The following is a 144,179-nucleotide window of genomic DNA, read 5'->3' as shown; positions in this document are numbered from 1 at the left end:
GCCGCTCCGTCACCCCGCTGGCTCTGAGACGCCAGTACAGATCTGGGGATCTCAGCGGGACCCCAGAGTCTGTACTAGCCGGACTCTGCGGGCGCCCTGGACTGCTGCCGGATCGACGGGGATCAGGTAACGTCACGGATCACCGCTTGCGGTGATCCACGCATTTGAAATGCAGTCTAATGCCTCCGGTCTCTGGGGACAGACCGGAGGTGCTGGCAGTGGCGGCGGGCCCCCCATACCCCGTGTGTCCACTAGACCACCAGGGACTTAATGATCGGCGCTGGGAGCCGGCGTCCCGGGGGTTAATAGCCGGCCAGGGGAGGAAGCCTTCCCCGTTGTAGCGGCTCCTCCCCTCAGCTCAGCGCGCCTTTCAGTAACCAGAGTCTGGCGTGGCTGAGCTGCTTCCTCCGCGGGCCACGCTTCTTCTGAGGTCTCCAAGGCGGCCATTTTCTCTGTGGTGCAGCAGAAATCTTCGGAGATGGCAGTTGGTCCAGTCCCCCTGTGTACCTCACCATTAGGTCAGTGTACACAGCGCTATAGCCTTCCCAGACACTGAATATGGGCAGTTGAATGTAGTGACATTGTGCAGTATATTATATGTCATGCTTATGTATGTACAATATATATATGTCTGCATTGTATGAGACTTATGCTAGTGTTGACTGTCTGCCTTTTCTCTCACCTGTCAGTGTATATCTATCCCCTTTCTTCTATCTGCCCTAATACAGGTGTGCCTAGGGTGATTCTGAGACCTCACATTTATATACTTGTCAATATTTGTGAGGTTTTGTTTATTTTAGGTGAAACTGTGTGTTGCATACGCTGAGAATGGGTTCCTGCAGCTATTTTTAGCGTCAGTCAGGACCAGTATGGTGCTGCTTATTATTTCCGCCAAGATGGTCGGTCAGATAGGTCTGACCGGGAGAGAGAGCGCTATACTGCACCCATTTTTGCTATCCTGCAAGTCATGTGCTGCGGGTAGTAATGCGGAGGATTTGACTCAAAGGGTTATGTATGCAGCGCCATCTGGTGCCAGGCCCCTTACACCTTGGGCGGTTTTGTTTCTCGGGATCCTCTCCATTGCGGATCGCCAGGCAGGCCCCATGGTCGTAACTCACTTGGGGTTACTTCGCCATATTTCCCTTTTCAACTCGGTATATTGCAGTTTCTTGCTCTTTACCCCTGTGACACAGACTATCGCTCCTTGCCGGGGTTTTTCACAGTGCATGAATTCCCCATGGTGCCACAACAGTCTGTCATTTCCCTTTGCAGGGATTACCACAACAGCCACCCTGGGTGGATGTCGTTTTCTACGAAATGCAAAGTTGCGTAGTATACGCCCTGTGGTTACTTCCCAGTTGGCTCTGCCGTCAACTGGATGCTGTTTTGGGCTCTTTTCCTCTCACACGGGGGGGAGCCTATTTCAAGTATTTCCCTGTTTTGGGGCTGGTAGTCTGGTCCATTAGAGAGAATGTCGACCTGTATCATACACCCTCAATTTAATGTGCCTTCGGTTCCCCGTTTTCTGACTAGCGGGTGGATCGCATGGCAGGGGACTGGCAGTCGCCAGATACGAGGTATCATAACAGCGATTTGGCTTCTTGTTTCAGATTCCCTGTGGGTCATCACTAGCCCGTCCTGGGGTGGATTGGCATGTTACCTGTCTGATTACAGACGTTAATACGCCTTGCATTCCTGCCTGGCCGGATTCTACGGATCTGTGGGTGGTAACTTTGCCTGAAATCAATATACTCGTTTTCAGGGGCTGTTGCCCGTCCTACTATGGCCATTGCATGGTTGGTTACTACTATTGCATACTGGGCTGATGCACTTGTAACGTTTTTCCCCTCCAACGCGTCTGGGGTTCAAATGTCTTTTGCTGCTCACATAAAATATGCAGTTGTCATATGTGGGAATACCTACACTGGATGCCGGTCTTCTAACCTTCAGGGTTTGGGCTGTGACTATATCTGCCGCAATACCCTATGGCTGCACTCTGGGAAAGCAGAGGTGCAGATACCATCTATGGGGAAGATCTTGTTTGGTCCTGACCTTGACAAGATTGTTGCATCTTTGGTAGTATTGCTAATGGGAAGATACCGTCTTTTAGCTACTCCCACTACATTTGGACTAAATCTGTTAAGTCTTTTGGTCCCCAGGGTCAGCTTAAAAGGCCTGTTTTTTCCTAGTCTGTAGGCCTCCACGAGGGCCACCATATCCAGTACGAACAGGCCTGGTCTTCCAGACGACCCTGCTTCTAAGCCTAAGGATAGACTTCAGCCTAACGGGACAGGTCTACATCTGGGGGTTTCCAGAGTGAGATACCGACTTTCTCAGTTCACCCAGTGCTGGTGTCAAGTCACCACGGATGCTGGAGAAGGACTTAATCTCTCACGGGTACAGCCTTTTATTGCTCAGGCGGCCTCCTTACAGGTGTTGTTACAGGGGCCCTTCTTTAGACCCGATCAGGGCCTTACAAATCCAGAAAGCTATAAAGTCTTTGCTGTAAGCGGAGCTATTTAGGCCAGCATAACTATCTCAGCAAGGGACTGGTGGTTCTACTTTCTTTCTGGGGCAGTGGCTGACTGGTTCTCCTTTACCTATCCTCTGTCTCAAACCCCTGAAACAGAATCTAAGGGTGCCTGGATTCAGGAGGAGTCCACCATGCTCCATCATTTGATGTTTGGAACCTGGGGACTTTATGGTGTATCTGAATATTAATTACATGTACCTATAGGTACATATAGAGCCCTCTCATCAGCATGGGCTCAGATTTGCTGTGCCACAGCAACACTTGCAAGTTTTGGGCTCTGCCTTTTTGGACTGTCCTCAGCCCCACTGGGGTTTACCAGCTTTATGGATTTCATGTAATTTCTCCTGTTCAGTGTATCCGACTGCTCCAGTATCTGGACGGCATTCTGCTCTTAGCAGGATCTCCGAGGTACTTTACAGCCAGGTCAGGGTAACCGTGGCTTCTTCACATTACAGATGATTAATCTACGGGGAAAATGTCCTCCCTGCATCCCTCCCAGGGTATACTTCATCTGGGAGCCCTGCTGGATTCTCAGAATCTGAGAATTCTTCTGGCGTAAGACAAGGTCTCCACTCTTCAACTAGGAGTGCGCAGATGTCTACGAAGTCGGCATATGTCATTACACTCTGTATATTTGATAGCGCATTGCAGAGTGTCTACCTTTGGAAGGGTGGACTATGCTCAGTTCCATTCCAGGCCTTTTTCATAATTGGCTCCTCTTCAGATGGAAAGTTTTTTTCCATCGGATCACTGTTCAGATGATAATGCTCTCTCCGGAGGCGAGTCGGTCTCTGTCTGGGTGGCTATGGCTATCTCGTCCAGCGTGTTCTGTGCTATGGACAGTGTCTGGTCCGCATTTGTTTCGGGGCAGTTGGACGTCTGTCGATTCCGCCCTGCCAGTTAACTTGTTGGAACTTTGAGTTGTTTTGAGCCTTCACTCTGGCCTAACACACATTTCACGGTAAACCTGGAAAGTTCAGTCCGACAGTGTCACAACAGTGGCTTCCATCTAGGAGACACTGGTCATTGGGTAGCAATGACAGGAATGTCACACATTCTGATATAGTCCGAGAGTCTCCTCCCGGCCATCTCTGCAGTGTTCATTCCGAGAGTTCTCCATTGGGAAGCGGACTTCCTCAGCTGTCACGACGTGCTTTCCTGGGACTGGTCTTTTTTCCTAGAGAGGTTTCAACTCCTAGTGAGCAGAGGAGGTCCTCATGGCCTTTCGGTCTCTATCACACGCTACCGATGTTAGAGTCCGGCTCTTGTGGTACTGAAGCAACCTTCAGTGATGCATTGTCAGTGAAGTGGTCCTTCCACTTTGTGTACCTGTTTTCTCCGGTCTGGATCGTTTGTCTTTGACTACGTCCCTACGGTGGTCCTAAGGCTTCCCTGGCTCTGTCATCATTGAGATGATTAGAGCACATAGATCAGCTTTTGCTGGGATCTACCACAGACTGTGGCATGCGTAATTCTTATGGTATCATGCCTGTCGCTACGATCCTCCGGTGTTCAGGATTTCCAGATATTCTGGCATTCTTTCCAGATGGCTTGAGTCTCACCCTCCGCCTGGCCTTCCTGACGGTGTGGATCTCTACACTGTCAGTATGGTTCGGATGTGGAATTGCTCCACTCTGGTATCCTGTTCATCCTTCAGAGTGTTTTCTGGATTATGTGGTGGTTCTTCGTTCCCTCTGGGGACATTCAATTGAACCACTAGTTGTGATAGCCATTACATGGTCTATTGCTTAGGCTCTCTCTCTCTGCGTTTGCATCCGCCAGGAGTGTCGGAATTGGGTGCTTTCTCATGTGGCTCCCTCTTCTGGATGGTTCATCATGTCAGGGTGTGAGTTGCACTCGACTGGTGTCTCTTCCTAAAGTGGTTTTTGGGTTCTATATTATTCTGGAACTTATGGTACTGCCATTCAGTCTCCAGTCCTCTCGGCTGCTGTGGCCTCATTGACTGACTGTGGTCCGGTCTCTTCGGATTTATGTGATCCGTTCAAGTTCCTTAGGGAAATCAGACTCCTTATTTGTGGTCTGAGATTTCTGGTTTTCACAGGAAAGGGTGGCCAGCCTATAACCAGATGTTGGCTGGATGGCTGCATATGTCTTTCTCAGGGGCCTCCCCATAGGAAGGCCATTCTGTTATTGATGCTTGTTTTTGCTGTGGCGCCTCGGCTGTTCTGCCTTGCAAGGTGGCCACACCTTTTTAAGGTTCTATGCATTGGATTCCTTTGCCTCTCGGGATGCTTCCTTTGGGCAACGGATTCTCCCCTCAGCACAGGAGCGTACCCACTCTTATAAGGACTGCTTTGGGACATCCCCAAGGTCAACCCTGTGGACCCTGAAGTAGAAAACAAGAGATATGGTAAGAACTTACCTTTGTTATCTCTGTTTCTACAAAGTCCATAGGGTCGACAGGGCGCCCACCCTGACGCACCTGGCTTCATATGGGCCGTGTTACTGGTCACCGGTTTCACGTCTCCTCTGTGAGTATGGTTCTTGAGTGTTCCAGTCTTCTCTCTCTTTCCTCCCTGCTCCGGCCTTTGGCTACTTACAAACTCAGGTGCCTCTGGCTTGGGAGCGGGGTTATAGGGAGAGTGGACCCAGTGCATCCTGGGAGCTGAAAGCTTTAACTGCGTGGTGCCCGGATTTGGTTTCCAACCTATACCCCAAGGTCAACCCTATGGACTTCGTAGAAACAGAGATAACAAAGGTAAGTTCTTACCATATCTCTTGTTTTAGTTTTACCAAGTAATTTTCTTTAATTGACTAATAAAATAAAACAAAATGCTCCCTCGTGTAAATACCAGATATCTATTTCCATACATTTATTTTATCTCCAGCACAAGGACGTGATAGCAGGAGCACCGCTGATGGATATCCCATTTTGTTTTCAGATTTGAAAGTAGAAGATGACAACATCACAGAAAATTCTCCTGGAGAAAACCCCCTTACCCTAAATATGCATGGTGTACATGGTAGTGCTGATGTGTCACCTGATCCCTCTGATAATGAGGAATGTTCTACTGATGATGCCGATATCGCTTTGTGTAGTACAAGTCGCAAAACATTTTCCTGTTCTGAATGTGATAAATGTTTTCTACATAAGTCGCGCTTAGTTGTACATGAGAGAACTCACACTGGTGAGCGGCCATTTGCATGTTCTGAGTGTGGGAAATGTTTTAAAGATAAATCGGCTCTTATTGCACATCAGCGAACTCACACAGGAGAGAAACCCTTTCCATGTTCCGAGTGTGAGAAACGTTTTACATTGAAAGCAGATCTTCGTAAGCATCACAGAACTCACACAGGTGAGAAGCCGTTTCCATGCTCTGAGTGTGGGAGATCCTTTGCACAAAAAAATTATCTTCATAGCCATCAGAGAACTCACACGGGCGAGAAGCCATTTCCATGCCCTGAGTGTGGGAAATGTTTTGCGTGTAAATCATATCGTATTGCACATCGGAGAACTCATACAGGTGGGAGGCCATTTCTATGTTCTGAGTGTGGGAAATGTTATACAATGAAAGCAGAGCTACTTAAGCATCACAGAACTCACACAGGTGAGAAACCGTTTCCATGCCCTGAGTGTGGAAAATGTTTTGCACAAAAAAAGGATCTTCATAGGCATCAGAGAACTCACACGGGTGAGAAGCCGTTTCCATGCTCTGAGTGTGGAAAATGTTTTGCACAAAAAAGGAATCTTCATTTGCATCAGAGAACTCACACAGGTGAAAAGCCGTTTCCATGTCCTGAATGTGGGAAATGTTTTTCCAATAAATCAACTCTTAATACACATCAGCTAAGCCACACAGGGGAGAAGCCATTTCCATGTTCTGAGTGTGAGAAATATTATACACATAAATGTTATCTTGCTAAACACCAGAAAATCCACACACAAGTAATGCAATATCTGTGAGATGATGGACATAAAACAGGCTGGTTGCAAATAAAAGTTGGCATAATATATGATATACTCTCATATTTTCATCACTGATTTATTGGGGTTAGGCAATGTATTGACAAGCAATTATATAATTATAGAGAAAGGTGTAATATGTGTCATTAGCCTAAAACGCTGACAGATTGCTCAAGTGCAATGTATTGTAGATCCTCTTATTCTATTAGTGTGATCCATGGGATATAGTTGATATTAATTTTGTCACCTGTAGCGGTCTCACTGAGTTTTTTTTTTTTTTTTTTATGAAGCTACGACATTGAGGCCAAAGTGTAAATGCAAATTTATGAGATATGGCTATTTTCTTTTAATATATATGCTCCCAATTCTATATGGCTTTGTTATATTTATATACAGCCATGGGCAAAAGTTTTGAGAATGACACAAGTATTAGTTTTCACAAAGTCTGCTGCTTCAGCTTTTATTATGGCAATTTGCATATACTAGAGAATGTCAAGAAGAGTGATCAGATGAATTGCAATTAATTGCAAAGTCCCTCTTTGCCATGACAATGAACTTAATCCCAAAAACAATTTCCACTGAATTTCAGCCCTGCCACAAAAGGACCAGCTGACATGTCAGTTCTCTCGTTCTCACAGGTGAGAGTCTTGACACGGACAAGACTAGAGATCACACTGTCATACTGATTGAGTTAGAATAACAGACTGGAAGCTTTAAAAGGAGGGTGGTGCTTTAAGTCATTGTTCTTCCTCTGTTAACCATGGTTACCTGCAATGAAACACGTGCAGTCGTCATTGGGCAGCAGAGACGGTGTAATGGACCCTGTTACAGCCTCACAGCACTGAGGTTGTGGGTTCAATTCCCACCATGGCACAAACTGTGCAGAGTTTGTATATTCTCCCTGTACTTATGTGGGTTTCCTCCGGGTACTCCGGTTTCGTCCCACACTCCAAAAATATACTGGTAGGTTAATTGGCTCCCAACAAGAATGTAAGCGTGTGTTAGGGAATATAGATTGTAAGCTCCACTGGGGCAGGGACTGCTGTGAATGGGCAAATATGTGTGCGCTAAAAATAACTGGTAATAAATAAATTGCTTTGCACAAAAAGGGTTTCACAGGCAAGAATATTGGTGCTGGTCTGATTGGACCTAAATCAACCATTTATCGGATCATCAAGAACTTCAAGGAGAGAGGTTCAATAGTTGTGAAGAAGGCTTCAGGGCGCCCAAGAACGTCCAGCAAGCTTCAGGACCGTCTTCTAAAGTTGATTCAGCTGTAGGATCGGGGCCCCACCAGTGCAGAGCTTGCTCAGGAATGGCAGCAGGCAGGTGTGAGTGCATCTGCACACACAGCAAGGCGAAGACTTTTGGAGGATGGCCTGGTGTCAAGAAAGGCAGCAAAGAAGTCACTTTTCTCTCCAGGAAAAACATTAGGGACAGACTGATATTCTGCAAAGGTACAGGGATTAGACTGCTGAGGACTGGGGTAAAGTTATTTTCTCTGATGAATCCCCTTTCAGATTGTTTGGGGCATCTGGAAAAACACTTGTCCGGGGAAGGAAAGGTGATCGCTACCATCAGTCCTGTGTCATGCCAACAGTAAACCATCCTGAGACCATTCATGTGTGGGGTTGCTTCTCTGCCATGGGAGTGGGATCACTCACAATTTTGCCTCACAGTCATGAATAAAGAATGGTACCAAAACATCCTCCAACAGCAACTTCTCCCAACCATCCAAGAACAGTTTGGTGATGAACAATGCCTTTTCCAGCATGATGGAGCACCTTGCCATAAGGCAAAAGTGGTAACTAAGTGGCTCGGAGAACAAAACATCAATTTTGGGTCCATGGCCAGGAAACTCCCCAGACCTTAATCCCATTGAGAACTTGTGGTCAATCCTCAAGAGGCGGGTGGACAAACAAACACCCACATATTCTGACAAACTCCAAGCATTGATTAGGCAAGAATGGGCGGCCATCAGTCAGTACGTGGCCCAGAAGTTGATTGACAGCATGCCAGGGTGAATTGCAGAGGTCTTGAAAAAGAAGGGTCAACACTGCAAATATTGTCTCTTTGCATAAACTTAATGTAATTGTCAATGAAAGCCTTTGGCACTTATGAAATGCTTGTAATGTTACTTCAGTATACCATAGTAACATCTGACAAAAAGGTCTAAAAACACTGAAGCAGCAAACTTTTGTGAAAACCAAAACTTGTGACATTCTCAAAACTTTTGGCCATGGCTGTATATATATCGGCTATTTACCCCTAGAAGTGTGCACCACGGCAAGCTCTTCCCCTGCCCCAATGCGACGCATTCCGACGCCTGGTCACCCTCAACGTGTCCTTGTTGCCACGGACACGGATGACATATGTGATGCCGAGCTGCGCCGACATCACATGTTCCATTCAGAGACTCCCAGTCTGTATGGCATCTGTGTCCATCAGCAATAAGGACACGTTAGTTGCACAACATCTTTTACAACAAACTGACTCGCTTGACCGTGTAATGTCTGTTGTCAAACAGCAGATGGCGTCTTTTCTAAACTTCTGCGCCTCCCTTGAACAGCCTCTATGAAACCATTGATGTCTCAGCCATTCTCTGTCCGTACAGTATTAAGCTGTGTACTGCATGGGGCACTAATGTTGCTCTGTTTTGTAATGAGAAAGAAGATGATTACTGTTTGTGTTACATATGTGCCCCATCCCCCCATGTCCCGTCCTTTAATTGTGATACAGCTGCTTAGCTAAAGATTTCCCCTCAAATATTGTTACTGTTGTAAATATACTTTTAAAAATGAAAGACTTGTTATCATTCACTGATTGTTCACTATCATTCAGACATGTTTCATCATTTGGTTGGTACTTATAGTGTTGAAATAATCATTTGTATAGTTTGTGCATTGATCTAAATTACAGCAATTATGTATTACATGCACTTTCATGTATAGCAGCTTTTTATTGTTAAAGTACATTTATTAGCCACACACTAAATAAATACTTGATACTTGTATTGCAGTCTAGTATATATATATATATATATATATATATATATATAATTATATTATAGCAAAAAAAAATTGAGAGCACTCACCAGGACTTCTGTTAAATAGTAGATTTATTCACATTGCAGGCACAAAACAAGTCAACGTTTCGGTCATGCTAGATGACCCTCCTCAGGACTTGTGAACCCAAACATAGGACAAGACAACAGTAAACTCCATAGTGTAAGCCACCCTCCTTTAAATACCCACATAACAACATCACATGGGGCGACACCGGAAGTGGCGTCATCCAAAAAACGTTAAAACCTTAAACACACAATATTAGCTAATAAACACTTAATATGGTCTAATACATATATACTCTCAATACAATATCACTTAAATCCTTACATACCAACCCCCTGTCTATTATATGCAGCATTATTGTTAATCTGACCAGAAACACGGAGCTCCGGAAATGGGCGTTGCCTAGCAACCAATCCCAATGCGGGTAAATCTATACATCACACAAACTTTCAAACAGTTTGCAGATAACTATAATCTTAGAGGCTAGCACACCCATGTGCCAATAGCCCTGCATACATATAGAATATATATATATATTGTGATAGGATCAGTGGTAAGGCCCCCATACATCAGAGATGGATTGCAGCAATCGTGCAATTTGCAATCGATTGTGTATAAAAATCTGCAATGTATGGGCTTCATAGATCTCAGATTGCAACCAAAAAGTGATTGAAATTGTTTAATCAGATTGTCCAACATGTTGGATTTCACAGATCGATTGGGGCTGTAGATTGCTAGTGTATGGACATGATCAGCAGATTTGCAGACCGTTTCTAGCAAAATGATGGGCCTTTCAAGATTGCCAGATCTGTGTTTGCTGCAATCGATCTGCAAATCACTGAAAAAGATCTGTAGTGTATGGGTGCAGATTGCTCAATTGGGAAATCCTAAAATCAGGCAATAAATCTTCAAATTGTTCAATTGTGGTTTTCAGATTGCTTATGTATGGGGGCCTGTATACATTTGCCCTAGGTTTTTGACCTATCTGTTCTACAAAACCCCAGGAGAAAAGGCCCCCCCCTATACATCAGCAATCTGAAAACCACAATTGAACAATTTGAAGATTTATTGCCTGATCTTAGGATTTCCCAATCGAGCAATCTGCACCCATACACTACAGATCTTTTTCAGTGATTTGCAGATCGATTGCAGCAAACACAGATCTGGCAATCTTGAAAGGCCCATCATTTTGCTAGAAACGGTCTGCAAATCTGCTGATCATGTCCATACACTAGCAATCTACAGCCCCAATCGATCTGTGAAATCCAACATGTTGGACAATCTGATTAAACAATTCCAATCACTTTTTGGTTGCAATCTGCGATCTGTGAAGCCCATACATTGCAGATTTTTATACACAATCAATTGCAAATTGCAGGATTGCTGCAATCCATCTCTGATGTATGGGGGCCTAAAGTCTGCAGTGAAGCAGATTTGAGTTTCGGCTTTTGGAAAAGCCGGTTTGGGACCTGGGGGTGTGGATGTGAGGACAGGGTGGGCTCCATCCACAACCCACTACAGATTTTGGTTTTTAGGCATGTTAGCTTGCTCATTAGGGTCTGCACTTGGAACTGGCTGATATAGGCTGTGTGGGATTGTAAGCTAGTGTCTCACACCTGGGAGAGCAAGCAGACTGGCTGGCTCAGAGACACTCGGTGAAAACTACCTGTAAGGTTTTGTGCATGCACTTGTGTTGATGGTGGAGGCAGTAGGCCCCACTATTTCTTTAGAGAGGGAACCTCTTGTCTAGTTAGCGCCCAGACGGGCTAGCGTTTACTTTTATGTTTTGTTTTCATTTTCCATTGCACAATAAAGACTGGTGCCGACCAGTTAGCACGAGACCCCAGACTGGTGTATTATTTTTCCGGCTGCTGTGTATGTGAAGAGGGAGTCCATCTACCCTAGGAGAGGGACCCCTAGTTCGGTCGTGTTACAATATATATACATATTCAATATGGAGCGAAAACTCAGTTTTTGCTATGTTTTCGTACTGATAACGTCATTTTCGCAGGTTTTGGTTTTACACCGTATTCAATTTCAAAGACTTTTCGCTGTCCCTGAGCCCCCCTCATACCTGACATAAGCAGTAGGCCTACTGTGGGAGTTTGGTTACAGAAGGCTGAGTTATCAGACAAAATCGCTTAATCAACCTGATATCTGGGCACCTTGAGATTCCCACAGTAGTAATGCTCTGTACCTACCAGCACACTTTGGTAGACACCTAGTGCACAGGTTCTCAAACTCGGTCTTCAGGACCCCAAACAGTGCATGTTTTCCAGGTCTCCTCACAGAATCACTAGTGAAATAATTAGCCCCACCTGTGGATCTTTTAAAATGTGTCAGTAATGACTACACCTGTGCACCTGCCAGGAGACCTGGAAAATGTGACCTGTGTGGGGTCCTGAGGACCGAGTTTGAGAACCACTGCCCTAGTATAGGAAGTCCTGCAAAATTCTGAGTGCCACCAGTCATCTGGGTACCCTGGTTACCTTAAGTGACAGTAGCTCCTTTAGGGGGACATGGGGTCCTGAGGTGAATGTTTTGCGCAGTTGAGCGATGTTTGTCTACTGTGCGAAAGTCTGTAAAACCAGAACTGCGCATTGTCGAACCTATCAGCGATAACTGTCACAGTTGCTTTCAGAACTGGTATCCTTAGAAAAGGCTAGAGCAAATCATCTCAGTTAGGTGACCTGAAGTGAATGCAAAATGAGGCCAACCTATGGACGTATCATGGGAGTGTCATGGACGTGCAAATGCCGCCTCTCTCAGTACCGCAGCCACAGAGGGGCTTCAGATGGATACACTGAGGGATGGGCCGATGGTGCATGGCTGGTGGAGTGCTCATTACTACCAGCGGGTCTGCACTGTGCTCAGATGATGGAAGTGGGCGTCTCAGGGTTCCCTCGGCCTGTCACGCTCTGTTACAGAAGGTGAATGCTGAAACTGGCATTTGCTTGTTATCGCTATTGTGATTATGTAAGAAATCGCAGCCGCGCATGAATTGCGCTCACCTCTCCACAGTGGCGTAAGTTCATCCCAGATGCCCGGAAGCAAGTTATAATTTGGTGCCCCCCCCATCACAGTCGTTGACGATGTAATGTAGCAATTCTCATGCAGACAGGCTATAGCTAGATGAAGGCAGCAGCTGATGGTCTGACATGGAGCTCTCCACTAGTGTATGGTGGCTTCCCAGGTGCCGGGAAGGGGTGCCATGTATTGTGCGGCTGTGACGGTACACTCCGGGTACATAGTTACAGCCCTAACTGGGGTGAATATGTTGTGGACAATTGAGGAGGTGCCCCTTCAGAGCTGGAGCCCGGCGGCAGGCGCCTCCATTGTCTCCCACAGTTCTGCCCCTGCCTCTCCATCAGGCATTTGATACAGAGTATATCGGTGACTACTGATCCCACATGTGGCTTCTAAGTAACACACACAATATACAACATGTCCAGGATGCACACAGTGCCAGTAACAAATACAGGTGATGCCAAGCAGGGTTACCCTTTATTACAAGCAGCCTGCCGCCCTCCTCTCGCCACACGGTGACGTGATCTATATCTATGGGTTTGGATTGCTTGGATCTTTCCTACTGAGTATCTATAACCCTCTGTAAGATCAGGTGACTGCTACAAAGGCTGTGATTGGCTCATCCCGGGCTGGTGAGGTCATTTTAATAATCTGATTAATCTTATACTGTATGTAGGATCTTCTATTGCAACGAAAGAGGTAACATGTAATGTGCGATGGAGCAGGTCACACTTTTTTTTTCCTTTACCATATTCTGGTGCATTCATGAGATCTTTGCAGATTGGTAAAAATGGTCTGGTACCATGACGGTTCCTACTGTAGGGGGACACCCATTTTATCTCCGGACCGGCAGAGTTGGCATCAATTATTCTGAAGCTGCTAGTGATCTTCCCCTTACTTACAATGGTAGCAGACAGCGGTGGTCGCTGTGGTCGTTGCTGTGTCTCTGTCCCACTTCACATAATGACCAGAATATTGTTTCCTGCAGAGGACTATAAGAAATGATGAAACGCTCTGCAATTTGGTACACTGTGTTGGGACAGATATCTATGATTACTCTAATAGCCTAGTACATAACGTATCACCTTAAAGTGCAAATGCTTTACCTGTGAGCCTATTCTCCTATTGGACGGGTTTAGCTCAGAAAGATAGAGGCAGTTGAACCTTCCCACCATAAGGGTGCAGCTTGTGCAGATGACCTCCTTATCTCCATCACTGTTGTAAACTTCAAAAAATAAATAAAATTTAAATCAAAGTCTCAAGTTCTCGCTGCCAAATTCACTTATCCATACTGAGGCGGATCTCTTTATAGAGCCTCTGCTGAATAAGGTGAAATCAGATTAAAGTGACTACTTTGCATTTCCCAGACGATTCCCCATGTAGTTTCATTCTTTTTTGGGGGGATTTCAGATCAAATGAAGAACTTCATGTCCTCTCTCGTATGCAAGGAAATATTTCTCATCCCCAGACTCATCTTGAGATTCTATGTAGGGATGACCATCCACGGCTCTGCCATCGATGGTTTGCCATCATCAATGGTGTCTTTGTGCACAGCACATGGTCGTCACCATCAGGGATCAGACACCGATGTTTAACATCTGTGATCTCCCATTAATGGTTTGTCCTGCAACTCGCACATGTAATAGGGTATGAGTAGGGAGGCCAATCTCGGGATCGTCAGTATCCCGGGATTTTGACCTAAAAATGTCCAGGATTGAAAGCTTCCAATCCCAGGATTGACCTCCCTAGCATCGGTGATTAGGGAGGGAGCCCACGTCCCTCCCTAGTAACCGCTGTCCAGCTCCCCGCTCCGGGCTCCCAAGGCTGTGTGCACTGTCAGAGAGGTTGGGTGGGCGGATGCAGGGCTGCGCAGCGGCTCACCCCTCTACAAGGACCGCATTGTGAAGCCTCGCCGTTTTGCAGCCTGGCAAGTCACCGTGAGGGCTGGGCGGCAGACTTTTTTTTTTCAAAATGAAACCAATCTCTGGAATCCTGGGATTGACGTTTTTTTCAATCCTGAATCCCGGGATTGAAAAAAATATTGCAAGGTGTGAGTTGGACTGAAGTATTCACAGATCAGCGAGAACCATGCATGATTCTGTGTAAAAGTTTTTTTTAAAAAAAAGGAAAAAATCTGAGAGAAATTGGCTCGTTGAGCCAGCCCTGGTAAAAAAAAATACAGGGGTAAAATGTGTAAGGTTTCCCTGTATTTATTGATCCAACACCAGGCTCTTGGACCAGTCATAGTTCCAAAAATACAGGGAATAAAACAAGTAGGGCCCCCCGTATTTTATAGAACCAGCACCGGGTTATCCCCTGCACCCCTGGGCTGTGTGTGCGCCGAGTTGATGGTCACGTGTAAAAAATAGTTCAAATAATGTTGCCCTTTACAGGAGAATTAGAGGTCCCAGCAAGTCTCCGCCGCATACTGGTACTTGGAGAACCACAAGTACCAGCATGCGGGACATTAAGGGCCTGCTGCTACTTCTATTCACCTGCAAAATAAATCTTAAAAAAAAATAAGACTCACATACAATATGTTTAATGGTTTTATTACACATACCCTCACTCACAAAGTAACCACGTTGCACGCTGACCACTGCTGCTACTACCAATTGACTTTGTGTTGAAATGTACTAATGAGAATAGGATGTAGAAGCTATATAAGAACAGGGGCACTAGAGACCCGATCATAGCACGGCCAGTATTAAGATCATTCATAGGGGGCAGCTACTTTTACTGTCGTTTTTGCACTAGTGTTAATAGGAGTCAGGAGCTATTATTAAGTACGGAAATCTACAACACTGGAGACGCGTTACAGCGCACTCAGTATTAGATCATCTCAAGGGCCAGCTAGTCATACTACTCCTTGTGTTACTATGTGACTACATCCCATAGGAATATAATAAGATACACACAGACACTTGGATTATAATGTATTTATTTGCTCCGCTCACCGATTGTAATCCTACTTCCACCTAGATACTCAAATGTATTTATACATAGATCAGTATTGGGAGTCATAGATACTCATAATATAAAACAGTGATCTATTTACAATATTATTGCAGCATACAGTGTGTCGGTGTAATATTTTCATATATCACATTTCTTTAATTCACTTCTCAATCTTTTTATATGATTTTAATATTTCACTGAACAAGATTTTTTTAAAGTTACATTTTATTGTATATTATATTTGTGCACTATTACATAACAATCCTTCTTCTGATTTCTATACATATGGTTTTCCATATCGTCTGTGGCAGCTCCCCAGCCAAATATTATTTATATTTATTGGAATATTGGGTACTTAGTTGTTATTTGCTAGTGCGGTGGTTCTCTTTCCCCTGGGTTAGCTTTAACAAATTAATGTGAGACTTAGGGCCTCATTCAGAGGCGGTCGTTAGATGCAAGCGGTCGCTCTGAATCAGGGCGGCCGCTTGCATCCTGAATGGCCGCCTCCTTGTCGATCGTTAAGCTGTGAGTTAACACCCACAGCTCTAACGACCGACATGGGTGATGGTCGCGATGGTTAAGACCATCAGGGCTTACGACCAGACCCTAGGGTAGGGTCTGGGCACTCGTAAGCCCCAGGGAACTTCCTGTTCGAGCAGGAAGTTCCCCACTGACATCAGCAATGATGTCAGTGGGGCCGCCCCCAAACGGCAAGCGTTCCGACTGGAACGCCTCCGTTTGGCCAGGCACGCCGCCCAGCAAAATGCCACCATGTGCTAATACACCCCCGCTTGCTATAAAATGGCCATATATGCTCTATGACTTCCACTTGACATAAAATGCCCCCACAAGCCCTCTGGTCCTACCTCTACTCCAAAGCTCTGTCACATGGCACTCAGATCACCCCACATACTTCCCACATGCCACTCCAATCCCATTACATACCGACCATCTATTTTACTCACTCCTCGTATTCCCCATATGCCCCTCAGACATCCCTGATTGCCACTCAGACCTTTCCACATGCCAACATGCATTTAGACATCTCCACAAAATTTTAATATGCGCAAATCTGGACAAAATAAGCCCTGACACTTTAGAGGTCCGTTATTTAGGACAGGTGGTAGGTGTGTACTCAGACTTTCCCACATGCCCCTCATGTCTCCCCACATGCCACCCACTCACTGGCACTCCCCACGTGCCGCCCACTCACTGGCACTCCCCACGTGCCACCCGCTCACTGGCACTCCCCACGTGCCACCCGCTCACTGGCACTCCCCACATGCGTCCCACTCACTGGCACTCCCCACATGCCTCCCACTCACTGGCACTCCTCACATACCGCCCACTCACTGGCACTCCCCACATGCCGTCCACTCACTGGCACTCCCCACATGCCTCCCACTCACTGGCACTCCTCACATGCCTCCCGCTCACTGGCACTCCCCACATGCCGCCCACTGAGTGGAACTCTATACATGTCCTTCACTCACAGAAAAGAAAACAAATATTTACCTTCCCAGCAGCATAGGAAGGGAGAACACACTGCATTTCCTCCTCATCCCATTCCATGTAGGGGTGGCCATTGATGGTTAACATCCATCGATGGTCTGATGGTGAGTGGTTTCACAACTGATGATAAAACATTGGTGGCTGATCCCCGATGGTCATCAATAAGCCCATGTGCTGCCTCCCCTTCAGACATTGGGGGAGATGTACTAAGCAAAGCTCTGGAAAATGATTAAAATGGAGAGTGATAAACTACCAGCCATGCAGCTCCCTTACATGTTATGTTACAGGCTGTTTGAAAAATGACAGTTAGGAGCTGATTAGTTGGTCGTTTATCACTCTCCATAGCTTAGTACATCTGCCCGCATTCTCTCCTGTACCACTCACAGCTTAGCTAGCTACCAGGGTGACGGTCGCGATGGTCATCACCATCGCGGCTTACGACCAGACCCTAAGGTTGGGTCTCGGTACTCGTAAGCCCCAGGGAGCTTCCACTCCGTGCAGCCGCCCACAAACGGCAAGCGTTCCTAAAGGAAAGCCTCCATTTGTGCTGCCACCCCCACCGGCCCGCCTCCCAAACGGGGTGAGCGGTCAATCAACATCGACAGCCGCCCCTTTGGTAGCGAGCGCCGGAGCGAGAGAGTTTCTCGCTCCCGGGCTTGCCAATGCACAGTGCGGCCGCTGCGCGTGCGCAGGGCTAACCATCGAGTCGGTTGCGAGTGCATCGGCGCTTGCGACCGACTGAATGAGGTCCTATAATCCCAGCTGTCACCTTAGTTTCTGTGGAAGCTGCGAGTCATGTTGAGTCCTGGATAGTGAGAGCTTTCAGTCCCCTCCTCCCATTATGATGGCGGGTAGGGATGGCCATAGGTGGGTTAACTGTCGATTCTGCAATAGGTGATTAACATCGATGGCATGGTACTATCGATGGTGTGTGTTATTGATGATTTGCATCCATCACTGCTGTGGGGAATGACAGACAGCTCAGCTGGCCAATCATTGAACTGGATGCTTGGGGTTAGTGGTGCTGGTCAATGCAGCAGTGTCTGTAGCAACACTGCCCGGGTATGGGGGGGCAGCAGCTGCAGTGTCCCGCCATAGGCCAGAGGCGGCCAGTCACTCAGCACCAGTCTGTACTGTGTAGGAGGACGCGACTATAAATTGAACGGCCGATATGTCAGCTAGTGTGTACCCAGCATTAGGTGAAATGCGATGTGACTAGGATGCACCAGCAGACTGTGCTGATTAATGTGATTTGTGAAACTTGAATATATGTGTACTACTACTGAGTATCTGAATCATTATGCAAATTACTATGATGCGGCAGCCATGGCTTTTTTCCACACCAGGTCCTGTTGTGCCTCGTATACAGGCTCAGTCCCCTCTTCTCAATGCCAGTTATTGTGCCATTGACTATCGGGGATGGCCATGATGATGCAATCGCATCAAGTTTCTAGCACCACTCACTTCTGCTGTGCCATGTCACCCACAGTGCTGATCTCCCAAAGTGAGCAGCCCAAAGATCGTTATGTGAATGCAAACATTAACATAGCACCATTGATATCATCAACTGTGGTGTGTACGTATAAGCAGAATTGCGATCTATAGTGAATCAGGTACTGATACTGCACATTAGAGACATCACTGATACAGTACATTAAATACAGCCCTGAGACAGCACTGATACAGTACATTAGAGACAGCACTGATACAGTACATAAAATACAGCACTGATACCGCACATTAGAGACAGCATTGATACTGCACATTAAATACAGCACACATACTGCACATTAGAGACAGCACTGATACTGCACATTAGAGACAGCACTGATACAATACATAAAATACAGCACTGATACAGAACATTAAATACAGCACTAATACAGTACATTAGAGACAGCACTGATACAATACATTAAATACAGCACTGATACAGAACATTAAATACAGCACTAATACAGTACATTAGGGACAGCACTGATACCGCACATTAGAGACAGTACTGGTACACACATTAGAGACAGCACTGGTACCGCATATTAGAGACAGCACTGATACAGTATATTAGAGACAGCACTGATACCGCACATTGGAGACAACACTGTGGGCCTGATTCAAAGCCGCTCGTAAGCGGCCGCTCGTTTGTTCCGAGCGATGTTCGCACATCTGCGCATGCGTATGGGTTTTAGTACGCATGCGCGAACCAGTCAGTGCGGTCAGAAATCGTGTGCTCGCAATATAGCGAATGCCTGCTATTTTGAGTGACAGGATGAGGCGTTTGTGGGTGGTAACAGAGAAAGGTGCTTGAAAACGGGGAGTGGAGATCCGAACGCAGGCGTGCCAAACGGTCAAAACGGGCGTTTTAAGGGTGTGCATAATTAACAAAGCCGCGTCATCGACCACGTCACTTGGTTGTCTTTTAGCCTGAACTGCCCGCACATTAGAGACAGCACTGATACCGGCGCATTAGAGACAGCACTGATACCGGCGCATTAGAGACAGCACTGATACCGGCGCATTAGAGACAGCACTGATACCGGCGCATTAGAGACAGCACTGATACCGGCGCATTAGAGACAGCACTGATACAGTACATTAGAGACAGCACTGATACAGTACATAAGAGACAGCACTGATACAGTACATTAAAGACAGCACTGATACCGCACAGTACATTAAAGACAGCACTGATACCGCACATTAGAGACAGCATTGATACAGTACATTAAATCCAGCACTGATACCGCACATTAGAGACAGCACTGATACAGTACATTAAATACAGCACTGATACCACACATTAGAGACAGCACTGATACAGTACATAAGAGACAGCACTGATACAGTACATTAAAGACAGCACTGATACCGCACAGTACATTAGAGACAGCACTGATACCGCACATTAGAGACAGCATTGATACAGTACACTAAATCCAGCACTGATACCGCACATAAGAGACAGCACTGATACAGTACATTAAAGACAGCACTGATACCGCACAGTACATTAGAGACAGCACTGATACCGCACATTAGAGACAGCATTGATACAGTACACTAAATCCAGCACTGATACCGCACATTAGAGACAGCACTGATACAGTACATTAAATCCAGCACTGATACCGCACATTAGAGACAGCATTGATACAGTACATTAAATCCAGCACTGATACCGCACATTAGAGACAGCACTGATACAGTACATTAAATCCAGCACTGATACCGCACATTAGAGACAGCACTGATACCGCACATTAGAGACAGCACTGATACAGTACATAAGAGACAGCACTGATACAGTACATTAAAGACAGCACTGATACCGCACAGTACATTAGAGACAGCACTGATACCGCACCTTAGAGACAGCACTGATACAGTACATTAGAGACAGCACTGATACCGCACATTAGAGACAGCACTGATACAGTACATTAGAGACAGTACTGATGCAGTACATTAGAGACAGCACTGATATTGCACATTAAATACAGCACTGATACAGAACACTAAATATAGCACTGATACCGCACAGTACATTAGAGACAGCACTGCTACCGCACTGACTGGTTCGCACTTAATTTAAATATCTTGCCCCTTTTTCAGAACGTCCGTCCGCAAATTGCGTCCGGCTCTGAATCAGGCTCTGATACCGCACATTAGAGACAGCACTGATACGGCGCATTAGAGACAGCACTGATACCGGCGCATTAGAGACAGCACTGATACCGGCGCATTAGAGACAGCACTGATACCGGCGCATTAGAGACAGCACTGATACCGGCGCATTAGAGACAGCACTGATACCGGCGCATTAGAGACAGCACTGATACAGAACATTAGAGACAGTACATAAAATACAGCACTGATACAGTACATAAAAAGCAGCACTGATACAGTACATTAGAGACTGCACTGATACCGCACAGCACATTAGAGACAGCACTGATATCGCACATTAAATACAGCACTGATACAGTACATTAGAGACAGCACTGATACAGTACATTAGAGACAGCACTGATACCGTACATTAAATACAGCACTGATACCGTACATTAGAGACAGCACTGATACCGCACATTAGAGACAGCACTGATACCGCACATTAGAGACAGCACTGATACCGCACATTAGAGACAGCACTGATACAGTACATTAGAGACAGTACTGATGCAGTACATTAGAGACAGCACTGATATTGCACATTAAATACAGCACTGATACAGAACACTAAATATAGCACTGATACCGCACAGTACATTAGAGACAGCACTGCTACCGCACTGACTGGTTCGCGCTTAATTTAAATATCTTGCCCCTTTTTCAGAACGTCCGTCCGCAAATTGCGTCCGGCTCTGAATCAGGCTCTGATACCGCACATTAGAGACAGCACTGATACGGCGCATTAGAGACAGCACTGATACCGGCGCATTAGAGACAGCACTGATACCGGCGCATTAGAGACAGCACTGATACCGGCGCATTAGAGACAGCACTGATACCGGCGCATTAGAGACAGCACTGATACCGGCGCATTAGAGACAGCACTGATACCGGCGCATTAGAGACAGCACTGATACAGAACATTAGAGACAGTACATAAAATACAGCACTGATACAGTACATAAAAAGCAGCACTGATACAGTACATTAGAGACTGCACTGATACCGCACAGCACATTAGAGACAGCACTGATATCGCACATTAAATACAGCACTGATACAGTACATTAGAGACAGCACTGATACAGTACATTAGAGACAGCACTGATACCGTACATTAAATACAGCACTGATACCGTACATTAGAGACAGCACTGATACCGCACATTAGAGACAGCACTGATACCGCACATTAGAGACAGCACTGATACCGCACAGTGGGGCGTGCAGGGTGTGCGGTTGCTATGGGGCCCGGCGGCTTAAGGGGCCCGCCGGCCCAGAGATCGCACCCCCGCACCTTCCATACGCCGGGCGCCAGCTGAGATTGTGTTACCAGCGGACGCCTGACTCCTACTCAAACTCCCGGCGGCAGCCGGAGGACGGAACTCACTCTGTCTTCCGCGTCCCGCAGTGCACTATGGGAGTGACATCATTCCCATAGTGCCGAGGAGCGGGCGCCGGGGCGGACGGCTGCTTCACAAGAGCGGGGATAAGTTTTCGTGTGTGTGTGTGTGTGTGTGCGCGCGCGGAGGGAAGGGGAGGTGGGGGCAACTACAGGGGGCAGCTACTGGGGGTAGCTACAGGGGGTCACTACTGGGGCCAGCTACAGGGGGCTCGCTACTGGGGGCAGCTACAGGGGGCTCACTTCTGGGGGCAGCTACAGGGGGCTCACTTCTGGGGGCAGCTACAGGGGGCTCACTACTGGGGGCATTACAGGGGGCTCACTACTGGGGGCAGCTACAAGGGGATCACTACTGGGGGCAATTATAAGGGGCTCATTACAGGGGGCTCATTACAGGGGGCTCACTACTGGGGGCACTGCGTAAGGGGCACCATTACAGTGGGCATTTAATGTTTTAGGGGACCTACTGTGGTTATTGTGTAAGACCTAATTTAGGGGGGGTCCCTTAAAAATGTTGCTATGGGGCCCAAAAAGTTCTAGTTACGCCCCTGATACCGCACATTAGAGACAGCACTGATACAATACATTAGAGACATCACTGATACAGTACATTAGAGACATCACTGATACAGTACATTAGAGACAGCACCGATACTGCACATTTGAAAAAGCACTGCTACTGCACATTACAAAAAGCTCTGATACCACACATTAGAAAAAGCACTCATACCATACGTTAGAGCACCCCCCTCCTTACGAGTGGCTTTAGGACACTTACCAGGCTTCTCCGGATGGGCAGAGTGAAACTTTCTGATGAGCATAGGAGCGTGGAAGTCTTGGGCATTAGTCCAGCAGCATTCTTCCTTGCCATAACCTCTCCAATCCAGTAGATACTGTAACTGGCCTCGTTGAACACAGGAATCTAAGACTTGGGAAACTTCAAATGCCACACCTCTTTCAGTTTGGACACGGGGAGGAACTGGCAGGACTTTGAGGAACTTGCTGAGAATCAATGGCTTGAGCAGGGATATGTGCAAAGAATTAAGGATTCTTAGGTAGGAGGGAAGTTGGAGACGGTAACAAACTGGATTAATTATTTCCATAATGGAAAAGGGTCCAATGAATTGTGGGGCGAACTTCATTGATGGAACTCTGAGACGCAAATTACGGGTGGAAAGCCAAACTTGATTCCCGACTTGCATTTGAGGCACTTTCCTTCGCTTCCTGTCTACCTGAATTTTGTAACGTAGGGTGGTCTTCTCCAAAGCTGTGCGTACTTGAGCCCACCTTGAGGCGAACTTCCGTGTTATCCACAGCTGGTACATCAAAGACAGGCAGACTCTGAAATTCAGGGATTCGAAGGTGAAGGCCATACACAATAAAAAATGGAGTTTGATCGTGGAGCAATGATAAGAGCGTTGTGCGCAAACTCAACGCAGGGGAGAAATTCGGACCAATTATCTTGAGAGGAGGACATGAAAATTCTTAAAAAGGTCTCGAGATCCTGATTTACTCTCTCAATAGATGCATTACTTTGCGGATGATAGGCCGTAGAGAAATTCAACTTCACTTGTAAAACAGAACAGAGAGCTCTCCAAAACTTCGCTACAAACTGAATACCACGATCCGAGACAATCTCGGCAGGAAGTCCATGGAGACGAAATATGTGACGAACAAAAAGATGAGCCAGATCCAATGCAAAAGATAATTTCTTCAGTGGAACATAGTGAACCATTTTTGAAAACCGGTCTATCACAACCCAGATGGTGGTATAGCCATTAGAATTTGGCAAATCTGTTACAAAATCCATGGAAAGATGTGACCACGGGCGGGATGGTATGGGTAGAGGTAATAGTTCACCAGCTGGAGATTGACGAGGAGACTTGTGCTGAGCATTGAAGTACAGGAAGAAATAAACTCCATTATGTCACTTTTCATTGATGGACACCAGTAAGAGTTTTCTGAATGCCAGAGTGTCCTGCAAACCGTGAAGAATGAGCCTATGTAAGTAGCTGCTTCATTAACTCCAGGGCCACATAGGTTTTCCCGACAGGAGCTAGTAGTTAAATTGTAGCAAATACTTTTGACTCTAGCACCGGGGTACTACGTAAAATCTCGGAATTGTTATCACAGGATAGGGACCTTGACAAGGCATCAGCCTTTTGGTTTAGAGCTCCAGAGCAGAAAGACAAAGTAAATTGAAAACGAGCAAAAAATATTGCCCAGCGGGCCAGACGAGGACTCACGCACTGCATATTTTTTAAGAAAAGAAGATTCCTATGATCAGTGAAGACGGTAAAGGGGAATTGAGCCCCATCCAAAAGGTATCACCATTCTTTTAATGCCAACTTAACGGCAAACAGTTCTTGTTCACCTATGGCGTTGTTCCTCCCAGCTGGAGAGAACTTCTTAGAAAAGAACCCGCATGGATGGATTCGATTATCCTCAAATCATTAAGAGAGGACAGCTCCCACTGCCTCTGAAGATGAGTCCACTTCTAATAGGAAGGGTCTATCCAAGTCAGGTTGTTTTAAGACTGGAGCTGTTATGAAAGCCCCCTTCAGAAGTTGGAAGGCGGTTTCTGCCTCAGGAGGCCACAGAGCAGAGTTGGCATTTTTGCAAGTTAATGCTGTAATGGGAGCCATTAAAGATAAAAATCCATTGATGAAACGTCTATAATAATTGGCGAATCCGAGCAGTCTCTGAACAGCCTTCAATGTCTGAGGTCGAGACCAGTCCAGAATCGCTTGAACTTTTGTAGGATCCATTTCCAGGCTGGAACCGGAGATGATATATCCAAGGAATGGTACACTTCAAACGCTGAAGACACATTTTTCCAATTTACTGTAGAGATAGTTCTACCTCAGATGAGACAGGACTTCCTTTATATGTTTGTGGTGGTCCTCTAGGGATGAAGCAAAAATCAGAATGTCATCTAGATAGACAACAACAGAGATGTATAACAGATCTCAGAAGATCTCATTGACAAAACCTTGGAAAAACAGCAGGTGCGTTGCACAACCCAAAGGGCATGACAAGATATTCAAAATGTCCATCCCTTGTATTGAATGCGGTCTTCCACTCATCTCCGGCGCGGATACGAATAAAATTATAAACCCTGCGTAGGTCTAACTTGGAGACTATGGTAGATCCCTTGACTATCAAATAATTCTGTAATCAATGGGAGTGGATATCTGTTCTTAACCGTAATATCATTAAGGCCTCTGTAGTCTATATACGGTCTTAGCCCACCATCCTTCTTAGCAACAAAAAAGAAACCCGTTCCAGCAGAAGTGGAAGGTCGAATAAAACCTTTCTCCAGATTCTCCCGGATATACTCCGACATGGCTTTGGTCTCTGGCAGGGACAAAGGATAAGCATGGCCACGAGGACGCATCTTGTCAGGTAGTAGATCGACTGGACAATCCCATTTTCTGTGAGGCGGTAAGACATTAGCTTGTTTTTCAGAAAAGACATCAGCAAAGTATTGATATTCTTTAGGTATTGCTGGAGATACTAACAATGCTATTTTCCTCACAGGTCGTACTTTGGGAAGACAAGATTCCTGACAACTTGTACTCCATGAGAGGACTTGCATTGTGCACCAGTCAATCCTGGGGTTGTGCTGCCGTAACCATGGAAATCCTAGAATAACTTCATGGGAAGCCTTGGGTATAACTAGGAACCTAAAATGCTCAGAATGGAGTGCTCCAATACGAACCAAGACTGTCTGGGTTTCTTTAGAGATGATTCCATTTAAGAGAGGTCGCCCATCTACAGAGGTCAGGGAGATAGAGTGTTCAAGAGATGTACAAGGAATTTATAACTTGTCCACAAAACTAGAGGTCATGAAGTTCCCTGCTGCTCCAGAATCTAACAGAGCAGTGACGAAAACAGGTTTAGGCGTAACGCCTAAAGCTACGGTTGAGACTGAATCTTTAAATTTTGGGGACGGACTTATTACTCCTAACTTGATGTCCCCGGGACCAGTTAGAAACGGGCATTTCCCGACTTACGGGAACAGGAGGCTACCAGGTGCCCCGAATCTCCACAATATAGGCAGAGGCTTTTTAATATTCTTCTCTGTTGTTCCTCTTTAGAGAGACAGGTATGATTCACCAGCATGGGCTCTTCATCTGTAGGAGAAGGTAGATGGGTAGGGGTAGATAGTGGGAGTGGCTTGTCATGGACAGTTCTGTGCTTCTCTGCCTGGCATTCTCTAAAGCGTAGGTCTACTTTATTGCAGAGAGAAATCATATCGTTAAGGTTAGTTGGAAGCTCGCGGGTGACCAGATCATCCTTTAATCGATGTACTGGCTGACAGGACATGTTCCTTGTTTTAGAGGAGGGGTTCCTTGTTTTAGAGTCATAATACTGGATGAGGCCGAAACGGTTTGTCCTGGCTCATCAAAAATCCTCCTGAATGATGTTAGAAATTCAGAAGAGGGTCTGAACACTCCCAGAGTGGAGAAGCCCAATCCAAAGCTGTACTGGTCAATAGGGAAACGATATAGGCCACTTTAGTTTTAGCAGAAGGGAAATTATCTGGCTGCAAGATAAAATGTACATCACACTGATTAAGAAATCTGCAACATAGCTTGGGACTGCCATCAAATTTACTTGGCGTATGTAAGAGCAACCGAGGAGATGCTCTGTAACCTGTATTATCAGAAGGAGGAGCCACTGTTACATTTGAAGTAGTCAAGGTAGTTTGCAGAATATCTTGACGTTTAGTCATTTCTTGTAAAAACTGGGCCATTTGGTGCTGCATAGCTTCTAGGTTTTCCAAAAGGCTTGCTATGCACCGAATTAAATCCGTTTCAGACTCCTGTTCCATGGCAGAGTCCATTAGGCCAGTGCAAACTGTTAGGATCTGAGTTTGTTGTGGACCCGGGGTAGTAACAGGAGCAGACACCTGAACAGACTTAGGCCTGTATTCAATTTGAGGCGAAAAGTCGCCTGCTGGACTTTTCGCCTCCTTCGCCTGTTTTCCAAGCGGAATAGTATCGCGCGCGTGCCCGCTATTCCCAGTATTCCAATTCCAAAGTAGGCGAAATCGGGAACAGGCGAAACTTTGATTGGCGAAAAAATATGGGAATTTTCGGGAAATAATTTTCGGACCCCCATAAAGATGTCCAGACCTGGGGGATCACTATGGGTACCCCCGTTTTTACGTGCAAAAGAAAGTCTGGTTTTTAAATAGCCGTGGCAGGTGTTTTTTTCCCGACTTTGAAGAAGTGATGCAGAAGAGCACTTAGCTTTTTTTTTTTCGTTTGTAAAAGTGATCCCATCAAATTTGGGGTACCTGAAAATGGGTACTAGCATATTTTTAAGTCCATAAACTACTTTTTTTTTTTAAATTCTTCAAAAAAGCACCTGCCGCTAATAGCCTATTCTACAAGAAACACCTGCCGCATACTTACACAATACCCCTGAACCTATTTCACTTTTTTTTTTTAAACATTGTTCCATTTTTTTTTTTTCACCCCAAAGAATTTTTTTGGGGTATCTTGATTTTTTTTTAACTTTTTTTTTGCACATTTCGTTTTAAGGGGCCATTCCCAAGGGTGCAGGCTATTTTTTAATAGCCTGCACCCCTAAACCCCAATTCTGCACTTTTTTTCTCCTGCTAAATGAAAGTGAAAATTTTATCCCGTTTTTTTCAATTGACTTATTGCACCAGCTACGAAAAAAACGGGCATTTTCGGGAAATGTGCCTGGGACCCCCTAAAGATGTCCAGACATGGGGGATCACTATGGGTACCCCCATTTTTGCCTGCCGATGGAAGTCGGGGATTGTAATAGCTGCATTTACGGCTATGAAGAAGGGGTGAAGAATAGCATTTAAAATAAATATTCCTACCAAAAAAAAACTATCAAGTTTGGGGTACATGAAAATGGGGGTAAGCATATTTCTAAATTTACCTGCCGCTACTCTGCGCAATGAAGAAAACACCTGCCGCATACAAGGGAACCCCTGTGGATCTAAGTTGTCTATTTTAGAAGTGTTTTTTATTTATTTATTCACTTTTTTGGGGGGGGACTCCGATTTTTTTTTTTTTTACAGTTTATTTTTAAATGACATTCCCAGGGGTGCAGCCTATTTTTTTTTTTTAAGTCTGCACCCCTAAACCCCGATTGTGCACTTTTTTTGGCCTGCTAAAGGATGGCGAATATTTATCCCCATTTGTTTACATTGACTTTTCGCTCCGGCGAAAAGTCAATGTAATTGAATACGGGGATAATTGAAATAGGTAAAAATTACGTCATCGGCGATAAATTATAGCCGATTCCAACAATTCACCTCAAATTGAGTACGGACTTTAAACTGAAAAGTGTTTTTTTTTTTAATGGGTGAACTTGAAGACATGTACATGGATAATATAAAGTCCTGAATATATAGATGGGTAGGTGATGACTAGAAACTGAAGTAAGAGTGGGTAATGTCCAGGCAGTGACAGAAATAATAAAAAGTCTTTGTAATCCAAATGGTTACTGCGAGGCTGCAGACAGGATATCCGGTTACAAATTGATACTGGTGAGATGAAATCCAGAGAGGTTATGGAGTAGTTGAATACTAGGAGCAGTTGATTAACTGATGAGTAGTAGAGATGGCTCAGTGTAGAAACTGATTAAGCTGCAGAGAGCTAGGTAAGTGGAGGCAGTGTAGGTACAGGGTTAACTGCACACTCAGGTCTTTTGGCAGGGAGAGGATTAATAGAAGGTGCAGGGTGGTTCCAGCAGGAGACTGGGAGCAGGCAGAGCGATGGAGGCTGCTTGGAACCCGGGATCCAGCGCGAGCACAAGTGAGCACAGAACATACAAGTCTCAGTAGCACAGGAACTCTCTCACAGCATACGCTGTGAAACACGTTGCACTGGCAACTATGGGGAGCTCTGAACTCCCTTAAGTACTCAGTGCAGGATCGTGCATGGTCGGAGAGAGCATGTGACATGCCAGGATTGGAGCAACTAAGTCACATGACCAGAAGCAAGATGGCGGCGACCATACCAGAACGGAAACACCACCAGGCTTAGAATGATACAGTGCCTGCGGAACACTTTGCACAGCCAACGCCTGCCGCCAGACAGCAGCCCCTCCACCGGAAGGACCACGCCACAGCGCCCTCACAGTAATACCCGTCATCCCCTATGTCGGGAAACCCTGCTCATGACAATTTGTAGCCAGCAGGCTGTCTTTATAATATTGGGCCTGATTCAGAATTGTACGCTAATGCGAATTTTGCCGCTAATGCATCAGCTGGTGGAATTTGTATTAAGACGCCCACCGGAGCCCTTGCAGCTGGCCGCAACTGTGTACACATACGCAGCATTGGACGCAGATCCTGAAAACATCAACTTCTCCAGCGAGTCTATGGTCACTCAGAATGGCCACAGTACCAAGACACTGGAGCTTTGCTTGTGCGATCGCAGACGCTGGCTAGTACACGCCCAGGAAACAGCCACGACTCACCCTCATTTTTGTCAGAACTCCCTGTTACCATCCACAAAATGGTCTCCTCCTGTCAATCATTTGTGAGTGAATCATCACAGTAAACTCGATCGCAATTAATTTGCCGCGCGTGCACTATGTGGCTGTGACGCAAGCAGAGGTCACCGAAAATCGCTCACCTGCGTGAAAATCGGCATAGAGCTCACCTCTAAATGTAGCCCGGTATGTGGAGCTTTCAGTGTATAGTTATTTGTCTACCTGTAAGAAGGGCTGGCACTCCCATTAGTTGGCTCCCTAAGGGCACTGGCCCCTGCAGGGCGCCGCTGAGTCCACCAAATGAAAGGAAGGATGTCGCCAAAAGAGTCATCCTTCTATCCCACTGTGCTGGTTGCATCCATGGTTCTAGGCATCCGTAGCTGTTATGTGGCCAGTCACTGTTCTCACATTGTGCCAGGCCAGTAGCTTCAGGTTCCAATGCCGCAGCCCGCACCTGCCCCCGGCTCTCTCCTCCACTTCTCTCTCCTCCTCCCTTTTATTTTTGAGAAGTTGAGGTGCAAACCTAGCCTGGACTGAAAATAATGGCTAGCCAGTGTCTAGTCAAGTGACAGAAAGTAAGCAAGCAAGTTTACCTAACCCCCCCTTCCCCGGAGCCTAAACCTAAGTCTCCCGGGGGGGGGTGCCTAACCCTAACCCCCCCTTCCCCTAGCCTAAACCTAACCCTCCTGGGGGGTGCCTGACCCTAACCCCCCCTTCTCCTAGCCTAAACCTAACCCTCCCGGGGGGTGCCTGACCCTAAGTCCCCCCGGGAGCCCTAAAACCTAATCCTCCCCACCGCGGCTGTCCGTGCCCGGCTTACCTTCGTTCGGTATGCCGGGCTCCCGGAGTAGGTCTAATAACAGACACCTGTCATTAGTACCTTGCCGGGAATTGACAATCGGGAAGCCGGCGGTCGGCATTTTGACCGTCGGCTTCCTGACTGCATCCCCATCAAAGACTAGTATGCTTGTATATTTTCACCCACTTTTTGAATATTTGGATTTTATATTTCTTTGTTTATGTAATAAATTCATTATTGCTTTTATCTCTCAGTGAAGTCCTTATTGTATTCAGCGTCCAGGTCACTATACACTGTCTTTCTAGCTCACCACAATTTGTTTCATAAGAAAAGAAGAAATCTTGTTCCTGTTTTTGTAGCAGCTCTTTGGTCAATTTATAATCTAAATTTCTAATTGGAAAAAAAAGTTCTACTACATATTATCAAGTTCTTTACTCATTTTTTATTATTTCAGTTAAAAGTGACACATTTATCTAAAACATTTAGGGGCCTATGTATCAAAGGATTGGAGAGCGATAAAATTGTAAAACAGTACATTACCAACCAATCAGCTCCTAACTATCATTTTATAAACATAGCCTGAAAAATGTAAATTTGAAGCTGATTGGTTAGTACTTTATCTCTCATAATTGTATCTCTCTCCCAGCCTTGATACATAAACCCCTAATGGTGCGTACACACTAGACGATAGAGGAACGACTGTATGACTACAACATTGTAATCATCCAATCGTTCATCTTCCTGTGCAGTGGGATAATGTGTCTACACTGAACAATATGTCGTTCAGTGCAGGTACCCTCATCCCCGAATATGCCCAACCTTGTGTTATGGGCAGGTTGGCCTGCATGTTCAGGTGATGATTGATGTTGAAAACGAGTAGCGGGAGCGCACGTCACTGGTCGTTTTCGACAATATACTGCACGATTGCTGAACGATTATTGAGCGTTTGAACGATTACAATGTCGTAATTGTTTAATCGCTCATTTTAATCGCCCAGTGTGTACGCACATTAAGGCTGCTACTTTTCTAGTTACTGCTCATCAGATTATCTCTCTGTCTAATTAGGGTTTTGATGACTCATAAAAGATAGGGAACATTCTCTGACATAGATTCAAGATAAAGTGAAAAATTTGAAGGCGGAATTTAAACCTGTTAGACCAGTTGTTCCCAAGCTCGGCCCCCAGGGCCCCACACAGGTCACGTTTCCAGGTCACCCAACAGGTGCACAGGTGTATTCATTACTCACTGACACATTTCCCAGGACACCCAGCAGGTATAGTCATTACTCACTGACACATTTCCCAGGACACCCAGCAGGTATAGTCATTACTCACTGACACATTTCCCAGGACACCCAGCAGGTGCACAGGTGTATTCATTCATCACTGACACATTTCCCAGGTCACCCAGCAGGTGCACAGGTGTATTCAATCATCACTGACACATTTCCCAGGTCACCCAGCAGGTGTACAGGTGTATTCATTACTCACTGACACATTTCCCAGGACACCCAGCAGGTATAGTCATTACTCACTGACACATTTCCCAGGACACCCAGCAGGTATAGTCATTACTCACTGACACATTTCCCAGGACACCCAGCAGGTGCACAGGTGTATTCATTCATCACTGACACATTTCCCAGGTCACCCAGCAGGTGCACAGGTGTATTCATTCATCACTGACACATTTCCCAGGTCACCCAGCAGGTGTACAGGTGTATTCATTAGTCACTGACATTTCCCAGGTCACCCAGCAGGTGCACAGGTGTATTCATTAGTCACTGACACATTTCTCAGGTCACCAAAAAGTAAAATAAAAAAATAGAAGACTCTTGTTTGGGGGCACTGCTTGTTGTGTTATCTAAACGTTGATAAAACGTAACATTTATTCATAATTCTTAAAATAAGGATGGACAAACATCAAACACTCATTACTTAAAAGGAGAACCTTATCATGATACTCCTAGGTGCAATTCCATGCCCTGCTGCGAATGTTATACAGTAAATAACAATAACCAGGCAATGATTCAATATTGCCACAATTGCTCATGCCAGAGCCAGTTCATACAATGATCTATTTGTTAATGAACAAAACAATTATTTAGAATAGTAGGCACATTGTGACATAGAAAATACATTTGTAACAATGTCACTTGCTTAGTCCACAGTTGCACACAAGAAATATATCACATTCTCACGCCAGAGTCCGCTTGTCAATAATTCCTATACTGGTAGATAATAGATGGGAAATCATCCCATTCGCCACTTAGATGAAATAATTGGTATAACAACAAATGCTCAGTTCAACTACCAAATGTTTGGGATTAGGATGATTTCATAAAATTGTAAGTATCATGAAGATATATTTCTCCTCTATAGCACATGTGTATCAGTATTCCTCAGATCTATTTCATTCATTTGCCTTCTTAGGTCCATTGAGGATAAAAATAGTATCTAAATTTTCGAATCACTAAAGACAACATTAATCACATTTCTAATCAATGAGGGACAATATGATAACTCCAAAGCATAATATGATAATACCACAGTGCCACAAAAAGCGAAAGATATAATACCACAGTGCCACAAAAAGTGGAGGATATGATAATACCACAGTGTCAAAAAAAGCGGAAAGTATGATAATGCCACAGTGTGAAAAAAAGTGGAGTAAATGATAATACTACAGTGTCACAAAAAGCGGAGGATATGATAATACCAGTGTCAGAAAAACAGAGGCAATGAACATACCACAGTGTCACAAAAAGCGGAGGATATGATAATACCACAGTGTCACAAAAAGTGGAGGATATGATAATACCAGTGTCACAAAAAGCGCAGGATATGATAATACCACAGTGTCACAAAAAGCGAAGGATATGATAATACCAGTGTCACAAAAAGTGGAGGATTTGATAATAACAGTGTCACAAAAAGTAGAGGATATGATAACACAGTGTCACAAAAAGTAGAGGATATGATAGTAATGGCAAGGCTGCTAGAGCATAGAGAAGAGGGGAAAGGTACTGGGATCTATGCTCGTTTAACACATTCCCCTATTAGACATTATAATAACCAGTGCAATTACATTCATGGCGCTGATATCAGAGCACTGGAAGAATTCCCAGATTATTGGAAAAATTATTAATGAGCCAGTGATACTTAGCTCAGTCCATTGCAGGGTTACCCCAGCTAGCGCTCAGTGCGGCAGTTCTGTGCCTGTGATACCGTGGCGAGTGGTTGTAGTGACGGGAAGCTCCTTCCTGTAATGACCCTGGTGGGTGCCCGGCCACTCATATCTGTATTTGAGGCTCTGTGCGGTGATGTGTGCAGAAAGCACTGGAAGCGCATCTCAGGATGGTGCCCGGCCGCTAACAGGATGGATGACGTACGTTTCGCCGGGGACGGGGCTTGTTCCCACGAAAGTGAAGTATGGCTTGGAAATCCCTCTCCCTATGGGAAATCTCAACCAATCATGTGTGGCATAATAGAAATAGGCAGTCCTAGACCCAATCATTATATCCGGGTGTACACACCCCAGGGGCTAGTTATAATGAAAATCTGCAGGTATTAACTCATTCAATGTGGAAATGTCAGGGAAGCACAGCTAGAGAATATGTATATACAGTGCATTCGGAAAGTACTCACAACGCTTCACTCTTTCCATATTTTATGTTATGTTACAGCCTTCTTCCAAAATGGAGAAAATTAATTTTTTTCCTCAAAATTCTACACACAATATCCCATAATGACAATGTGTAAAAAGTTTTTTTTGAAATTTTTGCTAAATTAATAAAAAAAACCCACTAAGAAATCACATGTACATAACTATTCACGGCCTTTGCCATGAAGCTCAAAATTGAGCTCAGGTGCATCCTGTTTCTACTGATCATTCTTGAGATGTTCCTACAGCTCATTCGGAGTCCACCGGTGGTACTGTACATTCAGTTGATTGGACATGATTTTGAAAGGCATACACCTGTCTATATAAGGTCCCACACTTGACAGTGCATGTCAGAGCACAAACCAAGCATAAAGTTCAAGGAATTGTCTGTATACCTCTGAGACAGGGTTGTTTCGAGGCACAAATCTGGGGAAGGATACAGAAACATATCTGCTGCTTTGAAGGTCCCAATGAGCACAGTGGCCTCCATCATCCGTAAATGGAAGAAGTTTGGACCCACCAGGACTCTTCCTAGAGTTGGCCGGCCGTCTAAACTGAGCAATCGGGGGAGAAGGGCCCTAGTCAGGGAGGTGACCAAGAACCCGATGGTTACTCTGTCAGAGCTACAGCATTCCTCTGTGAAGAGAGAACTTTCCAGAAGGACAACCATCTTTGCAGCAATCCACCAATTAGGCCTGTATATTAGAGTGGCCAGACGGATGCCACTACTTAGTAAAAAGCACATGGCAGCCCACATGGAGTTTGCCAAAATGCACCTGAAGGACTCTCAGACCATGAGAAACAAAATTCTCTGGTCTGATGAGACAAAGCTTGAACTCTTTGGCGTGAATGCCAGGCATTATGTTTGGAGGAAACCAGGCACTGCTCATCACCAGGCCAATACCATCCCTACAGTGAAGCATGGTGGTGGCAGCATCATGCTGTCGGGATGTTTTTCAGCGGCAGGAACTGGGAGACTAGTCAGGATAGAGGGAAAGATGAATGCAGCAATGTACAGAGACATCCTGGATGAAAACCTGCTCCAGAGCGCTCTTGACCTCAGACTGGGGCGACGGTTCATCTTTCAGCAGGACAACGACCCTAAACACACAGCCAAGATATCAAAGGAGTAGCTTCAGGACAACTCTGTGAATGTCCTTGAGTGACCCAGCCAGAGCCCAGACTTGAATCTAATTGAACATCTCTGGAGAGGTCTGAAAATGGCTGTGCACTGACGCTTCCCATCCAACCTGATGGAGCTTGAGAGGTGCTGCAAAGAAGAATGGGCGAAACTGCCCAAAGATAGGTGTGCCAAGCTTGTGGCATCATATTCAAAAAGACTTGAGGCTGTAATTGCTGCCAAATGTGCATCAACAAAGTATTGAGCAAAGGTTGTGAATACTTATGTACATGTGATTTCTTAGTTGTTTTTTTAATTAAATTAGCAAAAATCACAAAAAAACTTTCTACACGCTGTCATTATGGGGTATAGTGTGTAGAAATTTGAGGACAAAAATGAATTTATTCCATTTTGGAATAAGGTTGTAACATAAAATGTGGAAAAAGTGAAACGCTGTGAATACTTTCTGGATGCACTGTATGTCTAAACACTAGGTGGGATAGTGGTACTATGGCCACTATCCCAGAGGGTACAAAGGAAAGACACGGAGATTAGTATCCAAGTGTCATAAAGGCAGCAATAACTTCATTATTGGCTATGATAAATGCTGCTGTGGCATGTAGGTTTAGAGTTTTAGTAGGTCGTATATATTAAGGTACATTATAGCTGTTGATCTATGATGTCAATTGTTACCTATTATGAATATGTAGAATAACAGGAAAAAAAATCAGTAACAAGGAAAAAATTCATATACATATAAACATATACCCAAATCCTTAAGATGTACAAAAATAAGGGCATAGATGCTAGGGTAGTCGTATTCTGCAGAATTAATCACAAGGTATTCCCTATAATAAAGTGTCATTACAGCAGGGTTGGGCATATTCAGGCCATCCTGGGACACAACCATATACATATACATATCTTTGTCCAGAAGTTTGCAGAGGCTGGCCGCCAGACACAGATAGTTACCGCTGTTATTGAAATCGTATAACAAATGTCTGCATTTCTCAATAATAAGGCTGTGTGGTATTCTCAGTAGGTGTCTACCGGTCATGGCTCCGCCTATGCGATTTTTTAAAACAGAGATCACAAATTTCAACTCGGTATCATAAAAACAAGAAAGAAAAGGGAGGCACTAATAACAAATAATAAATATATGTATAGCTGCAAGACAAATGAGCCTGTGTAAGCTCAATAAGACTATTACTAGTCAATATAAATCCACTTTGATAAAGCTTCCATCTGGATGTGAAACCGGTTAGAGAACCTTATACAGCTTTTGGACTATATTGGACAATGAATATTTAAAGCCTACTCCACATTTCTGTGTGTGCCATACAACAACAGACTTAAGGGTCTATTTACTAAGCAGTGTTAGGAGACAGAGTGAAAAGTGATAAGAAAGTGATAAGGTGCCAGCCAATCAGCTCCCAACGGTCATCTCACAGGCTGTGTTTGAAAAATGACAGGTGGGAGCCGATTGGCTGGTACCTTATCACTTTTCACTGTCTCCTAACACTGCTTAGTAACTAGACCCCTTAATTTGGAGGAGCATACTGCACTGTAAGTGGTCTCTCTTACCTCCAGCCTCTGGTAAACTTGGAGACACAGAAGCTTACCTGAATGTCACCCAGCACGGGATCATCTATGTAAACAGCGACCGCAAGTGCTGTCACGAAGCTGACCTAACTACTGCCCGCAAAGCCAACAGCACCAACGGAGATATAGGGGGTCTAGTTACTAAGCAGTGTTAGGAGACAGAGTGAAAAGTGATAAGACAGTGATAATGTGCCAGCCAATCAGCTCCCTACTGTCATTTTTCAAACACAGCCTGTGAGATGACAGTTAGGAGCTGATTGGCTGGCACCTTATCACTTTGTCTCCTAACACTGCTTAGTAAATAGACCCCATAGTGCATTTTCTACACAGAGCAATATTGCGGCTTGGCTATGAGCTGCTACATATAGAGGAGCCATTATATTTAACTCACTTGTGTCAGGACTATGTGAGACTCTAAAATGTGGGGAGAATATTTGTAACTTTGTCCTATTAAGGTTTTGGACGTCAAACCTTAATCGTCATATATGTTCATCCAAGCATATTTTATATGTATTCGTTGATTCTAATAATTGTTGCTATATGATCCAATATATATTTGGTTAAATACATAGTTTACAAACTAGCGCTGGACTTTTTCTTTGTTTTAGATCAAATAAAAACTCAGTTACTTTGCAGCGTATTTTGCGTTGCCATTTTGAAGGGCCTGCGCAGGCCCAATCCGCATGACCTGCACTCAATTCACAAACAGGGACGCTGCGACGAGCTGTATATTTAAAGGGATCCGTTTCCGCTGACATTAAGCAAAATGAGTCTTTGTTTCTGGTGAGTTTAATCTTCAGATCAACAGCGTTTAAAATTAGTTTACGTTGGTGAAAAAGGTCACAGTGCAGCGGTCCTAGTAATCCAACCGCACGACTGCGCAGTTGCTCTTGCGCATTTTCTGAAGCCTGTATTCGCACTGTCCATCGCCCGGTTATGTTTTCCAGCCATGGCTTTAAAAACATAGTTTAGGTTGTAAACCCAGTATTCTAGTCAGTTTAGCGCCGGCTGTGAGCTGGTACAACCGCTTACTGTTGAAGGATACGCTGCGTTCAAGTGGATCGTACCATAGCTTTTAACCACACTCCAATTCATGTTGCACAATTTCTGCGTTGATTACGTCAAGTAGCACATCGATTGTTTCATAATAACCGGGTTTATTGCACACCTTCGTGACACCTGCATCCTGTCCATCCTAGTTATTTGCATTTTACAATCACGTATATCCAAAGTATTCCAAGTGTGTGGTATTTGTATTTCAGTAAGCGCTACCTCCCATTCACCATTTAAGTGTATCGACTTTGCAAGTTTTGTTGTGTAGTTAGAAACCTTATTATGTGGGAAAGCATCCGCTGATGCATTACTGGGTAAGGTTATGTAAAACGATTTGTCATCCATTGCATGCCTTGTTTAGAGTTTGTTGCGGTTTATATATCTTATATGTGATGCAGCGACCCAACTGTTACATTTTGCGCCACTTGACTAATGAGTATTTTTGACCTCTGACCGTCTTATGTTTTAAAATCTTTTCCACCTTGTAAATTCGATTATAGTTTTTGGGTATGCTTTGAAGCTCTTCGGGTAAAAACTGCCTGTTATAGCTTCGCTGCACAGACCTATCAACGTATTAAGAGGGGTATTCAGTATGGGAGCGAAAAGTCCATGCTGGACTTTTCACTCCACTTCGGAGATTTTTCTGGGATAAAGTATCGGGCGCGCGCCCGCTTTATCCCCGTATTCAATATAAAATCTCCGAAAACGGGACCTGGCGAAGTGGGATTTGCGTAAAAAAAAATAATTTTACCTGGAAAAAATTGTAGGAGCCCCCTAAAGTTGTAAAAACATGGGGGATCACTATGGGTACCCCCGTTTTAGCCTGCAAATGAAAGTCGGGGATTTAAATAGCTGCAGCAGGTGCTTTTTTCCCGACATTGAAGTGATGCAGAAGAGCACTTAGGTTATTATTTTCGGGTTTTTAAGTGGTCCCATCAAATTTGGGGTACATGAAAATGGGTACTAGCATATTTTGATGTCCCTAAAGTAATTTTTTTTAAATTCTGCATTTGTGCACCTGCCGCTATAAATCTATTCTAGAATACACCTGCCGCATACTTGCAGAATAGCCCTGAACCTATTTCCCTATTGTTAAACAATTTTTTCCCATTTTTTTTTTCACCCCAATTTTTAAATACATTTTTTGGGGTGTCCCTATTTTTTTTTACAACTTTTTTTGACACAGTTATTTTTTAAATGTCATCCCAGGGGTGCAGGCTATTTTTTTTAAGCCTGCACCCCTAAACCCCAATTCTGCACTTTTTTTCGACACCTATTCAATGGTGAAAAGTTATCCCCGTTTTTTAACAAAGACTTTTCGAACCTGCAAAAAGTCTTTGAAATTGAATACGGTGTAAAACTAAAACCTGCGATAATGACGTCATAGGTGCGATATTAACGCAAAAACTGAGTTTTCGCTCCATATTGAGTTACCCTGAAAGTGGCTTAAGTCCTTTAGTGTTCGCACCCCTGTATGACATATATTTCCTCTGTTCAAAAGCTTTGTGAAAAATATCCTTATATTTGGAGATGTGTATATGTTCACCGACGGCTCAACGCGGCTGTATTTTATTACTTTTAAAGTAATCACCGTACATCGTCTTGAAAATACTCAAAAGGGCTAGATGCATTAATTTCACACGGCGTACACGTAATCGTTCTATGGTATGTTATTATAGCTGTATATGAAGTCCTGTAAAACATATCTAAGTATTCTGCGCTGTGAAATAGCGCCATATCCGTGGTCATAAAGTCCTATTGAAGTGTTCTATAACAGTTGCTTTCACAATCATTATTGGTTGTGAAATTATACATATCGTATATTTCTAACACTTTTTTTTAGGAATTAGGTTAAGAAACTCTTTACAGTGATCACTTTGCAGCTTCTTGGTATGCAACCATGCTGGAATCATTTTTCAAAAACATTAACGGTCTTAATCATTAGGCTTACAGCCCAGGCTCTCTTACTGAATATATCGATAATGGTTAATATATACTTAAAACCATCGTTGTACTTCGCAAAGGTCTATGAGTGAGACCAAGTCGCATTGCCATTGCTGATTTATATCCGATACGCAGATCATATTCCTTTTATAGTTTTTCCTAGCTGGTTTATGTAATGTATACGTATCTTGTTTTTGTAGCCATTTTTATTATCAGCCCTTTTAAATGCACCTTTATTTGCCTTATATTTATCAAGGCCGCTATAACTGCCAGGGTTTAATACAGTGTAATACGCCTTTTTCATCCACTTTTTTTGGTTAGCCACGCGGCGTAAAAGGCTGGATCTTTTGTTTGTAGGCATTGCAGACTGCTAGAAAAAAAAGATTTCTGTTTTTTACTTTTATAGCTATATTTAAATTATACCGATTGTTCATATGGTCTTTCAATGGCTGTTTGTCTAACACATTATTTCAATGAAAACTAATTTTATAGAAAATGTATATAAAGATGATCACATTAATATCAACTTCTTATAAAATTTATATAAAAATTATATAAAGTTAATATTAATTTGATAAACACTATTCAAAAGGGAAGGAAATCTGGGAGTGCCAGGGGAGGGGTTAGGGGCGTGGTACCTGTCAAATTAAGTTTGAAGAAAGGAGGTTCTCTATCTACTTCCCTGTACATTTTGCAGAATATCAGTCTGCCCCTGATGTTTTTCCTGGAGAGAAGCTGCCCTTCTTGATACCAGGCCGTCCTCAAAAAAAGTCTTTGTCTTACTGTGCGTGCCTGCTGCCATTCCTGAGCAAGCTCTGCACTGGTTGTGCCCGATCCCGCAACTGAATCAACTTTAGCAGACGGTCCTGGCACTTGCTGGACATTCTTGGGCACCCTGAAGTCTTCTTCACAACTATTGAACCGCTCTCCTTCAAGTTCTTGATGATCCGATACATGGTTGATTTAGGTGCAATCTGACTAGCAGCAATATCCTTGCCTGTGAAGCCCTTTTTGTGCAAAGCAATGATGACTGCCAGTATTTTCCTTGCAGGTAACCATGGTTAACAGATGAAGAACAATGATTTCCAGCCTTCTCCTCATCAACACTCTCACCTGTGTTAACGAGAGAATCACTGACATGATGTGAGCTGGTCCCTTTGGGGTAGGGCTGATATTCAGTGAAAAAGTTGTTTGTGGGAATAAGTTCACTGTCATGGCAAAGAGGGACTTTGCAATTAATTGCAATTTATCTGATCAACCTTCATGACATTCTGGAGTATATGCAAATTGCCATCATAACAACTGTAGCAGAAGAGTTTGTGAAAACCAATACTTGTGTCATTCTCAAAACTTTTGCCCATGGCTGTATATGTAAATAAAACAAAATAGCCATATCGAATTTTGAATATATATTATATATATATATATATATATTAAAAAAAAAAAAAGCCATATACCATAAATTTGCATTTGCACTTTGGCCTCATAATTTTGTAAAAAAAAAAAAAAAAACTCCTCTTAGCGAGATAGGTACAGGTGAAGAAATTAATATCAACTTTATACCACTGATAACACTAATAGAAAAAGAGGATCTAAAATACATTGCACTTGAGCAATCTGTCAGTTTTAGGTTAATGACACATACTACGCCTTTGTGGATAATGATTACATTATTGCTTGTCAATAAATTGCATAAACCCAATAAATCAGTGATGACAATATAAGATAGCATAATATATCATATACTCTTAACTTTTATTTGCAGCCAGCCTGTTTTATGTCCATTATCTCACATATATTGCTTTACACTTGTGTGTGGATTTTCTGGTGTCTAACAAGATGAGATTTCTCTGTATAACATTTCTCACACTCAGAACATGGAAATAGCTTCTCACCCGTGTGAGTTCTCTGATGCGAACGAAGATGGGATTTTCGTACAAAACATTTTCCACACTCAGAGCATGGAAATGGCTTCTCACCTATGTGAGTTCTCTGATGCGAACGAAGATGGGATTTTTGTGCAAAACATTTTCCACACTCAGAGCATGGAAACGGCTTCTCACCCGTGTGAGTTCTCTGATGCCTACAAAGATCCTTTTTTTGTGCAAAACATTTCCCACATTCAGAGCATGGAAATGGCTTCTCACCCGTGTGAGTTCTCTGATGTTTACGAAGTTCTGCTTTCAATGTAAAACTTTTCTCACACTCGGAACATGAAAAGGGTTTTTCTCCTGTGTGAGCTCTCTGATGTGCAACAAGAGCGGATTTATCTGTAAAACATTTCCCGCACTCAGAACATGGAAATGGCTTCTCACCTGTGTGAGTTCTCTGATGTAGAAGACGATGTGCTTTCATTGTAAAACATTTCCCACACTCCGAACACGGAAACGGCTTCTCACCCGTGTGAGTTCTCTGATGTGCAATAAGACATGATTTATATCTAAAACATTTCTCACACTCTGAGCATGCAAATGGCCGCTCACCAGTGTGAGTTCTCTCATGTCTAACTAAGCGCCGCTTCTGTAGAAAACATTTATCACATTCAGAACAGGGAAATACTTTGTGACCTGTACTAGATGAAGCAATATTGGAGTCATCAGTAGAACATTCCTCATTATCAGATGGATCAGGTGACATATCATCACCGTGACGTACGCCATGCATATTTAGGGAAAGGGGGTTTTCTCCAGGAGAATTTCCTGTGATGTTGTCATCTTCTATTTTCAAATCTGAAAACAAAATTGGATATCCATTAGAGGTGCTCCTGCTATCACATCCTTGTGCTGGAATTAAAATAAATGTATGGTAACAGAATTTACACAAGGGAGCATTTTTTTATATTATTAGTCAACTAAAGAATATTATTTGGTAAAACTAAACACTTATTACCATTATATATGAGCAAACAGTACAGGAGGTGCTAAAGTTGCAGTAAGTTCCAGCCATGAGTTCACAATGGAAGTTTTGCAGCTGACACATAAGTAGCAAACAAAACCCCAAATACAGGGCAGCAGCCTCTATACAGATGTGTCCTTTATTACTGCTGCTACAGTCGCACCAAATAGCCCCTCTCAGTGCACCAGGTCCTGTGCAACTCCAGCGTCTTTTTTGCTCAAAATGTAAATCTTATTCGCACAACAGAAACACATAGAAGCAACAAAACTACATTGCTAGCGTACCCTGACCATGATCCCTAGTGTGTGCGACATATGTGCCTCTGTGTGTGACTGAGTCATAATCTGAGTATAAAGGGCTCAGGTTCTAGAATCTGCAGCTTTTCCCCCCACGCCAAGTTCTGTTGTGGTTCATCTGCGTATATCTACGTGTGTAAAACCAATTCGGTTTACGGTTAAAGTCACAGCCTAGCGTATTCTGGTACACTGTGAGAGGCTTTGTGCTGTAATGTGACTAAGAATCAAAATTTAAAGAAAGATACGGTACGCTGCTCCTTCCCGAGTGTCTCAATTATGCCGGGCACCGCACGTCATATGGGAGCACGTGCGTCCAGTGGGGACACATCTCAACTGCAAGCTTCGATGCTGACAAGCCCAGAGATAAAGTGCAGCAGTGGGACAGAGGAGTAGGGCACAGGAGGAGATGGCACAGAGTGAGAGGTGGGGGGGCTGTATGAGGATAGAGCAGGTGAATGGAGCAGGGCACACCTGGGTGAGAGATAAAGGGCAGCGGTGGGATAGGAGTAGGGCACAGGAGGAGATGGCACAGAGTGAGAGGTGGGGGGCTGTATGAGGATAGAGCAGGAGAATGGAGCAGGGCACACCTGGGTGAGAGATATAGGGCAGAGCAGTATACAGGGAAAATTCAGAGGAAATAAGCAACAGTACAAAGTACCTATGAGCAAAGACTGGAGAGGAGCTGGTGTGTGGTGTGAGTGGTTATAGATCCCTGTGCCCAGGAATGTAAGTGTGTGTGAAGTGTGTGCTGTGATAAGACTGTGTGGATATTGCTTTGGTACTGCAGTGTTTATCATACACATACTGAGAATGAAACACTACATCATGTATTGAATCTGTTTGCAGCACTGGCTGCAGTACCCCATGTTCACCAGAGGGGCTGCTCTGCTGGTGTTTCTGTGAGACATCCAGTTATCAACTCGTCTTATGGTGTGGTCCCAGCTAATGACCTGCACATGTCTGGCTGTTATATACTCGGCAGATCACTGACTCTACATTACCAGAAGCTGGTCTCTGCTTTATCCTGTTTGTTCCAGAATCCCTGTTGTTGTGGACATCTGCCAGTATCGGTTGCATCTGTCAAAACTAGTGTTCCCGCTAGGCTGTTCAAACGAGTCGCTGCAGCCTGCCCGATTTGTAAGTGCTGAAATGCGTTCTGCTGTAAACAGTCATCCCCACCCGCAGGCCACAATGTCACAGAGCTGTGACGTGCCGGTGAAAAAAATCACAAGTGCTGGACACGCCGCCTGTAGGGATAAAAAGGGGGTGCGTCTCAAGGACACGCCTCCCTTTCTGAGTGACCACACCCCATTTTCGGGCACGTGCTGAAGTGCCTTTTTTTTGACAGATGTCCTGCCCCAGCTTGAAGACTAGAATCTACATATTACAATCTGCTTATATTTGTTACTTGTATCCTGCTCTGCAAAGACCTGGACCACCTGTTACTGTTTGTATATCTTAGACGGTATATGTTCATAATATCAACATTCTAACGTCAACAAGAGAATATCAACATGGTCTGAATGCCGACATTAACAGAATGTAAACAGTAGAATGTCGAAAGGCAATTTTTGGACGATTTTAGGTTAAGCGTTAGAGTTAGACTGCGATTAGGGTTAGGTTTAGCGTTAGGATCAGGGACGCTCACCTCCATAGCGGAAAACCACATGGTCGCCATACCGCCTGTCAACATTCTAAATGTCGACAAATTTTTACCACAGCCAGAGACTTGTTATATGATTATTTATCACCTTACCTGTAATCACCTATTCCTGTTCCTCCAGCCACTGCTCCTCTACCCCTGTAATAAAGCCTATTTTACCACTAACCTCAATCTTGTATAAATGACACTAATATATGTGAGTATGATGCAAAGCCCCCATGTAACATACTGAGGAATTATTACACAAGGGAGATAATGGGTGTTCACATGTGATACTGTACAGGGAGGATAATGGGTAATGTCACACAGGGTATCATCCCCATGATTAGTGATGTGCCGTGCATGAGCCGTTTCCAGGTATGCCGCTGCAGTAAAAGTCCTAACTTTGGGTCCGGGCAGCGCTGGGCTCATCCGGGTGGCTCAGCCGGTGCCCGGGCCGTGACCAATAGGTCCCGCACGCCGCTTCGCCGTCCTGTCCACCCAGTGCTCACTGCTGAGCAGTGTGTTTGACAGGCTGGGGGACAGGGAGCACCTTTCTCTGCCATGGACAGGTAGGGCCAATATAAAATATTTTATTTTCTGTAGAGACCATTGTGGTTGTGTTTTTTTTATGTGGGGACAATGTATAAATACTTTACTTTCTGAGGGGCTCAGAGTGATTGAGAATAATAGGGACTGATGGCTCCTGATGTATGAGATACACCAGAGAGTGTGGGGAGGAGACTGGTCAGATCTCTGGGCTGGTAACACACAGTGACATGATGTGAGGGGGAGAGCAGGAGTATAATAGGGGCTGATAGCTCCTGACTCCCACACTCGGCAGATACTTCCCTCATTAGTCTGTAGAGACAGAGGAGGGTATATAGGATAAGAGACTGCTGTAGTGACAGAGGAGGGTGTAGGATAAGAGATGGCTGTAGTGACAGAGGAGGGTGTAGGATAAGAGATGGCTGTAGTGACAGAGGAGGGTGTAGGATAAGAGATGGCTGTAGTGACAGAGGAGGGTATATAGGATAAGAGATGGCTGTAGTGACAGAGGAGGGTGTAGGGTAAGAGATGGCTGTAGTGACAGAGGAGGGTGTAGGATAAGAGATGGCTGTAGTGACAGAGGAGGGTATATAGGATAAGAGATGGCTGTAGTGACAGAGGAGGGTGTAGGGTAAGAGATGGCTGTAGTGACAGAGGAGGGTGTAGGGTAAGAGATGGCTGTAGTGACAGAGGAGGGTGTAGGGTAAGAGATGGCCGTAGTGACAGAGGAAGGTGTAGGATAAGAGATGGATGGCTGTAGTGACAGGGGAGGGTGTAGGATAAGAGATTGCTGTAGTGACAGAGGAGGTTGTAGGATAAGAGATTGCTGTAGTGACAGAGGAGGGTGTAGGATAAGAGATTGCTGTAGTGACAGAGGAGGTTGTAGGATAAGAGATTGCTGTAGTGACAGAGGAGGGTGTAGGATAAGAGATGGCTGTAGTGACAGAGGAAGGTGTAGGATAAGAGATGGCTGTAGTGACAGAACAAGGAGAATATGTGACTCTTCTGTACTTAGTGATTATTACTCACCTGTGGTGATAGCTGTAGGGATTTCCTCCTCCTTACACTGCTGATCACACATCACATACGTCGCTTTCTCCTCTACATTTTCTTCTTTTATATTAGTCAGTTCTTCACCCTAAGTCACCCACAAAACAATAAAACACAATAATAATATCGGATTATCAGCTGCTCTATGTTTATACAGGGGAAAGTCACTTTGGTATATGAGGAGATCCTTATTTCTATCTACTTGATGCTCCTATCTGTAATTGCTTGTATTGATTAATGTAGAAAGAAGGGTCTATTGTACAAATACAATGCCTATTCTATGTGTAAACACTTACTACATACACTCGCTAGTAAAGGGTATGTTGGTTCGCAAATTGGGTCAAAGTTTGATTTTTCGGTTTCTGTTCACTAAAGCACATACACATCATATATTCCATACACAAAAAACCTTACGGTTTCACATGTCCCATTAAGGCTTCTTAGATATGATCTGAAACCTACTGAATTCCTGCCACTGAAACTCAAAAAAAAGCAATGAAATTACAAACATTAAGGCTGACGCATAAATGGACGTGCTCCTTGGGCAATACAGATATGGTATGCCATGACACCCTGTGGTTAACTGCAGATTCAGCACTCTCACAGAGTGAGATTGCTGTCACTCACAAAATGGTGGAGCTGCAAATGCACAGAATTGTGTGCTCATTGGAACACACACATGCAGTCTATGCAACTGAGGTCAGAGCAGTTATGTGGCACACACATCCCACTCAGTGCCCACAATCTTCCCATTCGGTCACCTTAACAATCCCACTGGGTTCCAACCATCCTTCTCACTCCATACGTCAATCTCATTCAGACTACACTGGCTTCCTAATTGCTCAAACTACACAGTCTCCCTAATTGATAAAACTATCATACTTTGTCTATGCATGTACAGTATCTTTGCCTCCATTGTGCTCTATCTTCCCCAATCCCTGCTGTTGTGTGGGCTCCCAACTGTTCTAGTTCTTTATTCCCTAATCCGCACCAATTTGTTTTTCCCCATCAACGCCGCCCTGTCTTTCTGCATCTGTGCCACTGTTTCCTTCTATCTGCACCACTACCTTCCCCGAAGCCATGCCACTATGTTCCCCCCACACACCACTCTCTTTTTCCCCCACCTTCTGCACCAGTCTGTCTTCCCCAATCTCTACGGTTGTGAATTCTCCCATTTGTGCTAGTCTGTATTCCCCCAAACTGACTTTACCCATCTGTGTTGCTCTGTCTTCCCGCGTCCATGGCACACTGTAACACCCCATACCCTGGGCGGTGGGTGCCAGGTTGATGGTGTAAAGTGTCCTCCCCCTAAAGCATAACCAGCCCTGGGCTTTTTGCTGCCGGTCCAGATTGTGAAAATACAGGGGACAAACGACAGAGGTCCCCTGTATTTAGCACAACCAGCACCAGGCTTTTTTGAGCCAGTCCTGGTTGTCAAACATGAGTGGTAAGGTAAGAACTTACCTTTGTTAACTCTCTTTCTTCGAAGTCCATAGGGTCCACAGTGAGACCTTGGGGTGTAGGTGATGGGAACCAATCCGGGCACCACGAAGTTAAAGCTTTACAGGTCCCAGGATGCATTGGGTCCACTCTCCCTAGACCCCGCCCCTGAGCCAGAGGCACCTCAGTTGGTAAGTAGCAAAAGGCCAGAGGAGGAAAGAGAGAAGGAAGACTGGAACACTCAAGAATCAGACACTCACAGAGGAGACGGGAAACCGGTGACCAGCAAAGCAGCCCATATAAAGCCAGGTGCGTCAGGGCGGGTGCCCTGTGGACCCTATGGACTTCGAAAAAGAGAGTTAACAAAAGGTAAGTTCTTACCATAACTCATTTTCTTCTTTAGGGTCCATAGGCTCCACAGGGAGAACTAGGGGATGTCCCAAAACAGTAATTTTAAGGGTGGGGATACTCCTGCACTGAGAGAATCCGGCACCCCAAAAAAAGCATCCTGAGAGGCAAAGGTATCAAATGCATAGAACCTTAGAAAGGTCTGGATGGAAGACTATGTGGCCACCTTACAAGGCTGAACAGGCGAGGCGCCCACATACCGAATAGAATGAGCCTTAACAGAAGCCGGAACAGGCAGGCTTCCTGTGTGTGTAAGCCTCTGAGATAGTAATACGAAGCCATCTAGCCAATGTTTGTTTCTTGAAAAATACATAAAGCACTAACAAGGAGTCTGATTTCCGAAAGGAAATGGTACGGTCCACATAAATCCTGAGAGCACGGACCACTGCAATGAGGCCTCACCAGCCGAGAGGTCTGATGACTGGAAGGCTGGTATAATAATTTCCTGATTATATGGAAATTAGAAACCACTTTAGGAAGAAACTCAGGGCGAGTGCGAAGCACAGCCCCTTCCAGGTGAAATATCAGAAAGGGAGGACGACAGGAGAGCGCCCCCAATTCTGACATCCCCCAGGCCGAAGCTAGTGCCAGGAGAAAGTGTGTCATGGCTGTTAACCCCTTGAGCTCCACCGAATCTAGTGGTTCAAATGGAGGACCCTGGAGGGCCCGAAGAACTACCGCCAAATCCCAAAGGAGCCACTGGGGGGGACAAAGGGAGGTTGAACCAGAGAACACCCTGCAGAAAGGTGTGAATATCCGGGAGTGGAGCTATACTTCGTTGGAACCACACAGACAGTGCAGAGACATGCACTTTCAACGAGGCCAGTCATAGGCAGAGGTCCAATCCAGCTTGAAGGAATGCCAATACTCTGGGAACACAAAACACTTGAGGGTCGTAATCCCTTAAGCGACACCACTGGAAATATGCATGCCACACTGTGTGATACATCCTGGCCGAAGAAGGTATTCGTGCTCTAAGCATCGTGTTGATGACAGAGCCAGAGAATCCTTTAGACCTTAGGAGGGATGTCTCAAGAGCCACGCCGTCAATGACAGACGATCCAGGTTCAGTTAAAGGCAAGGACCTTGAAATAACAAGTCCGGATGTTGAGGCAATAGGAACGGAGTGTTGATGGAGAGACTCTGTAGATCCGAGTCCCAATGACGTCTGGGCCAAGCTGCAGCCACCAGTAGAACAGTGCATCCGTCTTGCTTGAACTTCCGAGGAACCTGAGGAAGCACAGATACTGGAGGAAATAGGTATGCAAACTGGAAGGTCGACCTCACTGACAGTGCGTCCACCAAGCTTGCTACAGCATCTCTTGTTCTGGACCCGTACACTAGCAAATTGTGATTTTGTGATGGGAGGCCATGAGGACCACCTCTCGGAGGCCCCATTTGTCCACTAGGAGTTGAAACACTTCTTGGTGAAGAGACCATTCCCCTGGATGCATGTCGTGACTGCTGAGTAAGTCCACTTCCCAATTGAGAACCCCCGATATATCCTCTGGCTTGGAAGTAGGGCGTCTGGTACTCCAGGCCTGTTTCTTAGGCTTATACACAGTTGCAGATGCACAATGCGATCATTACTATTCACATTTAAATGTATTTTGAAATTAAATATCTGGGCTGTCTTTTGGGGTGCCCTGTGTCCCAGATGTGAACCCTAGAGTGTTAGGGACTTGTCCAATGAGTAGACCTTGACGATGGTGGGCAGGCCCGTATCATTGGCCACTGACATGCTAACTACCTCTGATATTATATTTAATTTCAAAATACATTTAAATGTGAACAGTAATGATAGCATGGGGCATCTGCAACTCATTTTTCTGTATATATCACTTTAAAATCTCAGCATGATGGCACCTTTCATTACTATTAGGGGGAGAGATGTATGAAGCTCAGAAGCGCTATCAGCGTTATGTGCGCTGATACCGCTTCTCCCCGCCCCGGTCATTATCAGCGCTGCTATCTACGAGATAGCCTGGGCCATGTATGACCGCTCGCCCCGCTGCAGCTGTCACTATCGACAGCTACAGCCTGGCGCTGCCCTATTCCCACAGCAGGGACAGTACTGCGGGGATCTCGCGATATAAGCAGCTGCATCTCTAATGTGGCCCACCAGAGCCCTCTGAGCCTCCTCCTCCAGAACATTGGCCCAACTCTCAATTGCTTTGGCCACCCATGAAATGGCCATGGACGAACGGGCAACAGCTCCTGAGAGAGAGTAAAATCGATTTCAGGCATGTCTCCACCTTCCTATTTGTAGAAACCTTCAAGGAGGGGATGGAAGGCATAGGTAGCGCAGCAATTTATATCAAGCAAGTAACATGAGAATCCACCGCAGTTGGTGATTCCCATTTCTTGCAATGAACCTCAGGGAATGGATAACATGAGGCCAAACACTTCTGTGGTTGATACCTCTTACCAGGCGATTGCCAGGCCTCAGCCATGTGGTCTACCAGCTGGTCAGAGAGGAGGAAAACGGCCGAAGTCACCTTACCCGTTTAAACTGAGGGTGTTTAGACTTAGGAGCAGGTTCGTCATCTTTTATAACGAATATGAATCTGACCACCTGCACCAAAGCAGGGACACTTGATTTAGGCTACACCTCCTGTGGAGGGGAATCAGAGTCAGAAGCATCATCCACCTTCCCATCGTCTGACGACATATCTGTGTCGAATAGTTGTGTTGACTGGAAAAACACCACAGGGCGCTTAGATGCCTTCTTAGGCCTGTCATGCCGTAACATGGTCTGAAAGGCCGTAGAGGAAGCTGCCAATCTTTGTATTGAATTAGATAAAACATCCACCGAGGGTGGCTGCATAGCTTGTGGTAGTCCCTGAAAGGGAATGAGACGATTGTGGTACCGGAGGGGATTGTATGAACTGCGGTAAACCCTGGTAAGGAGCAACAGTCTGTAGTACAGAAGTAGACTGCAAAAATTGTAGGATACCCAGAGGGGGAAGGATGGCTTGTTGAGGTAACCCCATATGGGACAACACAGCCGGGCCCGCCAGGCGACCCGCAGTGGAGGCCATGACTTGAGAGAAAAACGCCCAAGGGGGATCCTGTCCCATTATTGAGGTGCCTCTGGCTCGGGGGCGGGGTATAGGGAGAGTGGACCCAATGTATCCTGGGAGTTGAAAGCTTTAACTACGTGGTGCCTGGATTTGGTTCCCATCACCTACACCCCAAGGTCTCCCTGTGGAGCCTATGGACCCTGAAGAAGAAATACAGGGGACAAAAGACATAGGGGTTCCCTGTATTTAGCACTGGACTCAGCGAGCTGATCCTGGTTTTGGAAATACAGGGGACAAAAAGAGTAGGTGTTCCCTGTATTTTCCATAACCCAAGCTTTCTAGCAGGGGGGGGGGGGGGAAGAGACAATGCCACAGCCAAAAGGAACCCTTTCACCAGACCCCTGGCCAAGGCATTAACCCTGACCGCTAGTCAGCCCAGGCCGGGAATCCCTGGGGACCCAATAAGGTGGTCCCTTTCTCCAGGGCACCCCAGGCCTAGGCTCATGGCCCGGGGTTACCCCCAGCAGCCCCGGGTGGTGGGTGCCAGGTTGATTTTGTAGTGCAAATAAAGTAAAAATATTGTCTTTTGCAGTTAAACTACAGGTCCCAGCAAGCCTCCCCAGCGTGCTGGTACTTGGAGAACCACAAGTACCAGCAAGCAGGACATTAAGAGCCTGCTGGTACCTGTAGTACACTTAAATATTAAAATAAACACATTACACCGATTTTTAAAATACTTTATTTAGCTGCACCTTTCAACTGGGGGCGGCGGCCTTTAAGCTCTTTTACGGAGCCGCCGCTGCCCCAGGGCTTCCATCATCTTCAGCTGGCGGGCGCCTGGGCTTCCGTCGTCTTCGCCTGGTGGGCGCCAACTTGTCAGGTCTTCTGCTATCTTCACCTGGGGGTTGGCAGCCAATTAGCTCTTTTACATGGCCGCCACTCATTAGGGCTTCCAGGGTCTTCTTTCTTCGGGAACTCTTCACTGCTCCCTCCCCGCCATCAGACTGCCATGCCGCCACCTCATGCTGGCTTATATAAGCCAGCCAAGGGAGTAAGGTGATGACGTTGTGAGCCGCGATTGGCTCGCACCGACCATCTTTTAACTTAAAAAATGGCGCTGAGGCAACATTTTATTAAATTGGCACCACTGCCGAACTCGGCAGAATAATTATTACCTCACAAATGCCCCATCATATAGAGAGCGAGCTTCAACTTGTTGCGCAACCTCACTAGGGGCCTCATTCAGAGGCGGTCGTAGGATGCAAGCGGTCATTCTGAAACAGGGCGGCCGCTTGCATCCTGAATGGCCGCCTCCATGTCGGTCGTTAGGCTGTGGGTTAACACCCACAGCTCTAACGACCGCTAAGGGTGATGGTCGCGATGGTAAAGACCATCGCGACCATCGGGGCTTACGACGAGACCCTAAGGGGGGTGTACAGTCATGGCCAAAAGTTTTGAGAATTACACAAGTATTGGTTTTCACAAAGTTTGCTGCTTTAGTGTTATTAGACCTTTTTGTCAGATGTTACTATGGTATACTGAAGTAAATTACAAGCATTTCATAAGTGTCTAAGGCTTTTATAGACTATTACATTCATGCAAAGAGTCAATATTGCAGTTTTGACCCTTCTTTTTCAAGACCTCAGCAATTGGGTGGAGTTTGTCACAATTTGTGGGTTGTTGTTTGTCCACCCGCCTCTTGAGGATTGACCACAAGTTCTCAATGGGATTAAGGTCTGGGGAGTTTCCTGGCCATGGACCCAAAAGATCAATGTTTTGTTCCCCGAGCCACTTAGTTATCACTTTTGCCTTATGGCAAGGTGCCCCATCATGCTGGAAAAGGCATTGTTCCTCTCCAAACTGTTCTTGGATGGTTGGGAGAAGTTGCTCTTGGAGGATGTTTTGGTACCATTCTTTATTCATGGCTGTGTTCTTAGGCAAAATTGTGAGTGATCCCACTTCCTTGGCTGAGAGGCAACAACACACATGAATGGTCTCAGGAGGCTTTACTGAGTGTCGCAGGCGCAAAGCTGTTGCGGGCCCAGACGCTCAGCGGCTCATAGGATGCCATACTTGGATATAAAAACTGCATGCAAGTTCTAAAGGTTTTACAAGTGATATTTAAGCATATATGGATGCTGACACTGGGAGTCTCAGTCATTGCAGAATCGGATGCGTGGATGTACACCAGAAAACGGCTTCGTAGTGGCATTTGCATAAAGTCGCAGGCGCAAGAACAGCAAAAGATGCAGACAGAGACGCGGCATCATCATTTATTAAATGACTGGTGTGGGGATTCCGGCACCGGCATTCTGAGCACTGTGATCCAGACAGCCGGGATATAAACTACATCGCCCCTATCCATATGTTAGTTTCCAAAGCCACCATCATTATAAATGAGCACCTGCACCAGCCTGGCCTTTGACACAAGAGATCTGCCTGAAAACAGGCAAGATCCATCAACACAACTTTATGCAACGCTGCACCAGTCCCATAGTGTATAGTATGGACACACGCGGGATCAGAGCCGACCCTGGCCAAATTAGTGCCCTAGGCATAAGTTTTGCTGGTGCCCCCCCCTCCCATGTGGGATCCCAGAAATGGGTGTTGCCTCACAGAAAGTGGTGTAGTTTCATTGTGCTGTGCTCCCATCCCATGCAGCCTCATTCTCCCCTTATGTCTCTGCAGCCCCAGTCAAGAATCTGCTTTTTTTCTTCAACTGTATGCTTCTTCTGTCTTTTCCAGGACACTCATTTTTCAGGTTCTTGATGTTCCTCTCTTTGTGTCAAGCTCCTCTTCAGCCATCCACCATTACAGAGCCTCCTGCTATCTTATTTCATTAGTGCAGTGTGTCTGATGTTCTATAGGGAACATTGCTCCCTCACATCACAACACCCCAGGCTCTCTCCTCATAGCACCCCTCTCCCAGCATAGCACCCATCACTCCTCTCCCCTCACTGCACAGTACCCTCACCCATCACCACTCTCCCCTCACTGCACAGCACCCTCACCCATCACTCCTCTCCCCTCACTGCACAGCACCCTCACCCCATTACCCCTTACTGCATAGCACCCTCATCCATCACCCCATACTGCATAGCACCCTCATCCATCACCCCTCTCCCCTCCGTGGACAGCACCCTCACTCCATCACAAAATGTGTAATCGGTGTCCACATTTTGTGTTTTTTTCTCAGATATATGAAAAGTCAAACAGGAAAAAAAAACACATAACATGTGTGGACTCCACAGTGAAGTCAGCCAGACTGACATACTTTTACAACAATCACAGTAAGTTATAACAACATAAATTCAAGATGTCAGACTCAGACATTGGATTAGTTTAAAAATGAAACTCACTCACTTACTTACTTCCCGTGTCACTCCTTCGTCACCCCCTGCATCTCTCCAGCGCAATTCCCCCTGCTACTCACCAGCGTCATTCCCCCATTTCTCACCAGCATCATCCTCCCTGCATCGCACCAGTGTCATCTTCCTGCATCACTTCAGTTCATCTCGTTACGTCACTCCAAGTCACACTGTGTCACTCCTGGTCACCCCACTGTCTGTCCAGCTCATGGCCCCTATGTCTGTGGAGCGCCGGCCAAATATAGCCCATCAATGACACCCAACGCCTCTGTGTACTGTATATTTATTTATTAAAAATGATTTATTGAATTATTGCCCCCCTCTTTATGTATATTTACAGTCACTCTCCTCCTGACCACCCACCAAACTCTCGCCATTATAGTTTTTACTCACTACTCACAGTGGTGATCGGTGTGAGGGGTGTCTGCTCCACTAGTTTCCCGTCAGGGAGGTTCCTCTGAACAAGAATGAAACAGCTGAGCCACATCTTGTTCCAACCACAGGCAGAAGGGGAGGCACCATTCACATTACCTATTGGACGCGCACAGCAGGAACTCTGTGACTCCTCTGACAGGACTCAATTGATTGGCAGCCAGCGGGGACGGGGCGCTTGAGCACCTGGGTCTCAGAGAGCCAGAGTGAGAGGAGGGGTGGGGATCGCCTTCATCCTCTTATTTGTTATGGCACCTGGCCAGCTATGGCATACTAATAATGAGTCCGTTTGACTTATTGCTATAGCCAGCAGCTGACCCCTTCAATGCGGTGGGCACCGCCGATAGTTCTGCTAGCTGGACCCCACACTGCCTCCTCTACACACGCGGCTGCATGCTACCCGGTCACAATTGTGGTCCACGGTAGCCAGAAATCCGTCTGCCCATTCAGCCTCTTCCCCGCTCCTGGCTGCAGGCTGAGCTCCGACTGTGGTAGACAGAGCAGCCGTCCGCCCATCTAGGAGCCCCAAATATCTGCCGATCCTAGGTTTGGAATGCCCCTAGGCATTTGCCTAGGTTACCTATGCCTAGGGCCGGCTCTGTGTGGGACCTACTGCCCATAACTACAGACAGGAACAAAGCAGAGAAAACAAATATAACGAATACCAAGGTAATCTTCCTTTATAATGTCAGTGTGAAAAGGTTATAGATGTCCCCATGTAAAAAGTCTGTGTAACATTTGGCAGCCGAAACTGCTGTAAATCTTATAAAGAAGCACAGAATGAGCCTAATAATATATAGGCTGTAATAACTGCTCCTATAGAGGATTATTATTACCAACTACATCTACATGTACAGTTCGGAAAACATAACAATTTAGGAATGTGACCTAAAATATTTCTGACTGGACTTATGGGGCCATCTCAGTGATCAAAATCACTAATTGTGAAGTCTGTCTCCCAGACTCCCTCACCTCCCCAGTCAGGTCCCTGTGTTAGTAATAGAGATAATAGTGATGTCACAGTGACACTCCCAGACTCCCTCACCTCCCCAGTCATGTCCCTGTGTTAGTAATAGAGATAAGAGTGATGTCACAGTGACACTCACAAACTCTCTCAACGTTCTATTCACTAGATGGATAATCACTAATGAACTTTAATAAACAATTTAATTTCTGACCTTGTATATTCTTAACGTTTCCATGACGGCGTCTCTACAGGACTCTTCTGGTTATTGTCTTTGTGCCCTTCTCACAGCTTAGTCACTCTGCAAATAGGTGACAATAACAACACATGTAAAACAAAGAATAAGGAGCCCAGTAACTGTGACTATGTGTTTGCCCTATTAATTACATTGTTATTTTTAAAAACTGGAATTTTTTTCCAAATCTATATTAGCATATAATAATTAGGTCTGTATGACGGCAGCTCAGTCTAGCTGGTCTATTGATTGTAGTGGGGTAACCCCATTCCTTGGCAGAAGCCCCCGTTATCTCCCGGAGTGTGCCGATTCGTTAACACAGTACCCCACACTGATTATAATGCTCACAGCTAATGAGAGTAACAATATTAAATGCAGTAAGGAATGAGCACACTCCTAGAGATACAGAGCAATAATATACAGACAATACCAGACAATACCATCATTCACCCATCAAAGGACAAAGTTATAACTTGTTATCATCTAGAAGTCACTGCATACAAAGTCTTTTTAGGATATTAATCTGCCGGCTGATTGGAAATACTGTCAGAGTGGATTTCTGTATTGGGGTCAAATATAATAGTTTAAAGACATCAGCAGCTTATTCAGAAACACAATCACATAACACACCCAGACATTATACAGCACATGTACAGCAATCACATAACACACCCAGACGTTATACAGCACATGTACAGCAATCACATAACACACCCAGACATTATACAGCACATGTACAGCAATGACATAACACACCCAGACATTATACAGCACATGTACAGCAATCACATAACACACCCAGACGTTATACAGCACATGTACAGCAATCACATAACACACCCAGACGTTATACAGCACATGTACAGCAATCACATAACACACCCAGACGTTATACAGCACATGTACAGCAATCACATAACACACCCAGACGTTATACAGCACATGTACAGCAATCACATAACACACCCAGACGTTATACAGCACATGTACAGCAATCACATAACACACCCAGACATTATACAGCACATGTACAGCAATCACATAACACACCCAGACGTTATACAGCACATGTACAGCAATCACATAACACACCCAGACATTATACAGCACATGTACAGCAATCACATAACACACCCAGACGTTATACAGCACATGTACAGCAATCAGGGCCTGTGGAGGGCGCCGCTGAGTTTCCCTGGCAAAAAAAATGAAGAATGTCTCTGATAGACATTCCTCATCTCTATGGCATTGGCAGCGGGTAAAATCTGCAGCCGCCACCCCCGCAGGTGCAGTTTTCCCTAACCCAGGGCTCAACAAATCCCGGGGGCCAGATTTTTGCTGTGAGGGAGGAAGCAGATCCTCATCAGCGTCGGCGGAGATTCGTGCCTATAGTATTGCGGTGTTCATATCCTGCACAGGAGTGCATGTGCTGAGTGTTGCCTGCCGTGACTGCTGTGCCTCTGTCCGTCCCAGCCTGCACTTACCACTCCTCTCCATCCTGGCCTGCTCTGATCCCTGCTGTCTGTCCCAGTCTACTCTGATCCTCCTGTGCGTCCCGGCTGTCTACGGTCTCCTATCTCCAGCTGCATAGAGCTCTCCAGTAGTAGGGTCTATGCGTGGCCAGGGATTGCGGAGCGGCGTCAGAGGGATAGTGGTGTAACCAGGAGAGGAGTGGGGTTTTGTTGTACTTTCTGGCACCATTATTTTATGTGAAATGTGGTCCGCTATTACTGGAGGGTGGGGGGTGGAGCAGGGGAGCTGTGAAGGGGCCTCCATTTTACTTTATCCATTCAACTGTGACCACTTTGTGGACTAGTATAGTGTGTATAAGTTGCATAACACACAAAGTTGTGCTCCACACTCACTCCTGTAATTCTATGGGTGGCGGGGATTTACAGTGGTCTGGCACCTACACTTTCATCCTGGCTCCTAGATTTTTGAAACATTTGTCAAGCCCTGCCCTAACCCCACTAAAGGGCCGGATTATCCACTAATCGCTGTGTTGCAGTAGACAGGAATTTTTTTCCTGCTACAGCAGCCTGCCAGTTTTCATCCGAGGCCCCGCCCCCTGACCATAGCCCCGCCCCCAGTAACGGTGGCTGCGACCCCCCTCTCCCCTCCCGATCTAAGATCATTAGCTCCTGCCCCATCATTGGGCGACCCTCTCACGGGCAGGTGCTCCTTACCTGCTATGCTTCTTGGCTTTCCTCTTAGCTCTACAATTGCCCCGCCCCCAGCTCTCCTCTCCTGCTCCCATTGGCCGGGCATAGTGTGGATGCAGTGTGCAGTCACTGCAAGAAGATGATAACAGCAATGCAGTGAGAGAGTGATAGACAGCGCTGCCGTGTACACACTGCACAGGGGTACCTCAGCCCTTCTCTCCTATGAAGTCTGTCCCATTGTCCTCTTTGCCATTCCTGCCTCTGCCCCCTTCCTAGATGTTGCTTTTCTCTTTCATCTTTCTCCTGTCCTTTCCCCATACATGTGCCTTTGCTTCCTCCCCAGATACCCGCAAATATTAAGTATTCCCTAGATGAATAATTGATATCTGCTGCGTCCCTCCACTTCCGATGGCAACCGCAACCCCCAGATGTTTCTATGGGGGACGCAATGCTGTCAGATTTAGCCAGCTCCGGAATGCAAAGCTTCCCGTAGTTTGGCTTCCGCATCATACTCCTATGGGCTGCTCTGCACAAAATTTACTAAGAGTATTCAAGAGGGACCCTACCAGGTAGTGGCCGCCGCGCACGTATAGTCCATAGACTGTGCATGCGCAGGATCCCAAGAGGGGGGTGAAGAGACAGCTGACACATTCTGCAATGTGATCATAGGCACTAATATAGCGCCAGGTCTTAGAGTATGCGATTATTGATAAATGGGCCCCTAAGCGTTTAGGAAATCTTCTCCATTTTGAAAAATGCTTTTTTTCCTTTTAATCATTAAAGGTTTCAAAATAGGATATTTTTTTCTTAAATATACTTTAACTACTCTTTAATGTTTTTTTTTTTAATGTTATATATACATACATAAGTTAGATTTGGCGCACAGTTATATTGGTCAATAAACCTGATGGGATGCTGAGAGATCTGATGGACATGGAGAGTTGATGGTATACGGGGCTCATCAGTACAGGGCAGTAATGAGGGGTGTGCGAGCGGTCCATAGCACAGGGCGCAGGGCCTTGGGGGTGCCACCGTTGCTGTTCCCTGGCCCCTGTATTATTTGTTGTATCTAATAAAATAGAAGTCACTGTGGCCCTGTCCCCTGTAGTGTAAAGCTGCAATCTGCTGCATATTACAGTCGGTGGGGCTAGGATGACAGGATTCAGTGCAAACTGCATCATCCCAACTCCCAGCTGCCCACTTCAGTCAGAAAGCGGCTGGCACCGGGACACTGGATAACTATGTCTGAAGACCGGGAGAGCCCCCCAAATTCAGGACTCACCGGGACCTTCCAGGAGACTTGGAAAGCCCTACATCCTCTCTAGTGGTCCTTGTTTGCCCATTGAAAGCTCAAACCTGCGTCTTTCTGCTGAGGGCACTGACTGCTTGAGCTTGCATATGATACGACCATTGTTATTCCATTAGCGATCTATCAGGGAGAAGGCACTATCGCACCTCATATTTTTTACTTCATATTTAATGAGTTGATACTGAGGACTACGATTGTGAACAGCACGTGAGCAATACTAGTCTTATTGTTTTTTTGTGATTGTCATTGACAGTAGGATGGCACTAATGCTTGTTTTTCTGCTGGCAGTCAGTCTCTTTGTGCCAAGTATGTTGCCATCCATAGATAGGCAGAAGGGATGTGTGGCACATACATACTGTTTTATGTTTGTGGGGGGTGCTCGACTACAGCACATGCGCTGGGGAAAGCAGCACCTGGCACCCAGCATACTTATAGGCAGATAAACCAATCACATACCCAGTGATCACTGTAGGTACAGGGTGCTGATCTGTAGGGATACATCACGTCTGAAATTTTGTCCTTCTAAATTAAAATATGCCCCCCTCACTGATCAGCACCCTGCACCTAGTGATCTCTACATAATTATATACAGGACAGACACGTAGAGTAATTACGTCACACCACCAGCATATTCACACGCACATATACAGCAATCACCTGCACAACCTGTATAGTCACCCATGACAGAACACAGCACACATACATGTACATACAGCAATCACCAGCACAACCTGTATAGTCACCCATGACAGAACACAGCACACATACATACATGCACACGGCTATAACATGTACAAACTTAGAGCTCTTACTAACACTCCTCCAGTTATCACATCTCCTTCACTCCTCACACCTGCATCACCATCACCGCACCCAACCTGTGCCCACCCTCACTGCACCCAACCCGTGCCCACCCTCACTGCACCCCACCCGTGCTCACTGTCACTGCAGCTCCTCACCCCGTTAGCAACCTCTGAAAAAGCTCTGTCTCTCTCTGGGCCGGGACTCAAAACTTTTTTAGGCCGCCGCTCGCCGATTTCTTCTTCTCCTTCTCTGGAGACTACAGAAAAATGGCCTCCGCCGGTCTGTAGTGAGGACACTTGTACGAGTACAGTATGTTACTCTAGTGACTGCTTGTACAATGCATGGCGTGACTGCCGGAAACAGGTTACTGAGCCCGGATATAGCCGCGTCCTCCTGCACAGTACAGAGCACAGACTGTCTGGTGCTGAGTGACTGGCCGCCGCTGGCCTAGGGCGGGAAACTGCAGCTGCTGCCCCTCCCCATACCCGGGCAGTGCGGCTACAGACGCAGCTGCACTGACCACCAGCACCACTAACCCCCAGCATCCAGTTCAATGATTGGACAGTTGATCTGTCTGCCATTCCCCACAGCAGTGATGGATGCAAATCATCAATAACACACACACACACACCATCGATAGTACCACCATGCCATCGATGTTAATCGCCTACTGCAGAATCGACAATTAACCCACCGATAACCATCCCTACCCGCCACCACAATGGGAGGAGGGGACCTACACTGAAAGCTAAGGTGCATACACACGGAACGATTCGCTACATGAGCGACATCGTCCTGTGGGCCTAATTCAGACCCGCTCGCGAGCGCTAAGCGCTCGCAAGCGGGTCGATGTTGCCCAAGTGCGCATACGCACGACGGAGGCTGCTCCGTCGTGCGCATGCGCGAGACCCGGATAGCGACGGGAAGCCGTCGCTCCGGGTCTCGCACCAAAGGGGGTGTGCTGTCGATGGTGAGAGACAGCACGCCCCCTTTGGTGGGCGTGGCTGGCCAGACGGAGGCGTTCCCATGGGAACGCCTACCGTCTGGGTCCAGCCCCACTGACATCACTAGTGATGTCAGAGGGAGTGTTTTTGGCTCTAATAGAGCCAAAAGCACTCTGGGCTTGCGGCCAACGAGACCCTACCGCAAGGGTCTCGAAGCAAGCCCGATGGTCTTGACCATCGCGACCATCTTTTTGGCCGCTCGCATAAGCTGTGGGTGGTAACCCACAGCTATGCGAGCGGCCAGGAGGCCGCTCCAATAATAGGTAGGACGGCCCTGATTCAGAGCGAGCGCTCTTGTCAGAGCGTCCGGCTCTGAATCAGGCCCCGTGTGTCTCCGGCAGGGGTGTGCTCTATGTCGTTAACGACACAGAGCACAAACACTGAACGAAATCAAGAACAATATCGTTCAGTGCCGGACAATGGCCACCTTCCCTCATCCCCGAACATGTTCAACCTGACAATATCATCAGGTTGGACAGGAGGTTCGGGCGATGAACAGTAATGACCAACTACAAACGGTAGCGCGCATTGGTCGTTATCGTTCGGATGGGTGACACCAGTGGCGTAACTTCATCCAGGTTGCCTGGAGGCAAATGTTAGTGCCCCCTCCCCCCATTTAAAACCAGGTGCACCTGATCGTACAGACATTATTAAACTATATTTACTGTTACACTATCTTGCTTGTAATGTGAATATGGATGGAGAGCTCCCCCTTCCTCTCCCCCAGCACTTACCCCACCCCCATAGAGCTTGCAGTGGCAGTGCACACCTAAGGTGTGTACACACTGGGCGATAAAGTGGACGACTGAACTATAACGATATATTTATCGTTTAGTCGTCCACTTTATCGTCCATTTTTAACACCAAAACGATGAACGATAACGATGATGCACGTTCCCGCGGGTCGTTCGTCATTATCGTTCATCCGGTAAACATGCAGGCCAAGCAAATATAACAGCTAAGGCGCCAGTGGGGGTGTGTGGTTCACTCCGTCTGCTGGTGTTCAAAGCTGCACACCTATCGGGGGTCTTGCCAAACCACCAACAGTCGACCAAACAAACAAAAAAAATAGATAAGTGGCGCTAATCACTCACAGCAGATGGTATAAAAATGTTTATTAACAAATACACATGAGCACATCAAATATTTCCTATTTAATTCCCGGGAAAGGGATAATGCAATGTAAAAGCTCAATCAATATATAATCATAAAAAGACAAACATAAATAACAATTAAAAGCATATAAATAAGCATAGATCAGCATAAGACAACCAGCCGGTGGTTAGTGATGTCCAACATCCATATGATGTATTATAAATACAAAAACCGAATGCTCTTCTCCAGGTGAAACAGCTAGAAGCTGTACATGGTGACAGCTCTACAAGAAATCATATGTTAAATACAGTTCTAAGTCACTGTCACAATAGTATCAAGTAGGCCAGAAAGCAACAATGTTGGTAACACTTGTATCCGATCGGACAAACGCTCCAGCATAAACAGCAGATGAAAAATGAATGGGAGTAATATCAAAGTGGTACTAGAGTCTGGGTATGTATATATGCTCAACGGTACTCACAATCCTCCTCCTGTGTCAGCCGCTTCAGCGGTAATCGGTCTGTAGTCTCCGTGGCTCTAATTAATCCTCCAGGAGAAAATAAAGAGCTGATCCCCTCCCGACACTGCTCCAATCCGGACTAAGTGAACCTCACTCTCCTGCAGGTGTCCAAGCGGTATCACGTGTACTGGCCAGCAGTTAGGTCTAATAGTCGGGGGAAACGGAGAGAAAGCTGGGTAACTGCAACGTACAGTACAAGATGAAATTCCACCACCAGCCGGGTATACCATACCCTCAACACGTTTCTCCGCACTAGGCGGCTTTTTCGAGAGGCGGATGTGTGTGCTAGTGGTCAGTCAGAACCTGGCTATATAGGGCTAATAACCAAAGCAATTCAGGTGAATAAAAGTAATGAGATACAAGAAGCTGTTCCATTCAAACCTGAAATCCATAATAGTAATTGCACACAAATTAAACCAGTGTAGGGCAACATTGACATATATACTGTATTTATGTTCACCCATACATGCTACTAATATACATCTCACAATACAATACAAAAATTCATAAATTAATTAAGTACAATTAAAAACACAATTTATATATATATTAGATTCAATTAGGAACTTGACGTGCTATGATAATGGTTTCATTTAATCCCTGTGGTTTTAATGATTGGAGTCTCAATATCCAAGCCGCTTCTTGGCAACATAGTGTTCTAAATCTGTTGCCACCCCAATTAGTAATAGGTATCTGTTCTAATCCTACCAATCTCAAACCAGAGGGATCACTTTCATGGCATTCTAGAAACTGTCTAGGAACACTATGATTGGTACACTTATACCCCTTTTACACCAGAGCAAAAACCTGGGTTTTTGCTGGGTCTACCCGGGTCGCAGCTCAGTGTAAAAGGGTCCCTGAAAAATAACCTGGTTCAAGTGACCCTGCAATCCAACCCAGGTAGCTACCAGGGTTGGACCCAGGTAATGGTGCAGTGTAAACGGTGCAACCCGGGTTATCTGACCTTGGTCATGCCTAAAATGAGCTGATTGGTGGTTGTGGAGCATTCACCTCCCACTTTTTATGACCTCACAGGTTTAGCAGGGCAGACCTGAGTTCAGTGTGAACAGGGCTGACCTGGGAGTAACCCAGATCAAAGGTGCAGTGTAAATGGGTCTGACCAGGGTTGGAACCATGTCCAAAAACCCAGGTCGGACCTGGGTTTTTGGTGGAAAAGAGGTATAATTTACAATGTTTCTCCTATGCGAAATATGCTGGCCCCCAGTTTCTATAAGAATCCCCAGAATCAGAAATTTGGGGTTAGGCAGAGGACTATTACTGGTACAAGCATATGTGGTTTTTATAGATGTAATCATAGTAAATGTACTATCAAACATGTAGCTAATAAAACAAAGATTGTGTTCTCTAGTCAGACCAATAAAGAATTCAAAATAGACTCATTCATTAATTGCAATTCAGATTATGTTGTCTACCTGTTATACTGTCCTTGTAATATATATTATGTGGGTCGTACCATGAGAAATTTGAAATGCAGATTTATGGAGCATAGGAGAAATATTGTAAATAAGCTATAATTTATTTGAATTTACAGTTCATCATCCTATTCACGTTAATCAATTATTAACATAAACTCTGCGGCAACAAATAAATCAAATCCCATGTTGGTTCAAACTTTAGTCCTGACCTGATAGAACAAATGGTATAAAATCTGTTCATTATCTAGACAACAGATGATACAGGAAGCATTGGTTCACATTAATAAACATGTCTTGTAACACATAGTAAACCTAGGGCCTAATTCAGACCCGCTCGCGAGCAGGTCGATGGTGCCCTAATGCGCATGCGCACGACGGAGGGAGCTCCGTCGTGCGCATGCGCGAGACCCGCATAGCGACAGCCAAGCTGTCGCTATGGGTCTCGCACAAAAGGGGGCGTGCTGTCAATGGTGACTGACAGCACGCCCCCTTTGGTGGGCATGCCGGGGGCGTGGCTGCCAGACGGAGGCGTTCCCATGGGAACGCCTACTGTCTGGGTCCGGCCCCACTGACATCACTAGTGATGTCAGTGGGAGTGATTTTGGCTCTGATAGAGCCAAAATCACTCCTGGGCTTGCGGCCACGAGACCCTACCGCAGGGTCTCGTCGCAAGCCCGATGGTCGCGATGGTCACCATCATCATGGACGCTCGCATAAGCTGTGGGTGGTAACCCACAGCTATGCGAGAGTCCAAGAGGCCGCTCCATTTTTAGGTAGGAGGGCCCTGATTCAGAGCGAGCGCTCTGGTCAGAGCGTCCGGCTCTGAATCAGGCCCCTAGACTGATAATACATATGAAAAACCAGTTCTTTACAAGTATTTATCATTTATTATATGCAAATGAATAATTCTGGAGGCATATCATTTGTAACCCAATGATTAACGAGTGTGCTGTATAATTTTGTTGGTTGGCAACATTCAACCCCTGAGTAGTAAACCTAGATAAAATTCTGGCAAATATACAAAAATGGGGCTCAATGGACATAACTGCATGTTGGGGAATGGGGGAGAGAGCCCGGCGCTGAACGATATCGTTAATTATATCGTTCAGCAGGTGTGCTCAATGTCATGAACGATATTGAGCACACACTGCCAGGGACACACTAGACGATATCGCTCAGGGAACATATCGTCTAGTGTGAATGCTCCTTTACTATGTTTTTCAGCCACTGCTGCTCCCTGTCACCTGCCCAGAGACAGCCGTTGGCGCTGCGCTGACTCCCAGTCCCGTCCACTCCCGAGTGACATCAGCTGCATCCGCGCAGTTTGTATATACACTGTCCGTGATCCGGTCCGCCGGCACTGTCTCCTGGCTCCACACTCGGAAAGGCTCAGGGTCGCAGTCACATGGTACGCGACATCCGCGACCCAGAGCACGCAGTCAGGTGTCGAAGCCGGATGATTGGCTAAGACAGAATCTGTTTACAGTCGGAAACTGCACAACGCCATCTTGCGAATGGCAAACAAAACGCCATTTTAGCTATAACTAAAAAAATCCTTACATTAAACATTCAGGGTTGACAAGACGGGTTTTGTGGATTTGTCTGTGACAAGTGATTAAAGAATATACAAAGATATGGTGAGCATTTGCTCTGCACACAGAACAGTATGCCTATGAAAATTGAACCACAATACAGACATTGATATACTCAGACAGAGGGCCTGATTCAGACCCGCTCGCGAGCACTGAGCGCTCGCAAGCGGGTCGATGTTGCCCAAGTGCGCATGCGCACGACGGAGGCTGCTCCGTCATGCGCATGCACGAGACCCGGATAGCGAAGGGGAAGCCGTCGCTCCGGGTCTCGCACCAAAGGGGGCGTGCTGTCGATAGTGAGTGAAAGCACGCCCCCTTTGGTGGGTGTGCCGGGGGCGTGGCTGGCCAGATGGAGGCGTTCCCATGGGAACGCCTACCGTCTGGGTCCGGCCCCACTGACATCACTAGTGATGTCAGTGGGAGTGTTTTTGGCTCTGATAGAGCCAAAATCACTCCGGGCTTGCGGCCAACGAGACCCTACCGCAAGGGTCGGTCTCGTCGCAAGCCCAATGGTCGCGATGCTCTTGACCATCGCGACCATCTTTTTGGCCGCTTGCATAAGCTGTGGGTGGTCACCCACAGCTATGCGAGCGGCCAGGAGGCCGCTCCAATTTTAGATAGGACGGCCCTGATTCAAAGCGAGCGCTCTTGTCAGAGCGTCCGGCTCTGAATCAGGCCCAGAGTGAATTAGGAAACCATTGTTAGGCATTTAAGCTATCGACAGCCATTGTAAGCCGTTAGTATCTGATGTGGTTTAAGCTAAATAAACCATTGTATTTATGTCTGAGGCTTAAACGAAATAGCCTTGCCTTTGTGATTTCATTAGACATCGTTTGATCATCTGTGTAAACCCCATTGCCTGTCATTTTTGTAAATCCAGACAAATAATGTCAAAACCAAGAAATTCAAAGATATATATATATACAGTTGCTATTTCATACACACGAACGCATACCCGCACAGCGCTAACTAGCGTCTTTTCCTCATATTCCTAATGCTCACATCTTACACAATTACATAAAAAAGGTTCCGCAACAATAAAGGTTATTACCCAAGGTTTTATTTATATTTACAATACTGTGAAATGTATGTTATATGATAACTATGTTTTAGTACATGATAAGTAGACCGTGTTTGGTACCGTTCTAAACTACTGTGTCTTTGCAGATCTCCGTTTCCATCGGTGGGGATATCGTAACATGTGTCTGCGAATTATGAACTATAAGATAGTTAGGCATTAAAATGTACTTTGTAATGTAGTGTGGCAGTATCACCAGAGATGGCGCTGGTGAGCGAGCCATTGGGGGCCAGGAGGCCGGTGTCCAGACCTTGCAGGAGGCAAGGGGGGACCACAAAACTCTCTGACCGTGGGACATTGAAGCAGTAAAGCTGCGGGCTGGGAAAGCCAGGGCCTATATCTGTGTGATACAGGGAAGGCCACCAGGATTGTGTTTTGTTATTTTCTCTATCCTGAATTCACAAGCTGGAAGTAAAAGCATCGTTTGTGTGGACCCTCAATAAGCACCTAAACACTGCACCCATCCACCCTCTGCCGAGCTAAATACCCCAAGTCATCACAATATGGTGGAGATTGCGGGCATAAGAGATTCTATGCAACATGTCTACTCAACAAAGATCTGTGCAAAAGTGGACTACAGCAAGTAAATGGACATAAAGTGGCTCACTGCACCTGCGTGGCTCGTCATGGTGGTGAGTGGAAACAATGGAAGTTGAACTGTTTAATAGAATTGTCTGCAAATGTGCACTTTCCCTCAGCATTGGAAGTGTTAAAAAGAAATTGTGTGGGATTAAAGTTCTGTTGAATGCACATGCTCGTTAAGTCAAGGTGTGGTACTGAGGGAGCAGAGGCTCCTATTGAAAAGCTGTTAAACAGACAGTGCTTGACATGCTGGTAATTGTGGTGCCACATGAAGAAAAATTGTTTGCTGTGTTAAAAATACTTGTGAAGACAAAAGTGTGATACAGTGAAAACAAAAACCAGTTGTTCCTGTGTATTTTGGGCCAATAATCATGGGAAATAAAAAAAGAAATTTGAAAGGCAGAATGCCTGCTACAAAGGTCCAGTTTAAGGCTGGAGATTTGAAAATCCAGGACTGGAGTCTACAGTCTAATACTTCTTTTCCACCAAAAACCTAGGTCCGACCTGGGTTTTTGGACATGGTTCCAACCCTGGTCAGACCCATTTACACTGCACCTTCGTTCTGGGTTACTCCCAGGTCAGCCCTGTTCACACTGAACTCAGGTCTGCCCTGCTAAACCTGTGAGGTCATAAAAAGTGGGAGGTGACTGCTCCACAACCACCAATCAGCTCATGTTAGGCATGACCCAGATCGGATAACCCGGGTTGCGCCGTTTACACAGCACCATTACCCAGGTCCATCCTGGGTTCAACCCTGGTAGCTACCTGGGTTGGATTAGCAGGTCACTTGACCAGGGTCATTTTTCAGGGACCCTTTTACACTGAGCTGCGACCCGGGTAGACCCAGCAAAAACCCAGGTTTTTGCTCTGGTGTAAAAGGGGTATAATTGTGAAGAAAGACTATTACAGGGAAGGGATTTAGAGTTGTTTAAAGTCCTCTGTGGTGAATCCTTTCCAATTGATGGGGTAAACAGTGTTACTCCGTTGAAAGAGACATTTTCAAAGCAGAATAAAGATGTCGGTGTGTGTGGTCAGTGTATGGTGCAAGGTCCGTCCAATGAGGGCTATATCAGCCTGGAAGAATTTGACAGAATGCGTAACGTTTTGAATGAAGGTAATGCGTATTTTGCCGGGAAGGTTGATGACTTAACGGAGCAATTAGCTGACGAGAGAAATGTTCATGAACAAACTGTGAAGAAATTACGGAGTGAATTGTCCGCTTTGAAAATGGCATTTAAGCAGCAAGAAATAAAAAACCGTGAAGTTCTTAAAGTGACAGACCTCAAATTGGCAGTGATGTCTGAATGCCTTGAGGACGCTAAAATGTTCCAATGTATTACAAAGTATGAGAATGATGTATTGGAGCAAAATGTTGTCGAGGTGCAGCAAAGGTGTGTGGTACTTCAGCAGGAAGTAGAAGAGTTGAAAGAAGGGGTCCAGAGATATCAGAGTGATGCAGAGCACGCACAAGTGAAAGTGGCGGATCTGGCTCTGGTGTTAAAAGAAAAAGACTCTCTAATTGTATCCACTCAAGTAAAGCTTAAAGACTGTGAATTGGAGAAAACTTCTCTGGCGGAAAAGTTTTGTGAATTAAAAGAGAAGTATCTCCAGATGCTGCAGACTCTCGCTCAGTGGGAAACTGACCGGGAAAGAAAAGAGATGGAGATGGTCCGTCTTGAAGTCAGCTGTAAGGAGCAAGTACAAACTCTCCATTCTCATTTACTTGCAGTAAAGCAGTTTCAGAATGTCTGACAGAGAGAAATGGATTCCTGGAGGAAAGTCTGCATAAAGCTGCAAAGCAAAATGAATCTTTGGAGAGAGAGCTAAACTTTGCCCATGGCAGGGCTTGGGAGTTGCAAGTACAGCGTGAGAACATTGAGAAGTGTCTGCTAAGTACACAGGACCAGTTGCAAAGATTCCAAGTGGAGAGGAATACCAAAGAAATGGAATTGCAATATGAATTAAAAGTTGCAGAGTCTGACATAAGTGTACAAAAGTTGAGACTTGCTGAACATGAAGTTGTGGAGCGCAAACTACTGCAATCTGAGAGCAAGTTGGAAAGCGCCATGGTGAAAATTGCCCAGCTGGGAGAGCAGCTGTCTAGGGCACAGATAAAGTTCCACATGGTAGTGGAAAAATCAGAAGAGGAGCTGTTAGTGAAGTATGCCAGTAGCCAATATAGGGCTTCCAGGCTGAAGATTAAAGATGTGACAAAGAGAAGTTGGCCAAAATGTGTGCTTTCAAGAGGTGTAAGCAAGAGAAACCTTTGTTTGGTTAAAAAGAAACAAAGGAAAGGCCGTTCTTTGTATGAACCAGAAGATGAGGAAAAGAACTTGCGGGGTTCTGCTGAAGTTGACAGGAGTGAAGAGGAAGTATATCACTTCGGGAAAATTAACATCAAGTTCTCGCTGCCTGACATGGTACCCGGGGCGGAGCCTCAAGTACTGCGTCAAGAAAGCAATAAGTATAAATGGTACCATAAAGTAAGGAAAAAAGTTGGGAGGAAGATAAACTCTGGAACCTGGAGGAAGAGACCCCCAGAGATCACAAGAGTGTGTATGACCATGGATGTGGTAGAGTTCCGTCATGAGGAAAGTAAAAAGGGACATCGTCATGAGAATGCCTCGTCCCATGTCGCTGAACCCAGGGGCTTCAAGCTGGGGAGGGGGATATGTGGCAGTATCACCAGAGATGGCGTTGGTGAGCAGCAGATTCTGTGTGGGATTGGAGAGATCCTCCCACACAGGGTTGAAATACTGAGTGGTGATACACCTGTGAGGTGGAGAGAGCTCAGGTGTGAGCTAGTGAGAAGGCCGAGCAGTCAGGCCGGGAGAGGCAGTCTAGTTGGGACTGTAACAGTCAGAGAGCCCAGTAAAGCTGAGCGAGCCATTGGGAGCCAGGAGGCCGGTGTCCGGACCTTGCAGGAGGCAAGGGGGGACCACAAAACTCTCTGACCGTGGGACATTGAAGCAGTAAAGCTGCGGGCTGAGAAAGCCAGGGCCTATATCTGTGTGATACAGGGAAGGCCACCAGGATTGTGTTTTGTTGTTTTCTGTATCCTGAATTCACAAGCTGGAAGTAAAAGCATCGTTTATCTACTTGAAAACCGTGTGTGGACCCTCAATAAGCACCTAAACACTGCACCCATCCACCCTCTGCCGAGCTAAATACCCCAAGTCATCACTATATAAACAGTCCTACGACCAGCACTCCAAATCATATATACAACTTGCCCGGGTGCCTTTCCAAAACAATGTATGAGCAATGCAAAACAGCGGATGGCACCCCAGGACTGAATAATAAATCAGCAAAGACTCTCAAGGTGAAGTCAACATTTCAGAGCCTCTTAATTATTCAGTCCTGGAGTGCCATCCGCTGTTTTGCATTGCATATATATATATATATATATATATATATATATAAAAAATGAGATATGGTAAGAACTTACCCTTGTTATCTCTATTTCTACGAAGTCCATAGGGTTCCACAGGATACCTTGGGGTATAGGTGATGACATCAGGCACGGACACCAAAGAGTTAAATTTTCAGCCTCCCAGGATGCACCAGGGTCCCTCTCCTATACCCCACCCCCAAGCCAAGGCAATTCAGTTTCGTAACAAGCCACAGGCCGGAGGAGGAGAACAAAGAGAGAGAAGAAAGTCTGGAACACACAAGAATCACATTCTCACCAGAAGGAGACGGAGAAACCGGTGACCAGATCAAATCCCATCTGCAGTACAGGTGCGACAGGGCGGGAGTCCTGTGGAAGCCTATGGACTTCGTAGAAATAGAGATAACAAGGGTAAGTTCTTACCATATCTCATATTTTCTACATCAGGGTCCATAGGGTATCCACAGGATACCTTGGGGATGTCCCAAAGCAGTATCCTCTAAGGGTGGGGACGCTCCTGTGCTGTAAGGAGAATCCGCCGCCCGAAGGAAGCATCCTGAGAGGCGAAGGTATCAAAAGCATAATACCTTACAAAAATATGGACAGATGACCACGTGGCTGCCAATCACTGCTGAACCGCTGAGGCGCCACGTCGAGCTGCCCACGAAGGACCCACAGACCTAGTGGAAGAGCTTCAACAGAGGATGGAACAGGAAGACCTGTGAATCCATCCTGCCAAAGTTAGCATAGTGGCAGGCCAACCCTTTTTATGGAAACCAGAAAGGACAAAACCGAGAGTCTGATTTCCGAAATGGACTGGTACGGTCAACTTAAATTCTTAGAGCCCGAACCACATCCAAGAAGGCCTCACCAGCAGACAGGACTGGGGAAGTAAAGGCCGGTACTATAATTTCCTCATTGAAGTGGAAACTAGACACCACCGTAGGTAAAAAACCAGGGCAAGTGCGAAGCACTGCCCTGTTCCTAGGAAAGATGAGAAAAAGGGAGGTCTACATGACAGAGCCCCCCATTCTGAGATCCTACTAGCCAAATCAGTGGCCAGAAGGAATACAGTCCTAGCCGTAAGCCATTTGAAATCCACTGAGCCCAGTGGATCAAATGGCGGTCCTCGGAGAGCCCTAAGGACCACAGACAAATCCCAAGGAGCCACAGGTGGAACAAAGGGATGCTGAATATAACGTACACCCTGCACAAAGGTGCGGACATCAGGAAGAGTAGCAATCCTACGATGAAACCATACTAACAGGGCAGAAACCTGCACCCTCAGGTAAGCAAGGCGAAGACAGTTATCTAAACCCACCTGTAGGAAAGCCAACACTCTGGATATCCAGAATACCCGAGGAGCATAGCCTCTAGGGCGACACAACTGAAAGAAAGTATGCCATACCTGATAATAAATTCTTGCAGATAAAAGCTTTCTGAGCTCTTAGCATGAACAGAATCCCTGTTAACTATAGAGCTGGAAAAACTCCTAGACCTTAAGAGGGCAGTCTCCACCGCCACACCGTCAAGGGCAGACAACCCAGGTCTGGGTATCAGCCAGGACCCTGAGACAACAGGTCCGGGTGTAGAGGCAACAGCTTCGGAGTGTTAACTGAGAGGCTCCGAAGATCTGAGTAATAGTGCCGTCAGGCCCACGCTGGAGCTATCAGCAGGAGCGTGCCTCCTTCTTGCTATTACTGGAGGAAGAAGGGATAATGGAGGGACGAGGTACACAACTTGGAAGGTCCACCGGACCTACATACGTCTACCAGAAGAGTCTCATCTCTGAAAGGCTCCACTTGTTCACCAGAAGATTGAACACCTCCTGATGAAAAGGACATTTCCCTGAATGCACGTCTTGACGGCTGAGAAAGCCTGCTTTCCATCTGAGGATTCCTGAATGAACACTGCCGATGATGGCAGGGATATATCCTTCCACCCAAGCCAGAATTCGGGACACCACTGTTAGTGTCGCCTGACTTCGAGAACCTCCTAGGTGGTTTACATAAGCCATCATGCACGGTATTTCCGTGGAGGACCTGTCCTGCATGCTGAAGAACCTTGAATACTGCTCAGAGTTCTCAGATATATATGGGAAGCGCATAATCTGCTGGTGTCCACCTGCCCTGGAACAAGTGTGGACCCATCACTGCTTCCCAGCCACGGATACTGGCGTCCGTCGTCAGAAGGACCCTGTCCGCAATCCCAAAGGGGGTGCCCCTTGTTTAGGTGAGCTTTCCAAAGCACCAGTCCAGAGAGAGAGACAAACCTCCGGGGAAAGCACTAATGACTTTATCCTATGGGGCAACCCATCCCATCCGGCGAGGATCAATTGTTTCCAGAGGTTTAGAGTGAAACTGGGTACTCTCCACCATGTCGAACAGTGACACTTTGGAACCCAAGAACCACATTGCCGAGTGAATAGACACTCGGCAACTCTGCAGGCAACTGCGTAACTTTGCCTGTAATACAGAGATCTTTTCCTCAATCACAAAGATCCTCAGATGTTGGGATATGGAGCATCCTCTGTGAGGAATCAGAGAGGACCATTTCCAGTTTATCAGTCAGCCGTAACGTAGCAACACAGATATTGTCTGTTGCAGATGGCACCGAAGTATCTCTGGAGACCCTGGTAACAACAGGAGGTCGCCCGGATAGGGTAACAAGCGGATCCCCTGCATCCGCAGGTGGGCTGCCATAACTGCCATGACCCTAGTAAACCATGAGGCGCGGAGGCCAGACCAAGGGGCAATGCCAGAAACTGGAAATGCTTATCGACCACTGCAAACCTGAGGAAAACACTGGTGTGCTAAGAAAATAGGGATATTCAGGTAGTCACCCTGAATATATCCAACGACACCACAAAATTCCCAGGCTCCATTGAATGATGGAATGCAGGGTCCCCCTCCTGAACCGAGGAACCCTTAAGAATTTGTTGAAGTATTTGAGGTTGAGGATGTCCTGGTAAGACCCATTGGGTTTCTGTACCAGAAAGAGGATGGAGTAATACCCCGTTCCCCTTTGGGGCAACGGAATAGGTACTATAACTCCTGCCTGGAGCAGAGAGTGTAACACCCTCAAAAATTACAGGGCCTTGTCTTGAATTGACAGAAGACCTGTAACAAAAAAACCGGCTGGGAGGCCTTTACCGGGAGGAGAGGACATACCTTCAAGAAAATACTTCTCTTACCCCAGTGTCTGTGGTGGTCAGACACCAGCACTGGGTGAACTGGAGAAGCCGGCCTCCAACTCTGGGGTTCCCCGAGAGGAGGCCTGTCCCGTGAGGCTGAAGGCTTATAGTCCAACTTGGGAGTAGGACGTCTTATACTCCAAGCCTGTTCTTATGGCTGATCAGATTTTCTGGCTACATACTGTCTTGGAAAGCTGTATTTTAGACTTAACCTGGCCTCACAGGGCCGAAAAGACGAAGCCCCAGACCTTGATGGGACTGTAGCCGACGGCAGACACGCAGACGTAGCTGCTGCCTGCGGGGCCACAATTGTGTCCAGATGAGGGCCAAACAGGACCTGTCTCGTATAAGGCAAAGCATTCCAAATGGAAACTGCGTCCGCTTTCCAAGAGCGCAACCACAGGGAGCGGCGAGCCGCTACTGCTGCCGAGCCACTACTGCTGCCAAGGAGATTCTGGAAAGGAGTAGGCTATATGTAAGACTGTCTCATGATGAACATAGCTAAGTCTCTGAGAATTTGCCACGATCCGCCTGCGCTGCTGGAGTCAGTGTGCAGAGATCCAGTTACCGACCCAGCGCTCCATGTCTCTGGCCCCCCAGCACTCGGCCATAGCCGGCCTGGAAGCCCCTCCAGCAAGGGAATAATCGGATTTTAGATATATTTGCACCTTGCAATCTGTAACCTCCTTCAAGGAGGACCTGGAGGGCATGGGCAACGTAGCACTCCTCACTAGGCGTGTAACATGAGAATCTACCCGTAAAGGTAACTCCCATTCGGAAAAGTAATTATCCGCAAAGGGGTATGCAAAAGGTCAACCGTTTTTGAGGCTGGAACCGCTTACCCGGATTTTCCACGCCTCATCTAAATGATCCACCTGACCAGATAGAATTACAGTGGCAACACCCTTATCCTTAAAGAAGGCATATTTGGATTTAGCCACGGGGGATATGTAATAACCAAAGCTGCACGGACTGCCCGTATAAGGCCAGGTATATAGACTTTAGACCCAGACTACACCTCCGCTGCACTAAGGGGCTCGAGTCTGAAAAAGTCAATAATGTCACCGTCATCAGACGTCATGTCCTAATTATCCTTAGCCGTCTAAGACCCGAAAGGCCGTTTAGAAGGCCAAAATGGTGACTCCCCCTGTAAAACGTCCATCAGGTGCAATACCATTTGAACAATAAATTCACCCACACAGGCTCCTGCGAGACCTGGGGGGGCGAAAAACAGGATACACTGGGGTACCATCAACTGCCCCAGGGCTGTAAGCATCTTAGCCAGCCGAGGGTGGACCCTTTTTGTGCAGGCACAGTGACAGAAATGGGGCGTGATATATAATATAACATGCCCTCCATAAACCCTCAGCGTCGACATATCCCTCCGCTAACTGCACATTCTATCAGTACATTATAGCTAGAAGAGGATATCCTTGTTCACTCTCCGACATGAGGAGTGTGAACGGAGCATATGTGACGTCCCACACAGAGAAAACACGTTTACTGTGAGGTAATAAACACCCTGCAACACCGCACCGCAAGGGCTGTAGCAGAAGAAGAACAGGGATAGGAAAATGGCTGACAGTCAGAAATGAAAGTACAGGCAAACAGCGCTAGCATTTAAGTCACATACAGATAACATCCTGCATTACAAGCACTGCGATCAACTACACAGACCAGAGCCTGGTAGGAAACAGTGCTGCATACACTGACCTTAATTGAAGGAGAGGTATGCAGGGGACCCGGACCGCAATGGCACCTGTATCAGCTTCCAGCAGCGTTTGCCATTCCCAGCACATGCAGAGAGAAAATGGCCACCGAGGAGCAGAGAGGAGGCGGGCCCGGGGGAGGAGCGCTGACACAGCCCGCTCAGACCGCTGTGGAATGGCACTGTGCAGTGGGGGAGACGCCGGCTGTGAGACAGGGAAGGCGTTCTCCCCTGGCCTGCTATTAACCCCTGGGACGCCGCGCTGTACCGCACATGCTGCGGTCCGCTGTCCCTGGTGGTCTAGTGGAAGGCGCAGGATCAGTACCTGGCCCCACGTGCAGCCGGTCCCCAGGTAGCCCCCTGCCTGGGGACCAAAAAGGACTGTGTTACCGGCGGGTGCCCACCGCGGGACCCCGCCGCTTACCTTGTCCCCCATACATCCGGCCACAGTCCAAGTAGCCGGGGTCACCGCTAGTTGTGACCCCAGCTACCTACTAGCATCCCCGATAGGTACCGGCGGGGTGTAGGCGCGACAGCATGGACGTCAGTACTGACTGTCCATGCTGTAAGGCTCATCTTGTGAAGCCACAGTTGCACTCTGTAGAAATCTTCTGGGGCTATTACAGCCCCCTCTGTGAATGTGATCCGACCTCTGGTCGGACACCCACGAAACTGAATTGGCTTGGCTTGGGGGTGGGGTATAGGAGAGCATCCTGGGAGGCTGAAAATTTAACTCTGTGGTGTCCGTGCCTGACGTCATCACCTGTACCCCAAGTTATCCTGTGGATACCCTATGGACCCTGATGTAGATATATATATATATATACTGTTTGCCTCCATGAAGATAGTCATAGTATAGGCTTATTTTGAAACTTTATTATTATTATCCTTTATTTATATGGCGCCACAAGGGTTCCGCAGCGCCTTACATAGTACAGAAACATAGTACATAAACAGTTGAACAGAACAAGAAAACAGTTATTAGTCTATTAAATGTTTATAGTTTGCTTAAAAAAAAAAAAAAAAATCAATGGTTGCAGAGAACCAATGTTTATAGCGAAATAATGTTTTGTATTCAAAGTTAAAAACATCGGTACTTCCAATGTTTTCTTTCGATGTCCCAAACCTATGTAGGTCCCTTCCTCCTATTGTGATGGCGGGTAGGGATGGCCATCGGTAGGGTTAACTGTCGATTCTGCAATAGGTGATTAACATCGATGGCATGGTACTATCGATGCTGTGTGTGTGGCGAGTGTGTTTACTGATGATTTGCATCCATCACTGCTGTGGGGAAGGACAGACAACTCAGCTGGCCAATCACTGAACTGGATGCTAGGGGGGGGTTTAGTGGCGCTGGTCAATGCAGCAGCATCTGTTGCCGAACTGCCCGGGTATTAGGGGGGTGGGCAGCAGTGTCCTAGCCTAGGCCAGCGGCTGCCAGTCACTCAGCACCAGTCTGTATGTACTGTACTGTGCAGGAGGACGCGGCTATAACCGGGCTCAGTAACCGGGAAGAGCTAGATCCCACCCCCCTTCGGTTTCTGTAGGATGATGTGATCAGCGGTAACCTGTCTCCGGCAGCCACGACATACATTGTACTAGCAGTCACTAGAGTAACATATTGTGCTCGTACTAGTGTCCTCACTACAGACCCGCGGCGGCCATTTTTCTGTAGTCTCCAGAGAAGGAGAAGAAGAAATCGGCGAGTGAGCGGCGGGCTAAAAAAAAGTCTCGAGTCCCGACCCAGAGAGACCCAGTACTTTTGCAGAGGTTGCTAACGGGGTGAGAAGCTGCATTGAGCGTGATCTCGGGTAGGGTGCAGTGACTGATGGTGTGCACGGGGTGTGGTGCAGTGAGGGTGTGCACGGGGTGGGGTGCAGTGAGGGTGAGCACGGGTGGGGTGCAGTGAGGGTGTTGCAGGTGTGAGGAGAGAATGGAAAGGGGAAGGAGATGTGATTACTGGAGGAGTGTTAGGAAGATCTCTCCAAGTTTCTTCATGTTATAGCCGTGTGCATGTATGTGTGCTGTGTTCTGTCATGGGTGACTATACAGGTTGTGCAGGTGATTGCTGTATATGTGCGTGTGAATATGCTGGTGGTGTGACGTAATTACTCTACGTGTCTGTCCTGTATATAATTATGTAGAGATCACTAGGTGCCGGGTGCTGATCAGTGAGGGGGGCATATTTTAATTTAGAAGGACAACATTTAAGACGTGATGTATCCCTACAGATCAGCACCCTGTACCTACAGTGATCACTGGGTATGTGATTGGTTTATCTGCCTATAATTACGCTGCGTGTCTGGTGTGATTGCTGTCAGGGCCGGTGCTAGGTCTCTAGGCACCCCAAGGCAAAGCTTCACTCAACTGCCCCTGCTTTCCCCAGGCAATGTGCCGTAGTCGAGCGCCCCCCACAAACCTAAAACAGTACGTATGTGCCACACATCCCTTCTGCCTATCTATGGATGGCAACATACTTGGCACAAAGAGACTGACTGCCAGCAGAATAACAAGCATTGGTGTCAGTGGCGTAACTAGGGTATTTGGAGCCCAGGGCAAATGTAAAACTGGAGCCCCCCCCTATGTGCGTGCTCCAAAGAATGGGTGTGTTCACTTAAAAATGGGGCGTGTCAGCATGACACGCACCCCTTTATCGTCACTCTGAACATTCCTTTCCATATGCACCTTTACCCCAGTAGTGCCCCTTATACAGTACCCCCAGTATGCAATGTCCCCAGTTGTTGTCCCTCTTATGCAGCATGCGCAGTGGGGAACATCGACCCGCTTGTGAGCGTACTGCCGCTCGCGAGCGGGTCTGAATGACCCCCATAGTTAGCCAGTGAATAAATACAGATAATACCAAAAGAATACACGTTTGCGCTCCACGCTCCAAAAGGCAGCTTAAACCAAATGTGACTGTCACCAATCACAATAAACTTTTAGACCAAAGAAGAATAAAAAAACAGGTAAAGCGCTCTTTCTAGGTACAGTACACAGGCTCATTAGTCCCGAAATGATGCAAATTAGACTCTTGAAGACGTAACAAAATAAAGGTAGTCACTTTTCTGAAGACTTTACGTTTTTCATTTGAAATCCCAGTTGCTACTGTTAAGATATCTGGTTCCTTCAGTTGAAATAACTAATAACCTGGTTCCTCCAATCATATGAATTCAGTTCAGGACTACAACCCCTGAGTGTCAATGTGATAGGCAATTTGGCATATGTAAGACAAGGTATAGGGACACAATATAGTGTAAAACCAAAAGCGGGGATAAAAACGAAGGGTTTTAATAGTTGTGGGTCTTGCATTGTCTGCACCACACATACGCAACAGGCTGCCAATTTGGAGACATTTACCTCTGGTTCTAATAGAAAGACTTTTAAAGTACAAGAATTTATGACTTGTAAAAGTATGAATTGCATATATGTAATTGAATGTGTATGTGGATTACAATATATTGGAAACATAGCCATAAAACTTAGAGAGCGTTGGACGAACACCTTAGAAATATTGGGAGGTATTATAAATCATTCTTTGTCCAAACATTTTATAGCAAAGCATCAGGGTTCTACAAATGGAAGTAAATGTATCATGGGTATTAAAAAAGTGGAAGGAAATTGGTGCACTAAAGGAGTGGAAACCTTCTTAGCCAAGGCTGAAATGAGATTAATTTATGAACACCTTTTTTTGGAGTTAAAATTAGGTGGTTTAATGCCGCAAATTCGGCCGTTTTTTTCACTAGAAATGAATTCACCAGCAGCTCAAATCGGAAGTACTTTTCATTCATTTCAGCCTAAATCGGGAATTTACCATTATTTGTTTTGCTATATTCTGCGTTTTTTTACATCCAAATCGGGGAGTAATTACAAGTTTCAAATGCACCACCTCCTGATCTGCAAGATTCCAGCAAACATACACAAATCAGTGTGATTTGGGTATATTTATTAATGTAAAGTCTGTTTTAAGGTTGTTTTTTTTTTTTTTTTTTAAATGACGTGGTGTCCCCCACAAAGCATAACCAGCCCCGGACTAGTCAGCCAGTCCTGGTTTCAAAATTTACGGGGGAACAAAACGTGTAGGGTTCCCCCTGTTGTTTAGGAACCAGCACCTGGCTGAAGGGCCAGTCCTGGTTTTAAATATAGTGGAAAAAAAATTGCGTAGGGATCCCCCTATATTTAAAACCAACACCGGACCCAAACCACCGGGGTGTAATGCCACAGATCGGAGACCCTATTACCGGGTCTCCAGGGCCAAAGCATTCGCACCCCAAGCAAGTCAGGCCAAGCTGGGGATCTCAGGGGAGGTGGGGACCCCCACAAGAAGGGGTCCTCCTCTCCAGAGCACCCCAGGCTTGGTCTGAAACCCCGGGCTCTTCCCCGCAGCCCTGTAGTGGTGGGTATGGGGATAATAAAGTGGTAAATAGGTCTAAACTATTGTATTGTACAGTGGAACTACAGGTGCCAGCATGCCTGCCCTTTGGCACTTGTGGAACTACAAGTGCTAGCAGGCGGCCGGCACCCGTACCTCCACTGTAAAATAAATAGTTAAATAAAGACATAACACACACACCTTAGATAGTACAAGCTTAATACTCACATGCCTCAAGATGACCGAAATCATCTGAAATTTCTCGCGGGCCGCTAGCCAATCAGCGGCCACTTTACATGTAGCGGCCGTTCATTGGCTGGGACCCACGTGGAACCAGCCAATGAGCGGCCGCTACATGTAAAGCGGATGCTGATTGGCTAGTGGCCCGCGAGAAATTTCAGATGATTTCGGTCATCTTGAGGCATGTGAGTATTAAGCTTGTACTATCTAAGGTGTGTGTGTTATGTCTTTATTTAACTATTTATTTTACAGTGGAGGTACGGGTGCCGGCCGCCTGCTGGCACTTGTTGTTCCATATGTGCCAAAGGGCAGGCATGCTGGCACCTGTACTTCCACTGTACAATACAATATGTTACTTTGATTTTACACATTATTACCCTCTGTACCCACAGCCCAGGGGAGCGGGGAAGAGCCCTGGGCTTCAGACCAAGCCTGGGGTTTCAGGAGAGGGGGGTTCCCACCTCCCCTGAGATCCCCCGCTTGGCCTGAGTGGCTTGGGGTGAGAATGCTTTGGCCCTGGAGACCCGGTAATAGGGTCTCCTGGCTGTGGCATTAGACCCTGGTCGTTTTGGGTTCAGTGCTGCTTTTAAATATAGAGGGAACCCTATGCAATTTTTTTACCCCTATAATTAAAACCAGGACTGGCCCTGCAGCCTGGTGCTGGTACCTAAATTACGGTGGAACCCTATTCGTTTTGTTCCCTGTAATTTTAGGTACCAGGACAGGCTGACAAGTCTGGGGCTGGTTATGATTTTGTGGGGGCACCCTACGTCATTTTTTTTCACATAATTTAACCCGTTTTTTACAGGTAAAAGACAAGCAGCTTATACATATCTCACTGATATGTTCATGCTGCTTGCTCGGGAGAGTTAGGCAGAGAGAAAACTGCAATCTCGGGTGAGTAATCTCCTGCAAAACGAGATACATTGGCCAACTCGATTTGCCTCAAATCGCCTGTTGGTAAATTGGAGAGATACAAAGTGATTAATTCACCCGAGTTTTGGCGAGACTAATCTCATTGAAAATCGGGACCATCTCGAATTTTAGTAAATTTACCCCTCTCACTGCATTGCTATTATCATCACCTTCTTTGCAGTGTACTGCACAGTGCATTCACACTATGCCCGGCCAATAGGAGCAGGAAAGGAGAGCTCGGGGGCGGGGCATGTGTAGAGGCAGAGCTAAGAGAGGAAAGCCAAGAAGCATAGCAGGTAAGGGGCCCAAGAGGGAGTACCTGCATGTGAGAGGGTCACCCAATGCTCCTAACGCCCTCATGATGGGGCAGTAGCCGATGATCTTAGATCGGGAGGAGTCGTTGGAACCGTTAGTGGGGGCGGGGCTATGGTCAGGGGGCGGGGCCTCAGATGAAAACTGTCAGGCTGCTGTAGCAGGAAAAAAATTCCTGCCTACGGCAGCACAGCGATTGGTGGTAGTCTGGCCAATCAGTGGGGTTAGGGAAAACTGCACCTGCGGGGGTGGCGGCAGCTGCAGATTGGACCTTTAAACTAATTACCGCTATTACATTTGACCTCAATACAGAAATCCACTCTGACAGTATTTCCAATTAGCCGGCAGATTAATATCCTAAAAAGACTTTGTATGCAGTGACTTCTAGACGATAACAAGTTATAACTTTGTCCTTTGATGGGTGAATGATGGTATTGTCTGGCCATTATCTGTATATTATTGCTCTGTGGGCCTGATTCAGAGCCGCTCGCTCTGAATCAGGGCCGGTCTTTTTTTTTTTTTTTTTTATAAGAACGGCCTCCTGGCCGCTCGCATAGCTGTGGGTGACCACCCACAGCTATAGCGAGCGGCCATGATGATGGTCGCAATGGCCAAGACCATCGCCACCATCGGGCTTGCGACGAGACGTGGTAGGGTCTAGTTGCCGCAAGCCCCAGACTGATTTCGGCTCTAACATGCGCTCTGGGCCACCATCGACCCGGTTGCGAGCGCTCAGCGCTTGCGACCGGGTCTGAATCAGGCCCTGTATCTCCAGGAGTGTGCTCATTCCTTACTGCATTTAATATTGTTACTCTCATTAGCAGTGAGCATTATAATCAGTGTGGGGTACAGTGTTAACAAATCGGCACACTCCGGGAGATAACGGGGGGCTTCTGCCAAGGAATGTGGTTACCCCACTACAATAAATAGACCAGCTAGACTGAGCTGCCGTCAGACAGACCTAATTATTATATGCTAATATAGATTTGGAAAATTCTAGTATTTAAAAATAATGTAATTTAAGGGGGCAAACACATAGTCACAGTTACTGGGCTCCTTATTCTTTGTTTTACATGTGTGGTCACCTATTTGCAGAGTGATTAAGCTGTGAGAAGGGCACAAAGATGTAAACGAGAAGACAATCCTGTAGAGACGCCATCATGGAAACGTTAAGACTATACAAGGTCAGAAATTAAATTAAATTAAGTTTATTAAAGTTAATTTTAGTGATTATCCATCTAGTGAGTAGAGCATTGAGAGGTTTGTGATTATCACAGTGACATCAGTATTATCTCTATTACTAACACAGGGACCTGACTGGGGAGGGAGGGAGTCTGGGAGTGTCACAGTGATATCACTATTATCTCTATTACTAACACAGGGACCTGACTGGGGAGGTGAGGGAGTCTGGGAGTGTCACAGTGACATCACTATTATCTCTATTACTAACACAGGGACCTGACTGGGGAGGTGAGGGAGTCTGGGAGTCTCACAGTGACATCACTATTATCTCTTACTAACACAGGGACCTGACTGGGGAGGTGAGGGAGTCTGGGAGTGTCACAGAGACATCACTCATCTCTTACTAACACAGGGACCTGACTGGGGAGGTGAGGGAATCTGGGAGACAGACTGCACCATTAGTTATTTTACTCAACCTGTATGTATGTGTAATATATAAATATATATATATATATATATATATATATATATATATACAGTCAGGTCCATACATTTTGGGACATTGACAGAATTTTCAGATTTTGGCCTCTATTCACCACCACAATGGTTTTGAAATGAAACAAACAAGATGTGCTTTAACTGCAGACTTTCAGATTTAATTTGAGGGTAATTACATCCAAATCAGGTGAACGGTGTAGGAATTACAACAGTTTCAATATGTGCCTCCCACTTTTTAAGGGGCCAAAAGTAATGGGACTATCAACTCAAAAGCTATTTCATGGACAGGTGTGGGCTATTCCCTCGTTATTTCATTATCAATTAAGCAGGTAAAAGGTCTGGAGTTGATTCTAGGTGTGACATTTGCATTTGGAATCAGTTGCCGTTGACTCTCAATATGAGATCCAAAGAGCTGTCACTATCAGTGAAGCAAGCCATCATTAGGCTGAAAAATCAAAACCAACCCATCAGAGAGATGGCAAAAACATTAGATGTGGCCAAATCAACTGTCTGGAACATTCTTAAAAAGAAAGAACGCACTGGAGAGCTCAGCAACACCAAAAGACCCGGAAGACCACAGAAAACAACTGTGGTGGATGACAAAATAATTATTTCCCTGGTGAAGAAAAAACCCTTCACAACAGTTGGCCAAATCAAGAACACTCTCCAGGAGGTAGATGTATATGTGTCAAAGTCAACAATCAAGAGAAGACTTCACAGGAGTGAATATAGAGGGTTCACCACAAGATGCAAACCATTGGTGAGCCACAAAAACATTAAGACCAGATTAGAGTTTGCCAAACAACATCTAAAAAAGCCATTACAGTTCTGGAACAACATCCTATGGACAGAGGAGACACAGATCAACTTGTACCAGAGTGATGAGAAGAGAAGGAAAGGAACTGCTCATGATCCAAAACATACCACCTCATCAGTGAAGCATGGTGGTGGTAGTGTCATGGCGTGGGCATGTATGGCTGCCAATGGAACTGGTTCCCTTGTATTTATTGATGATGTGACTGCTGACAAAAGCAGCAGAATGAATTCTGAAGTGTTTCGGGCAATATTATATGCTCATATTCAGTCAAATGCTTCAGAACTCATTGGACGGCGCTTCACAGTGCAGATGGACAATGACCCGGAACATACTGCAAAAGCAACCAAAGAGTTTTTTAAGGCTAATAAGTAGAATGTTATGCAACGGCCAAGTCAATCCCCTGACCTGAATCCGATTTGAGCATGCATTTCACTTGATGAAGACAAAACTGAAGGGAAAATGCCCCAAGAACAAGCAGGAACTGAAGACATTTGCAGTAGAGGCCTGGCAGGTGGAATAGTGGCCAAAATATGAAAATTCTATCAATGTCCCAATATTTATGGACCTGACTATATATATATATATATATATATATATATATATACATAATTAGGGGAGTGCACAGGCCACTTTTCGTGTTTTGGATCTTTCTTGTTTTGGATCTGTATTTTTTTTGGAAAAAAGCATAAAAACAGCTAAAATCACAGAATTTGTGGGTTTTTCTGTTCCTATGCTATTATTAACCTCAATAACATTAATTTCCACTCATTTCCAGTCTATTCTGAACACCTCACACCTCAGAATATTGTTTTTAGGCCAAAAGGTTGCACCGAGGCAGCTGGATGACTATGCTAAGCGACACGAGTGGGCGGCACAAACACGTGGCCCATCTAGGAGTGACACTGCAGTGGCAGACAGGATGGAAGTTTGAAAAACTAGGCCCCAAACAGTACTTAATGCAAAGAAAAAAAAGAGGTGCAAGATGGAATTGTCCTTGGGCCCTCCGACGCACCCTTATGCTGTATACACAGGACATGCACACTTTAACAAACCAATCATTTCAGCGCCAGGGTCTGCCACACGACTGTGGCTGAAATGATTGGTTCGTTTGAGCCCCCACAAAACAAGCTGGCAATTAATCTGTCCCTGCACAAACTGGCTCTACGGAGGCAAGATGTCAGCCTCATCCTCCGATTCCTCACCCTCTTCAGTGTTGTGTACAACCTCATCCTCACAAAGTATTAATTTATCCCCGCTGGAATCCACCACCACAGGTCCCTCTGTACGTTCTGGAGGCTGGTCTTCCTGGAAGAATTGATAATTAATTTTGATGAAAATCATCTTCTCCACATTTTGTGGAAGCAACCTCCTACGCCTTTCAAAGACAAGGTTCCTGGCTGCACTAAACACTCTTTCGGAGTACACACTGGAGGGGGGACAACTCAGGTAAAAAAGAGCCAGTTTAGAGGGGCCTCCAAATTGCCTCTTTTTCCTGCCAGTACAGGTACGGACTGTCTGCCATCCCTACTTGGATGCGGTCACCGATGTAATCCTCCACCATTCTGTCAATGGTGACAGTATCATATGCAGTGACAGTAGACATGTCAGAAATTGTTCACAGAAAAAAGAAATTTGCCCCCCAGCACACTGCAGCTAAATCAAAAATACTTGAATCCTACATGATAATAGAAATTCAAAGGTATTGGTTACATACATTTCCAAATATATAAATAAGCGCTGGGCCGACGTCAAGGCTCCTCTATACCAGCGTCCCTAACAAGGGGTTCACGTCCGAGAAGCAAGGCACCCCAAAAAATTCCAGCCAAGGACCATCCCCAGGGCATCACACGAAAAGGGGAAAAAAGGTATATATACACTACCATTCAAAAGTTTGGGGGTCACCCAGACAATTTCGTGTTTTACATGAAAACTGACTTTTATTTATCAAATGAGTTGCAAAATGAAAAGAACATATAGCCAAGACATTGGCAATGTTAGAATTAATTATTTTTATTTGAAATAATAATTTTGTCCTTCAAACGTTTGCAGCTAGTATAGTCATTTACCACATGAACAATGTGTAGAGTGTATTTCTGATTAATTTAATGTTATCTTCATTGAAAAAAACAGTGCTTTTCTTTCAAAAATAAGGAAATTTCTAAGTGACCCCAAACTTTTTGAATGGTAGTGTATGTATATATGTGTATGTGTGCGTGTGTGTGTATATGTGTGTGTGTGTGTATATATATATATATATATATATATCTATACTGTATATCCATAGTTAGGCTTTACACAGCCATAGAGGGCACTCACCATAATGTATGCTACAAAACATTTTAATAGAAAAAAATTCACATCACCAAATCCATATAGTCGTAGTCAACGTTTCGACCCCTTAATGGTATTTGTCAAGACAAGTCACCATATGTCAACCATCCAGCTTTCTGACCAGGAGCATACTGACCTGACCACTACAACTCCCTTAAGTACTCTCACCAATACAGATAATTCAATCACTTATTCAATTAATGAATTGCTAACAGAATCATAAAGCACAGCTGTGACGACACGAATCAGGTGACCAGAGCAGAGTACCTGGCCGAGGGGAGGGAACTCCCACATGTCAGCCAGTACATCCCCGATCCACCATAAGCGTCATCATTAATCACCATAACACAATCTCACCACTTACCAGAGAGCGTGTCATCGCACATGAAGCACACCGTGCTCCAGGCTCTCACCACGCAATCCAGTGACGCCCAGTGTAGCAGCATCCAGTCCCTGGCACATCGCTCCATATCAGGGCCCGGGCAGAAACACTCCAACACCCCGCCGTATCAGGGTCTGTCACAACCATTAACTTCCGTGCGTGTCACCGCATCGGAAGTACGCTAACCAATGTGTAATCACGCTCAGGGTTGCCTAGCAACCGGAGCATAAGTTCACTAAGGCCAATTGGTATATAAACAAAAACGGCCTTAGAGAATACAAGTCCGTTCACATAGCTGTGCATTATTCTATATACAAATACAGATCTTGGAATAATTAAAGATTGGGACATATTATCACACTAGGTACTAAGGGAGCTTTAGATAGACTACAATTTCCTAAATACTAAATAGAACATACATAAACAATAATTACAATATTATACAACAAACTTAATCAAAATGTAAACAATAAACAAAAAAATTAAATAAATAGAAATAGATCATCAACCTAATACCAACAAAAATAAAATATCAAAAACACCCTAAAAAAATGCCATAAAATTCTATTGATATCATACAGTGTTTAACACACTGCCGTGTTCCATAGAGTTACTCATAGCCAGAACCTCCTTTATATAATCCATACTCCTAGTGAAGAAAGACTCTAAGGGGATTATTTTCATTGAGACCGCCAGGCGTAATTGTATTAAGGGAATGGATCCAGCGGGCCTCCCTTTTCTGCAGTGAAAGTTCACGATCTCCTCCTCTGATCGGGGCAGGAATGTGGTCGATTATCATACAACGCATGGTTGATACTTGATGGCTCAGATCAACAAAATGTTTGGCCACAGACTTATCAGAGCTCCCCATCTCAAGTGCTGTGCAGATCGATGCACGGTGGTTGGCCATCCGCTCTCTAAATGTCCTGGTCGTCATTCCAATATAATATAAGCCACAAGGGCATGTGAGGAAGTAGATCACATATTTCATCGTACAGAACAATTTATGGTTGATTCTAATTTTCTTCCCACTATGAGGGTGTGGAAAGGTATCACCGCACAACATCGATCGACAGGTGACACAAGTATTACATTTAAAACAACCTGTCTTCTTATTCCTCAGCTAGGTCGACGTCGCTACAGAAGGTTGTAATATTGGGCGCATGAGGAGTTGTCTCAAATTTGGCGCCCTCCTATAGGCGCTCATTGGTATTGGGCATCTGTCCAGTTTCAGTGATGGATCGGTACTAATCACCGGCCAATATTTTTTGAGGGTCTGCGCTGAGGCCGATGATGTATGATCAAAGGCGGTTACATATATCATACGATCAGCCATCTTTTTGGTTTGATCAACTTTCAATGGTGTCGATACCTGTTGATTTGCCTTGGTGACACAGTGGTCAATGGTCGTAGGTGAGTACCCCCTAGCCAAAAATCGTAATTTCATGTCATCAATTTGAGCTCGTGCTGTTTCAGCTGAGGAATTTATTCACAGTACCCGTAAGAATTGGGAGACTGGGAGGCTCTCCTTCAATGTAGTAGGATGCTGACTATTGGCTCTTAGTAATGTATTTCGGTCGGTAGATTTCCGAAAAAGTGTGAACCCAAGTTGGTCACCATCTCTATATACCGAGACGTCCAAGAAGTCTATTGCATTCTGATCAATAGCAAAAGTGAATTTTACTGGTTCAGGAAGTGTATTCAATTCTTCAATCATTGTAATAAACTCTGCCCTTGTGCCAGACCAAATGATAAAAACATCATCTAAAAAACATATATATGTTACCAACTTGTCACTATATTGGCGACAAATATATTTTTCCTCATAGGCTGCCATATATAGATTCGCGTACGATGGCACGATATTTGAACCCATCGCTGTACCCGCTATCTGAGCATAATAATCCGAACCATACATGAAATAATTATTTTCAAGAATCAACTTAGTTGATGGCATAAGTTATTCAATCGGAGGCTCACATTGTCCAGCTCGAATCAGACATTTACAAATCGTTTCGAGACCACCTGTATGTGGAATGATGGTATACAGTGATTGTACATCTAGTGTTGCCAGCCACATATCAGGAACAATCGATGACACTAGCCGTACTTTATCAAGAAAGTCAAGTATCTCTGATGTCGCTGGCAACCTGTTTCACAAGAGGTTGGAGGAATTGGTCAACAAAGACCGCCAACAGTTGAAGTAGTGAGCCCCTGGCCGAGATTATTGGACGGCCGGGTGGATCCTCCAACCTCTTGTGAATCTTGGGCAATGTATATAAAATCGGAGTACTGGGATGATCCACTATTAGGTAGTCAGCTGTTTTCTTGTCTATCCAACCAGCTCCGAGGCCCATACTCACAATCTGATCAATAGATCGTTTAATAGACACTGAGGGATCATACTCTAATTGCACATAGGTATCAGAGTCTGCTAGCTGACGTTGAATCTCATTGTATTGACTCCAATCTTGTACAACCAATGCCCCACCTTTATCAGCGGGGCGTATAGTAATAGTATCATTATTTTTTAATGTTGTAAGAGCCTTTCTTTGTTCTAAGGTCATATTAAAATATCTCGGTTTAGATAGGCAGTGTTTCTGCATTTCCAACTCAGTCATCCTGCCAAATGTTCTAATACTGGGATTGTACGATACTGGATCAAACACACTTGGTCTAGTACATTTGCTGATATGTTCAGTCTATTTACAAGAGTCAGAAAAATGTTCATGTAACCTTAGTTTTCTATTGAATCGATAGTTATCGACCAGATTATCAAATGAGTTATGTCTCGTTGTAGGTATAAAAGATAAACCTAATGCTAAAACAGATCTCTCAACGTCACTAATATCATATGATGATAGATTAAAGACCAGGTCTAGTTCCTGGGTTTTCTTCCTCGTCTTTTTGTAACCACCGCCTCGCCTCTGGTGATTCCTGACCCTCCGTCTCTTTGCAATGGCGGGTATGTTGGGGGTCTTTGATCTAAAAAATCATATCGATCTCTGGCAACATCAGTGCTGTCTGACGTCCCACCTTCTGAAGAGGAGGGAGCAGTGGAATGATCAGTGGTGTAAGCTGTTCTATATCTGCGAGATCTTGGGGGTCTCCATCTCCGGTGGCTCTCACCAACCAGCCATCTATATACCATATGGGTCTTATAATCCGAGTTCACAGTTTCTAATTTCTTTCTTTTAAATTGTAACAATTCTTGATGATACGAGTCAACCTGACACCAAATCTTATCAATCCATGGTTCAGTTTTATCACTAGTGAGCTTTTTCAAATTTAAGCCTTTAAAAGGTATCAATATCTAACCAATCTTTTTAAGTTCACTACTGACCTCCTCAATAACCAGAAGAATCAAATCTGCTGAACATTTATTCAAAACTCCACACCATTTCGCACAGAAAGGTGGGATTAGTTCTACCTATTGTTGGTATATTAAATATTGTGCCATCGTACGCAAATCTATATATGGCAGCCTATGAAGAAAAATAGATTTGTCGCCAATATAGTGACAAATTGGTAACATGCGTTTTATAGATGATGTTTTTATCATTTGGTCTGGCACAAGGGCAGAGTTTATTACAATGATCGAAGAATTGAATGCACTTCCTGAACCAGTAAAATTCACTTTTGCTATTGATCAGAACACAATAGACTTCTTGGACGTCTCGGTATATAGAGATGGTGACCAACTTGGGTTCACACTTTTTCGGAAATCTACCGATACATTACTAAGAGCCAATAGTCAGCATCCTACTACATTGAAGGAGAGCCTCCCAGTCTCCCAATTCTTACGGGTACTGTGGATAAATTCCTCAGCTGAAACAACACGAGCTCAAATTGATGACATGAAATTACGATTTTTGGCTAGGGGGTACTCACCTACAACCATTGACCGCTGTGTCACCAAGGCATATCAATGGGTATCAACACCATTGAAAGTTGATCAAACCAAAAAGATGGCTGATCTTATGATATATGTAACACCTTTGATCATACATAGTCTGCCTCAGCGCAGACCCTCAAAAAATATTGGCCGGTGATTAGTACCGATCATCACTGAAACTAGACAGATGCCCAATACCAATGAGCGCCTATAGGAGGGTGCCTAATTTGAGACCACTCCTCATGCCCATACAATGTTACAACCTTCTGTAGCGACGTCGACCTAGCTGAGGAATAGGAAGACAGTTTGTTTTAAATGTAATACTTGTGTCACCTGTCGATCGATGTTGAAAAATAGAATCAACCATAAATTATTCTGTACTATGAAATATGTGATCTACCTCCTCATGTGCCCTTGTGGCTTATATTATATTGGAATGGCCACCAGGACATTTAGAGAGCGGATGGCCAACCACCGTGCATCGATCCGCACAGCACTTGAGATGGGGAGCTCTGATAAGTCTGTGGCCAAGCATTTTGTCAATCTGTGCCATCAAGTATCGACCATGCGATGTATGATAATCGACCACATTCCTGCCCCGATCAGAGGAGGAGATCGTGAACTTTTACTGTGGAAAAGTGAGGCCCGCTGGATCCATTCCCTTAATACAATTACGCCTGGCGGTCTCAATGAAAATAATCCCCTTAGAGTCTTTCTTCACTAGGAGTATGGATTATATAAAGGAGGTGCTGGCTATGAGTAACTCTATGGAACACGGCACTGTAGGATATTAATAGAATTTTATGGCATTTTTTTAGGGTGTTTTTGAAATTTTATTTTTGTTGGCATTAGGTTGGTGATCTATTTCTATTTGTTTAATTTTATTGTTTCAATTTTGATTGTTTGTTGTATAATATTGTAATTATTGTTTATGTATGTTCTATTTAGTATTTAGGAAATTGTATAGTCTATCTAAAGCTCCCTTAGTACCTAGGGTGATAATTTATGAGACTGTCCGTCTTCTGTGCGCTTCAATCGCAACTCTGACTTAGTGCGTATGAAATCTGGGTGCAAGCGCAGGGCGAAGAAGAAAGAAAAATGCTCCGCTGCCTCCAACATTGCTGCTGCATCCGATTTAGATTCCGCCCCACATCCTGCTGCACTTTCCTTCAAGCATGAGCTGTCTTATTTACCACTATTTGTGGGCTCAGGATTGTTCCCCAATTCTGTCATGCCCTTCACACAGATTAACATGTCTGCAAATTGACATTTGACACTGAATTTGTGCGATTTGTCCAATACTATTGGTAAAATTAACACCTATCAAAAAGGTGCATAGGGGGGTATCCAATTAGCAGCGCTAAAGTAGCGCTGCTAATTGATCACGGCGGGGCTATCCTATTAGCCATAAAGTGCCGCCCGACACCGGCACTTATCGTGGCATTTTTTCACCACCTAAAGGGCGAAAACACATAGGTCTGCGAGCTTATCACGGGTCTTGTTTTCGGGACAAATAATAGGATAGCATGAAAAAAAACATCGGCTGAGGCACCATTTTTTAATTTGGCACCGCTGCTGAACTCTGCAGAATGGCTGGCAGGAACTGGATCCTCTCAGATCCAGGCCTGCCGCAGCCATATCCCGCAGCCTGCAATGCCGCTGGGTCTAGCCGCTATTGCTCGCTACCTCCCCCCGGGTTCCAGCCACAGCTAATGTCCGCTACCTCCCCGGGTCCCACCGCCGATACCGCCTGCAAAAGACAAACATCTTTGTGCACCCAGGTGAAGTCACAGTACACCCCCTGCTGGAGGCACCTAGTGAGGTTGCGCAACAAGTTGAAGCTCCCTATCTATATAGTGGATCATTTGTGAGGTAATAGCTATTTGTGATGTAATAGTCATTCTGCCGTGTTCGGCAGCAGTGCCGTTTTCAAAAAATGTCTCAGTGACATTTTTTAAATTAAAAGATGGCCGCTGCGAGCCAATCACAGCTCACAACGTCATCACCTTGCTCCTTCGGCTGTCTTATGTAAGCCAGCGCGAGGCATCGGCATGGCAGTCCGACGGCGGGGAGGGAGCAGTGAAGAGCTCCCGAAGAAAGAAGACCCTGGAAGCCCTAGTGGGTGGCGGCCATGTAAAAGAGCTAATTGGCTGCCAAACCCCAGGTGACGATACCGGAAGACCTGGCGGGTTGGCTCCCACGAGACTAAGACGACGGAAGCCCTGGCGGGTTGGCGCCCGCCAGGTGAAGATGATGGAAGCCCTGGGGCAGCGGCGGCGGCGCCGTAAAAGAGCTTAAAGGCCAATGACTCCAGGTGAAGGTGCAGCTAAATTTATTATTTTAAAAATCTGTAATGTGTTTATTTTAATATTTATTTTACAGGTGTACTACAGGTACCAGCGGGCCCTAATGCCCCGCTTGCTGGTACTTGTGGTTCTCGAAGCACCAGCATGCGGGGGAAACTTGCTGGGACCTGTAGTTTACCTGCAAAAGACAATATTTAACTTTATTTGCACTACACAATAAAACCCAGCACCCACCGCCCAGGGGCGCTGGGGATAGCCCCGGGCTATCAGCCTAGGCCTGGGGTGCCCTGGAGAAAGTGACCACTTTATTGGGGGTCTCCAGTCCCCAGGGATTCCCAGCCTGGGCTGACTAGCGGTCAGGGTTAATGCTTTGGCCGGGGATCCAGTGAAAGGGTTCCCTTGGCTGTGGCATTGTCCCCCCCGTTAGAAAGAGCTCAGTGCTGGTTATGGAAAATACAGGGGACCCCTACTCTTTTTGTCCCCTGTAATTCCAAAATTAGGATCGGCTCACTGAGCCCAGTGCTAAATACAGGGAACCCCTATGTCTTTTGTCCCCTGTATTTTAACAACCAGGGCTGGCTCAAAAAATCCTAGTGCTGGTTGTGTTAAATACAGGGGACCCCTGTATTTTCACAACCAGGACTGGCAGTGAAAAGCCCTGGGCTGGTTGTGCTTTAGGGGTGGCACTTTACACAATCAACCCGGCACCCATCTACCAGGGTATTGGGTGGTACAGTGTGGCATGGATGCGGGAAGACAGAACAGCGCAGATGGGTAAAGTCAGTTTGGGGCAGATGAGGGAATACAGACTAGTACAAATGGGAGAATTCACAACTGTAGGGATTGGGGAAAACAGACTTGTGTGGAAGGGGGGGAAAACAGAGTGGCACGGTTGGGGGTGACAGAGTGGAGCAGATGGAGGAAGAAAAGTGGCACAGATGAGGGGAAGACAGAGTGGCATGGCATGGGGGAAGGTAGTAGTGAAAACGGAAGGAAACAGTGGCACGGATGCAGACAGACAGTGCGGTGTGGATGGGGAAAGACAAATTGGTGCGGATGAGGGAATAAAGAACTAGAACAGTTGGGAGACCACACAACAGTAGGGATTGAGGAAGATAGAGCAGAATGGAGGTGAAGCTACTGTACATGCATAGACAAAGTATGATAGTTTTATCAATTAGGAAACCTGTGTAGTTTGAGCAATTAGGGAGCCAGTGTAGTCTGAGTGAGAAGGATGTTGGAACCCAGTGGGATTGTTGAGGTGACCGAATGGGAAGATTGTGGGCACTGAGTGAGATGTGTGTGCCACATAATTGCTCAGACCTCCGTTGCATAGACTGCATGTGCGTATTCTAATGAGCACACAATTCTGTGAATTAGCAGCTCCACCATTTTGTGAGTGACAGTAATCTCTCTCTGTGAGAGTGCTGAATCTGCAGTTTACCACAGGGTGTGATGGCATAGCATATCTGTATTGCGCAAGGAACACGTCCATTAAGGAGTCAGCCTTAATGATCATAATTACATTTCTTTTTTGAGTTTGAGTGGCAGAAATTCAGTAGGTTTAGTGAAATTTCAGATTGTGTCTAAGAAGCCTTTATGGGACATGTGAAACCATAAGGTTTTTAGTCTATGGATTATATAATATGTGTGTGTGTGTGTGCTTTAGTGAACAGAAACCGAAGAAAACAAACTTTGCCCCATTTTTGCGAACCAAAGTACCATTTACTAGCGAATGTATGTAGTAAGTGTTTACACATAGAATAGGAGTTATGTTTGTAAAATAGGCTCTTCTTGCTCCATTAATCAATACAAGCAATTACAGATAGGAGCATCAAGTAGATAGAAATAAGGATCTCTTCATATATGAAAGTGACTTTCCCCTGTATAAACATCGAGCAGCTGTGTGTGTCTAATACACTTGTCATCTTCTGCTTAGGGTGTAGGATAAGAGATTGCTGTAGTGACAGAGGAGGGTGTAGGATAAGAGATTGCTGTAGTGACAGAGGAGGGTGTAGGATAAGAGATTGCTGTAGTGACAGAGGAGGGTGTAGGATAAGAGACTGCTGTAGTGACAGAGGAGGGTGTAGGATAAGAGATTGCTGTAGTGACAGAGGAGGGTGTAGGATAAGAGATTGCTGTAGTGACAGAGGAGGGTGTAGGATATTATTGATAATCCGATATTATTATTGTGTTTTATTGTTTTGTGGGTTAATTAGGGTGAAGAACTGACTAATATAAAAGAAGAAAATGTAGAGGGAGAAGAAGAGACGTATGTGGGGGGTGATCAGCAGTGTAAGGAGGAGGAAATCCCTACAGATATCAGCACAGGTGAGTAATAATCACTGAGTACAGAACAGTCACATATTCTCCTTGTTCTGTCACTACAGCCATCACTTATCCTACACCCTCCTCTGTCACTACAGCACTCTCTTATCCTACACCCTCCTCTGTCACTACAGCCATCTCTTATCCTACACCCTCCTCTGTCACTACAGCAATCTCTTATCCTACACCTTCCTCTGTCACTACAGCAATCTCTTATCCTACACCCTCTGTCACTACAGCCATCTCTTATCCTACACCATCCTCTGTCACTACAGCCATCTCTTATCCTACACCCTCCTCTGTCACTACAGCACTCTCTTATCCTACACCCTCCTCTGTCACTACAGCCATCTCTTATCCTACACCCTCCTCTGTCACGACAGCAATTTCTTATTCTACACCCTCCGCTGTCACTACAGCAATCTCTTATCCTACACCCTCCTCTGTCACTACAGCAATCTCTTCTCCTACACCCTCCTCTGTCACTACAGCAATCTCTTATCCTACACTAGTGGTGGCGAACCCTGGTACTCCAGCTGCTGTGGGACTACTTATCCCAGCATGCCATGCCACAGTTTTAGTATTCCATAATAGCAAAACTCTGGCAGTGCATGCTGGGATATGTACTCCCACAGCAGCTGGAGTGCCTGGGTTCACCACCACTGTCCTGCACCCTTATCTGTCACTACAACAATCTTTCATCCTACACCCTCCTCTGTCACTACATCAATCTCTTATCCTACACCCTCCTCTGTCACTACAGCCATCTCTTATCCTACACCCTACTCTGTCACTACAGCCATCTCTTATCCTACACCCTCCTCTGTCACTACAGCACTCTCTTATCCTACACCCTCCTCTGTCACTACAGCACTCTCTTATCCTACACCCTCCTCTGTCACTACAGCAATCTCTTATCCTACACCCTCCTCTGTCACTACAGCAGTCTCTTATCCTACACCCTCCTCTGTCACTACAGCAGTCTCTTATCCTACACCCTCCTCTGTCACTACAGCAATCTCTTATCCTACACCCTCTACTGTCACTACAGCAATCTCTTATCCTACACCCTCCTCTGTCACTACAGCAATCTCTTATCCTACACCCTCCTCTGTCACTACAGCAATCTCTTATCCTACACCCTCCTCTGTCACTACAGCAGTCTCTTATCCTACACCCTCCTCTGTCTCTACAACAATCTTTCATCCTACACCCTCCTCTGTCACTACAGCCATCTCTTATCCTACACCCTCCTCTGTCACTACAGCCATCTCTTATCCTACACTCTCCTCTGTCACTACAGCCATCTCTTATCTTACACCCTCCTCTGTCACTACAGCCATCTCTTATCCTACACCCTCCTCTGTCACTACAGTACTCTCTTATCCTACACCCTCCTCTGTCACTACAGCCATCTTTTATCCTACACCGTCCTCTGTCACTACAGCAATCTCTTATCCTACACCCTCCTCTGTCACTACAGCCATCTCTTATCCTACACCCTCCTCTGTCACTACAGCAATCTCTTATCCTACAGCAATCTCTTATCCTATACCCTCCTCTGTCACTACAGCAATCTCTTATCCTACACCCTCCTCTGTCACTACAGCAGTCTCTTATCCTACACCCTCCTCTGTCACTACAGCAATCTCTTATCCTACACCCTCCTCTGTCACTACAGCTACAGCCGTCTCTTATCCTACACCCTCCTCTGTCACTACAGCCGTCTCTTATTCATCACCCTCCTCTGTCACTACAGCAATCTCTTATCCTACACCCTCCTCTGTCACTACAGCAATCTCTTATCTTACACCCTCCTCTGTCACTACAGCAATCTCTTATCCTACACCCTCCTCCGTCACTACAGCAATCTCTTATCCTACACCCTCCTCTTGCACTACAGCCATCTCTTATCCTACACCTTCCTCTGTCACTACAGCCATTCTTATCCTACAACCTCCTCTGTCATTACAGCAATCTCTTATCCTACACCCTCCTCTGTCACTACAGCAATCTCTTATCTTACACCCTCCTCTGTCACTGCAGCAATCTCTTATCCTACACCCTCCTCTGTCACTACAGCCATCTCTTATCCCACACCCTCCTCTGTCACTACAGCAATCTCTTATCCCACACCCTCCTCTGTCACTACAGCCATCTCTTATCCTACACCCTCCTCTGTCACTACAGCCATCTCTTATCCTACACCCTCCTCTGTCACTACAGCCATCTCTTATCCTACACCCTCCTCTGTCACTACAGCAATCTCTTATCCTACACCCTCCTCTGTCACTACAGCAGTCTCTTATCCTACACCCTCCTCTGTCACTACAGCACTCTCTTATCCTACACCCTCCTCTGTCACTACAGCAATCTCTTATCCTACAGCAATCTCTTATCCAATACCCTCCTCTTTCACTACAGCAATCTCTTATCCTACACCCTCCTCTGTCACTACAGCAGTCTCTTATCCTACACCCTCCTCTGTCACTACAGCCGTCTCTTATCCTACACCCTCCTCTGTCACTACAGCCGTCTCTTATCCTACACCCTCCTCTGTCACTACAGCCGTCTCTTATCCTACACCCTCCTCTGTCACTACTGCAGTTCCTTATCCTACACCCTCCTCTGTCACTACAGCAATCTCTTATCCTACACCCTTCTCTGTCACTACAGCAATCTCTTATCTTACACCCTCCTCCGTCACTACAGCAATCTCTTATCCTACACCCTCCTCCGTCACTACAGCAATCTCTTATCCTACACCCTCCTCTGTCACTACAGCAATCTCTTATCTTACACTCTCCTCTGTCACTACAGCAATCTCTTATCCTACACCCTCCTCTGTCACTGCAGCAATCTCTTATCCTACACCCTCCTCTGTCACTGCAGCAATCTCTTATCCTACACCCTCCTCTGTCACTGCAGCAATCTCTTATCCTACACCCTCCTCTGTCACTGCAGCAATCTCTTATCCTACACCCTCCTCTGTCACTGCAGCACTCTCTTATCCTACACCCTCCTCTGTCACTGCAGCAATCTCTTATCCTACACCTTCCTCTGTCACTACAGCAATCTCTTATCGTACACCTTCCTCTGTCACTACAGCAATCTCTTATCCTACACCCTCCTCTGTCACTACAGCCATCTCTTATCCTACACCCTCCTCTGTCACTACAGCCATCTCTTATCCTACACCCTCCTCTGTCACTACAGCACTCTCTTATCCTACACCCTCCTCTGTCACTACAGCAATCTCTTATTCTACACCCTCCTCTGTCACTACAGCAATCTCTTATCCTACACCCTCCTCTGTCACTACAGCAATCTCTTATCCTACACCCTCCTCTGTCACTACAGCAATCTCTTATCCTACACTAGTGGTGGCGAACCCTGGTACTCCAGCTGCTGTGGGACTACTTATCCCAGCATGCCATGCCGCAGTTTTAGTATTCCATAATAGCAAAACTCTGGCAGTGCATGCTGGGATATGTACTCCCACAGCAGCTGGAGTGCCTGGGTTCACCACCACTGTCCTGCACCCTTATCTGTCACTACAACAATCTTTCATCCTACACCCTCATCTGTCACTACATCAATCTCTTATCCTACACCCTCCTCTGTCACTACAGCCATCTCTTATCCTACACCCTACTCTGTCACTACAGCCATCTCTTATCCTACACCCTCCTCTGTCACTACAGCACTCTCTTATCCTACACCCTCCTCTGTCACTACAGCACTCTCTTATCCTACTCCCTCCTCTGTCACTACAGCAATCTCTTATCCTACAGCAATCTCTTATCCTATACCCTCCTCTTTCACTACAGCCATCTCTTATCTTACACCCTCCTCTGTCACTACAGCAGTCTCTTATCCTAGACCCTCCTCTGTCACTACAGCAATCTCTAATCCTACACCCTACTCTGTCACTGCAGCAATCTCTTATCCTACACCCTCCTCTGTCACTACAGCAATCTCTTATCCTACACCCTCCTCTGTCACTACAGCAATCTCTTATCCTACACCCTCCTCTGTCGCTACAGCAACCTCTTATCCTACACCTTCTACTGTCACTACAGCAATCTCTTATCCTACACCCTCCTCTGTCACTACAGCCATCTCTTATCCTACACCCTCCTCTGTCACTACAGCCATCTCTTATCCTACACCCTCCTCTGTCACTACAGCAGTCTCTTATCCTACATCTTCCTCTGTCACTACAGCAGTCTCTTATCCTACACCCTCCTCTGTCACTACAGAAATCTCTTATCCTACCTACACCCTCCACTGTCACTACAGCCATCTCTTATCCTACACCCTCCTCTGTCACTACAGCAATCTCTTATCCTACACCCTCCTCTGTCACTACAGCAATATCTTATCCTACACCCTCCTCTGTCACTACAGCAGTCTCTTATCCTACACCCTCCTCTGTCTCTACAGCAATCCCTTATCCTACACCCTCCTCTGTCACTACAGCAATCTCTTATCCTACACCCTCTACTGTCACTACAGCAATCTCTTATCCTACACCCTCCTCTGTCACTACAGCAGTCTCTTATCCTACACCTTCCTCTGTCACTACAGCAGTCTCTTATCCTACACCCTCCTCTGTCACTACAGCAATCTCTTCTCATACACCCTCCTCTGTCACTACAGAAATCTCTTATCCTACCTACACCCTCCACTGTCACTACAGCCATCTCTTATCCTACACCCTCCTCTGTCACTACAGCAATCTCTTATCCTACACCCTTCTCTGTCACTACAGCAGTCTCTTATCCTACACCCTCCTCTGTCACTACAGCAATCTCTTATCCTACACCCTCCTCTGTCACTACAGCAGTCTCTTATCCTACACCCTCCTCTGTCACTACAGCAGTCTCTTATCCTACACCCTCCTCTGTCACTACAGCAATCTCTTATCCTACACCCTCTACTGTCACTACAGCAGTCTCTTATCCTACACCCTCCTCTGTCTCTACAACAATCTTTCTACTTCAGGGTCCATAGGGGGTCCACAGGGTTGACCTTGGGGTATAGGTTGGGAACCAAATCCGGGCACCACGCAGTTAAAGCTTTTAGCTCCCAGGATGCACTGGGTCCACTCTCCGTATAACCCCACCCCCAAGCCAGAGGCACCTCAGTTTAATTTGGTGCCCGGCCGTAGTCGGGTCACCGTTAGCGCAGGGGGAGCTGATTAGCAGCCCCTAAGCTTATTTTATTTTTTTAGGGACAAAGTTTTTTCCATGGACTTTGGACTCTTCAGGGCGGCAGCGTCGGACTGTTCATAGGACGTCTAAGCTGCCGCTCCGTCACCCCGCTGGCGCTGAGACGCCAGTACAGATCTGGGGATCTCAGCGGGACCCCAGAGTCTGTACTAGCCGGACTCTGCGGGCGCCCAGGACTGCTGCCGGATCCACGGGGAGCAGGTAAGGTCGCGGATCACCGAGTCCTGTGCCTCCGGTCTCAGGGGACAGACCGGAGGCGCCGGCAGTGGCGGCGGGCCCCCCATACCCCGTGTGTCCACTAGACCACCAGGGACTTAACGATCGGTGCAGGGAGCCGGCGTCCCGGGGGTTAATAGCCGGCCAGGGGAGGCAGCCTTCCCTGTTACAGCGGCTCCTCCCCTCAGCTCAGCGCGCCTTACAGTATCCATAGTCTGGCGTCGCTGAGCTGCTTCCTCCGCGGGCCACGCTTCTTCTGAGGTCTCCAGCGGCCATTTTCTCTGTGGTGCAGCAGAGATCTCTGGAGATGGCAGTTGGTCCAGTCCCCCTGCGTACCTCACCATCAGGTCAGTGTACACAGCGCTGTAGCCTTCCCAGACACTGAATCTGGGCAGTTGAATGCAGTGTAATAGTGCAGTATATTATATGACATGTTTATGTATATATGTATATATCTGCATTGTATGTGACTTATGCTAGTGCTGACTGTACTTTATTCTCTCACCTGTCAGTGTATATCTATCCCTTTCCTTATCTGCCCTAATACAGCTGTACTTAGGGTGGTTCTGAGACCTCACATTTATATACTTGTTAATATTTGTGTGGTTTGTCACATACTGTTGCGTGCTGCACGTTGCCATATTTTAGATGGAACTGTGTGTTGCATACGCTGAAAATGGGTCCCTGCAGCTAATTTTTGGCCTCAGTCAGGACCAGTATAGCGCTGCTTAATATTTCCGCCAAGATTGGTCAGATATGTCTGACCAGGAGATAGAGCGTTATACTGCACCCATTTTTACTATCCTGCAAGTCATGTGCTGCAGGTGTTAGTGCGGAGGATTTGACTCATAAAGGGTTCTGTATGTGGCGTCATCTGGTGCTGGCCTCTTTCACGACCCCCTTGGGCGGTTTGTTTTCTCGGGATCCTCTCAATTGCGGATCGCTGGGCGGGCCCCATTGTTGTACCTCACTTGGGGTTACTTCACCATACTGCCCTTTTCATCTCAGGGTATCTCGCAGCTTCTTGTACTCTTCCCCTGTGACACAGACTACCGCTCCCTGCAGGGGTTTTTCGCAGTATATGAATTCCCACTGGTGCCACAATAGTCTGTCATTCCCCTTGCAGGGATTACCACAACAGCCACCCTGGGTGGATGTCGTTTTCTACGAAACGCTAATTGGCGTGGTTGACGCCCTGTGGTTACTTCCCAGTTGGCTCTGCCGTGAACTGGGTACTGTTTGGGGCTCTTTCCCTCTTACACGGGGGGAAGCCTATTTCAGGTATTATTATCCCTGCTTTAGGGCTGGTAGCAGGTCCATTCTGGTTAGAGTGAATGTTGACCTGCACCTGTATCATACACCCTCAGTATTGCGTGCCTTCGGGTTCCCTGTTGCTGACTAGCGGGTGGATCGCATAGCGGGACTCTGGCTGTTGCCAGATAGGAGGTGTTACAACAGTGTTTGGCCTCCTGTCCCAAATTCCCTGAGGGTCATCACGAGCCCCTCCTGGGGTGGATGGGCGCGTTACTCGTCTGATTACAGACGTTACTACGCCTCCCATTCCTGCGTGGTCGGATTCTTCGGATCCGTAGGTGGTAACTCTGCCTGAAATCAGTATACTTGCTTTCAGGAGTTGTTACCCATCCTACCATGGCTATAGCATGGTTGGTTAATACTATTGCATATTGGGTTGATGCATTTGTAACGTTTTTTCCCCTCCAACACGTCGGGGGTTCAAATGTATTTGGTCGCTCACGTAATATATGCTGTTGTCATAGGTGGAAATGCCTATATTGGATACCAGTCTCCTAACTTTCAGAGTTCCGGCTGCGACTGTATCCTCCGTAATACCCTATGGCTGCGCTCTGGGAATGCAGAGGTGCAGATACCATCTTTAGGGTTGATATTGTTTGGTCCTGACCTTGACAAGATTGTAGTAACATTGGCAGTATTACTAACGACAAGTTTACCGCTTTCAGCTATGCCCACTACAAGGCCTCAGACTAAGTCTGTTAAGTCTTTTTTGTCCTCTGGGTCAGCCTAAAGGTCTGTTTCTTCGTAGACTGTCGGCATCTACAAGGGCCGACATATCCAGTACCGAGCAGGCCTGGACTGCCAGCCGACCCTGCTTCTGAACCTACGGATATCTCTTCAGCCTGACGGGACAGGCCTACAACTGGGAGATACCGATTTTCTCAGTTCGCCCGGTATTAGTGTCAAGTTGCCGCGGCTACGTGGGTAGGAGGGTACGCCCTCTTTACAAGGGCCTTACAGATCCAGAAAGCTATGCAGTTGTTGCGGTAAGCGGAGCTAATTAGGCCATCCCCACTATCTCAGTGAGGGACTGGTTGTTCTGTTTTCTTTCTGGTGCGGTGGCTGAATGGTCCTCTTTGGCCTATTCTCTGTCTCAATTCCCTGAACCAGTTCCTAAAGCTACCTGGGCTCAGGAGGAAATCCCTATGCTCCATCATACGATGTTTGGAACCTGGGGACTTTATGGTATCACTGGATATACAGGACGCGTGCCTACGGGTACTTACAGAGACCTTTCCTCAGCATGGGCTGAGGTTTGCTGTATCACAGCAACACTTACAATTTTTCGGGCTCTGCCTGTTGGGACTGTCCTCAGCCCCACAGGGGTTTACCAGCGTTTTGGATTTTCTGACAGTTCTTCTGTTCAGTATATCCCAATGCTCCTGTACCTGGACGGCCTCCTGCTCTTAGCGGGATCACCGGGGTACTTTACGGCCAGGTCAGGATGACTGTGGCTTCTTCAGGGTGCAGACGTTTAATCAACGGGGAAAAAGTCCTCCCTGCATCCCTCTCTGGGTATTCTTCATCTAGGATCCCTGCTGGATTCTCAGAATCTGAGAATTCTTCTGGCGTAAGACGGAATCTCCTCTCTTCCATTAGGAGTACATGGTTGTCTGCGCAGTCGACAGATGTCTTTACACTCTGGGATGCATGGTGGAATGGGCTCAGTTCCATTCCAGGCCTTTCCATAATTGGCTCATCTCCAGATGGAACGAGTTTTTTCTGTCGGATAACTGTTCAAACGATGATGCTCTCTCCGGAGGCAAGTCGGTCCCTGTCCGGGTGGCTATGGCCATCTCGTCCAGGGTTTTCTTTGCTATGGACAGTGTCTGGATCGAATCCTTTTCAGTGCAGTTGGACGTCTGTCGATTCCACCCTGTCAATTAACTTACTCTGGCATAACTCTTGTTTCCCGGTGAACCTGAAAAGGTTCAGTCCGACAGGGTCAGGACAGTGGCTTCCTTTTTAGCAACACTGTTCGTTGGGTGGCAATGACAGGTATGTCACATATTCGGACATAGTCCGAGGGTCTCCTCCCGACCATCTCGGCAGCGTTCATTTCAGGAGCTCTCCATTGGGAAGCGGGAGTCCTCAGCCGTCACGACGTGCATCCCGGGGACTAGTCTCTTCCCCAAGAGAGGTTTCATCTCCTGGTGAGCAGGGGGGGCCCCCCTGAGGTGACCCTCATGGCCTTCTGACTTTATCACACTATGGTGTTACAGTCCAGCTCTGGGGATTCTGAAGCAACCTTCAGCGACTCTTTGTCGGTGAAGTGGTCCTTCCACTTTGTGTACCTGTGTTCTCCGGTCTCCCTTCTTCCTCGAGGTCTTTGGAAGTGTTTTCAATCGAGACGGAGATGCTTTCCTGCTGGTGGCTCCTGATTGCCCCAGATGTCAGGGGTACTTGGATCTTCGGAGTCTCTACATCGATACTCCATCCCTGATGCTTCACTGCCTGGACCTGTTGTCTCAGGGTCCTTGGTTTTGCCTTGGACCTGGGTCGTTTGTCTTTGACTGTGTCCTTACAGTGGTCTTACGGCTTCCCTGGCTTTGTCATCGTTGGAATGATTAGAGCACATGGATCAGCTTTTGCTGGGACCTACCACAAACTGTGGCAGCCATAAATCTTATGGTATTGTACCTGTCGATACAATCCTCCGGTGTCCAGGATTTCCAGATATTCTGGCATTCCTTCCGGCTGGCTTGGGTTTCACACTTGGCCTGGTCTTCCTGACAGTGCGGATCTCTACACTGTCAGTATGGTTAAGATATGGAATTGCGGGGGCGTGGCCTGACTGCAGACGCGAGTGGACACAATCCCTGTGGGCTCCTGCTGAATCCCCTACAAAAGGGGTTAATGAGACCCTCTCCCGGACCCCAAAGGTCTGAAGCGCTTTGCGGGGCCTCTCGGGAGTCTGCTGGGACACCTGCGGCTGTGTCAGAAGTCCGGGGAAAGTGTCAGCCGACCACCGGCGCATAGCGACGCACTGAGGCCTGTCAGACCTGTGAAGCCGGGGACTGGATTTGGAGTGGGACCCGCCGGAGCGCCCCGCGGTAACGCGCAACTCGCGCCTTAAGGTAGCCTCTTTCTCCTGCCCCGCATTATCCGGAGATCTCTTTGAGGGACTGCTGGTGCTCACCTTACCCTCTAGAAGGAGGATTAACAGGCCCCAGGAGTCGGCTGTATTTGTAGCTGGGCGTCCTGCACTCAGCCTGCATCTGTCATCTGCGCTGTCCTGCTGGTGTGAGTAGGTGGCTTAGGCTGCCTGATATAAACTGGCTTGAGATTGCTCCCCTCCTGCCTTTCCCCCAGTCCTGACATCCAAGAGTCAGGGGCAGATTTTCCCCAGCACAGCCAGGCCTGAAATGAGATCTCTATAAAGGTCCGGTGGCCATTTTGGAAAGTATTCAGGCTGACTCTTCTGCTTAAGCACAGCCAATTTTATTTTATTTGAGCAAATCTATCAGTAATTACTCTGCAAGTATATTCTGAACTCAGTGAGATGTAGTCGCTACTTCACTTTAACACATGTTCAATACCGCCTATAGTAAGACCTGAGATCAGTTCAGCATATTGAAGTCATTACATGTTGGTGTGTCTGTGCTAATTCATATTTCTATTCTGCAACAATCTTAATATCATACATGGCGCCTAAGAAGCCGAGAGTCGAGAAACCTGTCTCTCAAATTTCTTTCTTCAAAGCCTCATCTCAATCTCCTAAATCAAAGGCTGTTGATGAGTCTGCAGCACGAAAGGGGTCCGCTATATCTCAACCTGCACAAAGCGAAGGGGCGACACCTCCGGGCCCCTCTCAGGATACTTCAGAGGATGGAGAAGTTCTTACAGTGGGTACAATGAAAAAACTCCTCTCACAATTTAAAAATGAAGTTGCAGCTGAATTTCGGGCTACTCTTCAGTCTTGTCAACACTCCATAGATGATCTTGGAGGTCGTACGGATGATTTGGAGACGAAAATGGGTGAAGTGGTGGGGTCACATAACGATCTCATCACAATGCATGAAGCAATGCAGAATGAAATAGCATCACTCAAAGATAAAGTGTGTGACTTGGAGGACCGTTCACGCCGAAATAATCTAAAGCTACGAGGCGTTCCTGAGAATATATCCAATAGCAGCCTCCACGATTACACAATGTCTCTGTTTCAAAAGCTTCTTCCTTCTGCGAAATCTACTGATCTTTTGATCGACCGTATTCATAGGCTCCCCAAAGCCAAAAGGGCACCAGAGAACGCATCAAGAGATGTCCTCATGTGTATGCACTTCTTCCATATTAAAGAGGCTCTGTTGAAAGCTTCTCTTCCATCGGAGGAAACGGCCGCTGTTATGGGCCAGTTGCAATTATATGGAGATCTATCGCAGGCTACTCTACTAAAGAGACGTTCACTTCAACCTATCACTTCTGCCCTTCGAAAAGCTGATATTCTTTACAGATGGGGCTTTCCTACTAAACTCCTCATCTCACGCAATGGCTCCTTGACCACCATTTCCTCTATTGAAGAGGGTGAGAAATTTCTTTCAGAGATGAAGGTAGAAGTGTCCTCTTCTAGATGCTCTCCTCTTCGCCATATTCAGAAGGACTGGTCGACTGCTGAATCGTAATGATTTCGAATAACTTTGTTTTTTGTTTTTTCCCCATGCCTATATGGTAGAGTTGATTAGTCTCAAGAACCGTAAGACTGTAATATTGAGTTAGATTCTTTGTTATTATGTTGGTCATAGTGTCTAAATGGGTTCCTTTGTAGGCTGGGGAGAAATTCAAGTTATCTTATCTCAGGTCTAGAAGTTCCGCTGATCTAGGTTATAGTTATGACCTTGTATTCCTAATGTTGTTTAAGGTGGTGTATGACATGTGTTTAATTTCCCATGTACCCCAATCGTGTTGCCATGGTTAGGCAACCGTCTCTGACCTCAAGTGAGGGCATTTCAGTTAGTTTATCTTTTTGTTGTTATTTAATTTTTATCATTGTGTTTTTATTTTTCTGTTTTTTATTTATTCATTTATTTTTTCTTCCCCCTTTTGTTTTTTTATTATTTGATTGTAGTAGGCCAAGATGTACTGATTCAAATTGTCGCTATACACAGCTCAGGGGTTACAAATTCCCACTGGTTTTCAACTATCTCATAATACTTTATTATGGTTAATCTGATATCAATTAATGCCAAAGGGCTTAATTCACCGCATAAGAGAAGGCTCGCTTTAAATCATTTCCATAAATTAAAGGCTCAAATTGTAGCAGTTCAGGAGACACATTTTTGCGTCTCCTCTCCACCAGCGTTTAATAATGATAGATTTCCCCTTTGCTATATGGCTAGCGGTCCATCTAAGAAAGCTGGAGTAGCAATCCTTATCTCAAAACATTGTTCATTTGTACTGAACAAACAATATTCTGACCCGGGAGGGAGATATTTAGTGCTGGTGGGTCAATTAGAGGGTAAGGAGGTTACCATAGCGTCCCTATATGCCCCCAATACACGTCAATTGAATTTTTGTAGGAAATTTTGTGCTTTTCTCCAGAAATACAGTAAAGGTGCCATTATTATTATGGGAGACTTTAACCTTGTGCCCGACCCCTTGTTAGATAGGTCCAGTAAAAGTTTGCCCAGGAATCGGCAGTCTACCGAGTGTTCTAGAGGATTCCGACAGCTCCTTGCAGAGTATGAGCTATATGACATTTGGAGAATTAAACATCCAGCAGATAGAGATTTCTCATTTTTCTCACATGTTCATGGCTCGTACTCAAGAATAGACTTAGTACTAGCTGATAAATTTACGCTATCTTCTATTAAAAAAATAGATATTATGCCTATGGCATGGTCTGATCATTCCCCTATTTTCTTTTCATGGGACATTGCACATAGACAACATATCCCTGGCCCGTGGAGATTAGGTAAACATATGTTTGCTCAGCCAGAGGCTCAACAACATATTCAGAAGTCCTTATCGGAATACTTAATCAATAACAAACCAGATGAGACCTCTGTCTTTAATTTTTGGTGCACCTTGAAGGCTGTTGTTCGGGGCTCTGCAATACAAATTGCCGCCAAGTTTAAACGAGAATATAGATTAAAATGGGCAAACTTAGAAGAGGTTGTTAACTCACTAGAAACAGCTCATAAAGCGGACCCAGCAAATAAAACCATATATAAAGAGTTAGCTGGGGCACGCAAGCAACTTAATGTCTTTTTACTACAGGAGGTGCATAGGAACCTTGCCCGTTTGAATCAGAAGTTTTATGTATTTGGAAACCGTGCATCGAGATTACTTGCCCGTAAATTAAGAGGAAAGCGGGCTAGAGAAAAGATATATTCGATTAATAAATCGAAAGGGGGTAGGGTGATCGATCCGTTTAAAATAGCAAACTCCTTTGCTGAGTATTATGCTAAATTATATAATCTACGGGAGGATCCTTTAACTCCTCAACCAAGCTTAGAGGGAATTAAAGAGTTCCTCAGGGATGTAGATCTCCCTGTCCTAGACTCGGCCACATGTGAAACTCTTAATGCTCCGTGGACCATAGAAGAGGTTGAGAAAGCTATAGATCTCATGCCCTTAGATAAAGCCCCTGGTCCTGATGGATATCCCTCTAATTTTTATAAGGTTTACAAGGCGGATTTGGCGCCGGTACTTTTACTAGTGTTTAATGAAGCTACCAAGTCAGGAATATTTCCCAAAGAAATGCTAGAAGCCCAGATTATAGCCATTCATAAACCAGGCAAACCCACCACTGAGGTTCAGAATTATAGGCCCATTGCTCTACTAAATGCTGATATTAAGCTCTTCGCCAAATTAATAGCTTTAAGACTCAACCCACTGCTACCATCTTTAATTAATGCAGACCAGGTGGGTTTTGTTATGGGTCGCCAATCACCTGATAACACTAGACGAGCCTTTAATATTATAGAACATTGTGAGAAGGCTCAAAAACAACTACTACTCTTATCATTAGACGCGGAAAAGGCCTTCGACAGACTACACTGGGGCTACCTCCGGGAGGTTTTTACGAAATTTGGGTTTCAGGGATTAATTGTAGATTCCATTCTGGCATTGTACACGGTCCCCTCAGCTAGGGTATATGTAAACGGTTGCCTTTCCTCTAATTTTAACATCTCTAATGGCACCCGTCAGGGGTGTCCTCTCTCCCCATTAATTTTCGCGCTAGCAATTGAGCCTCTGGCTGAAAAAATCAGAGGGTCACATGAAATTCAGGGCCCTAAGCTGGGGAATACTAGCCACAAAATTTGTCTATTTGCGGATGATGTTTTGATTAGTCTGTATAATCCCCGAGACTCCCTCCCTGCTCTACACCATCTGCTGGATGCTTATTCAAGGGTCTCATTATATAAGCTTAATTCTAATAAATCCGAAGCCCTCCCAATAAATATCCCCACGGACACATTAGAATTTTTAAAATCATCCTTTAACTATTCATGGGTATCATGTTCCCTGAAATATTTAGGAGTGCGCCTGACTAGAACCAAAGATATAATTGAATGCAATTATGCCCCTCTACTGGCCAATTTTGAAGTGGCCTTGAAAGACTGGATGCTACATGAAGTATCCTGGCTGGGCAGAATAGCTGCCTTTAAAATGGTGCTACTGCCAAAACTGCTGTATCTGTTTCGTACTATTCCCAGAGTTCTTCCTAAACCTATGTGCAATAAATTTAACAAAGCCATAGGCCGATACATCTGGAAAGGGGGTAGGCCGAAAATAGCAAGAGCAACTCTCTCTTTACCTAAACTTGAAGGAGGAGTTGCATTCCCAGATATAGAGAAATACCAGTATGCTTGTTTGATAAATCAGGCGAGAGATTGGTTTATGGAGGATAACATTAAACCTTGGGTTGCGTGGGAATCGGAGGCCGTTAAACCCCTAGCTCTCCCAGATTTGTTATGGCTTCCGGTCGCCGCAGAGCCCCCAAGTTCCAGGCACTCTGGTTCAGTTGGTGCCACAATACAGGCATGGAATAGATTCGTTATTAAGCGTGAAGATGTTTCCTTACCGACAACTGCTCTCTCATTATCTTGTATAGCTAGACTAATTGGAAACCTACAGGTGGAGTCTTGGAATGCTGCAGGAATTAATTCATTGGGGGATATGATGTCGGGTGGAAAAGTTATCTCCTTTTCTGAGCTTCAGAGTAAGTTCAGTCTCCCGAAACAGGATTTTTTTAAATACTTGCAGATGCGGCATTGGGTTCAGAGCCTACCCTCCCTCAATCTCCAACACAGTTCCTTACCTGGGTATATACTAAAACAATTCCAGTCCTCTACTCAAAAAGGTGGCATTACATGGTGGTATCAACAGCTAATAACGGAGAATAGACCAAACAAATTCACATCATTACAAAAATGGGAGAAGGATTGGTCAAGAACATTGGAAAAGGAAGATTGGGAAATGATTTTTCGAACCTGCTATAAGATGTCCCGTTGTATGAATCACTCAGAAATGTTCTTAAAATTGCTCCATAGATCATATTTCACCCCTGAGAAACAACATAAGATTTGGCCATCCATTTCTAAATTTTGCTGGAGAAAGTGTGGAGAAGTGGGCAGTATCTTCCATGTATTTTGGTCATGCCCTCTACTGAGACCTATTTGGGTCGAAGTGTTCACCTTGATTGGGGACATTGCGGGAGTGGGGATACCACTGGACCCGGTTATTGCTCTGTTTAATTTTTTCCCGGGGAACTTATCAAAGGGAGATAGATATATATTGGGGCACATTCTGATTTCTGCAAAAGCTGCTATTGCTCAATTGTGGAGAACAGACTGTGTGCCCAGCTTAGGTCATATAATAAATAAAGTAAATTGCCATTGTGATTTTGAGACAGCGGACAGTAACTATTCTACTGCGGTCTCTTCGCCCCATATGCTGTGGTTTAAATGGAAAGAATATAGGGATAGTCTGGGAGGAAATCCCTTGAGACCTGGCCCAACTGATATTGGAATACTACATTCTCCTTCTCCTTCCAATTATATTGTCTCTTGAGTTCCAAAAGTGTATTGTTTTGTCGATATAGAACTGGGTTATACAATACCGTTTTGAAAATGTGATATTTGTATGTATTTTCTGAGTGTGTAGTATCAAAAATTTAGCTATTTACTCTTTTTCTTTTGTCCCCCTCCTTTTATTTTATTGTGTTTTTAAATATTATTTTATTTTATTTTTTTGTATATGTTATTGTTGAGATTATTATAATATTTCAATTTATTTACGGTATCTAATAAAAATATAATTGGTAAAAAAGATATGGAATTGCTCCACTCTGGTATCCAGTTCATCCTTTGGAGTGTTTTCTTGATTATGCCTCCATTTGTCCTCCCTAGGGACTCCTTGGGAGTAAGTAGTGGTTCTTCGTTACCTCCGGGGACAGTCAATGGAACCGCTGGTTGTGATAGCCATTACATGGTCTATTACTTAGGCTCTCTCTTTCTCTCAGGGTGTTTATATCAACCAGGAGAGTGTCTGAATTGGGAGCGTTCTCATGTGGCTCCCTCTTCTGGAGGGCATCATGTCAGGGTGGGAGTTGCTCTCGCCCTGTGTTTCTTCTTAGTGGTTTTCAGGTTCCATATTATTCTGGAACTTATGGTACGGCCATTCTGTCCCCAGTCCTCTCGGCTGGTGTGGCCTCATTGACTGTGGTCTGGCCTCTTTGGATTTATGTGATCCGTTCAGGTTCCTTACGGAAATCGGACTCCTTATTGGTGGTCTGAGATTTCTGGTTTTCACAGGAAAGGATGGCCGGCCTATAACCAAATGTTGGCTGGATGGCCTCGTAGGTCTTCCTCAGGGGCCTACCCATGGGTAGGCCTTCCTGTTGTTGATGCTTGTTTTTTCTCGGGCCATGTGACCCTCGTGTGCGGCTCGCTGTGGCGCCTCGGCTGTTTTGCCTTACTAGGTGGCCACGTGGTCTTCTGTCCACACCTTTTTAAGGTTCTAGGCATTGGTTTCCTTTGCCTCTCAGGATGCTTCCTTTTTGGCGACGGATTCTCCTCTCAGCACAGGAGCGTCCCCACCCTTGGTTGAACTGCTTTGGGACATCCCCAAGGTCAACCCTGTGGACCCCCTATGGACCCTGAAGTAGAAAACAAGAGATATGGTAAGAACTTACCTTTGTTATCTCTGTTTCTACGAAGTCCATAGGGTCCACAGGGCGCCCGCCCTGACGCACCTGGCTTCATATGGGCTGTGTGGCTGGTCACCGGTTTTCCGTCTCCCATTTCTGTGAGTATGGTTATTGAGTGTTCCAGTTTTCTCTCTCTTTTTCTCTCCTCCTCCGGCCTTTGGCTACTTACAAACTGAGGTGCCTCTGGCTTGGGGGTGGGGTTATAGGGAGAGTGGACCCAGTGCATCCTGGGAGCTAAAAGCTTTAACTGCGTGGTGCCCGGATTTGGTTCCCAACCTATACCCCAAGGTCGACCCTGTGGACCCTATGGACTTCGTAGAAACAGAGATAACAAAGGTAAGTTCTTACCATATCTCTTGTTATCCTACCTACACCCTCCACTGTCACTACAGCCATCTCTTATCCTACACCCTCCTCTGTCACTACAGCAATCTCTTATCCTACACCCTCCTCTGTCACTACAGCAATCTCTTATCCTACACCCTCCTCTGTCACTACAGCAGTCTCTTATCCTACACCCTCCTCTGTCTCTACAGCAATCCCTTATCCTACACCCTCCTCTGTCACTACAGCAATCTCTTATCCTACACCCTCTACTGTCACTACAGCAATCTCTTATCCTACACCCTCCTCTGTCACTACAGCAGTCTCTTATCCTACACCTTCCTCTGTCACTACAGCAGTCTCTTATCCTACACCCTCCTCTGTCACTACAGCAATCTCTTCTCATACACCCTCCTCTGTCACTACAGAAATCTCTTATCCTACCTACACCCTCCACTGTCACTACAGCCATCTCTTATCCTACACCCTCCTCTGTCACTACAGCAATCTCTTATCCTACACCCTCCTCTGTCACTACAGCAATCTCTTATCCTACACCCTCCTCTGTCACTACAGCAGTCTCTTATCCTACACCCTCCTCTGTCACTACAGCAATCTCTTATCCTACACCCTCCTCTGTCACTACAGCAATCTCTTATCCTACACCCTCCTCTGTCACTACAGCAATCTCTTATCCTACACCCTCCTCTGTCTCTACAACAATCTTTCATCCTACACCCTCCTCTGTCACTACAGCCATCTCTTATCCTACACCCTCCTCTGTCACTACAGCCATCTCTTATCCTACACTCTCCTCTGTCACTACAGCCATCTCTTATCTTACACCCTCCTCTGTCACTACAGCCATCTCTTATCCTACACCCTCCTCTGTCACTACAGTACTCTCTTATCCTACACCCTCCTCTGTCACTACAGCCATCTCTTATCCTACACCGTCCTCTGTCACTACAGCAATCTCTTATCCTACACCCTCCTCTGTCACTACAGCCATCTCTTATCCTACACCCTCCTCTGTCACTACAGCAATCTCTTATCCTACAGCAATCTCTTATCCTATACCCTCCTCTGTCACTACAGCAATCTCTTATCATACACCCTCCTCTGTCACTACAGCAGTCTCTTATCCTACACCCTCCTCTGTCACTACAGCAATCTCTTATCCTACACCCTTCTCTGTCACTACAGCAATCTCTTATCTTACACCCTCCTCCGTCACTACAGCAATCTCTTATCCTACACCCTCCTCCGTCACTACAGCAATCTCTTATCCTACACCCTCCTCTGTCACTACAGCAATCTCTTATCTTACACTCTCCTCTGTCACTACAGCAATCTCTTATCCTACACCCTCCTCTGTCACTGCAGCAATCTCTTATCCTACACCCTCCTCCGTCACTGCAGCAATCTCTTATCCTACACCCTCCTCTGTCACTGCAGCAATCTCTTATCCTACACCCTCCTCTGTCACTGCAGCAATCTCTTATCCTACACCCTCCTCTGTCACTGCAGCACTCTCTTATCCTACACCCTCCTCTGTCACTGCAGCAATCTCTTATCCTACACCTTCCTCTGTCACTACAGCAATCTCTTATCCTACACCTTCCTCTGTCACTACAGCAATCTCTTATCCTACACTCTCCTGTGGGGGGTGATCAGCAGTGTAAGGAGGAGGAAATCCCTACAGATATCAGCACAGGTGAGTAATAATCACTGAGTACAGAACAGTCACATATTCTCCTTGTTCTGTCACTACAGCCATCACTTATCCTACACCCTCCTCTGTCACTACAGCACTCTCTTATCCTACACCCTCCTCTGTCACTACAGCCATCTCTTATTCTACACCCTCCTCTGTCACTACAGCAATCTCTTATCCTACACCCTCCTCTGTCACTACAGCAATCTCTTATCCTACACTAGTGGTGGCGAACCCTGGTACTCCAGCTGCTGTGGGACTACTTATCCCAGCATGCCATGCCACAGTTTTAGTATTCCATAATAGCAAAACTCTGGCAGTGCATGCTGGGATATGTACTCCCACAGCAGCTGGAGTGCCTGGGTTCACCACCACTGTCCTGCACCCTTATCTGTCACTACAACAATCTTTCATCCTACACCCTCATCTGTCACTACATCAATCTCTTATCCTACACCCTCCTCTGTCACTACAGCCATCTCTTATCCTACACCCTACTCTGTCACTACAGCCATCTCTTATCCTACACCCTCCTCTGTCACTACAGCACTCTCTTATCCTACACCCTCCTCTGTCACTACAGCACTCTCTTATCCTACTCCCTCCTCTGTCACTACAGCAATCTCTTATCCTACAGCAATCTCTTATCCTATACCCTCCTCTTTCACTACAGCCATCTCTTATCTTACACCCTCCTCTGTCACTACAGCAGTCTCTTATCCTAGACCCTCCTCTGTCACTACAGCAATCTCTAATCCTACACCCTACTCTGTCACTGCAGCAATCTCTTATCCTACACCCTCCTCTGTCACTACAGCAATCTCTTATCCTACACCCTCCTCTGTCACTACAGCAATCTCTTATCCTACACCCTCCTCTGTCGCTACAGCAACCTCTTATCCTACACCTTCTACTGTCACTACAGCAATCTCTTATCCTACACCCTCCTCTGTCACTACAGCCATCTCTTATCCTTCACCCTCCTCTGTCACTACAGCCATCTCTTATCCTACACCCTCCTCTGTCACTACAGCAGTCTCTTATCCTACATCTTCCTCTGTCACTACAGCAGTCTCTTATCCTACACCCTCCTCTGTCACTACAGAAATCTCTTATCCTACCTACACCCTCCACTGTCACTACAGCCATCTCTTATCCTACACCCTCCTCTGTCACTACAGCAATCTCTTATCCTACACCCTCCTCTGTCACTACAGCAATCTCTTATCCTACACCCTCCTCTGTCACTACAGCAGTCTCTTATCCTACACCCTCCTCTGTCTCTACAGCAATCCCTTATCCTACACCCTCCTCTGTCACTACAGCAATCTCTTATCCTACACCCTCTACTGTCACTACAGCAATCTCTTATCCTACACCCTCCTCTGTCACTACAGCAGTCTCTTATCCTACACCTTCCTCTGTCACTACAGCAGTCTCTTATCCTACACCCTCCTCTGTCACTACAGCAATCTCTTCTCATACACCCTCCTCTGTCACTACAGAAATCTCTTATCCTACCTACACCCTCCACTGTCACTACAGCCATCTCTTATCCTACACCCTCCTCTGTCACTACAGCCATCTCTTATCCTACACCCTCCTCTGTCACTACAGCAATCTCTTATCCTACACCCTCCTCTGTCACTACAGCAGTCTCTTATCCTACACCCTCCTCTGTCACTACAGCAGTCTCTTATCCTACACCCTCCTCTGTCACTACAGCAATCTCTTATCCTACACCCTCTACTGTCACTACAGCAATCTCTTATCCTACACCCTCCTCTGTCACTACAGCAATCTCTTATCCTACACCCTCCTCTGTCACTACAGCAATCTCTTATCCTACACCCTCCTCTGTCACTACAGCAGTCTCTTATCCTACACCCTCCTCTGTCTCTACAACAATCTTTCTACTTCAGGGTCCATAGGGGGTCCACAGGGTTGACCTTGGGGTATAGGTTGGGAACCAAATCCGGGCACCACGCAGTTAAAGCTTTTAGCTCCCAGGATGCACTGGGTCCACTCTCCGTATAACCCCACCCCCAAGCCAGAGGCACCTCAGTTTAATTTGGTGCCCGGCCGGAGTCGGGTCACCGTTAGCGCAGGGGGAGCTGATTAGCAGCCCCTAAGCTTATTTTATTTTTTTAGGGACAAAGTTTTTTCCATGGACTTTGGACTCTTCAGGGCGGCAGCGTCGGACTGTCCATAGGACGTCTAAGCTGCCGCTCCGTCACCCCGCTGGCGCTGAGACGCCAGTACAGATCTGGGGATCTCAGCGGGACCCCAGAGTCTGTACTAGCCGGACTCTGCGGGCGCCCAGGACTGCTGCCGGATCCACGGGGAGCAGGTAAGGTCGCGGATCACCGAGTCCTGTGCCTCCGGTCTCAGGGGACAGACCGGAGGCGCCGGCAGTGGCGGCGGGCCCCCCATACCCCGTGTGTCCACTAGACCACCAGGGACTTAACGATCGGTGCAGGGAGCCGGCGTCCCGGGGGTTAATAGCCGGCCAGGGGAGGCAGCCTTCCCTGTTACAGCGGCTCCTCCCCTCAGCTCAGCGCGCCTTTCAGTATCCATAGTCTGGCGTCGCTGAGCTGCTTCCTCCGCGGGCCACGCTTCTTCTGAGGTCTCCAGCGGCCATTTTCTCTGTGGTGCAGCAGAGATCTCTGGAGATGGCAGTTGGTCCAGTCCCCCTGCGTACCTCACCATCAGGTCAGTGTACACAGCGCTGTAGCCTTCCCAGACACTGAATCTGGGCAGTTGAATGCAGTGTAATAGTGCAGTATATTATATGACATGTTTATGTATATATGTATATATCTGCATTGTATGTGACTTATGCTAGTGCTGACTGTACTTTATTCTCTCACCTGTCAGTGTATATCTATCCCTTTCCTTATCTGCCCTAATACAGCTGTACTTAGGGTGGTTCTGAGACCTCACATTTATATACTTGTTAATATTTGTGTGGTTTGTCACATACTGTTGCGTGCTGCACGTTGCCATATTTTAGATGGAACTGTGTGTTGCATACGCTGAAAATGGGTCCCTGCAGCTAATTTTTGGCCTCAGTCAGGACCAGTATAGCGCTGCTTAATATTTCCGCCAAGATTGGTCAGATATGTCTGACCAGGAGATAGAGCGTTATACTGCACCCATTTTTACTATCCTGCAAGTCATGTGCTGCAGGTGTTAGTGCGGAGGATTTGACTCATAAAGGGTTCTGTATGTGGCGTCATCTGGTGCTGGCCTCTTTCACGACCCCCTTGGGCGGTTTGTTTTCTCGGGATCCTCTCAATTGCGGATCGCCGGGCGGGCCCCATTGTTGTACCTCACTTGGGGTTACTTCACCATACTGCCCTTTTCATCTCAGGGTATCTCGCAGCTTCTTGTACTCTTCCCCTGTGACACAGACTACCGCTCCCTGCAGGGGTTTTTCGCAGTATATGAATTCCCACTGGTGCCACAATAGTCTGTCATTCCCCTTGCAGGGATTACCACAACAGCCACCCTGGGTGGATGTCGTTTTCTACGAAACGCTAATTGGCGTGGTTGACGCCCTGTGGTTACTTCCCAGTTGGCTCTGCCGTGAACTGGGTACTGTTTGTGGCTCTTTCCCTCTTACACGGGGGGAAGCCTATTTCAGGTATTATTATCCCTGCTTTAGGGCTGGTAGCAGGTCCATTCTGGTTAGAGTGAATGTTGACCTGCACCTGTATCATACACCCTCAGTATTGCGTGCCTTCGGGTTCCCTGTTGCTGACTAGCGGGTGGATCGCATAGCGGGACTCTGGCTGTTGCCAGATAGGAGGTGTTACAACAGTGTTTGGCCTCCTGTCCCAAATTCCCTGAGGGTCATCACGAGCCCCTCCTGGGGTGGATGGGCGCGTTACTCGTCTGATTACAGACGTTACTACGCCTCCCATTCCTGCGTGGTCGGATTCTTCGGATCCATAGGTGGTAACTCTGCCTGAAATCAGTATACTTGCTTTCAGGAGTTGTTACCCATCCTACCATGGCTATAGCATGGTTGGTTAATACTATTGCATATTGGGTTGATGCATTTGTAACGTTTTTTCCCCTCCAACACGTCGGGGGTTCAAATGTATTTGGTCGCTCACGTAATATATGCTGTTGTCATAGGTGGAAATGCCTATATTGGATACCAGTCTCCTAACTTTCAGAGTTCCGGCTGCGACTGTATCCTCCGTAATACCCTATGGCTGCGCTCTGGGAATGCAGAGGTGCAGATACCATCTTTAGGGTTGATATTGTTTGGTCCTGACCTTGACAAGATTGTAGTAACATTGGCAGTATTACTAACGACAAGTTTACCGCTTTCAGCTATGCCCACTACAAGGCCTCAGACTAAGTCTGTTAAGTCTTTTTTGTCCTCTGGGTCAGCCTAAAGGTCTGTTTCTTCGTAGACTGTCGGCATCTACAAGGGCCGACATATCCAGTACCGAGCAGGCCTGGACTGCCAGCCGACCCTGCTTCTGAACCTACGGATATCTCTTCAGCCTGACGGGACAGGCCTACAACTGGGAGATACCGATTTTCTCAGTTCGCCCGGTATTAGTGTCAAGTTGCCGCGGCTACGTGGGTAGGAGGGTACGCCCTCTTTACAAGGGCCTTACAGATCCAGAAAGCTATGCAGTTGTTGCGGTAAGCGGAGCTAATTAGGCCATCCCCACTATCTCAGTGAGGGACTGGTTGTTCTGTTTTCTTTCTGGTGCGGTGGCTGAATGGTCCTCTTTGGCCTATTCTCTGTCTCAATTCCCTGAACCAGTTCCTAAAGCTACCTGGGCTCAGGAGGAAATCCCTATGCTCCATCATACGATGTTTGGAACCTGGGGACTTTATGGTATCACTGGATATACAGGACGCGTGCCTACGGGTACTTACAGAGACCTTTCCTCAGCATGGGCTGAGGTTTGCTGTATCACAGCAACACTTACAATTTTTCGGGCTCTGCCTGTTGGGACTGTCCTCAGCCCCACAGGGGTTTACCAGCGTTTTGGATTTTCTGACAGTTCTTCTGTTCAGTATATCCCAATGCTCCTGTACCTGGACGGCCTCCTGCTCTTAGCGGGATCACCGGGGTACTTTACGGCCAGGTCAGGATGACTGTGGCTTCTTCAGGGTGCAGACGTTTAATCAACGGGGAAAAAGTCCTCCCTACATCCCTCTCTGGGTATTCTTCATCTAGGATCCCTGCTGGATTCTCAGAATCTGAGAATTCTTCTGGCGTAAGACGGAATCTCCTCTCTTCCATTAGGAGTACATGGTTGTCTGCGCAGTCGACAGATGTCTTTACACTCTGGGATGCATGGTGGAATGGGCTCAGTTCCATTCCAGGCCTTTCCATAATTGGCTCATCTCCAGATGGAACGAGTTTTTTCTGTCGGATAACTGTTCAAACGATGATGCTCTCTCCGGAGGCAAGTCGGTCCCTGTCCGGGTGGCTATGGCCATCTCGTCCAGGGTTTTCTTTGCTATGGACAGTGTCTGGATCGAATCCTTTTCAGTGCAGTTGGACGTCTGTCGATTCCACCCTATCAATTAACTTACTCTGGCATAACTCTTGTTTCCCGGTGAACCTGAAAAGGTTCAGTCCGACAGGGTCAGGACAGTGGCTTCCTTTTTAGCAACACTGTTCGTTGGGTGGCAATGACAGGTATGTCACATATTCGGACATAGTCCGAGGGTCTCCTCCCGACCATCTCGGCAGCGTTCATTTCAGGAGCTCTCCATTGGGAAGCGGGAGTCCTCAGCCGTCACGACGTGCATCCCGGGGACTAGTCTCTTCCCCAAGAGAGGTTTCATCTCCTGGTGAGCAGGGGGGGCCCCCCTGAGGTGACCCTCATGGCCTTCTGACTTTATCACACTATGGTGTTACAGTCCAGCTCTGGGGATTCTGAAGCAACCTTCAGCGACTCTTTGTCGGTGAAGTGGTCCTTCCACTTTGTGTACCTGTGTTCTCCGGTCTCCCTTCTTCCTCGAGGTCTTTGGAAGTGTTTTCAATCGAGACGGAGATGCTTTCCTGCTGGTGGCTCCTGATTGCCCCAGATGTCAGGGGTACTTGGATCTTCGGAGTCTCTACATCGATACTCCATCCCTGATGCTTCACTGCCCGGACCTGTTGTCTCAGGGTCCTTGGTTTTGCCTTGGACCTGGGTCGTTTGTCTTTGACTGTGTCCTTACAGTGGTCTTACGGCTTCCCTGGCTTTGTCATCGTTGGAATGATTAGAGCACATGGATCAGCTTTTGCTGGGACCTACCACAAACTGTGGCAGCCATAAATCTTATGGTATTGTACCTGTCGATACAATCCTCCGGTGTCCAGGATTTCCAGATATTCTGGCATTCCTTCCGGCTGGCTTGGGTTTCACACTTGGCCTGGTCTTCCTGACAGTGCGGATCTCTACACTGTCAGTATGGTTAAGATATGGAATTGCTCCACTCTGGTATCCAGTTCATCCTTTGGAGTGTTTTCTTGATTATGCCTCCATTTGTCCTCCCTAGGGACTCCTTGGGAGTAAGTAGTGGTTCTTCGTTACCTCCGGGGACAGTCAATGGAACCGCTGGTTGTGATAGCCATTACATGGTCTATTACTTAGGCTCTCTCTTTCTCTCAGGGTGTTTATATCAACCAGGAAAGTGTCTGAATTGGGAGCGTTCTCATGTGGCTCCCTCTTCTGGAGGGCATCATGTCAGGGTGGGAGTTGCTCTCGCCCTGTGTTTCTTCTTAGTGGTTTTCAGGTTCCATATTATTCTGGAACTTATGGTACGGCCATTCTGTCCCCAGTCCTCTCGGCTGGTGTGGCCTCATTGACTGTGGTCTGGCCTCTTTGGATTTATGTGATCCGTTCAGGTTCCTTACGGAAATCGGACTCCTTATTGGTGGTCTGAGATTTCTGGTTTTCACAGGAAAGGATGGCCGGCCTATAACCAAATGTTGGCTGGATGGCCTCGTAGGTCTTCCTCAGGGGCCTACCCATGGGTAGGCCTTCCTGTTGTTGATGCTTGTTTTTTCTCGGGCCATGTGACCCTCGTGTGCGGCTCGCTGTGGCGCCTCGGCTGTTTTGCCTTACTAGGTGGCCACGTGGTCTTCTGTCCACACCTTTTTAAGGTTCTAGGCATTGGTTTCCTTTGCCTCTCAGGATGCTTCCTTTTTGGCGACGGATTCTCCTCTCAGCACAGGAGCGTCCCCACCCTTGGTTGAACTGCTTTGGGACATCCCCAAGGTCAACCCTGTGGACCCCCTATGGACCCTGAAGTAGAAAACAAGAGATATGGTAAGAACTTACCTTTGTTATCTCTGTTTCTACGAAGTCCATAGGGTCCACAGGGCGCCCGCCCTGACGCACCTGGCTTCATATGGGCTGTGTGGCTGGTCACCGGTTTTCCGTCTCCCATTTCTGTGAGTATGGTTATTGAGTGTTCCAGTTTTCTCTCTCTTTTTCTCTCCTCCTCCGGCCTTTGGCTACTTACAAACTGAGGTGCCTCTGGCTTGGGGGTGGGGTTATAGGGAGAGTGGACCCAGTGCATCCTGGGAGCTAAAAGCTTTAACTGCGTGGTGCCCGGATTTGGTTCCCAACCTATACCCCAAGGTCGACCCTGTGGACCCTATGGACTTCGTAGAAACAGAGATAACAAAGGTAAGTTCTTACCATATCTCTTGTTATCCTACCTACACCCTCCACTGTCACTACAGCCATCTCTTATCCTACACCCTCCTCTGTCACTACAGCAATCTCTTATCCTACACCCTCCTCTGTCACTACAGCAATCTCTTATCCTACACCCTCCTCTGTCACTACAGCAGTCTCTTATCCTACACCCTCCTCTGTCTCTACAGCAATCCCTTATCCTACACCCTCCTCTGTCACTACAGCAATCTCTTATCCTACACCCTCTACTGTCACTACAGCAATCTCTTATCCTACACCCTCCTCTGTCACTACAGCAGTCTCTTATCCTACACCTTCCTCTGTCACTACAGCAGTCTCTTATCCTACACCCTACTCTGTCACTACAGCAATCTCTTCTCATACACCCTCCTCTGTCACTACAGAAATCTCTTATCCTACCTACACCCTCCACTGTCACTACAGCCATCTCTTATCCTACACCCTCCTCTGTCACTACAGCAATCTCTTATCCTACACCCTCCTCTGTCACTACAGCAATCTCTTATCCTACACCCTCCTCTGTCACTACAGCAGTCTCTTATCCTACACCCTCCTCTGTCACTACAGCAGTCTCTTATCCTACACCCTCCTCTGTCACTACAGCAATCTCTTATCCTACACCCTCTACTGTCACTACAGCAATCTCTTATCCTACACCCTCCTCTGTCACTACAGCAATCTCTTATCCTACACCCTCCTCTGTCACTACAGCCATCTCTTATCCTACACCCTCCTCTGTCACTACAGCAGTCTCTTATCCTACACCCTCCTCTGTCTCTACAACAATCTTTCATCCTACACCCTCCTCTGTCACTACAGCCATCTCTTATCCTACACCCTCCTCTGTCACTACAGCCATCTCTTATCCTACACTCTCCTCTGTCACTACAGCCATCTCTTATCCTACAGCAATCTCTTATCCTATACCCTCCTCTGTCACTACAGCAATCTCTTATCATACACCCTCCTCTGTCACTACAGCAGTCTCTTATCCTACACCCTCCTCTGTCACTACAGCAATCTCTTATCCTACACCCTCCTCTGTCACTACAGCAATCTCTTATCCTACACCCTCCTCTGTCACTACAGCAGTCTCTTATCCTACACCCTCCTCTGTCTCTACAGCAATCCCTTATCCTACACCCTCCTCTGTCACTACAGCAATCTCTTATCCTACACCCTCTACTGTCACTACAGCAATTTCTTATCCTACACCCTCCTCTGTCACTACAGCAGTCTCTTATCCTACACCTTCCTCTGTCACTACAGCAGTCTCTTATCCTACACCCTCCTCTGTCACTACAGCAGTCTCTTATCCTACACCCTCCTCTGTCACTACAGCAATCTCTTCTCATACACCCTCCTCTGTCACTACAGAAATCTCTTATCCTACACCTTCCTCTGTCACTACAGCCATCTCTTATCCTACACCTTCCTCTGTCACTACAGCAGTCTCTTATCCTACACCCTCCTCTGTCACTACAGCAATCTCTTCTCATACACCCTCCTCTGTCACTACAGAAATCTCTTATCCTACCTACACCCTCCACTGTCACTACAGCCATCTCTTATCCTACACCCTCCTCTGTCACTACAGCAATCTCTTATCCTACACCCTCCTCTGTCACTACAGCAATCTCTTATCCTACACCCTCCTCTGTCACTACAGCAGTCTCTTATCCTACACCCTCCTCTGTCACTACAGCAGTCTCTTATCCTACACCCTCCTCTATCACTACAGCAATCTCTTATCCTACACCCTCTACTGTCACTACAGCAATCTCTTATCCTACACCCTCCTCTGTCACTACAGCAATCTCTTATCCTACACCCTCCTCTGTCACTACAGCAATCTCTTATCCTACACCCTCCTCTGTCACTACAGCAGTCTCTTATCCTACACCCTCCTCTGTCACTACAGCAATCTCTTCTCATACACCCTCCTCTGTCACTACAGAAATCTCTTATCCTACACCTTCCTCTGTCACTACAGCAATCTCTTATCCTACACCCTCGTCTGTCACTACAGCAATCTCTTATCCCACACCCTCCTCTGTCACTACAGCACTCTCTTATCCTACACCCTCCTCTGTCACTACAGCAATCTCTTATCCTACACCTTCCTCTGTCACTACAGCCATCTCTTATCCTACACCTTCCTCTGTCACTACAGCAATCTCTTATCCTACACCCTCCTCTGTCACTACAGCAATCTCTTATCCTACACCCTCCTCTGTCACTACAGCAATCTCTTATCCTACACCTTCCTCTGTCACTACAGCCATCTCTTATCCTACACCTTCCTCTGTCACTACAGCCATCTCTTATCCTACACCCTCTTCTGTCACTACAGCAATCTCTTATCCTACACCCTCCTCTGTCACTACAGCCATCTCTTATCCTACACCCTCCTCTGTCACTACAACAATCTCTTATCCTACACCTTCCTCTTTCACTACAGCCACCTCTTATCCTACACCCTCCTCTGTCACTACAGCCACCTCTTATCCTACACCCTCCTCTGTCACTACAGCAATCTCTTATCCTACACTCTCCTCTGTCACTACAGCAATCTCTTATCCTACACTCTCCTCTGTCACTACAGCAATCTCTTATCCTACACCTTCCTCTGTCGCTACAGCAATCTCTTATCCTACACCCTCCTCTGTCACTACAGCCATTTCTAATCCTACACTCTCCTCCGTCACTACAGCAATCTCTTATCCTACAGCAATCTCTTATCCTATACCCTCCTCTGTCACTACAGCAATCTCTTATCCTACACCCTCCTCTGTCACTACAGCAATCTCTTATCCTACACTCTCCTCTGTCACTACAGCAATCTCTTATCCTACACCTTCCTCTGTCATTACAGCAATCTCTTATCCTACACCCTCCTCTGTCACTATAGCCACCTCTTATCCTACACCCTCCTCTGTCACTACAGCCACCTCTTATCCTACACCCTCCACTGTCACTACAGCAATCTCTTATCCTACACCCTCCTCTGTCACTACAGCAATCTCTTATCTTACACCCTCCTCTGTCACTACAGCAATCTCTTATCCTACACCCTCCTCCGTCACTACAGCAATCTCTTATCCTACACTCTCCTCTGTCACTACAGCAATCTCTTATCCTACACCTTCCTCCGTCATTACAGCAATCTCTTATCCTACACCTTCCTCCGTCATTACAGCAATCTCTTATCCTACACCTTTCTCCGTCAGTACAGCAATCTCTTATCCTACACCTTCGTCTGTCACTACAGCAATCTCTTATCCTACACCCTCCTCTGTCACTACAACAATCTCTTATCCTACACCCTCCTCTGTCACTACAGCCACCTCTTATCCTACACCCTCCTCTGTCACTACAGCAATCTCTTATCCTACACCCTCCTCTGTCACTACAACAATCTCTTATCCTACACTCTCCTCTGTCACTACAGCAATCTCTTATCCTACACTCTCCTCTGTCACTACAGCCATCTCTAATCCTACACCCTCCTCTGTCACTACAGCAATCTCTTATCCTACAGCAATCTCTTATCCTTTACCCTCCTCTGTCACTACAGCAATCTCTTATCCTACACCCTCCTCTGTCACTACAGCAGTCTCTTATCCTACACCCTCCTCTGTCACTACAGCCACCTCTTATCCTACACCCTCCTCTGTCATTACAGCAATCTCTTATCCTACACCCTCCTCTGTCACTACAGCAATCTCTTATCCTACACCCTCCTCTGTCACTACAGCAATCTCTTATCCCACACCCTCCTCTGCCACTACAGCAATCTCTTATCCCACACCCTCCTCTGTCACTACAGCACTCTCTTATCGTACACCCTCCTCTGTCACTACAGACATCTCTTATCCTACACCCTCCTCTGTCACTACAGCCATCTCTTATCCTACACCCTCCTCTGTCACTACAGCCATCTCTTATCCTACACCCTCCTCTGTCACTACAACAATCTCTTATCCTACACCCTCCTCTGTCACTACAGCACTCTCTTATCCTACACCCTCCTCTGTCACTACAGCCACCTCTTATCCTACACCCTCCTCTGTCACTACAGCCATCTCTTATCCTACACTCTCCTCTGTCACTACAGCAATCTCTTATCCTACACCTTCCTCTGTCGCTACAGCAATCTCTTATCCTACACCCTCCTCTGTCACTACAGCCATTTCTAATCCTACACCCTCCTCCGTCACTACAGCAATCTCTTATCCTACAGCAATCTCTTATCCTATACCCTCCTCTGTCACTACAGCAATCTCTTATCCTACACCCTCCTCTGTCACTACAGCCATCTCTTATCCTACACTCTCCTCTGTCACTACAGCAATCTCTTATCCTACACCTTCCTCTGTCACTACAGCCATCTCTTATCCTACACTCTCCTCTGTCACTACAGCAATCTCTTATCCTACACCTTCCTCTGTCATTACAGCAATCTCTTATCCTACACCCTCCTCTGTCACTATAGCCACCTCTTATCCTACACCCTCCTCTGTCACTACAGCCACCTCTTATCCTACACCCTCCACTGTCACTACAGCAATCTCTTATCCTACACCCTCCTCTGTCACTACAGCAATCTCTTATCCTACACTCTCCTCTGTCACTACAGCAATCTCTTATCCTACACCTTCCTCTGTCACTACAGCAATCTCTTATCCTTCACTCTCCTCTGTCACTACAGCAATCTCTTATCCTACACCTTCCTCTGTCACTACAGCAATCTCTTATCCTACACTCTCCTCTGTCACTACAGCAATCTCTTATCCTACACCCTCCTCTGTCACTACAGCACTCTCTTATCCTACACCCTCCTCTGTCACTACAGCACTCTCTTATCCCACACCCTCCTCTGTCACTACAGCACTCTCTTATCCCACACCCTCCTCCGTCACTACAGCAATCTCTTATCCTACACCCTTCTCCGTCACTACAGCACTCTCTTATCCTACACCCTCCTCTGTCACTACAGCAATCTCTTATCCTACACCCTCCTCTGTCACTACAGCAATCTCTTATCCTACACCCTCCTCTGTCACTACAACAATCTCTTATCCTACACCCTCCTCTGTCACTACAGCAATCTCTTATCCTACACTCTCCTCTGTCACTACAACAATCTCTTATCCTACACTCTCCTCTGTCACTACAGCACTCTCTTATCCTACACCCTCCTCTGTCACTACAGCCACCTCTTATCCTACACCCTCTTCTGTCACTACAGCCACCTCTTATCCTACACCTTCCTCTGTCACTACAGCAATCTCTTATCCTACACCCTCCTCTGTCATTACAGCAATCTCTTATCCTACACTCTCCTCTGTCACTACAGCAATCTCTTATCCTACACCTTCCTCTGTCGCTACAGCAATCTCTTATCCTACACCCTCCTCTGTCACTACAGCAATCTCTTATCCTACACCCTCCTCTGTCACTACAGCCATCTCTAATCCTACACCCTCCTCTGTCACTACAGCAATCTCTTATCCTACAGCAATCTCTTATCCTATACCCTCCTCTGTCATTACAGCAATCTCTTATCCTACACCCTCCTCTGTCACTACAGCAATCTCTTATCCTACACTCTCCTCTGTCACTACAGCACTCTCTTATCCTACAGCAATCTCTTATCCTATACCCTCCTCTGTCATTACAGCCATCTCTAATCCTACACCCTCCTCTGTCACTACAGCAATCTCTTATCCTACACCCTCCTCTGTCACTACAGCAATCTCTTATCCTACACCCTCCTCTGTCACTACAGCCGTCTCTTATCCTACACCCTCCTCTGTCACTACAGCCGTCTCTTATCCTACACCCTCCTCTGTCACTACAGCAGTCTCTTATCCTACACCATCCTCTGTCACTACAGCAATCTCTTATCCTACACCCTCCTCTGTCACTACAGCAATCTCTTATCCTACACCCTCCTCCGTCACTACAGCAATCTCTTATCTTACACTCTCCTCCGTCACTACAGCAATCTCTTATCCTACACCCTCCTCCGTCACTACAGCAATCTCTTATCCTACACCCTCCTCTGTCACTACAGCAATCTCTTATCCTACACCCTCCTCTGTCACTACAGCCATCTCTTATCCTACACCCTCCTCTGTCACTACAGCCATCTCTTATCCTACACCTTCCTCTGTCATTACAGCAATCTCTTATCCTACACCCTCCTTTGTCACTACAGCACTCTCTTATCCTACACTCTCCTCTGTCACTACAGCAATCTCTTATCCTACACCCTCCTCTGTCACTACAGCAATCTCGTATCCTACACTCTCCTCTGTCACTACAGCACTCTCTTATCCTACACCTTCCTCTGTCATTACAGCAATCTCTTATCCTACACTCTCCTCTGTCACTACAGCAATCTCTTATCCTACACCTTCCTCTGTCACTACAGCACTCTCTTATCCTACACTCTCCTCTGTCACTACAGCAATCTCTTATCCTACACCCTCCTCTGTCACTACAGCCATCTCTTATCCTACACCCTCCTCTGTCACTACAGCCATCTCTTATCCTATATACCCTCCTCTGTCACTACAGCAATCTCTTATCCTACACCCTCCTCTGTCACTACAGCCATCTCTTATCCTACACCCTCCTCTGTCACTACAGCAGTCTCTTATCCTACATCTTCCTCTGTCACTACAGACTAATGAGGGAAGTATCTGCAGAGTGTGGGAGTCAGGAGCCATCAGCCCCTATTATACTCCTGCTCTCCCCCTCACATCATGTCACTGTGTGTTACCAGCCCAGAGATCTGACCAGTCTCCTCCCCACACTCTCTGGTGTATCTCATACATCAGGAGCCATCAGTCCCTATTATTCTCAATCACTCTGAGCCCCTCAGAAAGTAAAGTATTTATACATTGTCCCCACATAAAAAAAACACAACCACAATGGTCTCTACAGAAAATAAAATATTTTATATTGGCCCTACCTGTCCGTGGCAGAGAAAGGTGCTCCCTGTCCCCCAGCCTGTCAAACACACTGCTCAGCAGTGAGCACTGGGTGGACAGGACGGCGAAGCGGCGTGCGGGACCTATTGGTCACGGCCCGGGCACCGGCTGAGCCACCCGGATGAGCCCAGCGCTGCCCGGACCCAAAGTTAGGACTTTTACTGCAGCGGCACACCTGGAAACGGCTCATGCACGGCACATCACTAATCATGGGGATGATACCCTGTGTGACATTACCCATTATCCTCCCTGTGCAGTATCACATGTGAACACCCATTATCTCCCTTGTGTAATAATTCCTCAGTATGTTACATGGAGGCTTTGCATCATACTCACATATATTAGTGTCATTTATACAAGATTGAGGTTAGTGGTGCAATAGGCTTTATTACAGGGGTAGAGGAGCAGTGGCTGGAGGAACAGGGATAGGTGATTACAGGTAAGGTGATAAATAATCATATAACAAGTCTCTGGCTGTGGTAAAAATTTGTCGACATTTAGAATGTTGACAGGCGGTATGGCGACCATGTGGTTTTCAGCTATGGAGGTGAGCGTCCCTGATCCTAACGCTAAACCTAACCCTAATCGCAGTCTAACTCTAACGCTTAACCTAAAATCGTCCAAAAATCGCATTTCGACATTCTACTGTTTACATTCTGTCAATGTCGGCATTCAGACCATGTTAATATTCTCTTGTTGACGTTTGAATGTTGATATTATGAATATATACCGTCTAAGATACATAAACAGTAACAGGTGGTCCAAGTTTTTGCAAGCCAGATGGAATAAGCAGAAATAACCAGGTTCTGTGGTGATAGATAAGAACTGAATAACAGGTGGTCCAGGTCTTTGCAGAGCAGGATACAAGTAACAAATATAGGCAGATTTCAATATGTAGTTTCCAGTCTTCAAGCTGGGGCAGGGTATCTGTAACAAAAAAATGGCACTTCAGCACGTGCCCCGAAAATGGGGAGTGATCACTCAGAAAAGGGTGCGTGTCCTAGAGACTCACCCCCTTTTTATCACTGGCACTTCCAAACCCTGTGTGACACTGTGGCCTGCGGGTGGGGGCGACTGTTTATAGCGGGGCGCTGCCACAAGGGCAGAGCGCATTTCAGCACTTACAAATCGGGCAGGCCACAGCGACCCGTTAAAACAGCCTAACGGGAACACTAGTTTTGACAGATGCAACCGATACTGGCAGATGTCCACAACAACAGAGATTCTGGAACAAACAGAAGGATAAAGCAGAGACCAGCTTCTGGTAATGTAGAGTCAGTGATCTGCCGAGTATATAACAGCCAGACATGTGCAGGTCATTAGCTGGGACCACACCATAAGACGAGTTGATAACTGGGTGTATCACAAAAACACCAGCAGAGCAGCCCCCCCTGGTGACCATGGGGTACTGCAGCCTGTGGTACAAACAGGATTATCACAGCACACACATCACACACACTCTTACATTCCTGGGCACAGGGCTCTATAACCACTCACACCAGCTCCTCTCCAGTATTGGCTCATGGGTACTTTGTACTGTTGCTTCTTTTACCTCTGAATTATCTCTGTATCCTGCTCTGCCCTTTATCTATCACCCAGGTGTGCCCTGCTCCATTCCCCTGCTCTATCCTCATACAGCCCCCCCCACCTCTCACTCTGTGCCCTCCTCCTGTGCCCTACTCCTCTGTCCCACCGCTGCCCTTTATCTATCACCCAGGTGTGCCCTGCTCCATTCCCCTGCTCTATCCTCATACAGCCCCCCCCACCTCTCACTCTGTGCCCTCCTCCTGTGCCCTACTCCTCTGTCCCACCGCTGCCCTTTATCTATCACCCAGGTGTGCCCTGCTCCATTCCCCTGCTCTATCCTCATACAGCCCCCCCCACCTCTCACTCTGTGCCATCTCCTCCTGTGCACTACTCCTCTGTCCCACCGCTGCCCTTTTCTCTCCGAGCTTGTCAGCATGGAAGCTTCCAGTTGAGATGTGTCCCCAGTGGACGTCCATGTGCCATATGACGTGCGATGCCCGGCGCAACTGAGACACTCGGGGAGGAGCTGCAGCGTTCCGTATTTTTCTTTAAATTTTGATCCTTAGTCACATTGCAGCACAAAGCCGCTCACAGTGTACCAGAATACGCTAGGCTGCGACTTTAACTGCAAACCGAATTAGTTTTACACACGTACATATACACAGATGAACCACAACAGAACTTAGCGTGGGGGGGGGAAAGCCACAGATTCTGGAATCCGAGCCTTTTTATACACCGATTACTACTCAGCCGCACCCGGAGGCACATATGTCGCACACCCCAGCGATCATGGTTAGGGTACGCTAGCAATGTAGTTTTGTTGCTTCTATGTGTTTCTGTTGTGCGAATAAGATTCACATTTTGAGCAAAAAAGACGCTGGAGTTGCACAGGACCTGGTGCACTGAGAGAGGCTATTTGGTGCGACTGTAGCAGCAGTAATAAAGGACACATCTGTATAGAGGCTGCTGCCCTGTATTTGGGGTTTTGTTTGCTACTTAGTGTCAGCTCCAAAACTTCCATTGTAATCTCATGGCTGGAACTTGCTGCAGCTTTTTCAATAAAGTATTCTTTATTAAAACATTTTTCAATTTTAAACATCTACAAAATAAAACAAAACATATACAAAATAAACAAAAAAGAACATTCCACATTCAGTATTCCTGAGCAACAAATAATATAAAATAAAATAGAGAAATCATGTTATAAACCAAAATGAAATCAACCATATAATTATAGTTATAGCTTAGTCCGAGGGAGTGCATATCTTGACTCTATCCATCTTGTCTAAATACGGTTAAATTTAGACTCTGCTTTATGGGCAAGGTACAAATATCGCTCATGTTCCACAGTAACATTAACCAAAGAAACCCACTCCTGAAATTCAGGCCCACTAGGAGCCAACCAAGATCAGACCAAACATACTTTTGCCAGATCACATAAATTAATCGCATATTGAGTGCTAAAATGGTCCAGTTCATCATCTTCTCTAGCCCCCAAAGTACAGAATTTCGGCATTAGTACTGTAATGGGAATACTGGTGTGAGACATAGCAGCCCTTACCTTAGTCCACAATACCTGAACCACCGAACATTCCCACAATAAATGCCAAAATGTGCCCCGAATAATACCACATTTAGGACAGAGATCAGACTGTCTACCCCCAAAACGTACCAATCTCACAGGGGTTAAATAGGCTCTATGTAAAATAAATAATTGTATCTGCTGAAAACGTATAGATGCTGTAGCCTTTGATGGGAACCCTAAAGCTGGAATTGGTATGAAATACCGCCGGCGGTTCGATTCCCGTCAGCGGCAGCCCGACAGGAGCAGAGTGCGACGCAGCGGAAGCCTGACAGCGCTGGAAATCCCGATCGTGGATAGGTAAGTATTTACTAACCTAACAACCCTAACCCTCCTTAGGGGTGCCTAACCCTAACTTCCTCCCCAAGTGCCTAACCCTAATCCCCCCTCTAAGTGCCTAACCCTAACCACCCCCTTCCCCGCTGCCTAAACCTAAGTCCCCCCCAGGAGCCCTAAACCTAACCCTCCCCCCCCGCGGCCGTCCGCTTGCGGCGCCCGGCATCCCTACGACGCCGGTTTCCCGGCGTCGGGGAAATGTGGGCGTCTACATCTAGATGCCCGGCATTTCACCCTTGCCGGGAAATGGCAGTCGGGAAGCCGGCTGCCGGTATTTAGGCAGTCGGCTTCCCGATTGCCTCCCCTAAAGCTGATTCCCACTGGTCATCACTGAAAACACTGACTTCAGATTCCCAACCACTACGCAGTTTGGCTAAACCATCCCCATGATGCGATGACATCATATAAGAATATATAATTGACACTGACTTCCGAGGACCTAAAGATAACACAAATTCCTTTACGAGAGAATTGGAAATAAAAGGAGGAACTTTCTGAAATTGGGCATTAAGGGCATGTCTGAGTTGCAAAAACCTATAGAAATATGTAGCCGGCAGATTAAATTCTTCCTTCAATTGAATAAAAGATTTCAAAACCCCATTTAAATATAACTGTCCCACTGTACCGATACCTCTTTTATCCCAAACCTGTCTAGTAGAAAGAGTGTCCAATTCAGAGAGACGATGTGAACACCACAAGGGGGTGTCCGGATCAATCCCATCAAACTGAACCAGTGCATGAACCTCACGCCATATCCTAATTGCCTGGGCAAGTAGGGGAGGACTACTCCTAGAAATCTTGCCGCTTAGCAAGGCCTGCAGTGGGGTATGTCCCGGCATTGCCTGCGACACAAAGATAGTAAATAAGGAGTTAGCATGGCCGTCCTGCACCTAAGACCGAACATGAGCCAACTGCGCAGCATAGTAGTAGAATTGAAAATGTGGAAGGGCCATACCACCACTCACCCTGGATCTAGTGAGAACATCAATTTTCAATCGAGGCCTCTTAAGAGAAGAAAGCATACTATTTCATTTTCGAAATATAGATGCAGGAATATATATTGGGGACTGTTGCAATATATAGAGAAATTTGGGTTGCAACACCATTTTTATCAGGTTCACTCTGCCCATAACTGTAAGAGGAAGCTTAGTCCAAGACCCAATCTTCTCCCTCAAATAAGTGAACAACGGCATTAAATTCAAATCTATAAAGTCTTATGTTCGATTAGATATCCAGACCCCCAAATATTTGAATCTAGGAACCCAACAAAGGGGCAAAGGCATCTCAGGAGCAACAGGAGGAGCATCCCTCAATGGTAATATAAAAGATTTACCCCAATTAGTAACAAGGCCTGAATAGCCGCTAAACTTGAGAACCACGGGCATGGCTTTCCTATAATCTTTAAGGAACAAAAGTAAATCATCTGCGTATAAAGCTATTGTATCAACTCTAGTACCCAGCTGTAATCCCACAACATCGGAGTGAGCCCGCAGATTACATGCCAGTGGTTCTATTGCTAGGGCAAAAAGGGCAGGGGATAATGGACAACCCTGTCTCGTACCACGAAATAATGAAAATGAAATTAACAGATATTCTAGCACTGGATCTATCATATATAAATTGTACCCATTTGAGGAAGACAGGCCCCACCTCCATACACCGCATAACCTCCCACAAATATGGCCATTCGACTGAGTCAAAAGCTTTTGCCGCATCTAATGAGACAACGACTGAAGTTGCTTCCTGGTCGTGAAATGCCTGCAAATGAGTGTAAAGACGTCTAATGTTTATTGAGGTAGATTTACCCGGCATGAAACCGGTCTGATTCGGATGCACTATAAAGGCAATAACCTGGTTAAGTCTCAGGGACAATATTTTGGCAATAATTTTAGCATCGGTAGGGATCAGTGATATTGGTCTATAGGCATCAGGGAATCTAGGATCCTTCCCAGGCTTTGGCAAGATAATAATGACAGCCTCCGACATAGAGGACGGAAATACACCTTCCTCATACAAATTATTAAATAACTGAAACAATCTAGGAATAAATATCCCAGCATGTTTTTTATATAAATCAATTGGTATGCCGTCATTACCCGGGGCTTGGCCACCAGGGAAGGACTTGATAGCAACCTCTATCTCCTCCAGGGTGGATGGGGCATCAAGAAAGGCTTGTGCCTCAGGCGACAAGGAAGGTAACCTAATATTAGCCACATAGGACTGCAGTTCGGTCATGAAACAGGACAACCTAGTACTATATATGTCCTTATAGAAGGTGAGGAAAAGATCAGCTATATCCGGAGTAGAAGTAACAACCGTACCATCAGGATGCACTAGATCATCAACGATCGGAGATGGACGATCAGCATGCACTAAGTGTGCTAGACAACTCCCTGTCCTATCTGCATTCACATAGTATGTATGCGATTTAAATAATAGACTACGGATATTCCTACCAGAGATATGAGCTGTCCACGTAGACTGAGCTGCCAGCCATTAATCCTAGAAGTATCCAATTTGTCTCTCAAATAGACCAGTTCCATTCGACGCGATTCTGATTCAAGTTCAGCTTCTCTCCTATAAAACAGCTTCAGTTCAGCAACACGCTTAATCAGAATACCTCGCATATATGCCTTAAAGGAGTCCCACTCAACAGCCGGTAAAGCAGAGCCAATATTCGCAAAATACCCATCCCACAAAGCCTCTAGTTCAGAACCAGCTTTCATTTGAATAAGCCAGAAGGGATGTAACTTCCAGAATACTTGACCTCTAGGACTATCTACCTCCAAGGATATCATGAGGGGAGAATGATCAGGCACCCCTCTTGATTTATAAGTAACGTGACATATTTTGGGGAGCAGACTGGGGGAAACCACAGCCAAATCAATTCTAGAGAAAGAATGATAAGTCGCGGAGAAACATGAGAACTGTTGTAAACCCGGATATTTAGCCCTCCAGGCATCTACCCACCCCAGACTCTCTATAAAGCTAGCAAAATCAGATTTCCCTGTACCCAACTGTATTTGAGAGGTAGCACGCCATTTGTCCATAAAGGGGTCTAGGAGATTGTTAAAGTCCCCTAAACAAAGTATCGGAGTGTCCTGGAGATAAAGCCACACACTCAGCTGCACATTTCAACACCTCATATGAGAAAGGAGGGGGTATATATATATATAGCTATTATATATAAAGGCATGGAATGTATCTTACAGTCAAGAAACACATATCTTCCATATGGATCCGACTTAACTGAATTTAACACAAAGGAAACAGATTTTTTTATTAAAATAGAGATCCCCTGGACGATGACCTGTGGGAGGCGTGGTATGCCCAGCCCACCCACGGCCGTCGAAGAGAGAGGAGTCTACTACCAACTGTTAGACAAATAATATCAGCGTTATATTATTTAAGCATCTTCTGTACCAGAGAGCGTTTAACTTTATTATTGATTCCACGGACATTCCATGTAAGAAGGTTTCCCTTAGCTATAGCACAATGGAGAGGTCATAACTGCAAATTTCACATTTCCCCCTCAAACCCAGCATATAGAAACACTGAAAATGAGCATTAATATAGCACCAACTATAACAGTAATAAAACGAAAATAACAAAAACTCCCAAAACACACAATCCTCCTCTACCCCACCACCCCGTATACCACTCCCAACTTCGGCATACCTATATCCCAAACACTATAAAATTAAACTGATATCAAACCCACAAGGGAGCAATAAAGTGTAGCAGCTACCAATGCAAGGGAGGCCCCCGGCAATAAAACCAGCGCAATAGACACATATAATTAAATCTATACCTCACACATCAATATTAGAATAACAAAATAGAGAATTTTGGTATATAACAGCAATGAACACGTTTAAGTTCAGGTTGGATCTAATTGACGGTTCCCCGGGGCGTAACGATCCAGCCACGCAGCCGCCTCGTGGAGTTGAGAAAAATTTAGATTCCCCATTCGCCACAATCTGGAGTTTGGATGGGACAGCATAGCATATGATAGATTAAGGTCTCTGAGTCTATGCTTAATAGGAAGGAATTGGGCCCTATCTTTTTGGACCTCCATTGCAAAATCTGGGAAAGCAGAAATCTTCACGCAATTCCTAGACAGAGGACCTTTAATGCGTCCCATCCGTAACACTGCATCCCGGTCTTTATAATTTATCAATTTTGCAATAAAGGTACGAGGTGGAGCACCAGGCGGAGGGCGGTGAGCAGGAACACGGTGCGCCCTTTCCACAGCAAATTGTAAGGTGAAAGAGTCCCTGTCATAGGTTTCAACAAGCCATGTCTCCAGGAATGATTTAGGAAAAGAGCCCTCCTCACCCTCCGGCAGCCCAACAAATCTGACATTGTGCTGCCGTAGGCGACACTCCATATCCAGCAATTTGTTTTGAATAGTGGCCATTTGTTGACTCATAGAGGACACCTTATCTTTCAGGGGACCATGCGAATCCTCTATATCACTATAATGTGCAGGCAAGAATGATGAAGCCATTAGAGACTGTAAAGATATATAATATAGTAGCAGCACTCAGTCCCATACAGAGCCGGGTAGGACCTGTGCCAACCCAACATGCAGGCGGGAAGGGCTGGAAAAGGAGAAATCCAATCACAGAACTGTGAGGTTATATATTAGCAGCACTCAGTCCCAGAGATAGGCAGGCAGGAGCTGTGGAGACACTATATAGACTGGAATGGCTGTAGAGAGACAGAACCAGTCAGGGAGTGTAATAACCTACTATATGACAGCACCACACAGATCTCCAAGCAGGAACTGCAGTGGCACACAGCACCCAGATCAAGGCAGTAATTGTGGCACCAACAGGCAGGGCAATGGAGGGGGAAGAGAAGATGGCCGCCGGACCCAAGAAGCCACGCCCCCACCTCACAATCTCCGGTGGACTAAACAGACGGGCAGCAAAGGTAAGTCAGGCTAGGAGAAAATAGGGCAGGGCACCCCCGGAGACCACCACTGACCAAGCCCCAGCATGCGGATATACAGGCTCCAGACACAGACGCTCAGTGTAGAAGGGGAACAGGATCACAGCAGGGCTGCGGCTCACAGCGGAAGCGGCAGCGCCAGCCAGGACCCGGAACACTTCCTCAGGTGGCCCGTACTTTTAGAGGTCTAATGTGACCTAATTATAGCTGGTCTACTGAGCAGGATAGCCAATTCGGATCTTAAGCCGGGGTGTTCTCCGGATTCACGTCTCACTCCTCTTCCGCCATAGCCACGCCCCCAGAACTTGCTGCAGCTTTAGCACGTCCTATACTGGTTGCACATATATAATGGTAATAAGTTTTTTAGTTTAACAAAAGAATTTTCTTTAATTGACTAATAATGTAAAAAAAATGCTCTGTGTAAATATACAATATCTATTTCCATACATTTATTTTACCTCCAGCACATGGACGTGATAGCAGGAGCACCTCTGATGGATATCCCATTTTGTTTTCAGATTTGAAAATAGAAGATGACCGCATCACAGGAAATTCTCCTGGAGAACACTCCCTTACCCTAAATATGCATGGCGTACGTGGTAGTGCTGATGTGTCACCTGATCCCTCTGATAATGAGGAATGTTCTACTGATGACTCCGATATCGCTTCATGTAGTACAAGTCGTAAAACATTTGCCTGTTCTGAATGTGATAAATGTTTTCTACATAAGTCACGCTTGGTTACACATGAGAGAACTCACACTGGTGAGCGGCCATTTGCATGCTCAGAGTGTGGGAAATATTTTACATATAAATCACTTCTTGTTGCACATCAGAGAACTCACACAGGTGAGAAGCCGTTTCCATGTTCTGAGTGTGGGAAATGTTTTACAATGAAAGCACATCTTCATCTGCATCATAGAACTCACACAGGTGAGAAACCATTTCAATGTTCTGAGTGCGGGAAATGTTTTACAGATAAATCCGCTCTTGTTGTACATCACAGAACTCACACAGGAGAAAAACCCTTTTCATGTTCCGAGTGTGAGAAATGTTATCCATTGAGAGCAGATCTTCGTAAGCATCAGAGAACTCACACGGGTGAGAAGCCGTTTCCATGCTCTGAATGTGGGAAATGTTTTGCACAAAAAAAGGATCTTTGTAGGCATCAGAGAACTCACACAGGTGAGAAGCCATTTCCATGCCCTGAATGTGGAAAATGGTTTGCACAAAAAACCCATTTGCGTTCGCATCAGAGATCTCACACAGGTGAGAAGCGATTTCCATGTTCTGAGTGTGAGAAATATTATACACAGAAATCTCATCTTGTTAGACACCAGAAAATCCACATACAAGAGTAATTCAATATGTGTGAGATAATGGACATATAACAGGCTGGCTGCAAATAAAAGTTAATATAATATGATATACTCTATCTTATATTGTCATCACTGGTTTATTGGGGTTACGCAATATATTGACAAGTAATTATCTAAGTATTATCCACAAAGGCGTAATATGTGTCATTAACCAAAAACTCTGACAGATTGCTCGAGTGCAATATATTGTAGATCTTCTTATTCTATTAGTTTGATCCGTGGGATATAGTTGATAATATTAATTTTGTCACCTGTACCTATCTCACTGAGAGTTGTTTTTTTTACGAAGCTACGAAATTATGAGGCCAAAGTGCAAATGCAAATTTATGATATATGGCTATTTTTTTTTTATATATATATGTTCCCAATTCTATATGGCTATTTGTTTTATTTATACATCCAGCCATGGCCAAAAGTTTTGAGAATTAAACAATTATTGGTTTTCACAAAGTCTGCTGCTTCAGTTTTTATGATGGCGATTTGCATATACTCCAGAATGTCATGAAGAGTGATCAGATGAATTGCAATTAATCACAAAGTCCCTCTTTGCCATGACAATGAACTTAATCCCAAAAACAAAATTTCAACTGAATATCAGCCCTGCCACAAAAGGACCAGCTGACATCATGTCAGTGATTCTCTCGTTAACACTGGTGAGAGTGTTGACGAGCACAAGGCTGGAGATCACTCTGTCATGCTGATTGAGTTAGAATAACAGACTGGAAGCTTTAAAAGGGATGGTGTTGCTTGAAATCATTGTTCTTCCTCTGGTAACCATGGTTACCTGCAAGGAAACACGTGCAGTCATCATTGCTTCGTACAAAAAGGGCTTCACAGGCAAGGATATTGCTGCTAGTCAGATTGCACCTAAATCAACCATTTATCGGTTCAATAGTTGTGAAGAAGGTTTCAGGGCACCAAGAATGTCCAGCAAGCGCCAGGACCGTCTTCTAAAGTTGATTCAGCTGTGGGATCAGGGCACCACCAGTGCAGCGCTTGCTCAGGAATGGCAGCAGGCAGGTGTGAGTGCATCTGCATGCACAGTGAAGCGAAGACTTTTGGAGGATGGCCTGGTGTCAAGAAGGGCAGCAAAGAAGCCACTTCTCTCCAGGAAAAACATCAGGGACAGACTGATATTCTGCAAAATACAGGGAATGGACTGCTGAGGACTGGGGTAAAGTTATTTTCTCTGCTGAATCCCCTTTCAGATTGTTTGGGGCATCTGTAAAAACGCTTGTCCAGAGAAGGAAAGGTGAGCGCTACCATCAGTCCTGTGTCATGCCAACAGTATAGCATCCTGAGTCCATTCATGTATGGTGTTGCTTCTCAGCCAAGGGAGTGGGCTCACTCACAATTTTGCCTAAGAACACAGCCATGAATAAAGAATGGTACCAAAACATCCTCCAAGAGCAACTTCTCCCAACCATCCAGGAACAGTTTGGTGATGAACAATGCCTTTTCCAGCATGATGGAGCACCTTGCTATAAGGCAAAATTGATAACTAAGTGGCTCGGTGTACAAAACATGGAAACTGAGTCCATGGCCAGGAAACTCCCCAGAAATTAATCTCATTGAGAACTTGTGGTCAATCCTCAAGAGGCAGGTGGACAAACAAAAACCCACAAATTCTGACAAACTCCAAGCATTGATTAGGCAAGAATGGGTGGCCATCAGTCAGTATGTGGCCCAGTTGATTGACAGCATGCCAGGGTGATTTGCAGAGGTCTTGAAAAAGAAGGGTCATCACTGCAAATATTGACTCTTTGCATAAACTTAATGTAATTGGCAATAAAAGCCTTAGACGCTTATGAAAAGCCATAGTAACATCTGACAAAAAGGTCTAAAAACACTGAAGCAGCAAACTTTGTGAAAACCAATACTTGTGTCATTCTTAAAACTCTTAAGCATGGCTATATACATATATATTTAATATATAATACAGTGCTCTCCCCAGGCTTGTGTCTACCTCCCAGCACTATCTCTGCTCCAATGCGCCACGTCCCACCACAACTTACTGCCCAGCACTCCCCCACACCCAATGCACTGCATCCCAACACCTGGTTACCCTCAACGTGTCCTTGTTGCCACGGACATGGATGCCAGATGTGACGCCAAGCTGCACTGATGTCACATGTTCTTATCAGAGACTCCCAGTCTGTCTAGCATCTGTGTCCGCTGGCACAAAGGACACGTTAGTGAGGGTTCCGGCCGATGAGACAAGTCACATTGGGATGGGGGGAGTGCCAGATGGTGCAGCTTGGGTTCGTCGCAGTGCAGGGTGGTGTCATACTGGAGGGCAGAGATCCCTCCCCCTGTATGAAAGCACGGGCATGCTGTTCGGACACGAACAGTTGCCTGAACACATTAAAGAGAGTAGTAATGCGTCCACTCTGTGTAGGAGTTGAAAAAACAAAGCTGTGGGAACAGTATTTGGGAGCTGTATGAAAAAAATGTATGTGGTGCCAGCATGTGTGTAGCCTGCAAGTGGGGACGGTATCTGTGTAGCCTTCAGTGTGGGGACAGTATCTGTAGTCTGCAAGTGGGGACGGTATCTGTGTAGCCTTCAGTGTGGGGACAGCGTCTGTAGCCTGCAAGTGGGGACAGTATCTGTGTAGCCTGTAAGTGGGGACAGTATCTGTGTAGCCTGCAAGTGGGGACAGTATCTGTGGAGCCTGCAAGTGGGGACAGTATCTGTGGAGCCTGCAAGTGAGAACAGTATCTGTGGAGCCTGCTAGTGGGGACAGTAACTGTGTAGCCTGCTAGTGGGGACAGTATCTGTGTAGACAGCAAGTGGGGACAGTAACTGTGTAGCCTGCAAGTGGGGACAGTAACTGTGTAGCCAGCAAGTTGTGATAGTAACTGTGTAGCCTGCAAGTGAGGACAGTGTGTAGCTTGCAAGTGGGCACAGTATCTGTGTAGCCTGCAAGTGGGTACAGTAACTGTAAACTGGAAGTGGGGACAGTATCTGTTACCCGCGAGTACTGTAACTGTAAACTGCAAGTGGGGGCAGTAACTGTGTAGCTTGCAGGTGGGAACAGTATCGGTGTAGCCTGCAAGTGGGGGCAGTAACTGTGTAGTCTGCAAGTGGGAGAGTATCTGTGTAACCTGCTAGTGGGGACAGTATCTGTGTAACCTGCTAGTGGGGACACTATCTGTGTAACCTGCTAGTGGGGACAGTATCTGTGTAGCCTGCAAGTGGGGACAGTATATGTGTAACCTGCTAGTGGGGACAGTATCTGTTTAGCCTGCAAGTGGGGACAGTATCTGTGTAGCATGCTAGTGGGGAGAGTATCTGTGTAACCTGCTAGTGGGGACAGTATCTGTGTAGCATGCTAGTGGGGACAGTATCTGGGAGCTGTAAAAATATAACTTCTATGGTGCCAGCACTAAGTAATCTGATGCTGATGTCACTAGAGGGGCCAGATCCTATAGACTTTGATTATAAAAAAAGCTGCAGACGACTGGGCCTCTAAGAAAAAGAGGAGGATTAATGTATAAAATGTTATCTTAAGTTTAAATTAGGGATGTGCAGGCTCGGATAGGTTCGAGTTTGCACGTTGAGTTTGGATTTTTCCCTCAAAAAAAACGGAACTCAGAAAGAGGCAAAACGTCATCTTGCATGGACGAACATCATCATTCCTGGACTTTTGTCAAAATGCACAGTGCCTTGAGAGATCAGTGTTTAAGTAAAAACATCAGCAAGAATATATACAGATTGCATTAGATTCACTGCAACATTTGACATCCCAAATTATTGCATCAGACATGAGCTGACACAAATCACATCCCCTCCCAGACATGACCTGGAGGTTCACAGGAAGGAAATAACACCCCAAATCAGCCAAGAATATGGGACAAAGCAAGGAGTATCCTATCTCCCAATTCACTTAACACAGCTAGGTAATGCAAACTAATCATAAAGCTGCATACACACAACGAATTTGTTAACGATTATATGAACGATTTTCTGTCAGATTATCTGTCAGATTAGCTTTCAGATTTTTTAAAGTGTAATGAACGATTTTTATGAACTACAAACGATTTTTGCATATTCCCTTAATGAAAATCGTTCAGTTGACAAGTCTGACTGAACTACAAACGTGAACGCGCATGAACGATTATCGTTCATCGTTTGACTCAGAAAGTGAACGATAATCGTTCAAAAAATCGTTGTGTGTGTATGCAGCTTAAGACTTAACCCTGAATAAGATCCTCACTTCCCCCCTTTTATCAGAGCTGTCTAAAAGATAAGATAAATCCCAACTAACTCTGGCCCCCAAATGAAATGCAGAGACTATGCAAGGTGAGGGTCTATCTAGTGACGGGGTGGCTAGGAGCAAGGCAGGGGAAGGCACAGGTACAGGGAAGCTTTGGTGTTGTCTCGCCCCAATGCAGTGGCTGTTCAGCCTCCTTACGACATCCAGCGGAGCTGCGGGATGCTATGCACCGCACCAGAGCTCCAAGAAGCAGTCCTCAGATGTCAGGACACAGGGCTGCTTGCAGGGGAAATTCCCCTTCTCAGGGCTCTGTCTGGCAGAGAAGTTACTACAGCCCAGGGGTCCTTGAGCCTTTTCCTTTGGGGTTGTCTCTTCCCTTGCACGCTGTCCTCGGGTCCTCCCAGCATAGCATTGCTCCAGGTGGGCGTCCCTCCGGTCAGCGGTGGTGGACAAGTTGCGGTGCGGGCTCCTTCCTCTTGATCCCCGAAGGCAGCTCCTCCGCGCCGATCTTCTGTGTCTTCGGGCACTTCTCTGGGCAGCCCACAGCATAAGGGGTCCTACGGTTCTCCCAGCAAGTCCCGGCACCAACAGTTCTCTGGGTGCAGAAGCTGACAGGTACAGGTGGTGATTTCTCTAGGGGGTCCTGTAGGGGCAGGCTCAGCAGGGCTCTTTAGCCTCCAGTGTAATTACACCTCAGGCACTTGTAGGGGTTTGGTATGGCAATCCAGTGGGGTACTCCACTTCTGCTGCGGAGTACAGTATAATCCACGGTAAGGCACTTGTAGGGGCTTAGTATAACACTCCATTGGGGTACTCCTCTCTGCTATGGAGTACAGTAATTGTAATCCAGGGCAACCAAGGGGTGAACACACTCTTCCCATATTCCACAGATCCAAGGGCACTCCACAGAAAGATCCTCACAGACTCCATCCCTCTACTCAGGGGTTGCTCTTGTAAAACCTTCACATCTCTGCACCCCACTATCCAACTTCCCTGAGTGGACAGGGGAACCC

At 46.1% G+C, this 144,179-nt stretch overlaps 3 protein-coding genes across 8 annotated transcripts in view; 2 read left to right on the top strand and 1 right to left on the bottom strand.

The window, feature by feature from the left end:
* Window positions 1-10,118, top strand: part of LOC148507967 (uncharacterized) — a 49,315-nt gene extending 39,197 nt beyond the window's left edge. For both annotated transcript variants that reach the window (XM_088445134.1, XM_088445133.1), the window contains exon 4: window positions 5,437-10,118. In XM_088445134.1, the coding sequence (XP_088301260.1) occupies window positions 5,437-6,458 (1,022 nt within the window). In that variant the 3' untranslated portion in view covers window positions 6,459-10,118. The remainder of the gene's footprint in view (window positions 1-5,436) is intronic.
* A 31,387-nt stretch (window positions 10,119-41,505) lies between these two features.
* On the bottom strand, window positions 41,506-63,273 carry LOC148507966 (uncharacterized). 3 transcript variants are annotated; one of them, XM_088445138.1, is made up of 5 exons: window positions 63,198-63,273; window positions 62,927-63,109; window positions 56,051-56,137; window positions 46,181-46,289; window positions 41,506-42,498 (listed from the first exon to the last, which is right to left on the bottom strand). In XM_088445138.1, the coding sequence occupies exons 3-5, from the start codon at window positions 56,072-56,074 to the stop codon at window positions 41,573-41,575; spliced, it is 1,059 nt and encodes a 352-aa protein (XP_088301264.1). In that variant the 5' UTR covers window positions 56,075-56,137; window positions 62,927-63,109; window positions 63,198-63,273; the 3' UTR covers window positions 41,506-41,572. The 3 variants fall into 3 exon arrangements, with proteins under 3 accessions (XP_088301264.1, XP_088301263.1, XP_088301265.1); XM_088445137.1 differs by having other exon boundaries at window positions 62,927-63,267; XM_088445139.1 differs by lacking the exons at window positions 62,927-63,109; window positions 63,198-63,273 and adding an exon at window positions 60,502-60,759.
* Window positions 63,274-77,392: 14,119 nt separating this feature from the next.
* LOC148507965 (uncharacterized) lies at window positions 77,393-138,996 on the top strand. Of its 3 annotated transcripts, none has more exons than XM_088445141.1 (4): window positions 77,393-77,727; window positions 82,877-82,965; window positions 95,412-95,523; window positions 138,090-138,996. In XM_088445141.1, the coding sequence occupies exons 2-4, from the start codon at window positions 82,942-82,944 to the stop codon at window positions 138,929-138,931; spliced, it is 978 nt and encodes a 325-aa protein (XP_088301267.1). In that variant the 5' UTR covers window positions 77,393-77,727; window positions 82,877-82,941; the 3' UTR covers window positions 138,932-138,996. The 3 variants fall into 3 exon arrangements, with proteins under 3 accessions (XP_088301267.1, XP_088301268.1, XP_088301269.1); XM_088445142.1 differs by having other exon boundaries at window positions 77,393-77,756; XM_088445143.1 differs by lacking the exon at window positions 77,393-77,727 and adding an exon at window positions 78,132-78,207.
* The last annotated feature ends 5,183 nt before the right edge of the window (window positions 138,997-144,179 follow it).

The sequence above is a fragment of the Taudactylus pleione genome, unplaced genomic scaffold, assembly GCF_031769625.1.
Source record: "Taudactylus pleione unplaced genomic scaffold, aTauple2 ptg000377l, whole genome shotgun sequence".
In the NCBI taxonomy this organism is placed as follows: Eukaryota; Metazoa; Chordata; class Amphibia; order Anura; family Myobatrachidae; genus Taudactylus; species Taudactylus pleione.
This window is presented reverse-complemented; position numbering and strand designations above follow the sequence as displayed.

Bases quoted from the DNA above. Each gene is read 5' to 3' on its own strand.
- LOC148507965 (XM_088445141.1), top strand. From the start codon at position 82,942: ATGGAAACGTTAAGACTATACAAG. The intron at 82,966-95,411 runs GTCAGAAATTAA...TGGGTTAATTAG, and splicing joins AAACGTTAAGACTATACAAG to GGTGAAGAACTGACTAATAT. The intron at 95,524-138,089 runs GTGAGTAATAAT...TTTTGTTTTCAG, and splicing joins CCCTACAGATATCAGCACAG to ATTTGAAAATAGAAGATGAC.
- LOC148507966 (XM_088445138.1), bottom strand. From the start codon at position 56,074: ATGGAAACGTTAAGAATATACAAG. The intron at 46,290-56,050 runs GTCAGAAATTAA...TGGGTGACTTAG, and splicing joins AAACGTTAAGAATATACAAG to GGTGAAGAACTGACTAATAT. The intron at 42,499-46,180 runs GTGAGTAATAAT...TTTTGTTTTCAG, and splicing joins CCCTACAGCTATCACCACAG to ATTTGAAAATAGAAGATGAC.